The sequence below is a fragment of the Rattus norvegicus genome, chromosome X (genome assembly GCF_036323735.1).
Source record: "Rattus norvegicus strain BN/NHsdMcwi chromosome X, GRCr8, whole genome shotgun sequence".
Classification (NCBI taxonomy): Eukaryota; Metazoa; Chordata; class Mammalia; order Rodentia; family Muridae; genus Rattus; species Rattus norvegicus.
Window position 1 is genome coordinate 44,125,793 of NC_086039.1, and position 144,179 is coordinate 44,269,971.

At 42.3% G+C, this 144,179-nt stretch overlaps 2 protein-coding genes and 2 pseudogenes across 2 annotated transcripts; all 4 read left to right on the top strand.

Annotated features, from left to right (window-relative positions):
* The first annotated feature begins 679 nt into the window (after positions 1 to 679).
* Cldn34b3 (claudin 34B3) lies at positions 680 to 5,459 on the top strand. Its single transcript, XM_001056075.6, has 2 exons — positions 680 to 842; positions 4,587 to 5,459. Exon 2 carries the CDS (start codon positions 4,606 to 4,608, stop codon positions 5,230 to 5,232), a length of 627 nt encoding a protein of 208 aa, XP_001056075.1. The 5' UTR covers positions 680 to 842; positions 4,587 to 4,605; the 3' UTR covers positions 5,233 to 5,459.
* Positions 5,460 to 12,896: 7,437 nt separating this feature from the next.
* Magea10-ps4 (MAGE family member A10, pseudogene 4) lies at positions 12,897 to 62,433 on the top strand. Its single transcript, XM_063280518.1, is given in 10 exon segments — positions 12,897 to 14,935; positions 19,688 to 19,780; positions 20,559 to 20,640; positions 21,574 to 22,560; positions 22,562 to 22,599; positions 54,406 to 54,444; positions 59,199 to 59,291; positions 60,070 to 60,151; positions 61,085 to 62,071; positions 62,073 to 62,433. Coding segments are annotated over 7 exon segments (2,202 nt in total). The 5' UTR covers positions 12,897 to 14,935; positions 19,688 to 19,780; positions 20,559 to 20,640; positions 21,574 to 21,636; the 3' UTR covers positions 62,112 to 62,433.
* A 28,487-nt stretch (positions 62,434 to 90,920) lies between these two features.
* Magea10-ps5 (MAGE family member A10, pseudogene 5) lies at positions 90,921 to 100,392 on the top strand (annotated as a pseudogene).
* Positions 100,393 to 126,527: 26,135 nt separating this feature from the next.
* Positions 126,528 to 136,541, top strand: Magea10-ps3 (MAGE family member A10, pseudogene 3; annotated as a pseudogene).
* The last annotated feature ends 7,638 nt before the right edge of the window (positions 136,542 to 144,179 follow it).

Sequence of the window (144,179 nt, forward strand, 5' to 3'; positions counted from 1 at the left end):
ATACTGAAACAGATGCTGATACCCTCAGCTAAATTTGAGTGGACACTTGTTGAAGAGTTGGAGGAAGGATTAAAGAAGGATATTGAGACCCTGCAGAAAGAGCAACAGAGTCAATTAACTTAGAACTCTGAGAGATCTCAGAACAAGTCTCCAGCAAAGAACATACATGGTCCCTGGCATATATGTAGCACACATGCAGCTCAGTCTCTGTGACAGTCTTGTGTGGCCTTAATGGGAGAGGATGTGGCTAATCTGGTAGAGACTTGATATGCCAGGGTATGTGGAGGGATACCCAGTGGGTCCTCTCTCTCTCTCAGAGGAAAAGGGGATGGGAGATGAGGGAAAGACTATGTGAGGAAGGGACCAGGAGTGGGGAATAGAGTTTGGGATGTAAGTAAGTAAATAGTAACTATTCTTTGGAGTGAGAAAAGGAAAAAAAAACTGTTCACAAGTCTGAATCAGTCAGGTGTAAAATAAGTAGAGAGTCCTATTAGTAAACCCACTAAATACTTCAAATGTTGAAAAGAAAGTACACTACAAAAGAAAGCACAAACAGTACAACAATCTCCCCCACAGTATCAATAGTCTCATGGTACTCAAACATTAATAAAAGAACACAGGACAGTGATGTCAGCGAGGACTGGAATTTGATGAGTTCATAGAGTTCTCAGAACTAGAACTAGTTCAGTAGTAGGCTAAATGCTTAGAGCTGATGGTGAAGCCAGCAAGGAGCCTCAAAGGGCTAGTGAGAGGACCAATTTCCTTGTCATCTTCACTGCCTTACCTAACTGACTGCCAAGCAACAGCACCTACCATCAGTTCACTTGAAGATTGTGTCTCTGGTTAGTAGAGTTTCCATCCAACTTTATTGTATACTTTGAAAAATGAGGTTAAAGACTCATTCATACCAAAATTCACCACTGACACTTTTAAGTGGATAGTTCCACAACAGAAAAACTATTTGCTCTTGTCTTGTGAAACCATTACCACTTTTAATCTTCTCTAACTGATTTATACTTAGCAATGTCTACTTTTATTTCTCCCTCCTCTGGGCCCTAGCAACCACCATCATGTTTTTTGACTTTATAGATTTGAACACCCAGGGACTTCCTTAGTTGAATCCCATGGTATTTGAGATACGTTCTGTCTTGTGTACTGTTCGATTAGGGTAGAGACATCATAGTCAAGGCAATTTTTATGAATATAAGCATTTAATTGGGTCCTCGCTCACAGTATTAGAGGATTAGTCTATGATATCATGACAGGAAGCAATACATTCATAGTTGAGAACTCACATGTGGTCAGCAATTGCAAGTGAAGAGAGAGAGAGAGAGAGAGAGAGAGAGAGAGAGAGAGAGAGAGAGAGAGAGAGAGAGAGAGACTGAATCTGGGGCATTGTATGTGCTTTTGAAACCACCAAAAGCAACATTGCCTTCAACAAAGCTACCATCTTCCAACAAAGTCACATTTAATTTTTTCTCAAACAATTCACTATCTAGGGACACAGCACTCATACATATCAATAACCCTCATTCATATCACTACATTCTCTGGCCCCCATAAACTTTGCAGCAATATCAAAATGCAAAACCACATTCCATCCAGCCTCCAAACTCCCTGAAATACCTTCATAGTCTCAACATTCTCTCAAAGTCCAAAGTCTCTCTTGAGACTCAAAACAATCTCTGAACTGATAGCACGTGTAAATTCAAATAGCAAATCACATACTTGACAATATACAATGGCAGAGGATATACATTATCATTTCATTGTTGCATTGTGAGGAAATACTGGACCAAACTGCGATAAGAAGCTAGCAGAAAAATTGTAAATTGTGTCTATGTCTCACAGCAAACAATATAGATGATCCTTTCTCTCCAGCTTTGCTGAATGCAACACACTTCTCTCCCCTAGGCTGGTTTCACACCTTGTATGCAGATTTTGTAGCAGGTATTCTATGGCCTTTGCATCTCCCATGATTTGAGGTCCCCAAATCATACCAGGCTTTACTTTTATAACTTCATAAAATGGACCTTTTGGGCCTCCATACAGGTACTCTTCAGCCACACAACATGCTTTGCGACTTTCCTTATCTATGGTGGGAGATTCTTTTATCCATCTTCACTCTAAATCCAGGGTCACGTGGCTGATGGTTCCAAGCTATGCTGTTTTTTCGGTCTGGATTCAGGCCCACTCCTTGAATTACATTTCCATAAAATTTCATTTGTTAATGACTTTCTTTGCTGATTAAGCTTCCTTTTAATTCCTTTCAAAACATTGGAAGCTTATCTAGATAGTGTCTTTTCCTGAAGGCATCACTTGTTTTATTTCATTTTGTATCAGGCTTTCCTTTAAACTTATCTTCTTGAAAGCAGTATATGGCTCCAACACTAGATTTCCTATTCCCCCCTCCCCCATATAACATACATTTTACATTTCTCTTTCCATGTTTTCTTTTTCATATATCAAATCCTTGGACTGTACCTGGTGGTGCTATTTTAGGACATTCTGGGAACTCAAGGAGATACCTGGGGAAAGTAGAGAGGAAGAGGCATGTTTTTGATGGTTTCCACTTATCTCTGTTTCCTACTATCTCTCTTCTTCCTGTCCACTATGAGATGAGTAGCCACTGTCACTTACACCTGCCACAGAGATATTCTGTTTTTTTCATCCCTGAAAACCACAGAGTCAAAATTGATAGGCTGAAATATCTTAACATATGACATAATTGAAATGTTTTATACTCCTCTTGGGTTTTTCTCTGAGATATGGTGGTCGTAGCTAGACGATAACCAACAGAGAAGATTTAAGATTTGGTGGTTCAAAAGCATTATGTTGGTGAAACAAAACAATATTGTGTGAAAGAGTTAATGTGTTCAGTAGACACCATATTTGAATTTTTAATTTTGACCATTTTTGTCCCACTCTGCCCCCTTGAGTTGTTTGTGTGATCAACCAGTGTGCTACTTGTGAAAGCATGTTTGTTAAGCATCCTTCAAGTTACTGTATTCTGAGAAGTTCTGGTTCTTCCAATTTCTTTCACCAGGACAGGGTTGTTTCTTCTGCTACTCTATGAAATCCTATATCTCCATTCCTAACTCTCAGAGGGTGCCAACACATACAAGGAGCTTTTGATTTACTTAGGATTGTAATAAGAATGAAACAGAGCAGGTTTTTAAAACCATTGTCAGTGGAATCTCTGATTAGAGCTTTTCCCTAGAGAATGAGTCTATATTTCTTTATTTCTCAAAACCCTGAAAAAACATAGAGCTCATGGATTTAATACAAATATTAATATTTGCTTTTCTAAGTTCTATTTTTATGAATATATTGTAGTATCCAGGTGTAGGCAAAGGCAAGAGGACTACAACTTCAAGAGCATTCTGGATTACAGAACAATTTTGAGGGCATACAGGATATTCAATGAGGTCCTTTGCAGAAAGAGTCTGGTTATAACAATGGGTTTCTGGCTTACAACTTCAACAATCCCTCACATTATGCCACTGTTCAAATTATTACTAAGAAAGACTCTTAGACACTTTTCCACATGCTTTCCAAAGTTTGATTTGGATGACTTGTCTTGCCTCACTGCCTCCATTTACCTTAAACTATACCTGCCATTTGCCTGCACCCAATGCTAGACTGATAGATAACTTGAGCTTTCATTTCTGAGCAGACTCAGATATGAGGTGATAGCCACACTCCTCATTTCTAACATTTAGAGTTCTACATTTGATTGAGTGAGGGAGAATATCTTTTAAGAATTTCTGCCCACATGTGACTTTATCTTTTTATCCTTTGCTCAACTAGAGCATACATTTAGATATATACATATATTGATTCCTGTTGAGTCCATCGTTCACAAATACCACCTAGAAATCATACTGCACATGCAATCTATGGAATTAACAAAAGATTATTAAAAGTTAAACCCATATTGCCTCTAAATGTTGCTTCTTGATCAATAAAAAGGGAGTTACCTTTTTTTCTTATTATAAATTCTTCGAACCTAATAGATTGTTGACTTCAGGGGTCTGAGTTCCCTTTGGTCCACTTTGAATATATCCTTAAATTTTCTTGGGGCCACAATGAAGGACACATATATAGAGACTTCCTGAAAACACATCCTATGAATCTCTTCTGATTATAGAGGTGTAGATTTGTGGTAGAACATTTCACTGACATGCACTAATCTAACACATGTGCATAATTACATGCACGTACATTCACACAAACAAAGATATATAACACATGCACACATGCATGCAAGCATTCATGTACATGTACATCCATATACATGCCCAGAAACATGATTGTAGGGACTCCTTGAGAATTAGAGGCAGAAGGATTTCCAGTAGTTCAAAACCTAATGTAAGAATTAAAAATTCTAGAAGGTATGTGGATTATTTATCAGCCTGGCAATATTGCCACAGGAGCCTTCTTAGAGTTTTCTCACATTACTTAAACAGTTGCAGTCCTCCAAATCAAGAACTACTCTCTCAAACATAACTTTTACCATAGTACTGTAAATCTGAGTGTATTGTTCATGTCCCAAGTAACCATCCTCACCTTGTATGTCATTGCAGTTCACAAGTATTCACCATCATGCTGATGAAAAATTGCCATTACCAAATGGGAGGTTTTGCTTTGACCACAGTGGCCTGGCTACTTTGTTGCATATCCATAGGCCTCCCTCAGTGGCAAGTGTGGCACTATGAAGACCCTGTGATCCTCAAGCCTACAGTGGCTTTTGTGGGCATATGGAGAGCCTGCATTTTCCACACTGACAGCAACTCCAGCAACAACAGATTATGTCACCAATACAACTACCGTGATTCCTTCGTTCCTTTGTATATTCGAATAAACCAGCACTTGCTGCTGGTTTCTAGCTTTCTTGGGCTCTTTGGGAAAATCACCACCATTATTGCTCTTTCGAATGTGAGTATGGGAAGAGTACGGAGGAATGCCACCTGCAATCCATTCAGCCTTTCAGGGATTCTGAACATCATTGCTAGCAGCTTTCTTTACCTTGCTGTTTTGTTCAATTACATAGCCATCGTGCGCAAATGGGGGGTTGCCTTCCCACCATCTTTCCATATGCCTTCCCACCCAGACATTCAGAAGATGGGAAGTGCCATGGCTTTGGCAATTATAGCTGCGGTTTTCTTTCTACTAAGTGGTACAATTTGCCTTTCTTCAAATTTAGGCAAGTCGCCCCATTCCAAAATTTAAAAGTAAATTACTACCTAACATAGACTTGAAATGCCAGCAAAGATACTGACTATTCTTCGTGTGTCTACATAAATTTCCAAACATCTTGAAAGAATGCCAATTGAGGCCTATGACGAAAACTAGTTCAGTTGACATTCCCTTATCTTTTTTGGCTTCTTTTGTGTTGCCTTAATTCATTATTTGGATTGCGGGCTTTTATTAAATAAAATCTTATTTTATGGGTAGTATTGAATTTGTGTTTTACTTGCTGTCAACAAAAGTAAGTAATCAGTAAACCTAATCCATATAGAAAAGAGTGTCACAGTACATTAAACTTTCACACTGCTCTTGAATTTAAGGCTAAATCAGAACCTGGACTCTTCCCTCTTCCCCTTATATCCATGTCTGTCTACTCTAAGTCTGTTTCCAAGGAAAATCCAGACTCCTCCATTGCCCATTACTATACAGATAACCTTTGTGGCTCTATAGATTGTAGCCTTTTTTGTTGTTCCTTTTGTTTTGTTTTGTTTTGTTTGTTTCCCTTTTCAAGATTGGGTGTCTTGCCTTGGCTGTCATGGACATTATTCTGTACACTAGACTGACCTCAAATTCAGAGATCTGCTTGCCTCTGTCTACTGAGTGCTGGGTATGAGCCACCATGCCTGGCTGATTGTAGATTTCTTAATTGAGACTTGATTGCTATTATTTGCAAATGCAAAGGAACAAACACATACCAAGTTTGTCTTATTATGTCTGAGTTACCTCAATCAGGGTGATTTTTTATAGCTCCACCCATTTAGCTGCAAATTTCATGATTTCATTCTTTTTAAAAATTATTTTAAAAAGTTTTTCTGGATTTTTATTTACATTTCAAATGTAAACCCCCTATCCAATCATCTTTCCCCCTTTTTCTATGAGGGTGTTCTCCCACCCAACCACCCACCCCTTCCTGCTTCCCTGCTCTGACATTCCCCTACACTGTGGGGTCTAGCCTTGGTAAGACCAAGGACTTCTCCCATTGGTGCCCACCAAGGCTATCTTCTGCTACATATGTAGCTGGAGTAATATATCTGTCCATGTGTACTCTTTGGATGGTGGTTTAGTCCCTGGGAGCACTGGTTGGTTGGTATTCTTGTTCTTAAGGTGTTGTAAACCCCATCACCTCTTTCAATCCTTTCTCTAACCCCTCCAATGGGGACCCCATTCTCAGTTCGATGGTTTGCTGCTAGCATTCGCTTCTGTATTTGTCATGCTCTGGCTGAGCCTCTCAGGAGACAGCTATATCAGGCTCCTGTTAGCATGCACTTCTTAGGTATATCAGGCTCCTGTCAAAGCCAACCACTGAACTGAAAATGGGATCCCCAGTGGAAGAGTTAGAGAAAGGATTGAAGTAGCTGAATGGGTGTGGAAACTCATAAGAAGAACAATACCAACCAACTAGACCTCCCAGAGTGCCCAGGGACCAAGCCACCATCTCAAGAAACAAAACAAAAAACAAAAAACAAAACAAAACAAAAAAAACGAGTGGACCATTTGTATATGTAGCAGATGATGGCCTAACTGTTGTTCATCAGTGGGAGGAGAGGGCCTTGGTTCACTCAAGGCTTGATGCCCCAGTGTAGGGGAATTTCAGTGTGTGTTTTCGTGAAGGAGGACTCTCATAGAATCAGGGGTGGGAGGAGTGGTATAGCCAGACTCTGGAGGAGAAACCTGGAAAGGGGATAAAACTTAAATATAAATTAAAACACAGTGATAAAAGAAAAAAAGAAGAGAAAAAGATAAAAATGACCCAAAGGTCCATTAATGGATGAATGGATGAACAGCATATGAATTGTCTACACACTGAAAGGTATTACACCCAAAAAGAAGGAAAAAAGATATAAAAAGTCATGAAGGTAAAACAAGATCAATGTGCTTTAATGTGAGTTCTGTAGTTGTGTTCTTCTGGGGTTCCAGTCTGTCCAATAGTGTGAGTCTCTGCATATATGTTTCTTGTGCCTTTTCTTTGACTCTTTTTCTTGTTTGGCTGTTTTTGTCACATTATGATTTCTTTGTTTTTATTTCTCTTATTTTATTTTATTTTATTATTACTCCTGAGTTAACTCTTTTCTTAGAAGATGCAGAGAAGGTATGAATCCAGACAAGGTGTGAAGTGGGAAAAACTGGGGAGATTATGGGGGGAATCATAATCAAAATACACTTTAGGGAAAAAAATTATTTTTAATTAAAGAAAAACACAAATAAAAAAGAGATTAGTGTTGACTACATAATTTTCTTTCCATGATAACCAGTACTTAAAGAATGCAGATTCATCCCTTGGCTCTGTGGAGAACCAGGTGGTCCAGTTGTGGGAATGAGCTGATGCCTCAAATTTCTAGAGACGATTTATACATAGCTTCCATTTATAAATAGTCCACGAGGGAAAAACTATTGATTAGCACACTGAGTGAAAAAGCAAACCTAAGAGTGGACCTTGGAGACGCTGCCTCTGTAAGATCAAACTACATAATAAAATTTTGCAATGTTGTGAGACTCCTGGAAGGGACAATGTCTAGCTTTCCCAGTTGAGGCAAGAATTTTGGGTTCACTCTGAAACTTTTTAGGATAGATGTTCTCCCCGAATAATAAAGCTTCATCCCTTTGGCCTCCCAAGCTGCCAGTTGAGTAACCTTGTGGAAATAAGCTCCTTACTTCTCAATTCTGGAGACTGTCTAAAGTTGCCATTTTCAAACATTCCCTGAGGAATAGCTGTGGAATAGTTGGATGTGTCAAACGACCAGCTAAGACTGGACTGTGGAAGCAGTAGTTGGATCAGATTGACACACATAGTAGGTTACTAATGATGTCACCTGCACGAAACAGAAGCACCCAATTGGGAATCAGCCTCTCCCTCTCCTTAGGCACCATTTGAGAGGATACCAGAAATGCGGGAACATGTGGTAATTTTATTGTCACAGAGAGTCGAAAAGCAGATATCCAGGATCCACACACAGTCTGAGACAATTAAATTACTTTTGTACCATTTGGGATTCTGAATCAAACCGGAGCTCCATTACCGGACACAGCTTGGGCCCTAGTCTCCATATTGGTGAAAAGGGGAGCCTGAGGACTGTTTTTTTTTTTTTTAACTTTCCCGAGATTAAGGGATGTCTCAGTGAGGACTCGACCATGTCAGTCCCTCTGCAGTCATATATTTGGTAATATGGGGACTGTGGGATCATTTTTGAGTTTCCTAAGTTTAAAGGAACCTCTGGGCTGGTTTGTGAGACAGAGCGCCTCCTCAGGCTTTCATAGGTGGTGATCTTGTGCACTCAGCACCATTTTGTCAGACGCCTGGAAGGGAGGTCGCCTCGCGGTTACAGTTGAGGTAAGAATTACAGGCTCACTCTGAAACCTTCATGGACAGACAGTTCCTAAATAATAGTGCTTCACCATTTTAGTCTGCTTAGTTCGCAGTCAGGTAACTTTGTGTGAACTAGCCCCTTACTCCTCGATTCTAGAGATGGTCTAAAGTCACTGGAAACTTTCCCTGAGGAAAAGCGATGGAATAGTTGGCCATTTCAAATAGGTAGCTAAGACTAGACTGTGAAAACAGTGGTTGTACGGAAGTCACCCAGATCATATGGTGTTAAGAATATAATCTCACCAAACGGGGGCAGCAGCGTGGGAATAAACCCCTACTCTACTTTATCCCAGACTCTGTCCTTGGGTACCATTTCTGATGTTCCCAGAAATGCCTGAGCATGTAAAGTGGAAGAGTAGGTTGTTTAAGGTGGATCCAAGAACCACAGGCTCAGACAAACTACTTTTGTATCATTTTGGGATCTGGACTTAAACGTGAGCCCCATTACCGGACATAGCTTGGGACCCAGTCTCCTTGTTGGTGAACAGGACTGTTTTTTGACCTTTCCCGAGATTAAGGGATGCCTCAGTGAGGACTCGGCCATGTGAGTCCCTCTGCAGTCATATATTTCGTAACACCGGGACTGCGGGAACATTTTTGAGTTTCTTGAGATCTAAAGGAACCTCTGGGCTGATTTGTGGAACAGAGCGCCTCCCCAGGCTTTCATAGGTGGTGATCTTGTGCACTCAGCGCCATTTTGGCAGACGCCTAGAAGGGTGGTCGCCTCGCAGTTACAGTTGAGGTAAGAATTTCAGGCTTGCTCTGAAACCTTCATGGACAGACAGTTCCTAAATAATAGTGCTTCACCCTTTTAGTCTGCTTAGTTCGCAGTCAGGTAACTTTGTGTGAACTAGCCCCTTACTCCTCGATTCTAGAGATGGTCTAAAGTCACGGGAAACTTTCCCTGAGGAAAAGCGATGGAATAGTTGGCCATTTCAAATAGGTAGCTAAGACTAGACTGTGAAAACAGTGGTTGGACCAAAGTCACCGGATCATATGGTGTTAACAATATAACCTCACCAAATTGGGTCAGCTGCGAGGGAATGAGCGCCTAATCTACTTGTCCAGGACTGTCCTTGGGCACCATTTCCAGTGTTCCCAGAAATGCGTGACGGTGTGACATTTTTATTCTGATGCAAAGTGGATGTGTAGGTTATTTAAGCTGGATCCAAGGACCACAGGCCCCGACAAATGAGGTAGATGTTTGTCGTTTTGGGGTCCTGAAGCAAACAGAGCCCCATTCTCGAAAGACTCTTGTTCTGGTTTCCATATCCGAGGAGTCCGCAGGCTGAGGGCCATTTGCCGAGGTCCATTGAGTTTAAATGATGCTCGGTGCTGACCTGGTAGTATATGAGACACTCCACAGTCATCTATATCTAGCGACATAGGGGGCCGCGAGAACATTTTTGAGTTTCCTAAGTTTAAAGGAACCTCTGCGCTGATTTGTGAGATAGAGCGCCTCCCCAGGCTTTCATAGGTGGTGATCTTGTGCACTCAGCGCCATTTTGTCAGACGCCTAGAAGGGTGGTCGCCTCGCTGTTACAGTTGAGGTAAGAATTTCAGGCTCGCTCTCAAACCTTCATGGACAGACAGTTCCTAAATAATAGTGCTTCACCCTTTTAGTCTGCTTAGTTCGCAGTCAGGTAACTTTGTGTGAACTAGCTCCTTACTCCTGGATTCTAGAGATGGACTAAAGTCACTGGAAACTTTCCCTGAGGAAAAGCGATGGAATACTTGGCCATTTCATACAGGTAGCTAAGACTAGACGGTGAAAACAGTGGTTGGACCAAAGCCACCCAGATCATATGCTGTTAATAATATAACCTCACCAAACGGGGGCAGCAGCGTGGGAATGAACCCCTAGTCTACTTTATCCCGGACTCTGTCCTTGGGCACCATTTCTGATGTTCCCAAAATGCCTGAGCATGTAAAGTCGAAGAGTAGGTTGTTTAAGGTGGATCCAAGAACCACAGGCTCAGACAAACTACTTTTGTATCATTTTGGGATCTGGACTTAAACGTGAGCCCCATTACCGGACATAGCTTGGGCCCCAGTCTCCTTGTTGGTGAACAGGACTGTTTTTTGACGTTTCCCGAGATTAAGGGATGCCTCAGTGAGGACTTGGCCATGTGAGTCCCTCTGCAGTCATATATTTCGTAACACGGGGACTGCGGGAACATTTTGAGTTTCCTGAGGCCTAAAGGAACCTCTGGGCTGATTTGTGGAACAGAGCGCCTCCCCAGGCTTTCGCAGATGGTGATCTTGTGCACTCAGCGCCATTTTGTCAGAGGCCTAGAAGGGAGGTCGCCTCGCTGTTACAGTTGAGGTAAGAATTTCAGGCTCGCTCTGAAACCTTCATGGACAGACAGTTCCTAAATAATAGTGCTTCACCCTTTTAGTCTGCTTAGTTCGCAGTCAGGTAACTTTGTGTGAACTAGCTCCTTACTCCTCGATTCTAGGGATGGTCTAAAGTCACTGGAAACTTTCCCTGAGGAAAAGCGATGGAATAGTTGGCCATTTCAAACAGGTAGCTAAGACTAGACTGTGAAAACAGTGGTTGGACCAAAGCCACCCAGATCATATGGTGTTAATAATATAACCTCACCAAACGGGGGCAGCAGCGTGGGAATAAACCCCTAGTCTACTTTATCCCGGACTCTGTCCTTGGGCACCATTTCTGATGTTCCCAGAAATGCCTGAGGATGTAAAGTGGAAGAGTAGTTTGTTTAAGGTGGATCCAAGAACCACAGGCTCAGACAAACTACTTTTGTATCATTTTGGGATCTGGAATTAAACGTGAGCCCCATTACCGGAAACAGCTTGGGCCCCAAGCTCCTTGTTGGTGAAGAGAAGAGCCTGAGGACTGTTTTTTGACGTTTCCCGAGATTAAGGGATGCCTCAGTGAGGACTCGGCCATGTGAGTCCCTCTGCAGTCATATATGTCGTAACACGGGGACTGTGGGAACATTTTTGAGTTTCCTGAGGTCTAAAGGAACCTCTGGGCTGATTTGTGGAACAGAGCGCCTCCCCAGGCTTTCACAGGTGGTGATCTTGTGCACTCAGCGCCATTTTGTCAGACGCCTCGAAGGGAGGTCGCCTCGCAATTACAGTTGAGGTAAGAATTTCAGGTTCACTCTGAAACCTTCATGGACAGACAGTTCCTAAATAATAGTGCTTCACCATTTTAGTCTGCTTAGTTCCCAGTCAGGTAACTTTGTGTGAACTAGCCCCTTACTCCTCGATTCTAGAGATGGTCTAAAGTCACTGGAAACTTTCCCTGAGGAAAAGCGATGGAATAGTTGGCCATTTCAAATAGGTAGGTAAGACTAGACTGTGAAAACAGTGGTTGTACGGAAGTCACCCAGATCATATGGTGTTAAGAATATAATCTCACCAAACGGGGGCAGCAGCGTGGGAATAAACCCCTACTCTACTTTATCCCGGACTCTGTCCTTGGGTACCATTTCTGATGTTCCCAAAATGCCTGAGCATGTAAAGTCGAAGAGTAGGTTGTTTAAGGTGGATCCAAGAACCACAGGCTCAGACAAACTACTTTTGTATCATTTTGGGATCTGGACTTAAACGTGAGCCCCATTACCGGACATAGCTTGGGCCCCAGTCTCCTTGTTGGTGAACAGGACTGTTTTTTGACGTTTCCCGAGATTAAGGGATGCCTCAGTGAGGACTCGGCCATGTGAGTCCCTCTGCAGTCATATATTTCGTAACACGGGGACTGCGGGAACATTTTGAGTTTCCTGAGGCCTAAAGGAACCTCTGGGCTGATTTGTGGAACAGAGCGCCTCCCCAGGCTTTCATAGGTGGTGATCTTGTGCACTCAGCGCCATTTTGTCAGAGGCCTAGAAGGGAGGTCGCCTCGCTGTTACAGTTGAGGTAAGAATTTCAGGCTTGCTCTGAAACCTTCATGGACAGACAGTTCCTAAATAATAGTGCTTCACCCTTTTAGTCTGCTTAGTTCGCAGTCAGGTAACTTTGTGTGAACTAGCCCCTTACTCCTGGATTCTAGAGATGGTCTAAAGTCACTGGAAACTTTCCCTGAGGAAAAGCGATGGAATAGTTGGCCATTTCAAACAGGTAGCTAAGAATAGACTGTGAAAATAGTGGTTCGACCAAAGTCACCCAGATCATATGGTGTTAATAATATAACCTCACCAAACGGGGGCAGCAGCGTGGGAATAAACCCGTACTCTACTTTATCCCGGACTCTGTCCTTGGGCACCATTTCTGATGTTCCCAGAAATGCTTGAGGATGTAAAGTGGAAGAATAGGTTGTTTAAGGTGGATCCAAGAACCACAGGCTCAGACAAACTACTTTTGTATCATTTTTGGATCTGGAATTAAACGTGAGCCCCATTACCGGAAACAGCTTGGGCCCCAATCTCCTTGTTGGTGAAGAGAAGAGCCTGAGGACTGTTTTTTGACGTTTCCTGAGATTAAGGGATGCCTCAGTGAGGACTTGGCCATGTGAGTCCGTCTGCAGTCATATATTTCGTAACACGGGGACTGCGGGAACATTTTTGAGTTTCCTGAGGCCTAAAGGAAACTCTGGGCTGATTTCTGGAACAGAGCGCCTCCCCAGGCTTTCACAGGTGGTGATCTTGTACACTCAGCGCCATTTTGTCAGACGCCTAGAAGGGTGGTCGCCTCGCTGTTACAGTTGAGGTAAGAATTTCAGGCTTGCTCTGAAACCTTCATGGACAGAAAGATCCTAAATAATAGTGCTTCACCCCTTTAGTCTGCTTAGCTCCCAGTCAGGTAACTTTTTGTCAACTAACTCCGTACTCCTGGATTCTAGAGATGGTCGAAAGTCACTGTAAACTTTCCCTGAGGAAAAGCGATGGAATAGTTGGCCATTTCAAACAGGTAGCTAAGACTAGACTGTGAAAACAGTGGTTGGACCAAAGTCACCCAGATCATATGGTGTTAAGAATACAACCTCACCAAATTGGGACAGCTGCGAGGGAATGAGCGCCTAATCTACTTGTCCAGGACTGTCCTTGGGCACCATTTCCAGTGTTCCCAGAAATGCGTGACGGTGTGACATTTTTATTCTGATGCAAAGTGGATGTGTAGGTTATTTAAGCTGGATCCAAGGACCACAGGCCCCGACAAATGAGGTAGATGTTTGTCGTTTTGGGGTCCTGAAGCAAACGGAGCCCAATTCTCGAAAGACTATTGTTCTGGTTTCCATGGCCGAGGAGTCCGCAGGCTGAGGGCCTTTTGCTGAGGTCCATTGAGTTTCAAAGATGCCTCGGTGCTGACCTGGTAGTGTATGAGACACTCCACAGTCATCTATATCTATCGACATAGGGGGCTGCGAGAACATTTTTGAGTTTCCTGAGTTTAAAGGAACCTCGGTGCTGACTTGTGGTATAGAGCGCCTCCCCAGGCTTTCATATCCGGAGACTTTGTGGACTCGGCGCCATTTAGTGAGATGCCTGGAAGGGAGGTCGCTTCTCTCTGCCAGTTGGTGTAAGAATTTCAGGCTCACTCGGTACCTTTCAGGAGAGAAGCTTCCCCAAATAATACAGCTGCATCTCTTTGGCCTCCCTAACCCCCAGTTGAGTAAGCTTGTGGGAATGAACTCCTTACTTCGGGTTTCTGGAGACTGTCTTTTCCTTTTTCTAACATTCCCGGAGGAATTCAGGTGGAATCTCGAGATGAGTGAAACGAGTAGCTTTGAACGGATTGTGGAAACATTGTTTTTTTGTTTTTTTTTTTTAAGGGAACCACGAATGCTAATGTTTTAATGATGTAACCTGCACCAAACAGGGGCATGCTCGTGGGAATGAGATTCCTCTGAGACTCTTTGGTGCTATTTCAGAGGTACTCACAGATGCAGGATCAGGTGACATTTTCCTTGTGAAGTTTACATGGGGAGTAAACGTTAGTGGGTTTCTGAAGCTGGATCCAGGATCCATAGGACCAGAGAATTAAGTTAGATTTGTATTCATTTGGGGTCTTGACGCAAACAGGCACTACTTATTGGAAAGAGCTGGACCTTCAGTTCTGTTATCAGTGAACTCTGAAACCTGAATTCCATTTTGTGAGATTTTGTTGAGTTTAAAGAGTGCTTCAGTGCTGACTTTAGCTAATGAGACAGATATCTACACCCATCTAATTGTGGTGACACCGGGAATTTGGGGATGTATTCTGAGGTTCTTTAATTTTATGAAAATTTCTGTGCTGACTTTTGAGATAGAGTGATTGTCCAGTCCTAAACATCTGGTGACTTTGTGGATGCAGCACCATATTGTGAGACAGCTGGATTGTTGGTGGCCTCGCTGTGCCTTTCCAGTTGAGGTAAGAAATCCCTCTGACTCCAAATCTACTCATGATACATTGATTACCCCACCCCAACAAACACAGTTTCCACACATGGTCTTGAGTTTGAAAGACAGACACCCCCTACCTTCCATACTGTGCCACTGGGGGATTTTTCTCAGGTTTCTAGAACAATTTTGTACCAGAGATGACAGCTTAGGGTGGAGGAAAGCACACCTTCCACTCTGATGTTTCCAGAAATAATGCAATTCCATCCCTAATGTCAGCCTAGCTTCAAGTAGAGCTCACCTGTAGGAGTGAACCCTTTGTTCCATGATACCTGAGGACAAAGGAAAGACAATATTTTAAGTTGTTCTGTTAGAGAAGGAGGTGGAATAGTATACTGGGTGAAACATGTTCCCAGGATTGTAGTGTGAAAACCCTGCTTGGCGATGAGTGACCCCACAATTTATTGGATAGAAAATGTGAGCTACTTTAAACAAGGGAAAATTAATTGAAATAATCTTATTCCCTTCCTTCTCTTGGGACTATGGCAATAGTTACCAATTCAGAAATCAGACATCACAATCATTTTAAATAAAGATGCTAGATGAGAGTGGCTTTTGGAAGATTGTTTCTAGATGGGTAAGCCCAAACCACCTGGTTAACTTGTATCATTTTCAGGATCTTGAAACAAGTAGGGGTGTTATCCAAGCTTCCACATCTGCATACAAACAGTTCCCAGACTCTGCAACATCTTGTGAGATTCCTTGTAGCAATACAGCTACACCCTGCTTTCTGAATGTGGGTGAGAGCCTAGGGCAGGCAAAAAGTCTCCATCAGGACATAAGGACCAATAATAATGCCAATTTCACCCTTCAGTTAGCATTGCATGGAATGTAACAAGCTTTTAGCAGGAGATGCTTGCTGGGTCCAACTTTGTGGTCCACGAATACAGGCATAGTTAAGAAGTTCTCAGAAATAAGCTTAGCTCACATTCAGGGAGGAAGTTAGACCTGAGAGTGGACCATAAAAGCTCCAGTCCAGAGAAAGTGTCACATGCCATTGTTACTGGGCACTAAACATGGCCCCAGATGCAGAATTCAGCCTCTGCTCACTTTCAACAATGTAGAGGAGCAATGTTTAAGGTTACATGAGCCTCAGGGGTAAGTTCACATTCATGTTGCAGTAACTTCCCTGTCGGTGGATTGTTTAGGTCCCCGGCAGGCTAGAAACATGGTTCTCAACTTGTGGGACACAACCCTTTTGGGATTATATATCAAACACCCTTCATATCAGATATTTACATTAGGATTCACAACAGTTGCAAAAGTGCACTTATGGAGTAACAACCAAAATAATTTTAAAGTTGGGTGTCACTACCACATTAGGGAATGTATTAAGTGTCAGTATTAAGAAGATTAAAGAACACTCATCAAGAGAGTACCCAAATTGTTATTCAGTGGGTCCATCTGGAGGAATGACCCCTTCCATTCCTACTCTGGGATTCAATGTCTAAATTTTTAAAAAGATTTCTGAGAGGAGTGTGTTTTTCTGTTATTTGTAGAACCCTCACATAAGATAGAAAGGACCACTGGAGGCTTTTCAGATTCTTGCAGTAAATCCGGGTTGGTTGGTATGAGTGCGCACTTTCTCTTGCAAGAAATGACTTGGAGTCCTCCAAATAATTTTCTGCCATTTCTGGAAGTTACAGAATGCCATAGTTCTCACTGAAGGGGAAGAGGCCCTCCACATACTGCCACATCCTCATCCAGGTGCTCAGGGAGGTGTTATATCACAATTTTAGGATCCTGGAGGGCTGACACATGCTTTCAGTCAGAGTAAGTGTATAGTAGAGTGCAAAGACTCTTTCATAATTGAGGGGCCCAGAAAATGCAGGTCAAGCTCTGCTGTCTAGTAGACTCAAAATAGTACTTTCTTGCCTCCGACCAGCTGTCAGCAGTTGGTTACAGTGTCGATGCCATTTTTAGAGTTCCCTGGAGGAAGGAGGACTTGGTCCCTTTCTGACTCAAGTGTAAGTTGCTGGTGACCTACACATGCCCTGTACCATATAGACAGCCTCCATTTAATACAGTTGCATGCCTTTGACTAACCTGAAACAAACAAGAACCCTTATTTGTGGTCCCGTATTCCTGCCCCACTATTTCACCTACTTCCAAGGACTTGCAGTACACAGAACATTTTCTTTCTGGAGCTTAAAGGCTGCCATACTTTTAGCTTTAATGGAATTCATGGTGGCCTATACTGCATCCTTTCTGTATAGGAGGGTCAAAGATAACGCAGGTGCACTGTTGTTTGTGTCCCTTACTAAAGAGTCCTGTAGTTTGAATCAAATAGGTGAGCAGGAAATCATAATTCCTCAAAGGCCAGGTAAAGACATAGTCCTCTTTCTTACAGTCTGGGTGAGAAGTAAGGGTGAATTGTAGATTAATTCAGCTATATACTTATTGTACACACCTGCAACGTATGGGATGACACCATGTAGAAATTAGCCTTTTCTGTTTTTTTTCACCTATTGAAATCTGGGAATCTTTAGTTAGAGAGACACTTCAATGGTTACCAGTACTTGCTGGTTTTGCAGGTTCGATTCATAGCCAGGAATGGTGCTTCACAACTCCATTTCCAAGGCAACAGGAGCCATTTTCAAGTTCATTTGTGTATGCGCCAGGAATATATGTGTTCTGTTTAAGTAAACTTTTTTAGGTCTAGTAGTGATGGGACTTGGAGGATTTGGAAGAGTGTAGGACATAAATCATGCTGGTAAATTTGGTAAGATAGAGCAGATCAGGACCCAGAGACACAGTGTCACACACCTGAGTCTTAGGTGACTCTCAGCTCCCTGACTGACTCATTGACAACACCCTTGTGGATAAAATAAAAAAGATTTCTGGAGTCATCAGATGAGGCCAGTACAATGTGAGGGTGAGAGCTCTGGTTTAACATCTGAAATCCTGCTTCAGATTTAGTCGCCCCAGATTAAACCAGCTCTACCTAATTAGTCTCAAGTCAACTAAGCAAGTACAATCAAGAGGAGTATGTTCCCAGTTAGACAAACATCCCAGCATAGTGGGGTATGTAAGTCCCACCCCTAGCTGAGGAGCTATAGGTAATTGATACCTACTGGGGAGATTTTGTTTTCCTTACGTTTGCAGATTCTTGTCAGTTGATCATACTTCAGTCGATGTCCACATGCCCAAGTGTATAAAGGTATTACAAATTTCACTAAATGTGCTAAAAACTATGAGAGTCCAGTATTTATAGGGACATGGAGGGTTTGGTAGAGTGTGTACAACATAAAAGCATGTCAGGAAGTCTGGTAACGTGCAACAGGTCAGGACATGTAGGCTCAGCGGGCACACACCTGAGGCTTAGTTGACTCTCAGCTTGCTAACAAACCCCTTACTTGGAACACAGGCCATGCTTCTCACACAGAAGAGAAATGATGTATAGTCATGTAGGTTAAAAAAGAATTCTGCATGTTAATGAGCTACCTGGAGGCCTGAAGGTTTTAGCCAATAAGCTTCCCATTTTGGAAATCCCACCTGCAAATAGTATTTAATATCAGGTACACCCTGAGAAGCAGGGTATAGTTTTAAGCATCCATTTTGTGTCATGACAATAAACAGTTTGGAACCACAGATTGTCTCTGTTTACCAAGAACTGCTGTGGGAAGCCATGGAGGCCTTCTACAGAGACCCAGCTTAATCTCCCTTAGAAGGCCTCTCTGTGCTCCCTGCCACAATTGCCACCATGCCAACCGCTGTCCATCTAAAGACTAACATACCCACTGGAACAATCTGGACCTCCACTTTACCCCAGCTCTTGGCTAGATGCTGTTCCCAGTCGCCAGGATCCCAGACTCCATTCTCAGCTCTTCTGTAATTCCCAGCATAGCTTGGAAATCTAAGAGCATGAGAACCCCACGGCCCTGAGCTCGATGAAAGATGAGGAACCCCCTTTACCAACTCTGGCTTTCCTACATCTCTGACTGTGGTTTTCCACCACCAGAACAGAGCCTAGGTGCTTCTGTCTGGCCTAGCACCAGCCCTGGCAGCAGGAGCATGGGATAAGCACAGTCAAACTCCCCTTTTCCAGCTCCCCAGTGACAGAGCTGACAAGGCCCTACAATACAATAGGAGAGATGTTGAATATGATTAAATTGTAATTTATGAAACTATACAAATTTCAAGAAAATATTTTAAACTTTCATGATGCTCTCTGTGTACTCCTGCAGATCCTTGTATTCAAGATGAAAGTTTTCAGTTAGTCTGAGGAACCCCAAATTAGTGCTTCCCCATATCAATTCTGTATCTAACATGGTGGAATTCATTCCTAGCAGTAAGGCTCTGTCCTCCAATGGGACTCTGAGTAACATCATTTTTGGAGCAATTGTAATAGACAGAGCCCAGTCTCCATGAAGTGATATGTGAAGACCCTGTGTGTAAACTGAAGAGATGTCCTATTAGATAATCCAGCAGGATCAGAACAATAGGGATTATAGTACACGTGACTAGGGTAGTCAAATGAGTGGCCTTCTTTGACCTCAGTAGATAGAAGGTCAGAACCTTATTCTGAGGTCCGTGGTAAAGAGGTCCTAGGAAAGAGAGTTAATCAAGGTAAAATCCAGGGTTCTCTATGGACAGCACACTTCAAATACTCCATATAATATCCAGCATTGCCATTGCTCTCATAGCTGCTCTCATAGGCAGTGTGAGACACAAACCACAGTTATGCATATACACTCCATTATCATTCTCTCTCTTTTCTAAGGAAGGTGAGCCTATCCACTGAAGGATATCAGAGCAGCAGTTGGAGTATCAGAAAATTATCAGAAGAGGTGTCCAGCATTTGTAAGCAGTCTAGGTAAGTTTGAGTTACCATGGTGAGACCTAAAGGAGAGAAAAAGAGCAATACCCTCCATAACACAGACTTTCCTAATACCTGCCAAACTCCCTAAATTTTTCCAGGAAAGCCTTCGGTATGTGAGTACTGTGACTGCCTGTCCTTTATGCTTCATGATTTGTTTGTGATTTATTTGCGAGATGAAGACTTTGAAGTCAGGTTGGCTGAGGAGTGATGTCAGGATGGGGAACAGAGAGAGGAGTCACAGGATTAGCTGTTATGTCAGACATGTATGTCTGGGGACTATGAGTCCACGGCACAGAATATACAAACTATAATATCTCAGTATGTTCTGTGGCCAATAATCAGGGGCATTAGGTGTCATGCTTACTTGTCCATTTGGCAGGAATGTGGATGTCTTTGGAAAGATGAGGTCTTGTGTTAATTGCACAAAAGTGAAGGTGCCAGGAAGAAGTCAGTAAATCAACCTCAAGTGGGTTTTGAAACCCCATTATCAGCCCAGATTCACTCAGGTCATATGACCAATCCAAGATAACCCACTCAGATGTAAAAGGATTTGTCATCTTCTCAGATATCAAGAAGGAATACAACTTGACCCGGGTGCATAGCCATTCTTAAAGACAGGTGTCCAAGAATCGTGCAAGTCCATGTAACATCCTCCAATATAGAAGTGAAGGAAACCTGTCACAGGCCCCCCAAACACTTCTCACACACCTGACATACACACTGCTGGAAGGGGATGTCTTGATACGCACTCTATCTTTTTTTCTGGTCACAGGTCTCAAGGAACTGAGATCCTGGGAAGGGGGAGTTTGACTGGAGATATCAGAGTGAATATCTCAAGAGGGCAAGGACTGAAGGTAAGGACTGAAGATTTCCTGCCATTTAAACAACATGGGGTTTGTCCTCTACCTGCCCTCCTGTAAGCTGTGAAGAAGCTCAGGGACCATAGACGATTTCTGTTACCTCTTCTTCTCTTCCCTCTGTATCACAGAAATAGGACCTTGGTTTAAATAACTTAGCCTCAGATCATAAGGTGAAGCAGTCCAGACCTTGTCACTTATCAAGGTGAGCATAGGGCAGGTCTCACACCTTAGGACACATGAACACCATTGAATTGTCCAATCTCTTGTAAGTTAGTCTGAATCTGTGCAGCCAGATGTGAAGTGCCATTCACGCATTATATTATGTTTCAAAATACTGGTCAGTTAAGATTTTTCAGTAGACTATCTGATTGGCAGGGTCTAGCACTTGCAAGGGAAACATGAGTAACCAGAAAGATCATAGAAGACACCACTTACTGGGGTATTGTTACCCCGCACCCCCACAGTAGACATTATCAGTACTGTTAATGAAAATTCAGTCACAAACTAGCAGTTTGAATCTGTGGAATGTGGTCAGCATGTCTTAATGATTTGAAACTCAAAGATATGAAAATCTTCCTCTGGGATAGTGTCCTCAGATCCTGTAACCGGGGCACAAGTATCTATCCTCAGAATTTATGGGGATGTAGATACTGCAAGTATATAACAATGGTTCAAACAGTTGAGAACATGAACACCCGACATTCTCTGGCATCAAATATTCTGGTGGTATCCCTGAGCTTATCTTCCCTCTGACTGCACCCCAAATAGGTTGTTCATTTTCTGTTTCTGTATTTCAAGGTTCTCAGACTGCTATGAGTCCTTGTAGCCTAGAGCACTATTCAGAGGTTTTGAATAACATGACTTTTCGCAGGTTGTTCGACTGTGACTGCAAATAGAATCCATAAACTCTCTCCACTTTCCCACCAGGTCTGTGTCCTCCTTGTTCTGATTAGGACAGTATCCAGCCTGTCTGTACCAAGGAAAACCACAATGGATGATGCCCATAACATCCAATACAGCAACCTCCAAGACAATGCTCAGGCCGAACAGGAGTTGGACAATGCCCAGGCTACCATGGCTGCAGCAGAGGAGGAAGAAGCCACCTCCACCTCAAAGGCCGAGTATGGTAGTGGAATACCAAGTCCTCTCCAGAGTCCTGAGAGAGCCTGCTCTCCCTCTGTGGCACTGGCCTCCATTCCTGTAGGCCCATCTGAGGAGGCTTCCATCAGACAATTAGAGGCGCTGGAAGACCCACTCTATTTGTTGCACAATGCACAGAACGTAAAGGTGTATGATTTGGTGGACTTTCTGCTTTTCAAATATCAAACGAAGGCATTCACTACCAAAGCAGAAATGCTGGAAACCATTGGTAGAGAGTATGATGAATATTATCCTCTGATCTTTAGTGAGGCCTCTGAGTGCATGAAGCTGGTCTTTGGCCTTGACATAGTAGAAGTGGACCCTTCTGTCCATTCCTATGTCCTTGTCACTGCCCTGGGCATCACCTATGATGGGATGCTGACTGATGTCCAGGGTATGCCCAAGACAGGTGTCCTCATAGTTGTACTGGGTGTCATTTTTATGAAGGGAAACTATGTCAGTGAGGACATTATCTGGGAAATGCTGAATAATATAGGGTTGTGTGGTGGGATGGATCCTTACATACATAGAGACCCCAGGAAGCTCATCTCTGAGGAGTTTGTCCAGGAAGGGTACCTGGAATACAGACAGGTGCCTAACAGTGATCCTCCTAGCCATGTGTTCCTGTGGGGCCCAAGGGCCTTTGCAGAAACCACCAAATTGAAAGTCTTGCAGTTTTTTGCTAGCATTACTAAGACTCATCCCAGAGCATACCCTGAAAAATATGCAGAAGCTCTGAGAGATGAGATAGACAGGGTCGAGGCCTGGATCTTCCAGCAGATGCTTCGACATCTCTGATCTGGGCACTGTCTAGTGCACTGGCAATTCATATCTAACATCAGGTCAGACAGAGTAGTCACTGATCCAGCTATTGTACCCTCAACTGGGAGCTGGTGGGAGGAGAGCATAAAGCTTTCTATGTTTATTCTATTTGGGTGACTTTAGGATTCTTGGCATTTCAAAATGTTAATACTCTTATTATAAGTTGCATTATGTTCAAGTTTAATCTTTTTGCAATGCATGCATTCTTGTTTTCCAGATTTGAAACTGCATGAGGATGACTTCTGTCTGTCTTTGTAAAATGTCCCAACCTACTAGTACACTGAAATTGGAATTAAGTTGGTAATGGAAAAAATCTCAGCTTTAACTTGCAAAACAAGAATAAAATAAAAATTTTGATTGTCTTATACTTTTTAGTCTCTCATTGTGGTTAACATATTAAAATTTAAACTAAAAATTATAAATTGAATTTCTATCACAAAACACTTCACTGTTCTTTGTAAAGTTGTGTGTTAGCAGTGGGATATTTCTAGAATTCAGATATTCCCTTATCTAATGAAAAGTGGCATACAGTTTAATCCAGAGCCATCATTTTTCTAGACATGTTTTGGGTAGGATCCACAGCTCTGTCAATACAGGTAGGGGTTCTTCAGATGACTAGCACTAGAATGGAAGGTTTGCAGTGCGATCTGCTGCAGCAAGCCCCCCCCCCCCCACGTCAATGTTGAAAACCAAGGCATTTGGGGAGTCCTAGGCACTTAACAGCTCACAAGTTTTGTAAGTTCTAATCCACTCTATAAGTTCTTACATTTGTCAGTATCCAGTCAATCATGAGGTATGCATTTAGGAAAAGTATTCATCCACATATAAGCACGTAATAGTTGTTAAGTAAATGACAATAAAGCTAAAACCCACAAGTCCAGAACTTTTAGGTAAAGAGGGGTTCATACTTGAGGAGTGGGGTGTGGAATTGTATCAACATACTTGGGAACTGCAGGTATATTGGGAGTACTTGAGGACAGGGGTGGGAGAAATGGGGAAATGGAGGGAGAGAATGCAGAGAGTGACAGCTGGAATTGGGGAACATTTTTTTTTGGAGGGATGAAAGCCCAGTTTATAGGAAACATTCTTAAGTCTATGACCTTTATTGTGGTGGTTGAAAAAGCTTGACTTATGGGAAATGGCACTTTAATAAGTGTGATATTGTTGGACTAGTGGTGGCCAAGGGAAACCTCACATCCTTCTTTGAAGTGGAGAGGTCTAAATAGGTAGAATAATGCAAATCAATCCATTCTTATCATCCTGTACAAAGCTTAAGTCCAAGTGGATCAAGGACCTCCACATCAAACCAGATACACTGGAAATTTTCCTGAATAGAACTCCAATGGCTTACGCTCTAATTTTAAGAATCAATATAAAACTGCAAAAAACTAACATAAGGCAAAGGACACTGTCATTACTACAAAAACAGCAACCAACAGATGTGGAAAAGATATTTACCAATCCTACATCTGATAGAGGGCTAATATCCAACATATACAAAGAACTCAAAGAGAGAACTCAGAGAGCCAGATAACCCTATCAAAAATGGGGTACAAAGCTAGACAAAAAATTCTCAGGTGAGGGATATCAAATGGCTGAGAAGCACCTAAAGATATGTTCAATATCCTTAGTCAGCAGGGAAATGCAAATCAAAACAACCCTGAGATTCCATTCTCATACCAGTCAGAATGGCTAAGATTGAAAACTCAGGTGAAAACTGATGCTGGTGATGATGTGGAAAAAGAGGAACACGCCTCCATTGATGGTGGGATTGCAAGCCAGTGCAACCAGTCTGGAAATCAGTCTGGCAGTTCCTCAGAAAATTGGACATTGTGCTACCTGAGAACATAGCTATAATATGCCTGGGCATATACCCAAAAGATACTCCAACATGCTCCAGCATGCAAGGATACATGCTCCACTATGTTCATAGCAGCCTTATTTATAATAGCCAGAAGCGGGAAAGAACCCAGATACCCCTCAACAGAGGAACGGATACAGAAAATGTGGTGCGTCTACACAATGGATTACTACTCAGCTCAAAAGCGATGACTTCATTAAATTCATAGGCAAATGGATGGAACTAGAAATTATCATCCTGAGTGAAGTAACCTAATAAAAAGTCCACATTTTATGTATTCACCGATAAGTTGATATTATTCCAAAAGCTCGAATTATCCAAGATGCAACCCACAGGCCACATGAAGCTCGAGAAGAATGACGATCAAAGTGAAGATGCTTCAGTTCTTCTTAAAAGGGGGAATAAATATATTAATAGGAAGGGATATGGAGACAAAGGTTGGAGCAGAGACTGAGAGATTGGCCAGTCAGGGCCTGCCCCACCTGGGGATCCAGCCCATATATATATATATATATATATATATATATATATATATATATATCTCCACCAAAACTTGACAATATTGATGAAGCTAAGGAGTACATGCTGACAGGAGCCTGATGTAGCTGTCTCCTGAGAGGCTCAGCCAGAGCATGTCCAATACAGAGGCAAATGCTAGCAGCAAACCATTGAACTGAAAACAGGGTCCCTGTTCGGGGAATTAGAGAAAGGACTGAAGGAGTTGAAGGGGCTTGCAATCCCATAAGAACAACAATACCAACCAACCAGAGCTCCCAGGGACTAAACCACTATCCATAGAGTACACCTGGATAGACCCATGGCTCCAACTGCATATGTAGCAGGTGATGACCTCCCTGGGCATCAGTGGGAGGAGAAACCCTTGCTCCTGCCAAGGCTGGACCCCCCATTGTAGTGGAATGCCAAGGTGGGGAGGCTGTAAATGGGATGGTTATTGAGTGAGAACCCCTTTAGAAGAAGAAGAGGGAGATGGGATAGGGGGCTTATGGCCAGAAAACTGGGGAAGGGAATAACATTTGAAATGTAAATTAAATAATCTAATAATTAAAAAGAAAGATAAATTGGAAAGATGAAGTGGATACTGGGAAGAATTGCATGACTTCCATTTCAATAGTGATCCATCATAAAATTAAAGAGATATATTTATAAAATGAAAAAAATAGCTTAGTGTCCCTGAATGTTAGGTCATCATGTATATGAACCTACAGAGTCACCTATCTGCCATGAGGTTCACTTCTATGGATACTGAGAAATTTAAAGCTCTAACAAATTATTGACGGTCATAGTCATAAATCCTCAGCAGGATATTTAAGGCTTAGCAGGTGTTAAAAGTACAGTTCTGTCTGTACAAATTTCAGTGCTGTTTACTTACTACACTCTGACACACTCACTAGATAACTCTAGGCAAAATGTTAGCCACCCCAAGATTTATGAACTAGGAAGTTTCTGGGGAGTTGGTAAACCAGTCTCTTATATTAACTGCTTTAATACAATAAAAAAACTAACAAAAATGTATCCAAACTAATCAGCAGAATAAGAGAGGCCTCAAATTAATAAAATTTAAAAAGTGGGCTATTAAATGCACACTAATAAAATTCAGAGGATTATTAGAACACACTTTATAAGCTTATATTCTAATATTTTGCACATCTGGGGCATATCTAAATGGTAGCCTTGCATTCAGAAAGCCCAGATTTCAATCCCCACCACCACAAAAATTATGTGAAAAACTGGACAATCTAGACAAAATGCTAGATATGTATGATCTATAAAAATTTATCAAGCACATTTTCGTCTTCCTTCTTCTTAGGTTTCATATGATCTATGAACATTAATTGGAGGAAAAGCACTTGGTCCTGTGAAGGCTCATTTCCCCAGTTTAGGGGAATGCCAGGGTTAGAGTGGGTGGTTGGGAATGGAAACATTTTCATAGAAGCAGGGGGAAGGGGTATGGGAAAGGGGGGAAGGGGATAATATTTGAAATGTAAATACGTAAAATATCCAGGAAAATGAAAATTATTAAAAAATCAAGTAGCATATTGGTACAAAAAAAGACACATACAAAATGGAATAAAAACAAGAAATAAAGGGTCAAGGAAAAACACCCATTCAAAAACCTAATGTTTTACAAATACAAAGATTCCAAAAATATGCAATAGAGAAAAGAGAGCTCTTCAGCAAATGAAGATGGGCAAAACTAGATAGACAAGTATAAAAGAAGGAAACCAGACCCCTATCTCTTACACTGGACAAAAATAAATTCTGAGTGGATCAAAACCTATCATATGAGACAACGAAACTCTGAAGATGTTAGGGGAAATCATTGAATAAAATACTCCAAGGCATACATAAAGAAAATACCATGTCATCTAGTTATACATAAAGACTTTCTGAAAAGGATTCTAATTGCTCAGAGCATAGTAACAAAAATTGATGAATAAATTTGTATCAATTTAAAAGGCTTCTACAAAGCAATTAAACAGTTGCAAGAGAGAAGATTCACTATAGATATGAGAATTTCTTTGCCAATTGTACAGCTGACTGAGGATTGATATCTAGAATTTATAAAGAACTCCCAAAATTAAACAATAAAACCAAATCACCCGATCAGTAAATGGACAAATGAACTGAATAGATAGTTTTCAAGAGAAGAACTTTAAAAAGTATTCAATATCCTTAGCCATCAGGAAAATGCACATTAACACTGCTTTGAAACTCTATCTTGCATTGATAGAATATTTATCATTACAAAAACAAACAACAGGTACTGACAAGGCTTTGGGGAAAGGGAAACCATTATGCAGCACTAATGAGAATATACACTCAGTCTCTATGGAAACCAGTATGGTGGTTCCTCCAAAAACTTAAAACAATATTATGTTATGACTGAAGTATATCACTCTTAGTTATAATTGGAAGACTAAATAGAACACCCCATAGACACTTGCATGTCCACGCTTGCTGCCACTCTATTCACAATAGCCAAAATATGGAACAAGCCTAAATAAGTGTTCATCAACAGTTAAATTGATTTTATAAGTCCTATATATACAGAATGCCATTATTTGGCAGTAAACAATAATGAAACAGCGACTTTCAGGAAAATGGATACAACTAGAGGTAATTATGTTAATTAAGTTAAGCCAAGCTCAGAAAGACAAACATCACATTTTCTTTCATATGAGAATCTAGATTTATATATGGGTCAAAAATACAAAAGGGTACTACTGTAGAGATCGAGGATTTCAAAAATGAGGAGGATGTATGACATGGCAATAAGAGTAAGAAAGGCAAAATATCACACATTTACTCTCATTTGTGGAATCTAAATTTAACTATATATTCATGTGTGGTATGAGAGCAGAGAGTGAACTTTTGGCACTAGGGAATGGACAAGTAAAATGGACAGAGGAAGAGACTGGGAGGGTGCATGTAAATATGAACAACATACAAATATATATATATATATATATATATATATATATATATATATATATATATATATATATATATTTGAACCCATTATTTTATATGCTAACTGAACAAAATTAGAAGATTATCATTGACAGCAACTATACCAAAATAAACAAGGTGAATTTAGACACAAGTTTTATTAAATATAAAGCATTCCATGAAAGACAAAACTGGAAAATCAATCTTTAGCTTTATATCGTTTTCCCAACAAATACAGAAAAATCCACTCTTGTTAAGTGTACTAGTAACACAAGTAACAATATATCCTGAGCCGTGAGCAAACTCGTAGCACAGGTTAAAAATTGAAACCAGACAAAATTTGTTGTCTAAATAAAAGAGAATAAGATATACTAAATTCATGTACTAGAATATCAAATATACTATAGATCAATAATAAAATATACTAGAAAACTGTAAATATTTTAAATTAAAACATTTTCTAAATAATCCTGCATGAAAGACAAAAATTAAGAAATTAGAAAAGATTTTAAATGATATAAATATTTTAAAAATAAATGGTATCGCTCAAGCAGTACTTAGAAGGAAGCTTTCAGTATTATAAGGCTCATACCTTTTTTTATTGCATATTTTTAATTTACACTTTAAATGTTATTCCCTTTCCCGGTTTCCTATCCATAAGGCTCCTATCCCCTCCCCTCCCCCTTCTTTTATAAAAGGTGTACCCCCTCCCTAGTGATTCCTCCTTCCCACCTCCCCACCTTGACATTCCCCTACACTGGGGGTGTTCGGAAGGGCTTCTCCTCCCTTTGGTGCCCAATAGGCCTATCCTCTGCTACATATGCAGCTGGTAATGCTTAGTGTAGAATTCTTAATGTAGAATTAAAATTTAAGAGGAAGATAGCATCTAAAAATAAAAATAAAAGGAATGCAATATAATAGAAAATAAAATAATAAATGTCAAGAGGCTAAAAGATGGATTAGTGGTTAAGAGCAATTGATGCTTTTCAGAGGACCCAAGGTTCAGTTTCCAAAACCCACAAGGAGGCTTACAACCCACTGTAGCTCCAGTTTCAAGGGATTCAACTCTGTTTCTGCCCTCCTTGGAGAGTGCATTAGCACAATACACACATATATGCAGGTAAAATATACACATAATTGTTACAAATAAAGGAGATGCTACCACCATAGATATTAAATAATAATGAAATATTTGAATAACTGATAATACATTACACGTATGTAGGCAAAATGAACTATATAAAATAAAAGGCAAGTTTTGAAAATACAGTTTACAATTTATGAAACCTAACATACACCATAGAGAAAAGCTGTGTATTGGCTCACAAACCTTGCTCTCTTATATAATAGAAGTGATACCATTTACTGTGGACTCAGACCTCTTCCATCATTATTAATAAAGAAGATACTCCTCAAACAATCCCACAGTCTGATGTGATGGAGACTATTTTTTAACTGAGGTTCCCTCTTCTTCAGTAATTGAAGTTTGCTTGGTAAATACCAACACAAAGATATTTATAACTTTTTAAATAAATTCCAAACTTTACTAAAAGAGAACTGAAGGATAAGGGGTGTGACTCAATGGTAGAGGGCTTGCTTAGCATACACACAGCCCTGGGTTCCATCACCAGTATCAGACAAGACAGAGAACTAAAGGGAAGCTTTTTTGATATGAATCATCCAAAGACTACAAAAGGAATGAGGAAAAATCTTATATAAAATATTTCATAAAAATATGAAGACAAGTACTTCCTTATTCAGTATATAAGCCACATTTTCTTGATGCTAAAACCTGTGCATTTGGTTCAGGCATCTGCTGGTCTAGAATTTCAAAACAATTTGGATAAACTCTATGAAATCAATGCAATTTCTCCAATGCCAGATAGTAGTGTTTTATGTAAAATACAACCTACAAGGACAAATGCTCATATTTGGCTTTACAAGAAAACCACCCAAGGAAACAAAAGTAATATCACTTCAGAATGTTCCAATAATTTAGTCATATAATTTTTAAAAAATTATCTTCACTAAATGGAGAGAAACTTGGAGCAATCCCACTAAAATCAGGAACTAGACAAGGCTGTCCAATCTTTCCCTACCTATTCAATATAGAACTCGAAGTCCTAGCCAGATCAATCAAATAACAAAAGGAGGTCAAAAGGATACAAATTGCAAAGGAAGTGAAAGACCCCCAGAACAGGGAGACCTTCCCTCAAGTCTCGGGATGATGCGACCCCCCAAGAACTCACGTGAGACCGTCCTTGCTGTAATAAACATGAGGTTTATTGATAGGAACCAGTGCACTGGGGTCGAGACTCATATCCCACGCAGGGGCAGTGGAGTTCAACCCTGAGAGGCTGGGAGAAAGGGTATTTAAAGGGAGAAACAACAACCCAAGGGGGCAGTGGTGGTGTCATTGGAAAATCACAAGAATACCAGTGAAAAATCACAAGGAGAAACTCCCTGTTTCTCAAGATTGTTCTCTAAGATTTTAATCTAACTTTATGGTCAGCTAGTATAAGTAGAGAGCAGGGTCTGGAATTTGAGGTATTTAGGGCTTTTTTTAAACTTCTGACTACTTAGCTGCATTTTTTATTCTTTCATTCCCTACTTCTTCTAGTGTCTAGTTCTAATCATAGAACTAAATTTTAGTATCTTTATAATATTGGCTTTCTTGTCCTCCTAAAGCATGATACTGTTGGCATAACATCAAAATCTTAACAGTACTCACTCTTTCTCTAATGAAGGTAACTAGTTTCTTTAACACACATGGACCTATAATCAGAAGCAGAAGCAAAACTAAGAAGGGTCCCATAAGGGAAGATATCAGAGTAGTCATCCAAGGAGATTTACTAAACCTGCTCTAGAAACATCCCCGATGCGCTTCTCTGTCTCTCTGTCTTTTGTCTAACCTTTCTCTAAGTTAATTCATGGAGTCTTTAATTACTCCTGAATGGTCTACATAGAAGCAACATTCTTCTTTCAGTGTAGCACACAGACTCCTTCTTTAAGGAATATCAGGTCTAATCTTCTCCTATTCTGAAGGACTACCTCTGAGAGGGAGGCTAGGTATTCTTGGAGGTCAGCTAAAAAGTCTTTTTCACTCTTTTTGTATCTGAGTCAATGGCAGTTCTGAATTCTCTATAAGCCTTGCATTGCAGGGCAACAGCAGATGTCCTTGTAGCTGCCCTTGCAGCACCTAGATAGCCTTAAGTAATTCTCAACTCTTAAGATAGCCCTAAGTAATTCTCAACTACTTTTTTTTTCTTACTAAGTCGTTAGCATCAGGATTCTAATCTGGACACTATCTAAACCTACACACCAAGGTCATGACTATCTTAGAACTTCTAAACGTATGATCCCTGAGGCACAGTCCCAAGAAGTGTTAGAAGTACTAACGCACATATGCCTTCATAGTAAGGGTATGTTACATCATTTGCAATAGAAATCAAGCCTATCCCCACATCTATCCCGATGGAACCCAGGGCAAACAGGAAATTCTTGTTTCTAAAGCACACTCCTCAAGTGAGCATTATAGCTACCTCCCAGTCACGTCTCTGATGTATTCACTTATCTGATGTGCAAGTCTAGGGAGCTTTTTGAAGATCTAAGTGTCCCTTTAGGTTCCAGCTCTCAGCCCAACAGCTAGTACTCAGCTGGTGAGGGCTGAGATTGACGGCTGTCAGGGTGGTCAGCAGCACCAGGTACAGTCCCTTCCAGTGAGGCTCGAGTGTCTGGGTTCGGTGCCATTGTATGTAGCCGAGTCTCTGACCTGGAACTGATGAGATGTCTCAGGGGTCCCTGGGGCATAGGCTGCTGCCAGCTGTGACCAGGCTTCTTTCTGTATCACCTGTAGGTCTTTTAGCCTGGCATACATATCATTATTATTATGACATGTTGGTTCAGTAACATCATCTAATACAGTCAGAGGAGCTGAGGCCCCATATAAGATCTCAAAGGGGATAAGGCTGAATGTGGAAGGGGTATTTCTTGGTCTGAAGAGAGCAAGAGGGAAGGAGTGCCACCCAGTCTGCACCAGTCTCCATGGTCAATTTGGTCAGGGTCTCTTTTAGAGTTTTATTTATTTACTCTACCTGTCCTGAACTTTGAGGTCTCTAAACACAACGTAATTTCCAATCGACCTCTAAATACTTGGCCACACCCTGGCTTACCTTGGCAATGAAAGTAGGGCCATTGTCTGACCAGATTACCTTGGGCACTCCAGACCGGGGGAAGATTTCTTCCAGTATCTTCTTGATGACTGCAGAGGCCGTCTCTTGCTTGGTTAGGAAAGCTTTTATCTATTCCTGGAAAGGTATCTACAAGCACTAGGAGATACTTGTGACCATATTTTCTCAGTGAAGTTCACGTTGACTTCTCACTAAACTCTCTAGGTCTCTTTGCCCTGTTTGCTTATTAAGCATTCCCTTACTGACATACCTTATACTTTTTTACTGCCTCTCTTGGCTAAAAAGTCTATTATATATACCTTAACTACTTGGACAAACTTATCTCCTAAATGAGTCCATTTCTGTATTTGGCAAAGTGAGTCTTTTCTTTGTTCTCTGGGTAGTATAGCTTTCCCCTCAAGTGTGTCATTGTCCGTTTATCTTTTAAGCAATTTGGGCCTTTTCTAAGTGAGGCCATCCCTTAGTCCGATCCCAGTTCCCAGTGGCTGTCTCTTGCAGGCCTGTAACCAGGATAGGCTCCTGCATAGCCACTTTTCGAGCCACTTGATCTGCTTTGTTACTGTCCCATGCCACTGAATCTCTTCCCTCCTGATGTCCTGGGCAATGAATAACACAGTTGCTGACTTTATCAGGGGATCTAAGAGGTGGCAAAGGCATCTGCAGTGCTGAAGTGCTGGGCAGTAGAGGTTCAGCCATCCCAGATGACATTCGTGTTGTCCACCATGGCAGCACCCACTTATCTCTGACCTTTCTGAAGAGAACTGTTCCCGTCTGTGGACAAGGCAGCCTCTGCTTTCAGCAGGGGTCGATCAGTCAGTCGCAGAGGTCTTTCCTCCACCAGTACTTGACACTCGTGCTGTGGTGGCTCCAGGTCAGGATTGGGTAGCAAGGTGACCAGATTGCCCCCAACCGGTGGAGAATCTAGTCCATGGCAGCTGACCAGTGGTCCCATCTTTTGGGATGTTCTATTCAAAGGCAAAACAGCAGCCACTCTATCACAGTTTAAGTCCTGGATTGGGTGATAATTGTTAGTGCCCGGCTGGCAGGAGTGACGTGTTCCAGGCAGAACGGCACTAAGACACACATCTCCCAGCATCAGGTACTGGTGCACTGAGACAGGTCTTAAGCTCCACATACACAGTCTGCAGATATACATACACATGGCCTCACCCAGCCATTTCAGCCCACACAAGCCATTTTGGAGAGTAAATTTCTCATGAGCAAGGGATAGGGGCAGTCAGAGATGACCATGAACTAGTGGGTTACCCGGCCCACGCCAAGGTCCACTGTTCTTTGGGTAGTCCATAAGTATTTTTTGTTGCCAGTAGCCCCCTGTAATCAAGGTCTTTTGCTAGACACTAGTCCATTTGGGCGTAGGAGCACAGAGTCTTAGGTTCCCCGTATTCACAAAACAACTGGGCGGGCTTCCCTTCTATCTTTGTGCATAGCCAGCACTCTAGGACCAAGAGGCTTGCCTTCTGGGCCACTGGAGAGGCCCCTCTTGTTCTTCCTGGGGCAGTCCCTGACCCAGTGTCCTTTTTCTTTGTATTAGGCACACCGATCTTTAGTCAGGAATTCTCTTCTGTTGCCAGGTACTGTCTTCCTAGGTTCCTTAACTACTGTGGCCAGTATATGTTCCTCTCTTGTCTTTTATCTCTCTTTAGCTCTCTAGCTTCCTCTTCTTTTTGTCTGTTTTCTTCTCTAGCTTCCTGCTCTTTTTACCTTCTTTTCTCTTTCTCTCTCTGTTCAACCTTACTTTCCCTCTAACTTACACTAACTCTCTCAGCAACTTAGCTTAACCCCTCAAGTTTCTTCATATCTTTTTCTTGCCTTAGCCAAATTGGTGGGGCGTTTTCCAGCCCTCAGAGACCCACCATTGGAGTTTGGCAGTGGACCCGGCCCTCCCTACCTTCAGTGGAATTGAAGTCAACAGGCAGAAGTGAGGGCCTTTGTCCCACGAGCGACCTCGCCAAGCAAGAAAACACGCGGGGACATACGAATCCTTGCGGCAGCCAAAACTTTATTAAAATCTTAAAGAGAGCACCACGCGCCCGCATGGCGCGGCTTATATACACCATAGTGTGGCGCATCCACACCTGATTGGTCGCTCACCTATGATCTCATAAGGCACACCCCGGAGTGGGCAAAGACCTGGCACGAAGGCACTCTTGCACATGCGCACACAGTTAACTTCCTGAAAGGAAGTCAGCTGGTGCGGCGGAGGCCAGCGCCATCTTGTAATGGCGGAAGCTATCCTGCCCTTCCACGTGGGGCGCAGTGGAAGCCAGCGCCATCTTGTGGTGGCGAACGTTAAAGCAGCCCTCTACATCTCCCCCTATTTATTTATATTTTATCACAAATCATTTATTTTATAACAAATCATGATCACCCTATCGCGTGCAATGAGGAAACCTCAGCGATGTGGAAGGGCTGATCAAAGGAACATTGAGTCTCTCTCATCCCAGTGCAATGGATCCACAGATCCATGGGGTGCAAGAGCAGAGAACTCAGATACCGAGAGTCTCTCTCATCCCAGTGCAATGGATCCACAGATCAATGGGGTGCAATAGCAGAGAACTCAGATACCGACTAATTCCTGAGCATAGATAACCAAATTCCAGGGGAGGCCCCTTGTACAATGGCCACAAGGGCTTGAGTGATAACGGCCTTGTCACGTTTCTGTTGAGATCTGAGTTTGCAAACCAACCATAGCATGAACACTAATCCACAGCATAGGGCTGCACCAAACAGAGCCACTCCCGATAAGTAGCGGGCACCTCATCTGGTTCACCTCAGCTGTTACCACCAAGGGCCGTAGTCAAGCCGCTCCTACAATAGAATTTAGAATTCCCAATTGTTAGTAACTACTCCAGAAAGTTTACCCACTGTGCTTTTCTAACAATAGATTGAGGGAGGATAACTCCAGACACTGCAGACACAATGTCTGCAGCAGTAATGGCTGCTACAATAGCAGCGAAGGTGTCAAGGTCTTTTCCAGGACAGTTCCGGATCTCTGGAACAACCAGCAGGCATGGAACCATTTCTGAGATCTGTACAACCAGGGCAGAGTTCCCCAGTCCACAGCAGCTTTACCCAGGTGGCATTCCTGTGAAGCTACAGTCTGTAAAATGACCAGTTAAGGCAAGAAGAGTCACCAGGGAATGAAGGGGGCAGCAACGGCTGGAGTCCAGTCTTCTCCAGCAAGCAGCAGTGCACAGAGGGTCAGAGAGCGGGCCATGGTGGGACAGGACACATGCAGCGGTAACACTGACTGCAGCAATGGCAAAATCTCTGTGATGACAAAGGATGAAGGGAAATCTTTCATCTTCCTCTCAGGGCAGAGGGATGACTCCAGGGACCCGAACCACGAGAGCTGAATCTTCATGTAACCAGGATCAGCAAGTCTCAGCAACCACTCAGGCAGCTGGCACACTCTTGTAGCATCTTGTAGAAAAAACACAAACATTCCCTCTTCCCCATATAAAATATCTGGACAGGATCATGTCAATATGTGGATCTTTCTATTTCACCTAGGCAGAAGTATGCCTAGTTGTAGGGTGCCATAAACTTTGGCATCCAAATTTTAAAATTGAAATAAAAGGAGCATTATTTAGCATACAGGGATAACTCCCCCTTTTTATTTATAAAGATATAGTAAAGATATTATTTATTAAGGTAAGTCCTCGAGGATTAAATTGAGGACACTGAACACTTGTATTTATAAATTGACTTGTATGCCAAATTATTGTCTCCAGCATTATTGTTTTGGGTATATAAAGGATGAGATTTTTTGACTAACTGTTCCTATGTAAGGCCTATCATCTGTCTGGTATCATTGTCCTCCCTTGCTAAAGAGCCCAGGCAATCCAGTTTGAGTTCTTAAATGTCCTATAAAGGAACAGTACTTAGTGCTCTTAACCACTAAGCCATTTCTCTAGCACCTCACAAACTTTATTCACCTAAACAGAAGCATTAATTAGAAATGTCAAATCTTGTAAATATTGTCCAATTTCAGTCTTACTAGAAATCCCTGAACTGGCAGGGTGAGGCTGGGAATAGAAAGCAAGCAAATGGAGTCTTCCTCTTTTCGTGAGGGTGTGTTATCAACTCCATTACCATTTTCAAAGAGCTGGGTCTATGGTTTTGTTTAGTTGTCTGAGTCAGGGCACTGAAAGGACAGTGAGTTGTCAGACATTCACACTGAAATCACTCATTGATTTTAAGTAGGAAACCTGTCTCTAATAAAGCATTAAGTAATTGAAATCAATTGTAAACCACAAGCCACACATTGGCTATCAGTATGTGAATTGAAAGTTTGATTTAAAAACAGTGGCTAAACTACGGAATTTAATAATCTGTGTTGAAGCAATAGAAACTCAAGAGAATAAACAAGTGATCCAATCATATATGTAGCCTTTTCATTAGATGAACCACCTATAAATACACTAAGCGCATTTCCTATGAGTTGTATGCACAAATATACAGGAAGTACAAAAGCATGTAAAGAGTAAAATTATCAACTTTGCCTGAAAAATTTGTTTATGTAATAGGCCAAATATCAGTATTTTGTAATAACCAATTAACTGTTGTTTGGAATAAGATATGTTTCACCAGGTTTCTTTTTAAAATTCTTTTATGACTCTAGTCTACAATTCTGTATTAACACAGCTGAAGCTTTATCTCCAATGTGTATAACAAAGACCTAAGTCCTCTAGTAGGGTGAGGTACTTAGCCAATTAACATATCCGTAGAAGCTTAAAATTAGCTTCAAACATTCTTTTCTGGAATAGTGTAACAGCTACTCTCCAAATATTAAAGCTCATTTTGAGAGCAAAGGTTTGTAGTAAAAATTTCCATATACATTGAAAGATTTAAGTTCTAACTTCTTACATTAAAGAAGCAACAAAATTACATAATATAAGGCTATTAGCCATTCTTAATGATATCACTCTATGGGCTCTCTAAAATTATAAGCAGGCTCACGAAGTGAAAACTCAAAATAAATCCTCTAAATCTATCTTGAAATGGCAGTTGGAGTAAGTAAACTGGCTGTAATGTTCTCACAAGTTCCAAAACCTCATCAATCCTTTGTAAATCTTGTAACAATCTCTACCTGTTTGATTTTTTCTTAATTAAAAATAAGTTTGAGTTAGTCAATGTAACACTGGCAATCCTTAATCACAATCTTTAAGTTCTCTTTGTAACACCAGAGCACAACCACAAGGTCACCTGAGTTCTGAGTACATGACTAGGCAGCTGTCCTTGGGGCAGTGGAATTAGCATTAAAATACAGATAGCTTCAGGGCAAACCACAACTTTGGAAAGCAAAACTCGACCTCCAACAATCTAGTACAAAGTTTGACTGCCAATTCCTATATATGAACGCACGATGGTGTAGTCTCTAGTACCTCAACAAAGAGACATTGTCCTAAATTTTTTTAGAAGCCCGGTTTCTAGGATAAGAATTCCATAAAAATATTATCTCAATTTAGACCTGTTTCCCTGGGTTGGCTCATGCCACATGTTGTCTAGAAATGACTCCATCCAAATTACCAGTTGTATGTCAACTTTCTGTTACCAATATTATACCTTTTTAACCATATCTAATAACTAAAAAGCCAACAATCTATGACCAAGGCAAGTAGAGCATATTTACACATTTAAAACCAATGAGAAACAAAATTGAAGTGGCTACACATATCTTTAATATTTAGACCAAAGACCATTTTTACCTTTTTAGCTATGATTTTAAGAGAAGCACCTTGTCACCTGTTGAGTCAAATAATAAGTCAGGGATTTCTCTAAGAGAAACAGCTCTCAGCTCTTGTACCAAAGAAGCTGAGAAGCTGCTGGCGCCTTTAAGATCAGCTCGTGCAGACGCTTAGCCTCTGGGCAGCTTCTCCAGCTAACCTAAACTCCTGGCTGCAGGTGTAGGGCTCTAAAGGCCTGATTGAAACTGTTTTTTATTCATTTGTTCCTTTTTGAAACGAGTTAAGACCAAGTCAAGGTGTGAACGACCAGCAGATAAAGTTTTTACCATTTTTTTCTTTTGAACATGAAACATAAAACATTTAAACAACGAGAAGCAAGAACCACAGACATAAACTGACAGACATGGGGACATCCTGGTGCACCAGGGACAGACAATAGACAAAGAGGGAAAAAAACAGATGGTGTTCACGGTGACTATCCACTCGAGTGGAGTCGATATGGACGATGGATTGTCTCAATTCCTGGACTAGTCCATCAACGTGTTGAAACCCAATTCCTGTAAGATACTGAGATATATTATCTGAGCAGCACGACTGACATTCGCCAATGGTATGGAAGTGAAACACAGTCCTGAGTATTTCCACTCACAACCCAATTACATTAACTCCATCAAGCTGTGCATGGGCATTGAGATGTCCTTTTGTTTGATTCTCCTGAATAAATTTTCAGGCGATCTGCCTCTATCAAGCCTAATCAGTATGACTCTACAAAGCTTATAGAGCCTGATCACACCTTTTACCAGCACAAAGACAAAATTTTTCTCCCAAAATACTGTGTTCCTTTTATCTCCTTTTCTTTTCGTTTTTTCTTTAGAGACCTTTTCTCCCTCCGACATACTTTCTTGATGCTCTGTAAGGACCCTCTGACCTGTCCTAACGGCTGTAACAGCTTCCCACACAATGAAAAAAATAAACAAAATTACCAGCCTTGTCCATTAAGGATCCATAATTTTCGGTTTCTTCACAGTTTTTGCAGGGGTCCCTTCCTCAGTAGCCGAGGTGGCCACTGTCCCCGGGGCGTCCTTTCCCCGTACTATCACCTCTGACAGTGGTAAGACCGTAGAGGGGCCTGGTGCTTGAGATCGATCAGTATCATTTTTTCGTTGCAACCTTTCACTACGCTCAGTTTCTGACATGCTTTCCTGAATTTCGTCCAGGGCCTCTTGGCCTGCCGCTATTATAGGACGAAAAATGTCTTTACCTAAACAATCCTTAACCATCTGCCAAATTCCTAACGTTCCCGGCCTCAGACTACCATGTAATAGAGGCCTCAACAGCACCCTGAGCAGGAGAAAGATACGATAGGTCAAGACCAAACAATTCGGAAATTATCATGTCTCTTGGAGTTTACCTCAATTCCTGCCGCTTCTGGATTCTCTCTGCGGACGGAGGACTCCCTCCCGGCACCTGGCGATGGTGTGGCGTTTTTTATCCAGGGTTTCGGCACCAAATGTCCCACGTGCGACCTCGCCAGCAAGAAAACACGCGGGGACATACGAATCCTTGCGGCAGCCAAAACTTTATTAAAATCTTAAAGAGAGCCCGCATGGCGCAGGTTATATACACCCTAGCACGGCGCATCCACACCTGATTGGTCACTCACCTATGATCTCATAAGGCACGCCCCAGAGTGGGCAAAGACCTGGCACGAAGGCACTCTTGCACATGTGCACACAGTTAACTTCCTGAAAGGAAGTCGGCTGGCGCGGCGGAGGCCAGCGCCATCTTGTAATGGCGGAAGCTATCCTGGCCTTCCACGTGGGGCGCAGTGGAAGCCAGCGCCATCTTGTGGTGGCGAATGTTAAAGCGGCCCTCTACAGGCCTTCCATCCGTGTCTGGAACATTTTTTCTGGCCTGTAGTAGGATTCTGTATTTCCTGTAATAGCTACTAACAAGCATCTCAAGTGGGATGGCGAGAAAACAAGAAGAGAGTCCAGAAGATAGAGGTCCACCGAAAAGGACAAAAGCATTTAGTCACACAGAAAGACAATCAAAAGATAAACAGACAAAAAAACAGAAGTGAGCACAAAAACAAAAAACAAATGGCTGCTGCGAGATCACCACAAAACTGAACTGATTTAGATGAGAGCTTCCCTGAGCTCACCAACAACAGATTAAGGAGAGCAGATTCCATATCACTCTTCCTTACCAAGGGGACACCAAAGACAGATGAGGGAGAGCGGATTCCACATCACTCTTCCTTCTGTCTACAAAGTACAACAAACACCCAACACAGAAGACTAACAAAATGACAAGAGAGACAAGGATGTCTAAAACTAGTCACCCTCTGTGACTATTCCACAAGAAACCAAAGCCAGATCACCCGGCAAGGTCTCTAATCTCCTCACTTAACAGTGAGGAGATAGGAGGCAACCAGTTCCTTCTGGGCCCCCTCCACCCTCAAGAGGTACCCCAGGGTTGGAGCCTGCAGTGCCGGACAAGTCTGTCCCCTGAAGTCTCGGGGGTCTTCACGGACCTCTGCGACAGCTGCCCAAGTTGTTCCTACCCGGAGACGACTGGAAACAAACCAACCCAAGTCGTTCCTACCCAGAGATGACTGGAAACAAACCGACCCAAGTTGTTCCTACCGGGAGACGACTGGAAACAGATAGACAGTGGACAAGCAGACCCAGACTGACAAATGCGGCACCGCTCACACAGAAACGCTCAGACAAACATCCAACTCACCTCCAAGGGGTCTTCGGGGTCTGGGGTGGTCACGAAGATCCTGGCCGAGCCCCCAAATGAAAGATCCCTGAAGAGAGACCCTTACTCAAGTCCCGGGAAATCCTGGACCCCAGACACAGGGAGACCATTTTGGATGTAATACGCAAAGGCGAGGTTTATTACGGAGATCTATTACGGAGATTTCCCGGCCGACACGTATCCCACACAGAAGACAGAGGTGTCTACCGAGTGCTCTCATTCTTTTTTTTTTTTTTTTTTTTTTGCATTAAAAACATTTATTTTAGAATTCCCCAGGATAGTTGCAATTTACCATAAAACCTACACATCATTTCCATATATTAGCATCTTACATAATCATTTGAAAATAATTAGGAGAAATTAACCTTTGGAAAAGAAAAAAGTTCTTTTTCCCTTCCCAGCTCCCGGTCCCACAATGACAACTCTGAAACTAATTATTTATTAACAATTTCTTAAGCCACAAACTTTGGCTCATTCCAGGACTAACTTATTTAACCCTTTCCAATATTCTGAGTCTTCTACATGGCTGTTTACTGCGCTTTCATCCCCTTTCTTACTATCTTCCTCAACATCTCCTTTAGCATCTGCCGCAGCGTCCCTCCCTTGGTCTCCTTTTATACACTATTTCCCAGAATCCTCTTTTCTTTTTTTTTTTTTTTAGAGAATACTTTATTAGTTTTTGTAATCAAACCCACGTATATAAGACCTTACATATTTAATACAGTGTGTTACCCCTGTACAAATGGAAAAAACTTAAGTTCAACATTTCTAGACCAATATGGCTGTTAATTTCTGTACAGTGCCAACTCAACACAGTAAACGGGGATACTTTTTTCGAAAGTTGACAGCACAGGTAAAGTTTCAAAAAATTCAAATTATATATCTGTATATATATTTATATTTATATAAAAAGACCAATAATAGCAGTGTGTTATGCATCAACAGCAGCAACAGCTTTTCCAGGTTCTACAGTCATCTGAACAAAACTGTAGAGACATCCAGCACACTCCATTAAAAAAAAAAAGTAAAAAAACAAAACCCGAGAAAACAGCACAGTTCTGTTACTCTTGTGGTACCTGGCACCATTTTTTTTTTTAAAATTAGCTTCTCAATCATCATCTGGAAAGAAAACATTCTGAGCAACATCATTAAAAACAGCTCTGATAAAGCACGGTCACTACTACGTATCATAAAGCAGGTACAAGCTATTTTACATCCACAGAGGTATGATACAGTACTGTCCTACATCTATAATACTAGAGGATACAATTTAAAAGGCATTATTTGAGACTTGATTCTACTTTTCCAGCAGAGGGCCCAAAGGATGGTGTGACACAGCTTTGTAAAGAAACATACTATAGACAGGATTTCCTTTCACTAGTGGCACAGTTCTAAGGATTCATTCTCTCCATGAATGTCAGCTAAAACCGTTATTAAAAAAATGAAATATCCCTAGAACAAAACCGTATAACCACCGGATTCACATGAAGATGACCTAGTGGAGACAAGCTGGACCTCACCTTACCAACAAGCTATCAAATCTGTTATGTTTAAACAGTGAGACCTCCAAGGAAGGAGATGCCAAGTAGTGCTTCAAAGCTTCGGACCACAATCAAACACAGCATCCTTTTCAACAGAAGCAGAAGCTCATCTGAATATGCTCATGGATGCTGACATCAACATTTAATCATCTCCTCACTCATCCAGGAAGAGGGGGAGATCAGTTACTACTGTACTTTATTGTGTTCAACCAAATCACTATGTTACAAAAATAGCAAGCTGCCATAATAAAAAATAAGGCTCCTCTATCCAGCACCAGATAGCATCATTTTACTTTCAAGCCTAGAAATTGCACACTTGTATATAAACCAATCGAAGATGAGGATTGAGAGTTCATCTTGGTGGATTTTTCCTTTGATGAATATGAAGTGTCCTTCCTTATCTTTTTTTATGACTTGTAATTGAAAATTGATTTTATTTGATATTAGAATGGCTACTCCAGCTTGCTTCTTCTGACCATTTGCTTGGAAAGTTGTTTTCCAGCCTTTCACTCTGAGGTAGTGTCTGTCTTTGTCTCTGAGGTGTGTTTCCTGTAGGCAGCAGAATGCAGGGTCCTCATTGCGTATCCAGTTTGTTAATCTATGTCTTTTTATTGGGGAGTTGAGGCCATTGATGTTGAGAGATATTAAGGAATAGTGATTATTGCTTCCTGTTATATTCATATTTGGATGTGAGGTTATGTTTGTGTGCTTTCATTCTCTTTGTTTTGTTGCCAAGACGATTAGTTTCTTGCTTCTTCTAGGTTATAGCTTGCCTCCTTATGTTGGGCTTTACCATATATTATCCTTTGTAGTGCTGGATTTGTAGAAAGATATTGTGTAAATTTGGTTTTGTCATGGAATATCTTGGTTTCTCCATCTATGTTAATTGAGAGTTTTGCAGGATACAGTAACCTGGGCTGGCACTTGTGTTCTCTTAGGGTCTGTATGACATCTGTCCAGGATCTTCTGGCCTTCATAGTTTCTGGCGAAAAGACTGGTGTGATTCTGATAGGTCTGCCTTTATATGTTACTTGACCTTTTTCCCTTACTGCTTTTAATATTCTTTCTTTATTTTGTGCGTTTGGTGTTTTGACAATTATGTGACAGGAGGTGTTTCTTTTCTGGTCCAATCTATTTGGAGTTCTGTAGGCTTCTTGTATGCCTATGGGTATCTCTTTTTTTAGGTTAGGGAAGTTTTCTTCTATGATTTTGTTGAAGATATTTACTGGTCTTTTGAGCTGGGAGTCTTCATTCTCTTCTATACCTATTATCCTTAGGTTTGATCTTCTCATTGAGTCCTGGATTTCCTGTATGTTTTGGACCAGTAGCTTTTTCCGTTTTACATTATCTTTGACAGTTGAGTCAATGATTTCTATGGAATCTTCTGCTCCCGAGATTCTCTCTTCCATTTCTTGTATTCTGTTGGTGAAGCTTGTATCTACAGCTCCTTGTCTTTTCTTTTGATTTTCTATGTCCAGGGTTGTTTCCATGTGTTCTTTCTTGATTGCTTCTATTTCCATTTTTAATTCCTTCAACTGTTTGATTGTGTTTTCCTGGAATTCTTTCAGGGATTTTTGTGATTCCTCTCTGTAGGCTTCTACTTGTTCTCTAAGGGAGTTCTTCACGGCTTTCTTGAAGTCCTCCAGCATCATGATCAAATATGATTTTGAAACTAGGTCTTGCTTTTCTGGTGTGTTTGGATATTCCGTGTTTGCTTTGGTGGGAGAATTGGGCTCCAATGATGCCATGTAGTCTTGGTTTCTGTTGCTTGGGTTCCTGCGCTTGCCTCTCGCCATCAGATTATCTCTAGTGTTACTTTGTTATGCTATTTCTGACCGTGGCTAGACTGTCCTATAAGCCTGTGTGTCAGGAGTGCTGTAGACCTGTTTTCCTGTTTTCTTTCGAGTGCTCTCATTCTTAAGCCCAAAGTTGAGACATGGCTTTTGCTCCACTCACTGTCCAAAGAGGGACACGCCAGGAGTACACAGGGCACAGGAACTGCAGAGCAGCCTGGGACAGGAACCTTCCAGTCTCCATCTGGGCCCATACCTTTCATACCAAAGCCCATAGCCTTTCATACCAAATTATGCCTGGAGAGAGCTTGTCCCATGAGTTCTCTCACTCCTAAGACCATGGGCTCAAAGGCCCACAGGCCCAGAGGAGGAATAAACTACACTCAGAGACAGCAAGACCAACTAACATCAGAGATAACTAGATGGATAGAGGCGCAGTGAAACTAACAGAAGTTATGAACCAAACAGATATCTGTAGAACATTAGCTTGTCTTTATTTTGATCATAATTCCTTTCTGAAGATTCTTAAAGTATTTATAGTCAAGATGGAACTTGGGAACAGATTACAGATATAATTACATTCGAGAATATTTATAGTAAAAGCCAGATTCCAGAAGAACAGGCCCAGAAAATCAAGCTACTTAGCATCCATTTGATGGTCCTGCCCCAAATAAGAGTAGACTTTTGTGAATAAGCCTGTACCCAACCTTCCACATCTGCATCCAGGGACTTAGGGAACGCAGAGCCAATGTGTGTGGTTCCACAGACTATAAGCTGCCTTAGTGATAAAATTCAAATAGGAGTTCCACCATATTTTTCCTCAACTAGCAACTTAGACCACTGAGAGAAATTCTGCAAAGATTCTAAACAAGAGACTGCCTCACAGTGCCTTTCAACTCCAGTTAAGAGATTAGGGCTGATTAGATAATCCTCTTTCCATGATAACTAGTACCTGAAGAATGCAGATTCATCTCTTGGCTCTGTGGAGGACTATGCTGTTCAGTTATAGGAATGAGCTGATGCCTCTCATTTCTAGAAACTATACTATACTTAGCTTCCATTTTTAAACATTCCATGAGGGTAGGCTCCTGATTAGCTCACAGAGTGAAAAAAACCCTAAGAGTGGAAGTTGGAAGCTCTGTCTCTGTGAAAACACACTACATATTATAGTTTGAGTAATATGACCTGCCCCCAAAAGGGACAGGTATTGTGGCAAGGAGCTACCACTGCTCCCTCTCAGAGGACTTTGTCCTTAGGTTTGTCAGAGGTTCCCAGAAATGCAGGATCCTGTGACAATTTTAGCTTGTATGGAAGGTGAGGAAGTGGGCACTTGGTAGGGAATCCAGAATCCACAGGCTCAGACAATTAAGCTACCTTTGTATCCTTTTGTTGTCCTGAGGCAAATGGAACCACTCAGTAGAATGAGACTGGGCCCCATTTTCCATATAGGATGACAAGGGAGACTGAGGTCTATTTAGTGAATTTCTTTGAGTTTGAAAGATTCTTCAGTGATAACATGAGCATATGAGTCCCTCCCCAGCCATTTATGCCTATGACATGGTGGCATTGGGGATGTTTTATGAGGTTCCTGAGTTTAAAGAAACCTCTGTGCTGACTTGTGAGATAGAAAACCTTGCCAGGCTTTCATATGTCATGAATTTGTGAAGTGATTGCAATTTTGTGAGCATCCTGGAAGGGACAATGTCTAGCTTTGCCAGTTGAGGCAAGAATTTTGTGTTCACTCTGAAACTTTTTAAGATAGGTGTTTCCTCTGAATAATAAAACTTCATCGCATTGGACTGACTAGCTTCCAGTCAGGTAACATTGTGGGAAAAACCTCCTTACTTCTAATTCTGAAGACTGCCTAAGGAAGCCATTGTCAAACATTTCCTGAGGAGTAGTTGTGGAATAGCTGTCTGTGTCAAATGACCAGCTAAGAGTGGCTTGTGGAAACACTGGTTGGATCAGACTGACACATATAATAGGTTATTAATCAGGCACCACTTTAGAGGATTCCATTAATGCAGAATCATGTGACATTTTCAATCTCACATAGAGTAGAAAGGTGGGTATTTAAAGGCAGACCCAGAAGCCACTCACAGGCACAAAAAGATTGATCTACTTTTGTACCGTCTGAGATCCCAAATCAAACGGGAGCCCCATTACTCAAAACAGCTTGGGGACCAATCTCCTTGTTGGTGAACAGGGGAGCCTGAGGAACTTTTTTTTTTTATGTTTCCTGAGATTAAGGGATGCCTCAGTGAGGACTTGGCCATTTGAGTCCCTCCACAGTCATATATTTGGTAACATGGGTACTGAGGAAACATTTTTGAGTTTCGCGAGATCTAAGGGAACATCTGGGCTGATTTGTGAGATAGAGCGCCTCCCCAGGCTTTCATAGGTGGTGATCTTGTGCACTCAGCGCCATTTTGTCAGACGCCTAGAAGGGTGGTCGCCTCGCTGTTACAGTTGAGGTAAGAATTTCAGGCTCGCTCTGAAACCTTCATGGACAGACAGTTCCTAAATAATAGTGCTTCACCCTTTTAGTCTGCTTAGTTCGCAGTCAGGTAACTTTGTGTGAACTAGCTCCTTACTCCTCGATTCTAGGGATGGTCTAAAGTCACTGGAAACTTTCCCTGAGGAAAAGCGATGGAATACTTGGCCATTTCAAACAGGTAGCTAAGACTAGACTGTGAAAACAGTGGTTGGACCAAAGCCACCCAGATCATATGGTGTTAATAATATAACCTCACCAAACGGGGGCAGCAGCGTGGGAATAAACCCCTAGTCTACTTTATCCCGGACTCTGTCCTTGGGCACCATTTCTGATGTTCCCAGAAATGCCTGAGGATGTAAAGTGGAAGAGTAGGTTGTTTAAGGTGGATCCAAGAACCACAGGCTCAGACAAACTACTTTTGTATCATTTTGGGATCTGGAATTAAACGTGAGCCCCATTACCGGAAACAGCTTGGGCCCCAGTCTCCTTGTTGGTGAAGAGAAGAGCCTGAGGTCTGTTTTTAGACCTTTCCCGAGATTAAGGGATGCCTCAGTGAGGACTCAGCCATGTGAGTCCCCCTGCAGTCATATATTTCGTAACACGGGGACTGCGGGCACATTTTTGAGTTTCCTAAGTTTAAAGGAACATCTGCGCTGATTTGTGAGACAGAGCACCTCCCCAGGCTTTCATAGGTGGTGATCTTGTGCACTCAGCGCCATTTTGTCAGACGCCTAGAAGGGTCGTCGCCTCGCAGTTACAGTTGGGGTAAGAATTTCAGGCTCACTCTGAAACCTTCATGGACAGAAAGATCCTAAATAATAGTGCTTCACCCCTTTAGTCTGCTTAGCTCCCAGTCAGGTAACTTTGTGTGAACTAGCTCCTTACTCCTGGATTCTAGAGATGGTCTAAAGTCACTGGAAACGTTCCCTGAGGAAAAGCGATGGAATAGTTGGCCATTTCAAACAGGTAGCTAAGACTAGACTGTGAAAACAGTGGTTGGACCAAAGTCACCCAGATCATATGGTGTTAAGAATATAACCTCACCAAATTGGGACAGCTGCGAGGGAATGAGCGCCTAACCCAGTTGTCCAGGACTGTCCTTGGGCACCATTTCCAGTGTTCCCAGAAATGCGTGACGGTGTGACATTTTTATTCGGATGCAAAGTGGATATGTAGGTTATTTAAGCTGGATCCAAGGACCACAGGCCCCGACAAATGAGGTAGATGTTTGTCGTTTTGGGGTCCTGAAGCAAACAGAGCCCCATTCTCGGAAGACTCTTGTTCTGGTTTCCATATCCGAGGAGTCCGCAGGCTGAGGGCCATTTGCCGAGGTCCATTGAGTTTAAATGATGCTCGGTGCTGACCTGGTAGTATATGAGACACTCCACAGTCATCTATATCTAGCGACATAGGGGGCCGCGAGAACATTTTTGAGTTTCCTAAGTTTAAAGGAACCTCTGCGCTGATTTGTGAGATAGAGCGCCTCCCCAGGCTTTCATAGGTGGTGATCTTGTGCACTCAGCGCCATTTTGTCAGACGCCTAGAAGGGTGGTCGCCTCGCTGTTACAGTTGAGGTAAGAATTTCAGGCTCGCTCTCAAACCTTCATGGACAGACAGTTCCTAAATAATAGTGCTTCACCCTTTTAGTCTGCTTAGTTCGCAGTCAGGTAACTTTGTGTGAACTAGCTCCTTACTCCTGGATTCTAGAGATGGACTAAAGTCACTGGAAACTTTCCCTGAGGAAAAGCGATGGAATACTTGGCCATTTCATACAGGTAGCTAAGACTAGACGGTGAAAACAGTGGTTGGACCAAAGCCACGCAGATCATATGCTGTTAATAATATAACCTCACCAAACGGGGGCAGCAGCGTGGGAATGAACCCCTAGTCTACTTTATCCCGGACTCTGTCCTTGGGCACCATTTCTGATGTTCCCAGAAATGCTTGAGAATGTAAAGTGGAAGAGTAGGTTGTTTAAGGTGGATCCAAGAACCACAGGCTCAGACAAACTACTTTTGTATCATTTTGGGATCTGGAATTAAACGTGAGCCCCATTACCGGAAACAGCTTGGGCCCCAGTCTCCTTGTTGGTGAAGAGAAGAGCCTGAGGACTGTTTTTTGACCTTTCCCGAGATTAAGGGATGCCCCAGTGAGGACTCGGCCATGTGAGTCCCTCTGCAGTCATATATTTCGTAACACGGGGACTGCGGGCACATTTTTGAGTTTCCTAAGTTTAAAGGAACCTCTGCACTGATTTCTGAGACAGAGCACCTGCCCAGGCTTTCATAGGTGGTGATCTTGTGCACTCAGCGCCATTTTGTCAGACGCCTAGAAGGGTCGTCGCCTCGCAGTTACAGTTGGGGTAAGAATTTCAGGCTCACTCTGAAACCTTCATGGACAGAAAGATCCTAAATAATAGTGCTTCACCCCTTTAGTCTGCTTAGCTCCCAGTCAGGTAACTTTGTGTGAACTAGCTCCTTACTCCTGGATTCTAGAGATGGTCTAAAGTCACTGGAAACTTTCCCTGAGGAAAAGCGATGGAATAGTTGGCCATTTCAACAGGTAGCTAAGACTAGACTGTGAAAACAGTGGTTGGACCAAAGTCACCCAGATCATATGGTGTTAAGAATATAACCTCACCAAATTGGGACAGCTGCGAGGGAATGAGCGCCTAACCCAGTTAGTTGTCCAGGACTGTCCTTGGGCACCATTTCCAGTGTTCCCAGAAATGCGTGACGGTGTGACATTTTTATTCAGATGCAAAGTGGATGTGTAGGTTATTTAAGCTGGATCCAAGGACCACAGGCCCAGACAAATGAGGTAGATGTTTGTCGTTTTGGGGTCCTGAAGCAAACGGAGCCCAATTCTCGAAAGACTCTTGTTCTGGTTTCCATATCCGAGGAGTCCGCAGGCTGAGGGCCATTTGCCGAGGTCCATTGAGTTTAAATGATGCTCGGTGCTGACCTGGTAGTATATGAGACACTCCACAGTCATCTATATCTAGCGACATAGGGGGCCGCGAGAACATTTTTGAGTTTCCTAAGTTTAAAGGAACCTCTGCGCTGATTTGTGAGATAGAGCGCCTCCCCAGGCTTTCATAGGTGGTGATCTTGTGCACTCAGCGCCATTTTGTCAGACGCCTAGAAGGGTGGTCGCCTCGCTGTTACAGTTGAGGTAAGAATTTCAGGCTCGCTCTCAAACCTTCATGGACAGACAGTTCCTAAATAATAGTGCTTCACCCTTTTAGTCTGCTTAGTTCGCAGTCAGGTAACTTTGTGTGAACTAGCTCCTTACTCCTGGATTCTAGAGATGGACTAAAGTCACTGGAAACTTTCCCTGAGGAAAAGCGATGGAATACTTGGCCATTTCATACAGGTAGCTAAGACTAGACGGTGAAAACAGTGGTTGGACCAAAGCCACGCAGATCATATGCTGTTAATAATATAACCTAACCAAACGGGGGCAGCAGCGTGGGAATGAACCCCTAGTCTACTTTATCCCGGACTCTGTCCTTGGGCACCATTTCTGATGTTCCCAGAAATGCTTGAGAATGTAAAGTGGAAGAGTAGGTTGTTTAAGGTGGATCCAAGAACCACAGGCTCAGACAAACTACTTTTGTATCATTTTGGGATCTGGAATTAAACGTGAGCCCCATTACAGGAAACAGCTTGGGCCCCAGTCTCCTTGTTGGTGAAGAGAAGAGCCTGAGGACTGTTTTTTGACCTTTCCCGAGATTAAGGGATGCCCCAGTGAGGACTCGGCCATGTGAGTCCCTCTGCAGTCATATATTTCGTAACACGGGGACTGCGGGCACATTTTTGAGTTTCCTAAGTTTAAAGGAACCTCTGCGCTGATTTGTGAGACAGAGCACCTCCCCAGGCTTTCATAGTTGGTGATCTTGTGCACTCTGCGCCATTTTGTCAGACGCCTAGAAGGGTCGTCGCCTCGCAGTTACAGTTGGGGTAAGAATTTCAGGCTCACTCTGAAACCTTCATGGACAGAAAGATCCTAAATAATAGTGCTTCACCCCTTTAGTCTGCTTAGCTCCCAGTCAGGTAACTTTGTGTGAACTAGCTCCTTACTCCTGGATTCTAGAGATGGTCTAAAGTCACTGGAAACTTTCCCTGAGGAAAAGCGATGGAATAGTTGGCCATTTCAAACAGGTAGCTAAGACTGGACTGTGAAAACAGTGGTTGGACCAAAGTCACCCAGATCATATGGTGTTAAGAATATAACCTCACCAAATTGGGACAGCTGCGAGGGAATGAGCGCCTAACCCAGTTGTCCAGGACTGTCCTTGGGCACCATTTCCAGTGTTCCCAGAAATGCGTGACGGTGTGACATTTTTATTCAGATGCAAAGTGGATGTGTAGGTTATTTAAGCTGGATCCAAGGACCACAGGCCCAGACAAATGAGGTAGATGTTTGTCGTTTTGGGGTCCTGAAGCAAACGGAGCCCAATTCTCGAAAGACTCTTGTTCTGGTTTCCATATCCGAGGAGTCCGCAGGCTGAGGGCCATTTGCCGAGGTCCATTGAGTTTAAATGATGCTCGGTGCTGACCTGGTAGTATATGAGACACTCCACAGTCATCTATATCTAGCGACATAGGGGGCCGCGAGAACATTTTTGAGTTTCCTAAGTTTAAAGGAACCTCTGCGCTGATTTGTGAGATAGAGCGCCTCCCCAGGCTTTCATAGGTGGTGATCTTGTGCACTCAGCGCCATTTTGTCAGACGCCTAGAAGGGTGGTCGCCTCGCTGTTACAGTTGAGGTAAGAATTTCAGGCTCGCTCTGAAACCTTCATGGACAGACAGTTCCTAAATAATAGTGCTTCACCCTTTTAGTCTGCTTAGTTCGCAGTCAGGTAACTTTGTGTGAACTAGCTCCTTACTCCTGGATTCTAGAGATGGACTAAAGTCACTGGAAACTTTCCCTGAGGAAAAGCGATGGAATACTTGGCCATTTCATACAGGTAGCTAAGACTAGACGGTGAAAACAGTGGTTGGACCAAAGCCACGCAGATCATATGCTGTTAATAATATAACCTCACCAAACGGGGGCAGCAGCGTGGGAATGAACCCCTAGTCTACTTTATCCCGGACTCTGTCCTTGGGCACCATTTCTGATGTTCCCAGAAATGCTTGAGAATGTAAAGTGGAAGAGTAGGTTGTTTAAGGTGGATCCAAGAACCACAGGCTCAGACAAACTACTTTTGTATCATTTTGGGATCTGGAATTAAACGTGAGCCCCATTACCAGAAACAGCTTGGGCCCCAGTCTCCTTGTTGGTGAAGAGAAGAGCCTGAGGACTGTTTTTTGACCTTTCCCGAGATTAAGGGATGCCCCAGTGAGGACTCGGCCATGTGAGTCCCTCTGCAGTCATATATTTCGTAACACGGGGACTGCGGGCACATTTTTGAGTTTCCTAAGTTTAAAGGAACCTCTGGGCTGATTTGTGAGACAGAGCGCCTCCCCAGGCTTTCATAGGTGGTGATCTGGTGCACTCAGCGCCATTTTGTCAGACGCCTAGAAGGGTGGTCGCCTCGCAGTTACAGTTCGGGTAAGAATTTCAGGCTCACTCTGAAACCTTCATGGACAGAAAGATCCTAAATAATAGTGCTTCACCCCTTTAGTCTGCTTAGCTCCCAGTCAGGTAACTTTGTGTGAACTAGCTCCTTACTCCTGGATTCTAGAGATGGTCTAAAGTCACTGGAAACTGTCCCTGAGGAAAAACGATGGAATAGTTGGCCATTTCAAACAGGTAGCTAAGACTAGACTGTGAAAACAGTGGTTGGACCAAAGTCACCCAGATCATATGGTGTTAAGAATATAACCTCACCAAATTAGGACAGCTGCGAGGGAATGAGCGCCTAACCCACTTGTCCAGGACTGTCCTTGGGCACCATTTCCAGTGTTCCCAGAAATGCGTGACGGTGTGACATTTTTATTCTGATGCAAAGTGGATGTGTAGGTTATTTGAGCTGGATCCAAGGACCACAGGCCCAGACAAGTGAGGTAGATGTTTGTCGTTTTGGGGTCCTGAAGCAAACGGAGCCCAATTCTCGAAAGACTCTTGTTCTGGTTTCCATATCCGAAGAGTCCGCAGGCTGAGGGCCATTTGCCGAGGTCCATTGAGTTTAAATGATGCTCGGTGCTGACCTGGTAGTATATGAGACACTCCACAGTCATCTATATCTAGCGATATAGGGGGCCGCGAGAACATTTTTGAGTTTCCTAAGTTTAAAGGAACTTCTGCGCTGATTTGTGAGTCAGAGCGCCTCCCCAGGCTTTCATAGGTGGTGATCTTGTGCACTCAGCGCCATTTTGTCAGACGCCTAGAAGGGTGGTCGCCTCGCTGTTACAGTTGAGGTAAGAATTTCAGGCTCGCTCTGAAACCTTCATGGACAGACAGTTCCTAAATAATAGTGCTTCACCCTTTTAGTTTGCTTAGTTCGCAGTCAGGTAACGTTGTGTGAACTAGCTCCTTACTCCTGGATTCTAGAGATGGTCTAAAGTCACTGGAAACTTTCCCTGAGGAAAAGCGATGGAATAGTTGGCCATTTCAAACAGGTAGCTAAGACTAGACTGTGAAAACAGTGGTTGGACCAAAGTCACCCAGATCATATGGTGTTAAGAATACAACCTCACCAAATTGGGACAGCTGCGAGGGAATGAGCGCCTAATCTACTTGTCCAGGACTGTCCTTGGGCACCATTTCCAGTGTTCCCAGAAATGCGTGACGGTGTGACATTTTTATTCTGATGCAAAGTGGATGTGTAGGTTATTTAAGCTGGATCCAAGGACCACAGGCCCCGACAAACGAGGTAGATGTTTGTCGTTTTGGGGTCCTGAAGCAAACGGAGCCCAATTCTCGAAAGACTCTTGTTCTGGTTTCCATATCCGAGGAGTCCGCAGGCTGAGGGCCTTTTGCTGAGGTCCATTGAGTTTCAAAGATGCCTCGGTGCTGACCTGGTAGTATATGAGACACTCCACAGTCATCTATATCTATCGACATAGGGGGCTGCGAGAACATTTTTGAGTTTCCTTAGTTTAAAGGAACCTCGGTGCTGACTTGTGGTATAGAGCGCCTCCCCAGGCTTTCATATCCGGAGACTTTGTGGACTCGGCGCCATTTTGTGAGATGCCTGGAAGGGAGGTCGCTTCTCTCTGCCAGTTGGTGTAAGAATTTCAGGCTCACTCCGTACCTTTCAGGAGAGAAGCTTCCCCAAATAATACAGCTGCATCTCTTTGGCCTCCCTAACCCCCAGTTGAGTAAGCTTGTGGGAATGAACTCCTTACTTCGGGTTTCTGGAGACTGTCTTTTCCTTTTTCTAACATTCCCGGAGGAATTCAGGTGGAATCTCGAGATGAGTGAAACGAGTAGCTTTGAACGGATTGTGGAAACATTGTTTTTTTGTTTTTTTTTAAGGGAACCACAAATGCTAATGTTTTAATGATGTAACCTGCACCAAACAGGGGCATGCTCGTGGGAATGAGATTCCTCTGAGACTCTTTGGTGCTATTTCAGAGGTACTCACAGATACAGGATCAGGTGACATTTTCCTTGTGAAGTTTACATGGGGAGTAAACGTTAGTGGGTTTCTGAAGCTGGATCCAGGATCCATAGGACCAGAGAATTAAGTTAGATTTGTATTCATTTGGGGTCTTGAAGCAAGCAGGCACTACTTATTGGAAAGAGCTGGACCTTCAGTTCTGTTATCAGTGAACTCTGAAACCTGAATTCCATTTTGTGAGATTTTGTTGAGTTTAAAGAGTGCTTCAGTGCTGACTTTAGCTAATGAGACAGATATCTACACCCATCTAATTGTGGTGACACCGGGAATTTGGGGATGTATTCTGAGGTTCTTTAATTTTATGAAAATTTCTGTGCTGACTTTTGAGATAGAGTGATTGTCCAGTCCTAAACATCTGGTGACTTTGTGGATGCAGCACCATATTGTGAGACAGCTGGATTGTTGGTGGCCTCGCTGTGCCTTTCCAGTTGAGGTAAGAAATCCCTCTGACTCCAAATCTACTCATGATACATTGATTACCCCACCCCAACAAACACAGCTTCCACACATGGTCTTGAGTTTGAAAGACAGACACCCCCTACCTTCCATACTGTGCCACTGGGGGATTTTTTCTCAGGTTTCTAGAACAATTTTGTACCAGAGATGACAGCTTAGGGTGGAGGAAAGCACACCTTCCACTCTGATGTTTCCAGAAATAATGCAATTCCATCCCTAATGTCAGCCTAGCTTCAAGTAGAGCTCACCTGTAGGAGTGAACCCTTTGTTCCATGATACCTGAGGACAAAGGAAAGACAATATTTTAAGTTGTTCTGTTAGAGAAGGAGGTGGAATAGTATACTGGGTGAAACATGTTCCCAGGATTGTAGTGTGAAAACCCTGCTTGGCGATGAGTGACCCCACAATTTATTGGATAGAAAATGTGAGCTACTTTAAACAAGGGAAAATTAATTGAAATAATCTTATTCCCTTCCTTCTCTTGGGACTATGGCAATAGTTACCAATTCAGAAATCAGACATCACAATCATTTTAAATAAAGATGCTAGATGAGAGTGGCTTTTGGAAGATTGTTTCTAGATGGGTAAGCCCAAACCACCTGGTTAACTTGTATCATTTTCAGGATCTTGAAACAAGTAGGGATGTTATCCAAGCTTCCGCATCTGCATACAAACAGTTCCCAGACTCTGAAACAACTTGTGAGATTCCTTGTAGCAATACAGCTACACCCTGCTTTCTGAATGTGGGTGAGAGCCTAGGGCAGGCAAAAAGTCTCCATCAGGACATAAGGACCAATAATAATGCCAATTTCACCCTTCAGTTAGCATTGCATGGAATGTAACAAGCTTTTAGCAGGAGATGCTTGCTGGGTCCAACTTTGTGGTCCACGAATACAGGCATAGTTAAGAAGTTCTCAGAAATAAGCTTAGCTCACATTCAGGGAGGAAGTTAGACCTGAGAGTGGACCATAAAAGCTCCAGTCCAGAGAAAGTGTCACATGCCATTGTTACTGGGCACTAAACATGGCCCCAGATGCAGAATTCAGCCTCTGCTCACTTTCAACAATGTAGAGGAGCAATGTTTAAGGTTACATGAGCCTCAGGGGTAAGTTCACATTCATGTTGCAGTAACTTCCCTGTCGGTGGATTGTTTAGGTCCCCGGCAGGCTAGAAACATGGTTCTCAACTTGTGGGACACAACCCTTTTGGGATTATATATCAAACACCCTTCATATCAGATATTTACATTAGGATTCACAACAGTTGTAAAAGTGCACTTATGGAGTAACAACCAAAATAATTTTAAAGTTGGGTGTCACTACCACATTAGGGAATGTATTAAGTGTCAGTATTAAGAAGATTAAAGAACACTCATCAAGAGAGTACCCAAATTGCTATTCAGTGGGTCCATCTGGAGGAATGACCCCTTCCATTCCTACTCTGGGATTCAATGTCTAAATTTTTAAAAAGATTTCTGAGAGGAGTGTGTTTTTCTGTTATTTGTAGAACCCTCACATAAGATAGAAAGGACCACTGGAGGCTTTTCAGATTCTTGCAGTAAATCCGGGTTGGTTGGTATGAGTGAGCACTTTCTCTTGCAAGAAATGACTTGGAGTCCTCCAAATAATTTTCTGCCATTTCTGGAAGTTACAGAATGCCATAGTTCTCACTGAAGGGGAAGAGGCCCTCCACATACTGCCACATCCTCATCCAGGTGCTCAGGGAGGTGTTATATCACAATTTTAGGATCCTGGAGGGCTGACACATGCTTTCAGTCAGAGTAAGTGTATAGTAGAGTGCAAAGACTCTTTCATAATTGGGGGGCCCAGAAAATGCAGGTCAAGCTCTGCTGTCTAGTAGACTCAAAATAGTACTTTCTTGCCTCCGACCAGCTGTCAGCAGTTGGTTACAGTGTCGATGCCATTTTTAGAGTTCCCTGGAGGAAGGAGGACTTGGTCCCTTTCTGACTCAAGTGTAAGTTGCTGGTGACCTACACATGCCCTGTACCATATAGACAGCCTCCATTTAATACAGTTGCATGCCTTTGACTAACCTGAAACAAACAAGAACCCTTATTTGTGGTCCCGTATTCCTGCCCCACTATTTCACCTACTTCCAAGGACTTGCAGTACACAGAACATTTTCTTTCTGGAGCTTAAAGGCTGCCGTACTTTTAGCTTTAATGGAATTCATGGTGGCCTATACTGCATCCTTTCTGTATAGGAGGGTCAAAGATAACGCAGGTGCACTGTTGTTTGTGTCCCTTACTAAAGAGTCCTGTAGTTTGAATCAAATAGGTGAGCAGGAAATCATAATTCCTCAAAGGCCAGGTAAAGACATAGTCCTCTTTCTTACAGTCTGGGTGAGAAGTAAGGGTGAATTGTAGATTAATTCAGCTATATACTTATTGTACACACCTGCAACGTATGGGATGACACCATGTAGAAATTAGCCTTTTCTGTTTTTTTTCACCTATTGAAATCTGGGAATCTTTAGTTAGAGAGACACTTCAATGGTTACCAGTACTTGCTGGTTTTGCAGGTTCGATTCATAGCCAGGAATGGTGCTTCACAACTCCATTTCCAAGGCAACAGGAGCCATTTTCAAGTTCATTTGTGTATGCGCCAGGAATATATGTGTTCTGTTTAAGTAAACTTTTTTAGGTCTAGTAGTGATGGGACTTGGAGGATTTGGAAGAGTGTAGGACATAAATCATGCTGGTAAATTTGGTAAGATAGAGCAGATCAGGACCCAGAGACACAGTGTCACACACCTGAGTCTTAGGTGACTCTCAGCTCCCTGACTGACTCATTGACAACACCCTTGTGGATAAAATAAAAAAGATTTCTGGAGTCATCAGATGAGGCCAGTACAATGTGAGGGTGAGAGCTCTGGTTTAACATCTGAAATCCTGCTTCAGATTTAGTCGCCCCAGATTAAACCAGCTCTACCTAATTAGTCTCAAGTCAACTAAGCAAGTACAATCAAGAGGAGTATGTTCCCAGTTAGACAAACATCCCAGCATAGTGGGGTATGTAAGTCCCACCCCTAGCTGAGGAGCTATAGGTAATTGATACCTACTGGGGAGATTTTGTTTTCCTTACGTTTGCAGATTCTTGTCAGTTGATCATACTTCAGTCGATGTCCACATGCCCAAGTGTATAAAGGTATTACAAATTTCACTAAATGTGCTAAAAACTATGAGAGTCCAGTATTTATAGGGACATGGAGGGTTTGGTAGAGTGTGTACAACATAAAAGCATGTCAGGAAGTCTGGTAACGTGCAACAGGTCAGGACATGTAGGCTCAGCGGGCACACACCTGAGGCTTAGTTGACTCTCAGCTTGCTAACAAACCCCTTACTTGGAACACAGGCCATGCTTCTCACACAGAAGAGAAATGATGTATAGTCATGTAGGTTAAAAAAGAATTCTGCATGTTAATGAGCTACCTGGAGGCCTGAAGGTTTTAGCCAATAAGCTTCCCATTTTGGAAATCCCACCTGCAAATAGTATTTAATATCAGGTACACCCTGAGAAGCAGGGTATAGTTTTAAGCATCCATTTTGTGTCGTGACAATAAACAGTTTGGAACCACAGATTGTCTCTGTTTACCAAGAACTGCTGTGGGAAGCCATGGAGGCCTTCTACAGAGACCCAGCTTAATCTCCCTTAGAAGGCCTCTCTGTGCTCCCTGCCACAATTGCCACCATGCCAACCGCTGTCCATCTAAAGACTAACATACCCACTGGAACAATCTGGACCTCCACTTTACCCCAGCCCTTGGCTAGATGCTGTTCCCAGTCGCCAGGATCCCAGACTCCATTCTCAGCTCTTCTGTAATTCCCAGCATAGCTTGGAAATCTAAGAGCATGAGAACCCCACGGCCCTGAGCTCGATGAAAGATGAGGAACCCCCTTTACCAACTCTGGCTTTCTTACATCTCTGACTGTGGTTTTCCACCACCAGAACAGAGCCTAGGTGCTTCTGTCTGGCCTAGCACCAGCCCTGGCAGCAGGAGCATGGGATAAGCACAGTCAAACTCCCCTTTTTCCAGCTCCCCAGTGACAGAGCTGACAAGGCCCTACAATACAATAGGAGAGATGTTGAATATGATTAAATTGTAATTTATGAAACTATACAAATTTCAAGAAAATATTTTAAACTTTCATGATGCTCTCTGTGTACTCCTGCAGATCCTTGTATTCAAGATGAAAGTTTTCAGTTAGTCTGAGGAACCCCAAATTAGTGCTTCCCCATATCAATTCTGTATCTAACATGGTGGAATTCATTCCTAGCAGTAAGGCTCTGTCCTCCAATGGGACTCTGAGTAACATCATTTTTGGAGCAATTGTAATAGACAGAGCCCAGTCTCCATGAAGTGATATGTGAAGACCCTGTGTGTAAACTGAAGAGATGTCCTATTAGATAATCCAGCAGGATCAGAACAATAGGGATTATAGTACACGTGACTAGGGTAGTCAAATGAGTGGCCTTCTTTGACCTCAGTAGATAGAAGGTCAGAACCTTATTCTGAGGTCCGTGGTAAAGAGGTCCTAGGAAAGAGAGTTAATCAAGGTAAAATCCAGGGTTCTCTATGGACAGCACACTTCAAATACTCCATATAATATCCAGCATTGCCATTGCTCTCATAGCTGCTCTCATAGGCAGTGTGAGACACAAACCACAGTTATGCATATACACTCCATTATCATTCTCTCTCTTTTCTAAGGAAGGTGAGCCTATCCACTGAAGGATATCAGAGCAGCAGTTGGAGTATCAGAAAATTATCAGAAGAGGTGTCCAGCATTTGTAAGCAGTCTAGGTAAGTTTGAGTTACCATGGTGAGACCTAAAGGAGAGAAAAAGAGCAATACCCTCCATAACACAGACTTTCCTAATACCTGCCAAACTCCCTAAATTTTTCCAGGAAAGCCTTCGGTATGTGAGTACTGTGACTGCCTGTCCTTTATGCTTCATGATTTGTTTGTGATTTATTTGCGAGATGAAGACTTTGAAGTCAGGTTGGCTGAGGAGTGATGTCAGGATGGGGAACAGAGAGAGGAGTCACAGGATTAGCTGTTATGTCAGACATGTATGTCTGGGGACTATGAGTCCACGGCACAGAATATACAAACTATAATATCTCAGTATGTTCTGTGGCCAATAATCAGGGGCATTAGGTGTCATGCTTACTTGTCCATTTGGCAGGAATGTGGATGTCTTTGGAAAGATGAGGTCTTGTGTTAATTGCACAAAAGTGAAGGTGCCAGGAAGAAGTCAGTAAATCAACCTCAAGTGGGTTTTGAAACCCCATTATCAGCCCAGATTCACTCAGGTCATATGACCAATCCAAGATAACCCACTCAGATGTAAAAGGATTTGTCATCTTCTCAGATATCAAGAAGGAATACAACTTGACCCGGGTGCATAGCCATTCTTAAAGACAGGTGTCCAAGAATCGTGCAAGTCCATGTAACATCCTCCAATATAGAAGTGAAGGAAACCTGTCACAGGCCCCCCAAACACTTCTCACACACCTGACATACACACTGCTGGAAGGGGATGTCTTGATACGCACTCTATCTTTTTTTCTGGTCACAGGTCTCAAGGAACTGAGATCCTGGGAAGGGGGAGTTTGACTGGAGATATCAGAGTGAATATCTCAAGAGGGCAAGGACTGAAGGTAAGGACTGAAGATTTCCTGCCATTTAAACAACATGGGGTTTGTCCTCTACCTGCCCTCCTGTAAGCTGTGAAGAAGCTCAGGGACCATAGACGATTTCTGTTACCTCTTCTTCTCTTCCCTCTGTATCACAGAAATAGGACCTTGGTTTAAATAACTTAGCCTCAGATCATAAGGTGAAGCAGTCCAGACCTTGTCACTTATCAAGGTGAGCATAGGGCAGGTCTCACACCTTAGGACACATGAACACCATTGAATTGTCCAATCTCTTGTAAGTTAGTCTGAATCTGTGCAGCCAGATGTGAAGTGCCATTCACGCATTATATTATGTTTCAAAATACTGGTCAGTTAAGATTTTTCAGTAGACTATCTGATTGGCAGGGTCTAGCACTTGCAAGGGAAACATGAGTAACCAGAAAGATCATAGAAGACACCACTTACTGGGGTATTGTTACCCCGCACCCCCACAGTAGACATTATCAGTACTGTTAATGAAAATTCAGTCACAAACTAGCAGTTTGAATCTGTGGAATGTGGTCAGCATGTCTTAATGATTTGAAACTCAAAGATATGAAAATCTTCCTCTGGGATAGTGTCCTCAGATCCTGTAACCGGGGCACAAGTATCTATCCTCAGAATTTATGGGGATGTAGATACTGCAAGTATATAACAATGGTTCAAACAGTTGAGAACATGAACACCCGACATTCTCTGGCATCAAATATTCTGGTGGTATCCCTGAGCTTATCTTCCCTCTGACTGCACCCCAAATAGGTTGTTCATTTTCTGTTTCTGTATTTCAAGGTTCTCAGACTGCTATGAGTCCTTGTAGCCTAGAGCACTATTCAGAGGTTTTGAATAACATGACTTTTCGCAGGTTGTTCGACTGTGACTGCAAATAGAATCCATAAACTCTCTCCACTTTCCCACCAGGTCTGTGTCCTCCTTGTTCTGATTAGGACAGTATCCAGCCTGTCTGTACCAAGGAAAACCACAATGGATGATGCCCATAACATCCAATACAGCAACCTCCAAGACAATGCTCAGGCCGAACAGGAGTTGGACAATGCCCAGGCTACCATGGCTGCAGCAGAGGAGGAAGAAGCCACCTCCACCTCAAAGGCCGAGTATGGTAGTGGAATACCAAGTCCTCTCCAGAGTCCTGAGAGAGCCTGCTCTCCCTCTGTGGCACTGGCCTCCATTCCTGTAGGCCCATCTGAGGAGGCTTCCATCAGACAATTAGAGGCGCTGGAAGACCCACTCTATTTGTTGCACAATGCACAGAACGTAAAGGTGTATGATTTGGTGGACTTTCTGCTTTTCAAATATCAAACGAAGGCATTCACTACCAAAGCAGAAATGCTGGAAACCATTGGTAGAGAGTATGATGAATATTATCCTCTGATCTTTAGTGAGGCCTCTGAGTGCATGAAGCTGGTCTTTGGCCTTGACATAGTAGAAGTGGACCCTTCTGTCCATTCCTATGTCCTTGTCACTGCCCTGGGCATCACCTATGATGGGATGCTGACTGATGTCCAGGGTATGCCCAAGACAGGTGTCCTCATAGTTGTACTGGGTGTCATTTTTATGAAGGGAAACTATGTCAGTGAGGACATTATCTGGGAAATGCTGAATAATATAGGGTTGTGTGGTGGGATGGATCCTTACATACATAGAGACCCCAGGAAGCTCATCTCTGAGGAGTTTGTCCAGGAAGGGTACCTGGAATACAGACAGGTGCCTAACAGTGATCCTCCTAGCCATGTGTTCCTGTGGGGCCCAAGGGCCTTTGCAGAAACCACCAAATTGAAAGTCTTGCAGTTTTTTGCTAGCATTACTAAGACTCATCCCAGAGCATACCCTGAAAAATATGCAGAAGCTCTGAGAGATGAGATAGACAGGGTCGAGGCCTGGATCTTCCAGCAGATGCTTCGACATCTCTGATCTGGGCACTGTCTAGTGCACTGGCAATTCATATCTAACATCAGGTCAGACAGAGTAGTCACTGATCCAGCTATTGTACCCTCAACTGGGAGCTGGTGGGAGGAGAGCATAAAGCTTTCTATGTTTATTCTATTTGGGTGACTTTAGGATTCTTGGCATTTCAAAATGTTAATACTCTTATTATAAGTTGCATTATGTTCAAGTTTAATCTTTTTGCAATGCATGCATTCTTGTTTTCCAGATTTGAAACTGCATGAGGATGACTTCTGTCTGTCTTTGTAAAATGTCCCAACCTACTAGTACACTGAAATTGGAATTAAGTTGGTAATGGAAAAAATCTCAGCTTTAACTTGCAAAACAAGAATAAAATAAAAATTTTGATTGTCTTATACTTTTTAGTCTCTCATTGTGGTTAACATATTAAAATTTAAACTAAAAATTATAAATTGAATTTCTATCACAAAACACTTCACTGTTCTTTGTAAAGTTGTGTGTTAGCAGTGGGATATTTCTAGAATTCAGATATTCCCTTATCTAATGAAAAGTGGCATACAGTTTAATCCAGAGCCATCATTTTTCTAGACATGTTTTGGGTAGGATCCACAGCTCTGTCAATACAGGTAGGGGTTCTTCAGATGACTAGCACTAGAATGGAAGGTTTGCAGTGCGATCTGCTGCAGCAAGCCCTCCCCCCCCCCCCACGTCAATGTTGAAAACCAAGGCATTTGGGGAGTCCTAGGCACTTAACAGCTCACAAGTTTTGTAAGTTCTAATCCACTCTATAAGTTCTTACATTTGTCAGTATCCAGTCAATCATGAGGTATGCATTTAGGAAAAGTATTCATCCACATATAAGCATGTAATAGTTGTTAAGTAAATGACAATAAAGCTAAAACCCACAAGTCCAGAACTTTTAGGTAAAGAGGGGTTCATACTTGAGGAGTGGGGTGTGGAATTGTATCAACATACTTGGGAACTGCAGGTATATTGGGAGTACTTGAGGACAGGGGTGGGAGAAATGGGGAAATGGAGGGAGAGAATGCAGAGAGTGACAGCTGGAATTGGGGAACATTTTTTTTTGGAGGGATGAAAGCCCAGTTTATAGGAAACATTCTTAAGTCTATGACCTTTATTGTGGTGGTTGAAAAAGCTTGACTTATGGGAAATGGCACTTTAATAAGTGTGATATTGTTGGACTAGTGGTGGCCAAGGGAAACCTCACATCCTTCTTTGAAGTGGAGAGGTCTAAATAGGTAGAATAATGCAAATCAATCCATTCTTATCATCCTGTACAAAGCTTAAGTCCAAGTGGATCAAGGACCTCCACATCAAACCAGATACACTGGAAATTTTCCTGAATAGAACTCCAATGGCTTACGCTCTAATTTTAAGAATCAATATAAAACTGCAAAAAACTAACATAAGGCAAAGGACACTGTCATTACTACAAAAACAGCAACCAACAGATGTGGAAAAGATATTTACCAATCCTACATCTGATAGAGGGCTAATATCCAACATATACAAAGAACTCAAAGAGAGAACTCAGAGAGCCAGATAACCCTATCAAAAATGGGGTACAAAGCTAGACAAAAAATTCTCAGGTGAGGGATATCAAATGGCTGAGAAGCACCTAAAGATATGTTCAATATCCTTAGTCAGCAGGGAAATGCAAATCAAAACAACCCTGAGATTCCATTCTCATACCAGTCAGAATGGCTAAGATTGAAAACTCAGGTGAAAACTGATGCTGGTGATGATGTGGAAAAAGAGGAACACGCCTCCATTGATGGTGGGATTGCAAGCCAGTGCAACCAGTCTGGAAATCAGTCTGGCAGTTCCTCAGAAAATTGGACATTGTGCTACCTGAGAACATAGCTATAATATACCTGGGCATATACCCAAAAGATACTCCAACATGCTCCAGCATGCAAGGATACATGCTCCACTATGTTCATAGCAGCCTTATTTATAATAGCCAGAAGCGGGAAAGAACCCAGATACCCCTCAACAGAGGAACGGATACAGAAAATGTGGTGCGTCTACACAATGGATTACTACTCAGCTCAAAAGCGATGACTTCATTAAATTCATAGGCAAATGGATGGAACTAGAAATTATCATCCTGAGTGAAGTAACCTAATAAAAAGTCCACATTTTATGTATTCACCGATAAGTTGATATTATTCCAAAAGCTCGAATTATCCAAGATGCAACCCACAGGCCACATGAAGCTCGAGAAGAATGACGATCAAAGTGAAGATGCTTCAGTTCTTCTTAAAAGGGGGAATAAATATATTAATAGGAAGGGATATGGAGACAAAGGTTGGAGCAGAGACTGAGAGATTGGCCAGTCAGGGCCTGCCCCACCTGGGGATCCAGCCCATATATATATATATATATATATATATATATATATATATATATATATATGTATATATATATATATATATATCCACCAAAACTTGACAATATTGATGAAGCTAAGGAGTACATGCTGACAGGAGCCTGATGTAGCTGTCTCCTGAGAGGCTCAGCCAGAGCATGTCCAATACAGAGGCAAATGCTAGCAGCAAACCATTGAACTGAAAACAGGGTCCCTGTTCGGGGAATTAGAGAAAGGACTGAAGGAGTTGAAGGGGCTTGCAATCCCATAAGAACAACAATACCAACCAACCAGAGCTCCCAGGGACTAAACCACTATCCATAGAGTACACCTGGATAGACCCATGGCTCCAACTGCATATGTAGCAGGTGATGACCTCCCTGGGCATCAGTGGGAGGAGAAACCCTTGCTCCTGCCAAGGCTGGACCCCCCATTGTAGTGGAATGCCAAGGTGGGGAGGCTGTAAATGGGATGGTTATTGAGTGAGAACCCCTTTAGAAGAAGAAGAGGGAGATGGGATAGGGGGCTTATGGCCAGAAAACTGGGGAAGGGAATAACATTTGAAATGTAAATTAAATAATCTAATAATTAAAAAGAAAGATAAATTGGAAAGATGAAGTGGATACTGGGAAGAATTGCATGACTTCCATTTCAATAGTGATCCATCATAAAATTAAAGAGATATATTTATAAAATGAAAAAAATAGCTTAGTGTCCCTGAATGTTAGGTCATCATGTATATGAACCTACAGAGTCACCTATCTGCCATGAGGTTCACTTCTATGGATACTGAGAAATTTAAAGCTCTAACAAATTATTGACGGTCATAGTCATAAATCCTCAGCAGGATATTTAAGGCTTAGCAGGTGTTAAAAGTACAGTTCTGTCTGTACAAATTTCAGTGCTGTTTACTTACTACACTCTGACACACTCACTAGATAACTCTAGGCAAAATGTTAGCCACCCCAAGATTTATGAACTAGGAAGTTTCTGGGGAGTTGGTAAACCAGTCTCTTATATTAACTGCTTTAATACAATAAAAAAACTAACAAAAATGTATCCAAACTAATCAGCAGAATAAGAGAGGCCTCAAATTAATAAAATTTAAAAAGTGGGCTATTAAATGCACACTAATAAAATTCAGAGGATTATTAGAACACACTTTATAAGCTTATATTCTAATATTTTGCACATCTGGGGCATATCTAAATGGTAGCCTTGCATTCAGAAAGCCCAGATTTCAATCCCCACCACCACAAAAATTATGTGAAAAACTGGACAATCTAGACAAAATGCTAGATATGTATGATCTATAAAAATTTATCAAGCACATTTTCGTCTTCCTTCTTCTTAGGTTTCATATGATCTATGAACATTAATTGGAGGAAAAGCACTTGGTCCTGTGAAGGCTCATTTCCCCAGTTTAGGGGAATGCCAGGGTTAGAGTGGGTGGTTGGGAATGGAAACATTTTCATAGAAGCAGGGGGAAGGGGTATGGGAAAGGGGGGAAGGGGATAATATTTGAAATGTAAATACGTAAAATATCCAGGAAAATGAAAATTATTAAAAAATCAAGTAGCATATTGGTACAAAAAAAGACACATACAAAATGGAATAAAAACAAGAAATAAAGGGTCAAGGAAAAACACCCATTCAAAAACCTAATGTTTTACAAATACAAAGATTCCAAAAATATGCAATAGAGAAAAGAGAGCTCTTCAGCAAATGAAGATGGGCAAAACTAGATAGACAAGTATAAAAGAAGGAAACCAGACCCCTATCTCTTACACTGGACAAAAATAAATTCTGAGTGGATCAAAACCTATCATATGAGACAACGAAACTCTGAAGATGTTAGGGGAAATCATTGAATAAAATACTCCAAGGCATACATAAAGAAAATACCATGTCATCTAGTTATACATAAAGACTTTCTGAAAAGGATTCTAATTGCTCAGAGCATAGTAACAAAAATTGATGAATAAATTTGTATCAATTTAAAAGGCTTCTACAAAGCAATTAAACAGTTGCAAGAGAGAAGATTCACTATAGATATGAGAATTTCTTTGCCAATTGTACAGCTGACTGAGGATTGATATCTAGAATTTATAAAGAACTCCCAAAATTAAACAATAAAACCAAATCACCCGATCAGTAAATGGACAAATGAACTGAATAGATAGTTTTCAAGAGAAGAACTTTAAAAAGTATTCAATATCCTTAGCCATCAGGAAAATGCACATTAACACTGCTTTGAAACTCTATCTTGCATTGATAGAATATTTATCATTACAAAAACAAACAACAGGTACTGACAAGGCTTTGGGGAAAGGGAAACCATTATGCAGCACTAATGAGAATATACACTCAGTCTCTATGGAAACCAGTATGGTGGTTCCTCCAAAAACTTAAAACAATATTATGTTATGACTGAAGTATATCACTCTTAGTTATAATTGGAAGACTAAATAGAACACCCCATAGACACTTGCATGTCCACGCTTGCTGCCACTCTATTCACAATAGCCAAAATATGGAACAAGCCTAAATAAGTGTTCATCAACAGTTAAATTGATTTTATAAGTCCTATATATACAGAATGCCATTATTTGGCAGTAAACAATAATGAAACAGCGACTTTCAGGAAAATGGATACAACTAGAGGTAATTATGTTAATTAAGTTAAGCCAAGCTCAGAAAGACAAACATCACATTTTCTTTCATATGAGAATCTAGATTTATATATGGGTCAAAAATACAAAAGGGTACTACTGTAGAGATCGAGGATTTCAAAAATGAGGAGGATGTATGACATGGCAATAAGAGTAAGAAAGGCAAAATATCACACATTTACTCTCATTTGTGGAATCTAAATTTAACTATATATTCATGTGTGGTATGAGAGCAGAGAGTGAACTTTTGGCACTAGGGAATGGACAAGTAAAATGGACAGAGGAAGAGACTGGGAGGGTGCATGTAAATATGAACAACATACAAATATATATATATATATATATATATATATATATATATATATATATATATTTGAACCCATTATTTTATATGCTAACTGAACAAAATTAGAAGATTATCATTGACAGCAACTATACCAAAATAAACAAGGTGAATTTAGACACAAGTTTTATTAAATATAAAGCATTCCATGAAAGACAAAACTGGAAAATCAATCTTTAGCTTTATATCGTTTTCCCAACAAATACAGAAAAATCCACTCTTGTTAAGTGTACTAGTAACACAAGTAACAATATATCCTGAGCCGTGAGCAAACTCGTAGCACAGGTTAAAAATTGAAACCAGACAAAATTTGTTGTCTAAATAAAAGAGAATAAGATATACTAAATTCATGTACTAGAATATCAAATATACTATAGATCAATAATAAAATATACTAGAAAACTGTAAATATTTTAAATTAAAACATTTTCTAAATAATCCTGCATGAAAGACAAAAATTAAGAAATTAGAAAAGATTTTAAATGATATAAATATTTTAAAAATAAATGGTATCGCTCAAGCAGTACTTAGAAGGAAGCTTTCAGTATTATAAGGCTCATACCTTTTTTTATTGCATATTTTTAATTTACATTTTAAATGTTATTCCCTTTCCCGGTTTCCTATCCATAAGGCTCCTATCCCCTCCCCTCCCCCTTCTTTTATAAAAGGTGTACCCCCTCCCTAGTGATTCCTCCTTCCCACCTCCCCACCTTGACATTCCCCTACACTGGGGGTGTTCGGAAGGGCTTCTCCTCCCTTTGGTGCCCAATAGGCCTATCCTCTGCTACATATGCAGCTGGTAATGCTTAGTGTAGAATTCTTAATGTAGAATTAAAATTTAAGAGGAAGATAGCATCTAAAAATAAAAATAAAAGGAATGCAATATAATAGAAAATAAAATAATAAATGTCAAGAGGCTAAAAGATGGATTAGTGGTTAAGAGCAATTGATGCTTTTCAGAGGACCCAAGGTTCAGTTTCCAAAACCCACAAGGAGGCTTACAACCCACTGTAGCTCCAGTTTCAAGGGATTCAACTCTGTTTCTGCCCTCCTTGGAGAGTGCATTAGCACAATACACACATATATGCAGGTAAAATATACACATAATTGTTACAAATAAAGGAGATGCTACCACCATAGATATTAAATAATAATGAAATATTTGAATAACTGATAATACATTACACGTATGTAGGCAAAATGAACTATATAAAATAAAAGGCAAGTTTTGAAAATACAGTTTACAATTTATGAAACCTAACATACACCATAGAGAAAAGCTGTGTATTGGCTCACAAACCTTGCTCTCTTATATAATAGAAGTGATACCATTTACTGTGGACTCAGACCTCTTCCATCATTATTAATAAAGAAGATACTCCTCAAACAATCCCACAGTCTGATGTGATGGAGACTATTTTTTAACTGAGGTTCCCTCTTCTTCAGTAATTGAAGTTTGCTTGGTAAATACCAACACAAAGATATTTATAACTTTTTAAATAAATTCCAAACTTTACTAAAAGAGAACTGAAGGATAAGGGGTGTGACTCAATGGTAGAGGGCTTGCTTAGCATACACACAGCCCTGGGTTCCATCACCAGTATCAGACAAGACAGAGAACTAAAGGGAAGCTTTTTTGATATGAATCATCCAAAGACTACAAAAGGAATGAGGAAAAATCTTATATAAAATATTTCATAAAAATATGAAGACAAGTACTTCCTTATTCAGTATATAAGCCACATTTTCTTGATGCTAAAACCTGTGCATTTGGTTCAGGCATCTGCTGGTCTAGAATTTCAAAACAATTTGGATAAACTCTATGAAATCAATGCAATTTCTCCAATGCCAGATAGTAGTGTTTTATGTAAAATACAACCTACAAGGACAAATGCTCATATTTGGCTTTACAAGAAAACCACCCAAGGAAACAAAAGTAATATCACTTCAGAATGTTCCAATAATTTAGTCATATAATTTTTAAAAAATTATCTTCACTAAATGGAGAGAAACTTGGAGCAATCCCACTAAAATCAGGAACTAGACAAGGCTGTCCAATCTTTCCCTACCTATTCAATATAGAACTCGAAGTCCTAGCCAGATCAATCAAATAACAAAAGGAGGTCAAAAGGATACAAATTGCAAAGGAAGTGAAAGACCCCCAGAACAGGGAGACCTTCCCTCAAGTCTCGGGATGATGCGACCCCCCAAGAACTCACGTGAGACCGTCCTTGCTGTAATAAACATGAGGTTTATTGATAGGAACCAGTGCACTGGGGTCGAGACTCATATCCCACGCAGGGGCAGTGGAGTTCAACCCTGAGAGGCTGGGAGAAAGGGTATTTAAAGGGAGAAACAACAACCCAAGGGGGCAGTGGTGGTGTCATTGGAAAATCACAAGAATACCAGTGAAAAATCACAAGGAGAAACTCCCTGTTTCTCAAGATTGTTCTCTAAGATTTTAATCTAACTTTATGGTCAGCTAGTATAAGTAGAGAGCAGGGTCTGGAATTTGAGGTATTTAGGGTTTTTTTTAAACTTCTGACTTCTTAGCTGCATTTTTTATTCTTTCATTCCCTACTTCTTCTAGTGTCTAGTTCTAATCATAGAACTAAATTTTAGTATCTTTATAATATTGGCTTTCTTGTCCTCCTAAAGCATGATACTGTTGGCATAACATCAAAATCTTAACAGTACTCACTCTTTCTCTAATGAAGGTAACTAGTTTCTTTAACACACATGGACCTATAATCAGAAGCAGAAGCAAAACTAAGAAGGGTCCCATAAGGGAAGATATCAGAGTAGTCATCCAAGGAGATTTACTAAACCTGCTCTAGAAACATCCCCGATGCGCTTCTCTGTCTCTCTGTCTTTTGTCTAACCTTTCTCTAAGTTAATTCATGGAGTCTTTAATTACTCCTGAATGGTCTACATAGAAGCAACATTCTTCTTTCAGTGTAGCACACAGACTCCTTCTTTAAGGAATATCAGGTCTAATCTTCTCCTATTCTGAAGGACTACCTCTGAGAGGGAGGCTAGGTATTCTTGGAGGTCAGCTAAAAAGTCTTTTTCACTCTTTTTGTATCTGAGTCAATGGCAGTTCTGAATTCTCTATAAGCCTTGCATTGCAGGGCAACAGCAGATGTCCTTGTAGCTGCCCTTGCAGCACCTAGATAGCCTTAAGTAATTCTCAACTCTTAAGATAGCCCTAAGTAATTCTCAACTACTTTTTTTTTCTTACTAAGTCGTTAGCATCAGGATTCTAATCTGGACACTATCTAAACCTACACACCAAGGTCATGACTATCTTAGAACTTCTAAACGTATGATCCCTGAGGCACAGTCCCAAGAAGTGTTAGAAGTACTAACGCACATATGCCTTCATAGTAAGGGTATGTTACATCATTTGCAATAGAAATCAAGCCTATCCCCACATCTATCCCGATGGAACCCAGGGCAAACAGGAAATTCTTGTTTCTAAAGCACACTCCTCAAGTGAGCATTATAGCTACCTCCCAGTCACGTCTCTGATGTATTCACTTATCTGATGTGCAAGTCTAGGGAGCTTTTTGAAGATCTAAGTGTCCCTTTAGGTTCCAGCTCTCAGCCCAACAGCTAGTACTCAGCTGGTGAGGGCTGAGATTGACGGCTGTCAGGGTGGTCAGCAGCACCAGGTACAGTCCCTTCCAGTGAGGCTCGAGTGTCTGGGTTCGGTGCCATTGTATGTAGCCGAGTCTCTGACCTGGAACTGATGAGATGTCTCAGGGGTCCCTGGGGCATAGGCTGCTGCCAGCTGTGACCAGGCTTCTTTCTGTATCACCTGTAGGTCTTTTAGCCTGGCATACATATCATTATTATTATGACATGTTGGTTCAGTAACATCATCTAATACAGTCAGAGGAGCTGAGGCCCCATATAAGATCTCAAAGGGGATAAGGCTGAATGTGGAAGGGGTATTTCTTGGTCTGAAGAGAGCAAGAGGGAAGGAGTGCCACCCAGTCTGCACCAGTCTCCATGGTCAATTTGGTCAGGGTCTCTTTTAGAGTTTTATTTATTTACTCTACCTGTCCTGAACTTTGAGGTCTCTAAACACAACGTAATTTCCAATCGACCTCTAAATACTTGGCCACACCCTGGCTTACCTTGGCAATGAAAGTAGGGCCATTGTCTGACCAGATTACCTTGGGCACTCCAGACCGGGGGAAGATTTCTTCCAGTATCTTCTTGATGACTGCAGAGGCCGTCTCTTGCTTGGTTAGGAAAGCTTTTATCTATTCCTGGAAAGGTATCTACAAGCACTAGGAGATACTTGTGACCATATTTTCTCAGTGAAGTTCACGTTGACTTCTCACTAAACTCTCTAGGTCTCTTTGCCCTGTTTGCTTATTAAGCATTCCCTTACTGACATACCTTATACTTTTTTACTGCCTCTCTTGGCTAAAAAGTCTATTATATATACCTTAACTACTTGGACAAACTTATCTCCTAAATGAGTCCATTTCTGTATTTGGCAAAGTGAGTCTTTTCTTTGTTCTCTGGGTAGTATAGCTTTCCCCTCAAGTGTGTCATTGTCCGTTTATCTTTTAAGCAATTTGGGCCTTTTCTAAGTGAGGCCATCCCTTAGTCCGATCCCAGTTCCCAGTGGCTGTCTCTTGCAGGCCTGTAACCAGGATAGGCTCCTGCATAGCCACTTTTCGAGCCACTTGATCTGCTTTGTTACTGTCCCATGCCACTGAATCTCTTCCCTCCTGATGTCCTGGGCAATGAATAACACAGTTGCTGACTTTATCAGGGGATCTAAGAGGTGGCAAAGGCATCTGCAGTGCTGAAGTGCTGGGCAGTAGAGGTTCAGCCATCCCAGATGACATTCGTGTTGTCCACCATGGCAGCACCCACTTATCTCTGACCTTTCTGAAGAGAACTGTTCCCGTCTGTGGACAAGGCAGCCTCTGCTTTCAGCAGGGGTCGATCAGTCAGTCGCAGAGGTCTTTCCTCCACCAGTACTTGACACTCGTGCTGTGGTGGCTCCAGGTCAGGATTGGGTAGCAAGGTGACCAGATTGCCCCCAACCGGTGGAGAATCTAGTCCATGGCAGCTGACCAGTGGTCCCATCTTTTGGGATGTTCTATTCAAAGGCAAAACAGCAGCCACTCTATCACAGTTTAAGTCCTGGATTGGGTGATAATTGTTAGTGCCCGGCTGGCAGGAGTGACGTGTTCCAGGCAGAACGGCACTAAGACACACATCTCCCAGCATCAGGTACTGGTGCACTGAGACAGGTCTTAAGCTCCACATACACAGTCTGCAGATATACATACACATGGCCTCACCCAGCCATTTCAGCCCACACAAGCCATTTTGGAGAGTAAATTTCTCATGAGCAAGGGATAGGGGCAGTCAGAGATGACCATGAACTAGTGGGTTACCCGGCCCACGCCAAGGTCCACTGTTCTTTGGGTAGTCCATAAGTATTTTTTGTTGCCAGTAGCCCCCTGTAATCAAGGTCTTTTGCTAGACACTAGTCCATTTGGGCGTAGGAGCACAGAGTCTTAGGTTCCCCGTATTCACAAAACAACTGGGCGGGCTTCCCTTCTATCTTTGTGCATAGCCAGCACTCTAGGACCAAGAGGCTTGCCTTCTGGGCCACTGGAGAGGCCCCTCTTGTTCTTCCTGGGGCAGTCCCTGACCCAGTGTCCTTTTTCTTTGTATTAGGCACACCGATCTTTAGTCAGGAATTCTCTTCTGTTGCCAGGTACTGTCTTCCTAGGTTCCTTAACTACTGTGGCCAGTATATGTTCCTCTCTTGTCTTTTATCTCTCTTTAGCTCTCTAGCTTCCTCTTCTTTTTGTCTGTTTTCTTCTCTAGCTTCCTGCTCTTTTTACCTTCTTTTCTCTTTCTCTCTCTGTTCAACCTTACTTTCTCTCTAACTTACACTAACTCTCTCAGCAACTTAGCTTAACCCCTCAAGTTTCTTCATATCTTTTTCTTGCCTTAGCCAAATTGGTGGGGCGTTTTCCAGCCCTCAGAGACCCACCATTGGAGTTTGGCAGTGGACCCGGCCCTCCCTACCTTCAGTGGAATTGAAGTCAACAGGCAGAAGTGAGGGCCTTTGTCCCACGAGCGACCTCGCCAAGCAAGAAAACACGCGGGGACATACGAATCCTTGCGGCAGCCAAAACTTTATTAAAATCTTAAAGAGAGCACCACGCGCCCGCATGGCGCGGCTTATATACACCATAGTGTGGCGCATCCACACCTGATTGGTCGCTCACCTATGATCTCATAAGGCACACCCCGGAGTGGGCAAAGACCTGGCATGAAGGCACTCTTGCACATGCGCACACAGTTAACTTCCTGAAAGGAAGTCAGCTGGTGCGGCGGAGGCCAGCGCCATCTTGTAATGGCGGAAGCTATCCTGCCCTTCCACGTGGGGCGCAGTGGAAGCCAGCGCCATCTTGTGGTGGCGAACGTTAAAGCAGCCCTCTACATCTCCCCCTATTTATTTATATTTTATCACAAATCATTTATTTTATAACAAATCATGATCACCCTATCGCGTGCAATGAGGAAACCTCAGCGATGTGGAAGGGCTGATCAAAGGAACATTGAGTCTCTCTCATCCCAGTGCAATGGATCCACAGATCCATGGGGTGCAAGAGCAGAGAACTCAGATACCGAGAGTCTCTCTCATCCCAGTGCAATGGATCCACAGATCAATGGGGTGCAATAGCAGAGAACTCAGATACCGACTAATTCCTGAGCATAGATAACCAAATTCCAGGGGAGGCCCCTTGTACAATGGCCACAAGGGCTTGAGTGATAACGGCCTTGTCACGTTTCTGTTGAGATCTGAGTTTGCAAACCAACCATAGCATGAACACTAATCCACAGCATAGGGCTGCACCAAACAGAGCCACTCCCGATAAGTAGCGGGCACCTCATCTGGTTCACCTCAGCTGTTACCACCAAGGGCCGTAGTCAAGCCGCTCCTACAATAGAATTTAGAATTCCCAATTGTTAGTAACTACTCCAGAAAGTTTACCCACTGTGCTTTTCTAACAATAGATTGAGGGAGGATAACTCCAGACACTGCAGACACAATGTCTGCAGCAGTAATGGCTGCTACAATAGCAGCGAAGGTGTCAAGGTCTTTTCCAGGACAGTTCCGGATCTCTGGAACAACCAGCAGGCATGGAACCATTTCTGAGATCTGTACAACCAGGGCAGAGTTCCCCAGTCCACAGCAGCTTTACCCAGGTGGCATTCCTGTGAAGCTACAGTCTGTAAAATGACCAGTTAAGGCAAGAAGAGTCACCAGGGAATGAAGGGGGCAGCAACGGCTGGAGTCCAGTCTTCTCCAGCAAGCAGCAGTGCACAGAGGGTCAGAGAGCGGGCCATGGTGGGACAGGACACATGCAGCGGTAACACTGACTGCAGCAATGGCAAAATCTCTGTGATGACAAAGGATGAAGGGAAATCTTTCATCTTCCTCTCAGGGCAGAGGGATGACTCCAGGGACCCGAACCACGAGAGCTGAATCTTCATGTAACCAGGATCAGCAAGTCTCAGCAACCACTCAGGCAGCTGGCACACTCTTGTAGCATCTTGTAGAAAAAACACAAACATTCCCTCTTCCCCATATAAAATATCTGGACAGGATCATGTCAATATGTGGATCTTTCTATTTCACCTAGGCAGAAGTATGCCTAGTTGTAGGGTGCCATAAACTTTGGCATCCAAATTTTAAAATTGAAATAAAAGGAGCATTATTTAGCATACAGGGATAACTCCCCCTTTTTATTTATAAAGATATAGTAAAGATATTATTTATTAAGGTAAGTCCTCGAGGATTAAATTGAGGACACTGAACACTTGTATTTATAAATTGACTTGTATGCCAAATTATTGTCTCCAGCATTATTGTTTTGGGTATATAAAGGATGAGATTTTTTGACTAACTGTTCCTATGTAAGGCCTATCATCTGTCTGGTATCATTGTCCTCCCTTGCTAAAGAGCCCAGGCAATCCAGTTTGAGTTCTTAAATGTCCTATAAAGGAACAGTACTTAGTGCTCTTAACCACTAAGCCATTTCTCTAGCACCTCACAAACTTTATTCACCTAAACAGAAGCATTAATTAGAAATGTCAAATCTTGTAAATATTGTCCAATTTCAGTCTTACTAGAAATCCCTGAACTGGCAGGGTGAGGCTGGGAATAGAAAGCAAGCAAATGGAGTCTTCCTCTTTTCGTGAGGGTGTGTTATCAACTCCATTACCATTTTCAAAGAGCTGGGTCTATGGTTTTGTTTAGTTGTCTGAGTCAGGGCACTGAAAGGACAGTGAGTTGTCAGACATTCACACTGAAATCACTCATTGATTTTAAGTAGGAAACCTGTCTCTAATAAAGCATTAAGTAATTGAAATCAATTGTAAACCACAAGCCACACATTGGCTATCAGTATGTGAATTGAAAGTTTGATTTAAAAACAGTGGCTAAACTACGGAATTTAATAATCTGTGTTGAAGCAATAGAAACTCAAGAGAATAAACAAGTGATCCAATCATATATGTAGCCTTTTCATTAGATGAACCACCTATAAATACACTAAGCGCATTTCCTATGAGTTGTATGCACAAATATACAGGAAGTACAAAAGCATGTAAAGAGTAAAATTATCAACTTTGCCTGAAAAATTTGTTTATGTAATAGGCCAAATATCAGTATTTTGTAATAACCAATTAACTGTTGTTTGGAATAAGATATGTTTCACCAGGTTTCTTTTTAAAATTCTTTTATGACTCTAGTCTACAATTCTGTATTAACACAGCTGAAGCTTTATCTCCAATGTGTATAACAAAGACCTAAGTCCTCTAGTAGGGTGAGGTACTTAGCCAATTAACATATCCGTAGAAGCTTAAAATTAGCTTCAAACATTCTTTTCTGGAATAGTGTAACAGCTACTCTCCAAATATTAAAGCTCATTTTGAGAGCAAAGGTTTGTAGTAAAAATTTCCATATACATTGAAAGATTTAAGTTCTAACTTCTTACATTAAAGAAGCAACACAATTACATAATATAAGGCTATTAGCCATTCTTAATGATATCACTCTATGGGCTCTCTAAAATTATAAGCAGGCTCACGAAGTGAAAACTCAAAATAAATCCTCTAAATCTATCTTGAAATGGCAGTTGGAGTAAGTAAACTGGCTGTAATGTTCTCACAAGTTCCAAAACCTCATCAATCCTTTGTAAATCTTGTAACAATCTCTACCTGTTTGATTTTTTCTTAATTAAAAATAAGTTTGAGTTAGTCAATGTAACACTGGCAATCCTTAATCATAATCTTTAAGTTCTCTTTGTAACACCAGAGCACAACCACAAGGTCACCTGAGTTCTGAGTACATGACTAGGCAGCTGTCCTTGGGGCAGTGGAATTAGCATTAAAATACAGATAGCTTCAGGGCAAACCACAACTTTGGAAAGCAAAACTCGACCTCCAACAATCTAGTACAAAGTTTGACTGCCAATTCCTATATATGAACGCACGATGGTGTAGTCTCTAGTACCTCAACAAAGAGACATTGTCCTAAATTTTTTTAGAAGCCCGGTTTCTAGGATAAGAATTCCATAAAAATATTATCTCAATTTAGACCTGTTTCCCTGGGTTGGCTCATGCCACATGTTGTCTAGAAATGACTCCATCCAAATTACCAGTTGTATGTCAACTTTCTGTTACCAATATTATACCTTTTTAACCATATCTAATAACTAAAAAGCCAACAATCTATGACCAAGGCAAGTAGAGCATATTTACACATTTAAAACCAATGAGAAACAAAATTGAAGTGGCTACACATATCTTTAATATTTAGACCAAAGACCATTTTTACCTTTTTAGCTATGATTTTAAGAGAAGCACCTTGTCACCTGTTGAGTCAAATAATAAGTCAGGGATTTCTCTAAGAGAAACAGCTCTCAGCTCTTGTACCAAAGAAGCTGAGAAGCTGCTGGCGCCTTTAAGATCAGCTCGTGCAGACGCTTAGCCTCTGGGCAGCTTCTCCAGCTAACCTAAACTCCTGGCTGCAGGTGTAGGGCTCTAAAGGCCTGATTGAAACTGTTTTTTATTCATTTGTTCCTTTTTGAAACGAGTTAAGACCAAGTCAAGGTGTGAACGACCAGCAGATAAAGTTTTTACCATTTTTTTCTTTTGAACATGAAACATAAAACATTTAAACAACGAGAAGCAAGAACCACAGACATAAACTGACAGACATGGGGACATCCTGGTGCACCAGGGACAGACAATAGACAAAGAGGGAAAAAAACAGATGGTGTTCACGGTGACTATCCACTCGAGTGGAGTCGATATGGACGATGGATTGTCTCAATTCCTGGACTAGTCCATCAACGTGTTGAAACCCAATTCCTGTAAGATACTGAGATATATTATCTGAGCAGCACGACTGACATTCGCCAATGGTATGGAAGTGAAACACAGTCCTGAGTATTTCCACTCACAACCCAATTACATTAACTCCATCAAGCTGTGCATGGGCATTGAGATGTCCTTTTGTTTGATTCTCCTGAATAAATTTTCAGGCGATCTGCCTCTATCAAGCCTAATCAGTATGACTCTACAAAGCTTATAGAGCCTGATCACACCTTTTACCAGCACAAAGACAAAATTTTTCTCCCAAAATACTGTGTTCCTTTTATCTCCTTTTCTTTTCGTTTTTTCTTTAGAGACCTTTTCTCCCTCCGACATACTTTCTTGATGCTCTGTAAGGACCCTCTGACCTGTCCTAACGGCTGTAACAGCTTCCCACACAATGAAAAAAATAAACAAAATTACCAGCCTTGTCCATTAAGGATCCATAATTTTCGGTTTCTTCACAGTTTTTGCAGGGGTCCCTTCCTCAGTAGCCGAGGTGGCCACTGTCCCCGGGGCGTCCTTTCCCCGTACTATCACCTCTGACAGTGGTAAGACCGTAGAGGGGCCTGGTGCTTGAGATCGATCAGTATCATTTTTTCGTTGCAACCTTTCACTACGCTCAGTTTCTGACATGCTTTCCTGAATTTCGTCCAGGGCCTCTTGGCCTGCCGCTATTATAGGACGAAAAATGTCTTTACCTAAACAATCCTTAACCATCTGCCAAATTCCTAACGTTCCCGGCCTCAGACTACCATGTAATAGAGGCCTCAACAGCACCCTGAGCAGGAGAAAGATACGATAGGTCAAGACCAAACAATTCGGAAATTATCATGTCTCTTGGAGTTTACCTCAATTCCTGCCGCTTCTGGATTCTCTCTGCGGACGGAGGACTCCCTCCCGGCACCTGGCGATGGTGTGGCGTTTTTTATCCAGGGTTTCGGCACCAAATGTCCCACGTGCGACCTCGCCAGCAAGAAAACACGCGGGGACATACGAATCCTTGCGGCAGCCAAAACTTTATTAAAATCTTAAAGAGAGCCCGCATGGCGCAGGTTATATACACCCTAGCACGGCGCATCCACACCTGATTGGTCACTCACCTATGATCTCATAAGGCACGCCCCAGAGTGGGCAAAGACCTGGCACGAAGGCACTCTTGCACATGTGCACACAGTTAACTTCCTGAAAGGAAGTCGGCTGGCGCGGCGGAGGCCAGCGCCATCTTGTAATGGCGGAAGCTATCCTGGCCTTCCACGTGGGGCGCAGTGGAAGCCAGCGCCATCTTGTGGTGGCGAATGTTAAAGCGGCCCTCTACAGGCCTTCCATCCGTGTCTGGAACATTTTTTCTGGCCTGTAGTAGGATTCTGTATTTCCTGTAATAGCTACTAACAAGCATCTCAAGTGGGATGGCGAGAAAACAAGAAGAGAGTCCAGAAGATAGAGGTCCACCGAAAAGGACAAAAGCATTTAGTCACACAGAAAGACAATCAAAAGATAAACAGACAAAAAAACAGAAGTGAGCACAAAAACAAAAAACAAATGGCTGCTGCGAGATCACCACAAAACTGAACTGATTTAGATGAGAGCTTCCCTGAGCTCACCAACAACAGATTAAGGAGAGCAGATTCCATATCACTCTTCCTTACCAAGGGGACACCAAAGACAGATGAGGGAGAGCGGATTCCACATCACTCTTCCTTCTGTCTACAAAGTACAACAAACACCCAACACAGAAGACTAACAAAATGACAAGAGAGACAAGGATGTCTAAAACTAGTCACCCTCTGTGACTATTCCACAAGAAACCAAAGCCAGATCACCCGGCAAGGTCTCTAATCTCCTCACTTAACAGTGAGGAGATAGGAGGCAACCAGTTCCTTCTGGGCCCCCTCCACCCTCAAGAGGTACCCCAGGGTTGGAGCCTGCAGTGCCGGACAAGTCTGTCCCCTGAAGTCTCGGGGGTCTTCACGGACCTCTGCGACAGCTGCCCAAGTTGTTCCTACCCGGAGACGACTGGAAACAAACCAACCCAAGTCGTTCCTACCCAGAGATGACTGGAAACAAACCGACCCAAGTTGTTCCTACCGGGAGACGACTGGAAACAGATAGACAGTGGACAAGCAGACCCAGACTGACAAATGCGGCACCGCTCACACAGAAACGCTCAGACAAACATCCAACTCACCTCCAAGGGGTCTTCGGGGTCTGGGGTGGTCACGAAGATCCTGGCCGAGCCCCCAAATGAAAGATCCCTGAAGAGAGACCCTTACTCAAGTCCCGGGAAATCCTGGACCCCAGACACAGGGAGACCATTTTGGATGTAATATGCAAAGGCGAGGTTTATTACAGAGATCTATTACGGAGATTTCCCAGCCGACACGTATCCCACACAGAAGACAGAGGTGTCTACCGAGTGCTCTCATTCTTTTTTTTTTTTTTTTTTTTTTTTTTTTGCATTAAAAACATTTATTTTAGAATTCCCCAGGATAGTTGCAATTTACCATAAAACCTACACATCATTTCCATATATTAGCATCTTACATAATCATTTGAAAATAATTAGGAGAAATTAACCTTTGGAAAAGAAAAAAGTTCTTTTTCCCTTCCCAGCTCCCGGTCCCACAATGACAACTCTGAAACTAATTATTTATTAACAATTTCTTAAGCCACAAACTTTGGCTCATTCCAGGACTAACTTATTTAACCCTTTCCAATATTCTGAGTCTTCTACATGGCTGTTTACTGCGCTTTCATCCCCTTTCTTACTATCTTCCTCAACATCTCCTTTAGCATCTGCCGCAGCGTCCCTCCCTTGGTCTCCTTTTATACACTATTTCCCAGAATCCTCTTTTCTTTTTTTTTTTTTTAGAGAATACTTTATTAGTTTTTGTAATCAAACCCACGTATATAAGACCTTACATATTTAATACAGTGTGTTACCCCTGTACAAATGGAAAAAACTTAAGTTCAACATTTCTAGACCAATATGGCTGTTAATTTCTGTACAGTGCCAACTCAACACAGTAAACGGGGATACTTTTTTCGAAAGTTGACAGCACAGGTAAAGTTTCAAAAAATTCAAATTATATATCTGTATATATATATTTATATTTATATAAAAAGACCAATAATAGCAGTGTGTTATGCATCAACAGCAGCAACAGCTTTTCCAGGTTCTGCAGTCATCTGAACAAAACTGTAGAGACATCCAGCACACTCCATTAAAAAAAAAAAGTAAAAAAACAAAACCCGAGAAAACAGCACAGTTCTGTTACTCTTGTGGTACCTGGCACCATTTTTTTTTTTAAAATTAGCTTCTCAATCATCATCTGGAAAGAAAACATTCTGAGCAACATCATTAAAAACAGCTCTGATAAAGCACGGTCACTACTACGTATCATAAAGCAGGTACAAGCTATTTTACATCCACAGAGGTATGATACAGTACTGTCCTACATCTATAATACTAGAGGATACAATTTAAAAGGCATTATTTGAGACTTGATTCTACTTTTCCAGCAGAGGGCCCAAAGGATGGTGTGACACAGCTTTGTAAAGAAACATACTATAGACAGGATTTCCTTTCACTAGTGGCACAGTTCTAAGGATTCATTCTCTCCATGAATGTCAGCTAAAACCGTTATTAAAAAAATGAAATATCCCTAGAACAAAACCGTATAACCACCGGATTCACATGAAGATGACCTAGTGGAGACAAGCTGGACCTCACCTTACCAACAAGCTATCAAATCTGTTATGTTTAAACAGTGAGACCTCCAAGGAAGGAGATGCCACGTAGTGCTTCAAAGCTTCGGACCACAATCAAACACAGCATCCTTTTCAACAGAAGCAGAAGCTCATCTGAATATGCTCATGGATGCTGACATCAACATTTAATCATCTCCTCACTCATCCAGGAAGAGGGGGAGATCAGTTACTACTGTACTTTATTGTGTTCAACCAAATCACCATGTTACAAAAATAGCAAGCTGCCATAATAAAAAATAAGGCTCCTCTATCCAGCACCAGATAGCATCATTTTACTTTCAAGCCTAGAAATTGCACACTTGTATATAAACCAATCGAAGATGAGGATTGAGAGTTCATCTTGGTGGATTTTTCCTTTGATGAATATGAAGTGTCCTTCCTTATCTTTTTTTATGACTTGTAATTGAAAATTGATTTTATTTGATATTAGAATGGCTACTCCAGCTTGCTTCTTCTGACCATTTGCTTGGAAAGTTGTTTTCCAGCCTTTCACTCTGAGGTAGTGTCTGTCTTTGTCTCTGAGGTGTGTTTCCTGTAGGCAGCAGAATGCAGGGTCCTCATTGCGTATCCAGTTTGTTAATCTATGTCTTTTTATTGGGGAGTTGAGGCCATTGATGTTGAGAGATATTAAGGAATAGTGATTATTGCTTCCTGTTATATTCATATTTGGATGTGAGGTTATGTTTGTGTGCTTTCATTCTCTTTGTTTTGTTGCCAAGACGATTAGTTTCTTGCTTATTCTAGGTTATAGCTTGCCTCCTTATGTTGGGCTTTACCATATATTATCCTTTGTAGTGCTGGATTTGTAGAAAGATATTGTGTAAATTTGGTTTTGTCATGGAATATCTTGGTTTCTCCATCTATGTTAATTGAGAGTTTTGCAGGATACAGTAACCTGGGCTGGCACTTGTGTTCTCTTAGGGTCTGTATGACATCTGTCCAGGATCTTCTGGCCTTCATAGTTTCTGGCGAAAAGACTGGTGTGATTCTGATAGGTCTGCCTTTATATGTTACTTGACCTTTTTCCCTTACTGCTTTTAATATTCTTTCTTTATTTTGTGCGTTTGGTGTTTTGACAATTATGTGACAGGAGGTGTTTCTTTTCTGGTCCAATCTATTTGGAGTTCTGTAGGCTTCTTGTATGCCTATGGGTATCTCTTTTTTTAGGTTAGGGAAGTTTTCTTCTATGATTTTGTTGAAGATATTTACTGGTCTTTTGAGCTGGGAGTCTTCATTCTCTTCTATACCTATTATCCTTAGGTTTGATCTTCTCATTGAGTCCTGGATTTCCTGTATGTTTTGGACCAGTAGTTTTTTCCGTTTTACATTATCTTTGACAGTTGAGTCAATGATTTCTATGGAATCTTCTGCTCCCGAGATTCTCTCTTCCATTTCTTGTATTCTGTTGGTGAAGCTTGTATCTACAGCTCCTTGTCTTTTCTTTTGATTTTCTATGTCCAGGGTTGTTTCCATGTGTTCTTTCTTGATTGCTTCTATTTCCATTTTTAATTCCTTCAACTGTTTGATTGTGTTTTCCTGGAATTCTTTCAGGGATTTTTGTGATTCCTCTCTGTAGGCTTCTACTTGTTCTCTAAGGGAGTTCTTCACGGCTTTCTTGAAGTCCTCCAGCATCATGATCAAATATGATTTTGAAACTAGGTCTTGCTTTTCTGGTGTGTTTGGATATTCCGTGTTTGCTTTGGTGGGAGAATTGGGCTCCAATGATGCCATGTAGTCTTGGTTTCTGTTGCTTGGGTTCCTGCGCTTGCCTCTCGCCATCAGATTATCTCTAGTGTTACTTTGTTATGCTATTTCTGACCGTGGCTAGACTGTCCTATAAGCCTGTGTGTCAGGAGTGCTGTAGACCTGTTTTCCTGTTTTCTTTCGAGTGCTCTCATTCTTAAGCCCAAAGTTGAGACATGGCTTTTGCTCCACTCACTGTCCAAAGAGGGACACGCCAGGAGTACACAGGGCACAGGAACTGCAGAGCAGCCTGGGACAGGAACCTTCCAGTCTCCATCTGGGCCCATACCTAAGGCTATCCCATAGCCTTTCATACCAAATTATGCCTGGAGAGAGCTTGTCCCATGAGTTCTCTCACTCCTAAGACCATGGGCTCAAAGGCCCACAGGCCCAGAGGAGGAATAAACTACACTCAGAGACAGCAAGACCAACTAACATCAGAGATAACTAGATGGATAGAGGCGCAGTGAAACTAACAGAAGTTATGAACCAAACAGATATCTGTAGAACATTAGCTTGTCTTTATTTTGATCATAATTCCTTTCTGAAGATTCTTAAAGTATTTATAGTCAAGATGGAACTTGGGAACAGATTACAGATATAATTACATTCGAGAATATTTATAGTAAAAGCCAGATTCCAGAAGAACAGGCCCAGAAAATCAAGCTACTTAGCATCCATTTGATGGTCCTGCCCCAAATAAGAGTAGACTTTTGTGAATAAGCCTGTACCCAACCTTCCACATCTGCATCCAGGGACTTAGGGAACGCAGAGCCAATGTGTGTGGTTCCACAGACTATAAGCTGCCTTAGTGATAAAATTCAAATAGGAGTTCCACCATATTTTTCCTCAACTAGCAACTTAGACCACTGAGAGAAATTCTGCAAAGATTCTAAACAAGAGACTGCCTCACAGTGCCTTTCAACTCCAGTTAAGAGATTAGGGCTGATTAGATAATCCTCTTTCCATGATAACTAGTACCTGAAGAATGCAGATTCATCTCTTGGCTCTGTGGAGGACTATGCTGTTCAGTTATAGGAATGAGCTGATGCCTCTCATTTCTAGAAACTATACTATACTTAGCTTCCATTTTTAAACATTCCATGAGGGTAGGCTCCTGATTAGCTCACAGAGTGAAAAAAACCCTAAGAGTGGAAGTTGGAAGCTCTGTCTCTGTGAAAACACACTACATATTATAGTTTGAGTAATATGACCTGCCCCCAAAAGGGACAGGTATTGTGGCAAGGAGCTACCACTGCTCCCTCTCAGAGGACTTTGTCCTTAGGTTTGTCAGAGGTTCCCAGAAATGCAGGATCCTGTGACAATTTTAGCTTGTATGGAAGGTGAGGAAGTGGGCACTTGGTAGGGAATCCAGAATCCACAGGCTCAGACAATTAAGCTACCTTTGTATCCTTTTGTTGTCCTGAGGCAAATGGAACCACTCAGTAGAATGAGACTGGGCCCCATTTTCCATATAGGATGACAAGGGAGACTGAGGTCTATTTAGTGAATTTCTTTGAGTTTGAAAGATTCTTCAGTGATAACATGAGCATATGAGTCCCTCCCCAGCCATTTATGCCTATGACATGGTGGCATTGGGGATGTTTTATGAGGTTCCTGAGTTTAAAGAAACCTCTGTGCTGACTTGTGAGATAGAAAACCTTGCCAGGCTTTCATATGTCATGAATTTGTGAAGTGATTGCAATTTTGTGAGCATCCTGGAAGGGACAATGTCTAGCTTTGCCAGTTGAGGCAAGAATTTTGTGTTCACTCTGAAACTTTTTAAGATAGGTGTTTCCTCTGAATAATAAAACTTCATCGCATTGGACTGACTAGCTTCCAGTCAGGTAACATTGTGGGAAAAACCTCCTTACTTCTAATTCTGAAGACTGCCTAAGGAAGCCATTGTCAAACATTTCCTGAGGAGTAGTTGTGGAATAGCTGTCTGTGTCAAATGACCAGCTAAGAGTGGCTTGTGGAAACACTGGTTGGATCAGACTGACACATATAATAGGTTATTAATCAGGCACCACTTTAGAGGATTCCATTAATGCAGGATCATGTGACATTTTCAATCTCACATAGAGTAGAAAGGTGGGTATTTAAAGGCAGACCCAGAAGCCACTCACAGGCACAAAAAGATTGATCTACTTTTGTACCGTCTGAGATCCCAAATCAAACGGGAGCCCCATTACTCAAAACAGCTTGGGGACCAATCTCCTTGTTGGTGAACAGGGGAGCCTGAGGAACTTTTTTTTTTATGTTTCCTGAGATTAAGGGATGCCTCAGTGAGGACTTGGCCATTTGAGTCCCTCCACAGTCATATATTTGGTAACATGGGTACTGAGGAAACATTTTTGAGTTTCGCGAGATCTAAGGGAACATCTGGGCTGATTTGTGAGATAGAGCGCCTCCCCAGGCTTTCATAGGTGGTGATCTTGTGCAATCAGCGCCATTTTGTCAGAGGCCTAGAAGGGTGGTCGCCTCGCTGTTACAGTTGAGGTAAGAATTTCAGGCTCGCTCTGAAACCTTCATGGACAGACAGTTCCTAAATAATAGTGCTTCACCCTTTTAGTCTGCTTAGTTCGCAGTCAGGTAACTTTGTGTGAACTAGCTCCTTACTCCTCGATTCTAGGGATGGTCTAAAGTCACTGGAAACTTTCCCTGAGGAAAAGCGATGGAATAGTTGGCCATTTCAAACAGGTAGCTAAGACTAGACTGTGAAAACAGTGGTTGGACCAAAGCCACCCAGATCATATGGTGTTAATAATATAACCTCACCAAACGGGGGCAGCAGCGTGGGAATAAACCCCTAGTCTACTTTATCCCGGACTCTGTCCTTGGGCACCATTTCTGATGTTCCCAGAAATGCCTGAGGATGTAAAGTGGAAGAGTAGGTTGTTTAAGGTGGATCCAAGAACCACAGGCTCAGACAAACTACTTTTGTATCATTTTGGGATCTGGAATTAAACGTGAGCCCCATTACCGGAAACAGCTTGGGCCCCAGTCTCCTTGTTGGTGAAGAGAAGAGCCTGAGGTCTGTTTTTAGACCTTTCCCGAGATTAAGGGATGCCTCAGTGAGGACTCAGCCATGTGAGTCCCTCTGCAGTCATATATTTCGTAACACGGGGACTGCGGGCACATTTTTGAGTTTCCTAAGTTTAAAGGAACCTCTGCGCTGATTTGTGAGACAGAGCACCTCCCCAGGCTTTCATAGGTGGTGATCTTGTGCACTCAGCGCCATTTTGTCAGACGCCTAGAAGGGTCGTCGCCTCGCAGTTACAGTTGGGGTAAGAATTTCAGGCTCACTCTGAAACCTTCATGGACAGAAAGATCCTAAATAATAGTGCTTCACCCCTTTAGTCTGCTTAGCTCCCAGTCAGGTAACTTTGTGTGAACTAGCTCCTTACTCCTGGATTCTAGAGATGGTCTAAAGTCACTGGAAACTTTCCCTGAGGAAAAGCGATGGAATAGTTGGCCATTTCAAACAGGTAGCTAAGACTAGACTGTGAAAACAGTGGTTGGACCAAAGTCACCCAGATCATATGGTGTTAAGAATATAACCTCACCAAATTGGGACAGCTGCGAGGGAATGAGCGCCTAACCCAGTTGTCCAGGACTGTCCTTGGGCACCATTTCCAGTGTTCCCAGAAATGCGTGACGGTGTGACATTTTTATTCAGATGCAAAGTGGATGTGTAGGTTATTTAAGCTGGATCCAAGGACCACAGGCCCTGACAAATGAGGTAGATGTTTGTCGTTTTCTGGTCCTGAAGCAAACAGAGCCCCATTCTCGAAAGACTCTTGTTCTGGTTTCCATATCCGAGGAGTCCGCAGGCTGAGGGCCATTTGCCGAGGTCCATTGAGTTTAAATGATGCTCGGTGCTGACCTGGTAGTATATGAGACACTCCACAGTCATCTATATCTAGCGACATAGGGGGCCGCGAGAACATTTTTGAGTTTCCTAAGTTTAAAGGAACCTCTGCGCTGATTTGTGAGATAGAGCGCCTCCCCAGGCTTTCATAGGTGGTGATCTTGTGCACTCAGCGCCATTTTGTCAGACGCCTAGAAGGGTGGTCGCCTCGCTGTTACAGTTGAGGTAAGAATTTCAGGCTCGCTCTCAAACCTTCATGGACAGACAGTTCCTAAATAATAGTGCTTCACCCTTTTAGTCTGCTTAGTTCGCAGTCAGGTAACTTTGTGTGAACTAGCTCCTTACTCCTGGATTCTAGAGATGGACTAAAGTCACTGGAAACTTTCCCTGAGGAAAAGCGATGGAATACTTGGCCATTTCATACAGGTAGCTAAGACTAGACGGTGAAAACAGTGGTTGGACCAAAGCCACCCAGATCATATGCTGTTAATAATATAACCTCACCAAACGGGGGCAGCAGCGTGGGAATGAACCCCTAGTCTACTTTATCCCGGACTCTGTCCTTGGGCACCATTTCTGATGTTCCCAGAAATGCTTGAGAATGTAAAGTGGAAGAGTAGGTTGTTTAAGGTGGATCCAAGAAGCACAGGCTCAGACAAACTACTTTTGTATCATTTTGGGATCTGGAATTAAACTTGAGCCCCATTACCGGAAACAGCTTGGGCCCCAGTCTCCTTGTTGGTGAAGAGAAGAGCCTGAGGACTGTTTTTTGACCTTTCCCGAGATTAAGGGATGCCCCAGTGAGGACTCGGCCATGTGAGTCCCTCTGCAGTCATATATTTCGTAACACGGGGACTGCGGGCACATTTTTGAGTTTCCTAAGTTTAAAGGAACTTCTGCGCTGATTTGTGAGTCAGAGCGCCTCCCCAGGCTTTCATAGGTGGTGATCTTGTGCACTCAGCGCCATTTTGTCAGACGCCTAGAAGGGTGGTCGCCTCGCTGTTACAGTTGAGGTAAGAATTTCAGGCTTGCTCTGAAACCTTCATGGACAGACTGTTCCTAAATAATAGTGCTTCACCCTTTTAGTCTGCTTAGTTCGCAGTCAGGTAACTTTGTGTGAACTAGCTCCTTACTCCTGGATTCTAGAGATGGTCTAAAGTCACTGGAAACTTTCCCTGAGGAAAAGCGATGGAATAGTTGGCCATTTCAAACAGGTAGCTAAGACTAGACTGTGAAAACATTGGTTGGACCAAAGTCACCCAGATCATATGCTGTTAAGAATATAATCTCACCCAACGGGGGCAGCAGCGTGGAAATAAACCCCTACTCTACTTTATCCCGGACTCTGTCCTTGGGCACCATTTCTGATGTTCCCAGAAATGCTTGAGGATGTAAAGTGGAAGAGTAGGTTGTTTAAGGTGGATCCAAGAACCACAGGCTCAGACAAACTACTTTTGTATCATTTTGGGATCTGGAATTAAAGGTGAGCCCCATTACCGGAAACAGTTTGGGCCCCAGTCTCCTTGTTGGTGAAGAGAAGAGCCTGAGGACTGTTTTTTGACCTTTCCCGAGATTAAGGGATACCCCAGTGAGGACTGGGCCATGTGAGTCCCTCTGCAGTCATATATTTCGTAACACGGGGACTGCGCGAACATTTTTGAGTTTCCTAAGGTTAAAGGAACCTCTGGGCTGATTTGTGAGACAGAGCGCCTCCCCAGGCTTTCATAGGTGGTGATCTGGTGCACTCAGCGCCATTTTGTCAGACGCCTAGAAGGGTGGTCGCCTCCCAGTTACAATTGAGGTAAGAATTTCAGGCTCACTCTGAAACCTTCATGGACAGAAAGATCCTAAATAATAGTGCTTCACCCCTTTAGTCTGCTTAGCTCCCAGTCAGGTAACTTTGTGTGAACTAGCTCCTTACTCCTGGATTCTAGAGATGGTCTAAAGTCACTGGAAACTTTCCCTGAGCAAAAGCGATGGAATAGTTGGCCATTTCAAACAGGTAGCTAAGACTAGACTGTGAAAACATTGGTTGGACCAAAGTCACCCAGATCATATGCTGTTAAGAATATAATCTCACCCAACGGGGGCAGCAGCGTGGAAATAAACCCCTACTCTACTTTATCCCGGACTCTGTCCTTGGGCACCATTTCTGATGTTCCCAGAAATGCTTGAGGATGTAAAGTGGAAGAGTAGGTTGTTTAAGGTGGATCCAAGAACCACAGGCTCAGACAAACTACTTTTGTATCATTTTGGGATCTGGAATTAAACGTGAGCCCCATAACGGGGAACAGCTTGTGCCCCAGTCTCCTTGTTGGTGAAGAGAAGAGCCTGAGGACTGTTTTTTGACCTTTCCCGTGATTAAGGGATGCCTCAGTGAGGACTCAGCCATGTGAGTCCCTCTGCAGTCATATATTTCGTAACTCGGGGACTGGGGGCACATTTTTGAGTTTCCTAAGTTTAAAGGAACCTCTGGGCTGATTTGTGAGACAGAGCGCCTCCCCAGGCTTTCATAGGTGGTGATCTGGTGCACTCAGCGCCATTTTGTCAGACGCCTAGAAGGGTGGTCGCCTCGCAGTTACAGTTGGGGTAAGAATTTCAGGCTCACTCTGAAACCTTCATGGACAGAAAGATCCTAAATAATAGTGCTTCACCCCTTTAGTCTGCTTAGCTCCCAGTCAGGTAACTTTGTGTGAACTAGCTCCTTACTCCTGGATTCTAGAGATGGTCTAAAGTCACTGGAAACTGTCCCTGAGGAAAAACGATGGAATAGTTGGCCATTTCAAACAGGTAGCTAAGACTAGACTGTGAAAACAGTGGTTGGACCAAAGTCACCCAGATCATATGGTGTTAAGAATATAACCTCACCAAATTAGGACAGCTGCGAGGGAATGAGCGCCTAACCCACTTGTCCAGGACTGTCCTTGGGCACCATTTCCAGTGTTCCCAGAAATGCGTGACGGTGTGACATTTTTATTCTGATGCAAAGTGGATGTGTAGGTTATTTGAGCTGGATCCAAGGACCACAGGCCCAGACAAGTGAGGTAGATGTTTGTCGTTTTGGGGTCCTGAAGCAAACGGAGCCCAATTCTCGAAAGACTCTTGTTCTGGTTTCCATATCCGAAGAGTCCGCAGGCTGAGGGCCATTTGCCGAGGTCCATTGAGTTTAAATGATGCTCGGTGCTGACCTGGTAGTATATGAGACACTCCACAGTCATCTATATCTAGCGATATAGGGGGCCGCGAGAACATTTTTGAGTTTCCTAAGTTTAAAGGAACTTCTGCGCTGATTTGTGAGTCAGAGCGCCTCCCCAGGCTTTCATAGGTGGTGATCTTGTGCACTCAGCGCCATTTTGTCAGACGCCTAGAAGGGTGGTCGCCTCGCTGTTACAGTTGAGGTAAGAATTTCAGGCTCGCTCTGAAACCTTCATGGACAGACAGTTCCTAAATAATAGTGCTTCACCCTTTTAGTTTGCTTAGTTCGCAGTCAGGTAACGTTGTGTGAACTAGCTCCTTACTCCTGGATTCTAGAGATGGTCTAAAGTCACTGGAAACTTTCCCTGAGGAAAAGCGATGGAATAGTTGGCCATTTCAAACAGGTAGCTAAGACTAGACTGTGAAAACAGTGGTTGGACCAAAGTCACCCAGATCATATGGTGTTAAGAATACAACCTCACCAAATTGGGACAGCTGCGAGGGAATGAGCGCCTAATCTACTTGTCCAGGACTGTCCTTGGGCACCATTTCCAGTGTTCCCAGAAATGCGTGACGGTGTGACATTTTTATTCTGATGCAAAGTGGATGTGTAGGTTATTTAAGCTGGATCCAAGGACCACAGGCCCCGACAAACGAGGTAGATGTTTGTCGTTTTGGGGTCCTGAAGCAAACGGAGCCCAATTCTCGAAAGACTCTTGTTCTGGTTTCCATATCCGAGGAGTCCGCAGGCTGAGGGCCTTTTGCTGAGGTCCATTGAGTTTCAAAGATGCCTCGGTGCTGACCTGGTAGTATATGAGACACTCCACAGTCATCTATATCTATCGACATAGGGGGCTGCGAGAACATTTTTGAGTTTCCTTAGTTTAAAGGAACCTCGGTGCTGACTTGTGGTATAGAGCGCCTCCCCAGGCTTTCATATCCGGAGACTTTGTGGACTCGGCGCCATTTTGTGAGATGCCTGGAAGGGAGGTCGCTTCTCTCTGCCAGTTGGTGTAAGAATTTCAGGCTCACTCCGTACCTTTCAGGAGAGAAGCTTCCCCAAATAATACAGCTGCATCTCTTTGGCCTCCCTAACCCCCAGTTGAGTAAGCTTGTGGGAATGAACTCCTTACTTCGGGTTTCTGGAGACTGTCTTTTCCTTTTTCTAACATTCCCGGAGGAATTCAGGTGGAATCTCGAGATGAGTGAAACGAGTAGCTTTGAACGGATTGTGGAAACATTGTTTTTTTGTTTTTTTTTAAGGGAACCACAAATGCTAATGTTTTAATGATGTAACCTGCACCAAACAGGGGCATGCTCGTGGGAATGAGATTCCTCTGAGACTCTTTGGTGCTATTTCAGAGGTACTCACAGATACAGGATCAGGTGACATTTTCCTTGTGAAGTTTACATGGGGAGTAAACGTTAGTGGGTTTCTGAAGCTGGATCCAGGATCCATAGGACCAGAGAATTAAGTTAGATTTGTATTCATTTGGGGTCTTGAAGCAAGCAGGCACTACTTATTGGAAAGAGCTGGACCTTCAGTTCTGTTATCAGTGAACTCTGAAACCTGAATTCCATTTTGTGAGATTTTGTTGAGTTTAAAGAGTGCTTCAGTGCTGACTTTAGCTAATGAGACAGATATCTACACCCATCTAATTGTGGTGACACCGGGAATTTGGGGATGTATTCTGAGGTTCTTTAATTTTATGAAAATTTCTGTGCTGACTTTTGAGATAGAGTGATTGTCCAGTCCTAAACATCTGGTGACTTTGTGGATGCAGCACCATATTGTGAGACAGCTGGATTGTTGGTGGCCTCGCTGTGCCTTTCCAGTTGAGGTAAGAAATCCCTCTGACTCCAAATCTACTCATGATACATTGATTACCCCACCCCAACAAACACAGCTTCCACACATGGTCTTGAGTTTGAAAGACAGACACCCCCTACCTTCCATACTGTGCCACTGGGGGATTTTTTCTCAGGTTTCTAGAACAATTTTGTACCAGAGATGACAGCTTAGGGTGGAGGAAAGCACACCTTCCACTCTGATGTTTCCAGAAATAATGCAATTCCATCCCTAATGTCAGCCTAGCTTCAAGTAGAGCTCACCTGTAGGAGTGAACCCTTTGTTCCATGATACCTGAGGACAAAGGAAAGACAATATTTTAAGTTGTTCTGTTAGAGAAGGAGGTGGAATAGTATACTGGGTGAAACATGTTCCCAGGATTGTAGTGTGAAAACCCTGCTTGGCGATGAGTGACCCCACAATTTATTGGATAGAAAATGTGAGCTACTTTAAACAAGGGAAAATTAATTGAAATAATCTTATTCCCTTCCTTCTCTTGGGACTATGGCAATAGTTACCAATTCAGAAATCAGACATCACAATCATTTTAAATAAAGATGCTAGATGAGAGTGGCTTTTGGAAGATTGTTTCTAGATGGGTAAGCCCAAACCACCTGGTTAACTTGTATCATTTTCAGGATCTTGAAACAAGTAGGGATGTTATCCAAGCTTCCGCATCTGCATACAAACAGTTCCCAGACTCTGAAACAACTTGTGAGATTCCTTGTAGCAATACAGCTACACCCTGCTTTCTGAATGTGGGTGAGAGCCTAGGGCAGGCAAAAAGTCTCCATCAGGACATAAGGACCAATAATAATGCCAATTTCACCCTTCAGTTAGCATTGCATGGAATGTAACAAGCTTTTAGCAGGAGATGCTTGCTGGGTCCAACTTTGTGGTCCACGAATACAGGCATAGTTAAGAAGTTCTCAGAAATAAGCTTAGCTCACATTCAGGGAGGAAGTTAGACCTGAGAGTGGACCATAAAAGCTCCAGTCCAGAGAAAGTGTCACATGCCATTGTTACTGGGCACTAAACATGGCCCCAGATGCAGAATTCAGCCTCTGCTCACTTTCAACAATGTAGAGGAGCAATGTTTAAGGTTACATGAGCCTCAGGGGTAAGTTCACATTCATGTTGCAGTAACTTCCCTGTCGGTGGATTGTTTAGGTCCCCGGCAGGCTAGAAACATGGTTCTCAACTTGTGGGACACAACCCTTTTGGGATTATATATCAAACACCCTTCATATCAGATATTTACATTAGGATTCACAACAGTTGTAAAAGTGCACTTATGGAGTAACAACCAAAATAATTTTAAAGTTGGGTGTCACTACCACATTAGGGAATGTATTAAGTGTCAGTATTAAGAAGATTAAAGAACACTCATCAAGAGAGTACCCAAATTGCTATTCAGTGGGTCCATCTGGAGGAATGACCCCTTCCATTCCTACTCTGGGATTCAATGTCTAAATTTTTAAAAAGATTTCTGAGAGGAGTGTGTTTTTCTGTTATTTGTAGAACCCTCACATAAGATAGAAAGGACCACTGGAGGCTTTTCAGATTCTTGCAGTAAATCCGGGTTGGTTGGTATGAGTGAGCACTTTCTCTTGCAAGAAATGACTTGGAGTCCTCCAAATAATTTTCTGCCATTTCTGGAAGTTACAGAATGCCATAGTTCTCACTGAAGGGGAAGAGGCCCTCCACATACTGCCACATCCTCATCCAGGTGCTCAGGGAGGTGTTATATCACAATTTTAGGATCCTGGAGGGCTGACACATGCTTTCAGTCAGAGTAAGTGTATAGTAGAGTGCAAAGACTCTTTCATAATTGGGGGGCCCAGAAAATGCAGGTCAAGCTCTGCTGTCTAGTAGACTCAAAATAGTACTTTCTTGCCTCCGACCAGCTGTCAGCAGTTGGTTACAGTGTCGATGCCATTTTTAGAGTTCCCTGGAGGAAGGAGGACTTGGTCCCTTTCTGACTCAAGTGTAAGTTGCTGGTGACCTACACATGCCCTGTACCATATAGACAGCCTCCATTTAATACAGTTGCATGCCTTTGACTAACCTGAAACAAACAAGAACCCTTATTTGTGGTCCCGTATTCCTGCCCCACTATTTCACCTACTTCCAAGGACTTGCAGTACACAGAACATTTTCTTTCTGGAGCTTAAAGGCTGCCGTACTTTTAGCTTTAATGGAATTCATGGTGGCCTATACTGCATCCTTTCTGTATAGGAGGGTCAAAGATAACGCAGGTGCACTGTTGTTTGTGTCCCTTACTAAAGAGTCCTGTAGTTTGAATCAAATAGGTGAGCAGGAAATCATAATTCCTCAAAGGCCAGGTAAAGACATAGTCCTCTTTCTTACAGTCTGGGTGAGAAGTAAGGGTGAATTGTAGATTAATTCAGCTATATACTTATTGTACACACCTGCAACGTATGGGATGACACCATGTAGAAATTAGCCTTTTCTGTTTTTTTTCACCTATTGAAATCTGGGAATCTTTAGTTAGAGAGACACTTCAATGGTTACCAGTACTTGCTGGTTTTGCAGGTTCGATTCATAGCCAGGAATGGTGCTTCACAACTCCATTTCCAAGGCAACAGGAGCCATTTTCAAGTTCATTTGTGTATGCGCCAGGAATATATGTGTTCTGTTTAAGTAAACTTTTTTAGGTCTAGTAGTGATGGGACTTGGAGGATTTGGAAGAGTGTAGGACATAAATCATGCTGGTAAATTTGGTAAGATAGAGCAGATCAGGACCCAGAGACACAGTGTCACACACCTGAGTCTTAGGTGACTCTCAGCTCCCTGACTGACTCATTGACAACACCCTTGTGGATAAAATAAAAAAGATTTCTGGAGTCATCAGATGAGGCCAGTACAATGTGAGGGTGAGAGCTCTGGTTTAACATCTGAAATCCTGCTTCAGATTTAGTCGCCCCAGATTAAACCAGCTCTACCTAATTAGTCTCAAGTCAACTAAGCAAGTACAATCAAGAGGAGTATGTTCCCAGTTAGACAAACATCCCAGCATAGTGGGGTATGTAAGTCCCACCCCTAGCTGAGGAGCTATAGGTAATTGATACCTACTGGGGAGATTTTGTTTTCCTTACGTTTGCAGATTCTTGTCAGTTGATCATACTTCAGTCGATGTCCACATGCCCAAGTGTATAAAGGTATTACAAATTTCACTAAATGTGCTAAAAACTATGAGAGTCCAGTATTTATAGGGACATGGAGGGTTTGGTAGAGTGTGTACAACATAAAAGCATGTCAGGAAGTCTGGTAACGTGCAACAGGTCAGGACATGTAGGCTCAGCGGGCACACACCTGAGGCTTAGTTGACTCTCAGCTTGCTAACAAACCCCTTACTTGGAACACAGGCCATGCTTCTCACACAGAAGAGAAATGATGTATAGTCATGTAGGTTAAAAAAGAATTCTGCATGTTAATGAGCTACCTGGAGGCCTGAAGGTTTTAGCCAATAAGCTTCCCATTTTGGAAATCCCACCTGCAAATAGTATTTAATATCAGGTACACCCTGAGAAGCAGGGTATAGTTTTAAGCATCCATTTTGTGTCATGACAATAAACAGTTTGGAACCACAGATTGTCTCTGTTTACCAAGAACTGCTGTGGGAAGCCATGGAGGCCTTCTACAGAGACCCAGCTTAATCTCCCTTAGAAGGCCTCTCTGTGCTCCCTGCCACAATTGCCACCATGCCAACCGCTGTCCATCTAAAGACTAACATACCCACTGGAACAATCTGGACCTCCACTTTACCCCAGCTCTTGGCTAGATGCTGTTCCCAGTCGCCAGGATCCCAGACTCCATTCTCAGCTCTTCTGTAATTCCCAGCATAGCTTGGAAATCTAAGAGCATGAGAACCCCACGGCCCTGAGCTCGATGAAAGATGAGGAACCCCCTTTACCAACTCTGGCTTTCCTACATCTCTGACTGTGGTTTTCCACCACCAGAACAGAGCCTAGGTGCTTCTGTCTGGCCTAGCACCAGCCCTGGCAGCAGGAGCATGGGATAAGCACAGTCAAACTCCCCTTTTCCAGCTCCCCAGTGACAGAGCTGACAAGGCCCTACAATACAATAGGAGAGATGTTGAATATGATTAAATTGTAATTTATGAAACTATACAAATTTCAAGAAAATATTTTAAACTTTCATGATGCTCTCTGTGTACTCCTGCAGATCCTTGTATTGAAGATGAAAGTTTTCAGTTAGTCTGAGGAACCCCAAATTAGTGCTTCCCCATATCAATTCTGTATCTAACATGGTGGAATTCATTCCTAGCAGTAAGGCTCTGTCCTCCAATGGGACTCTGAGTAACATCATTTTTGGAGCAATTGTAATAGACAGAGCCCAGTCTCCATGAAGTGATATGTGAAGACCCTGTGTGTAAACTGAAGAGATGTCCTATTAGATAATCCAGCAGGATCAGAACAATAGGGATTATAGTACACGTGACTAGGGTAGTCAAATGAGTGGCCTTCTTTGACCTCAGTAGATAGAAGGTCAGAACCTTATTCTGAGGTCCGTGGTAAAGAGGTCCTAGGAAAGAGAGTTAATCAAGGTAAAATCCAGGGTTCTCTATGGACAGCACACTTCAAATACTCCATATAATATCCAGCATTGCCATTGCTCTCATAGCTGCTCTCATAGGCAGTGTGAGACACAAACCACAGTTATGCATATACACTCCATTATCATTCTCTCTCTTTTCTAAGGAAGGTGAGCCTATCCACTGAAGGATATCAGAGCAGCAGTTGGAGTATCAGAAAATTATCAGAAGAGGTGTCCAGCATTTGTAAGCAGTCTAGGTAAGTTTGAGTTACCATGGTGAGACCTAAAGGAGAGAAAAAGAGCAATACCCTCCATAACACAGACTTTCCTAATACCTGCCAAACTCCCTAAATTTTTCCAGGAAAGCCTTCGGTATGTGAGTACTGTGACTGCCTGTCCTTTATGCTTCATGATTTGTTTGTGATTTATTTGCGAGATGAAGACTTTGAAGTCAGGTTGGCTGAGGAGTGATGTCAGGATGGGGAACAGAGAGAGGAGTCACAGGATTAGCTGTTATGTCAGACATGTATGTCTGGGGACTATGAGTCCACGGCACAGAATATACAAACTATAATATCTCAGTATGTTCTGTGGCCAATAATCAGGGGCATTAGGTGTCATGCTTACTTGTCCATTTGGCAGGAATGTGGATGTCTTTGGAAAGATGAGGTCTTGTGTTAATTGCACAAAAGTGAAGGTGCCAGGAAGAAGTCAGTAAATCAACCTCAAGTGGGTTTTGAAACCCCATTATCAGCCCAGATTCACTCAGGTCATATGACCAATCCAAGATAACCCACTCAGATGTAAAAGGATTTGTCATCTTCTCAGATATCAAGAAGGAATACAACTTGACCCGGGTGCATAGCCATTCTTAAAGACAGGTGTCCAAGAATCGTGCAAGTCCATGTAACATCCTCCAATATAGAAGTGAAGGAAACCTGTCACAGGCCCCCCAAACACTTCTCACACACCTGACATACACACTGCTGGAAGGGGATGTCTTGATACGCACTCTATCTTTTTTTCTGGTCACAGGTCTCAAGGAACTGAGATCCTGGGAAGGGGGAGTTTGACTGGAGATATCAGAGTGAATATCTCAAGAGGGCAAGGACTGAAGGTAAGGACTGAAGATTTCCTGCCATTTAAACAACATGGGGTTTGTCCTCTACCTGCCCTCCTGTAAGCTGTGAAGAAGCTCAGGGACCATAGACGATTTCTGTTACCTCTTCTTCTCTTCCCTCTGTATCACAGAAATAGGACCTTGGTTTAAATAACTTAGCCTCAGATCATAAGGTGAAGCAGTCCAGACCTTGTCACTTATCAAGGTGAGCATAGGGCAGGTCTCACACCTTAGGACACATGAACACCATTGAATTGTCCAATCTCTTGTAAGTTAGTCTGAATCTGTGCAGCCAGATGTGAAGTGCCATTCACGCATTATATTATGTTTCAAAATACTGGTCAGTTAAGATTTTTCAGTAGACTATCTGATTGGCAGGGTCTAGCACTTGCAAGGGAAACATGAGTAACCAGAAAGATCATAGAAGACACCACTTACTGGGGTATTGTTACCCCGCACCCCCACAGTAGACATTATCAGTACTGTTAATGAAAATTCAGTCACAAACTAGCAGTTTGAATCTGTGGAATGTGGTCAGCATGTCTTAATGATTTGAAACTCAAAGATATGAAAATCTTCCTCTGGGATAGTGTCCTCAGATCCTGTAACCGGGGCACAAGTATCTATCCTCAGAATTTATGGGGATGTAGATACTGCAAGTATATAACAATGGTTCAAACAGTTGAGAACATGAACACCCGACATTCTCTGGCATCAAATATTCTGGTGGTATCCCTGAGCTTATCTTCCCTCTGACTGCACCCCAAATAGGTTGTTCATTTTCTGTTTCTGTATTTCAAGGTTCTCAGACTGCTATGAGTCCTTGTAGCCTAGAGCACTATTCAGAGGTTTTGAATAACATGACTTTTCGCAGGTTGTTCGACTGTGACTGCAAATAGAATCCATAAACTCTCTCCACTTTCCCACCAGGTCTGTGTCCTCCTTGTTCTGATTAGGACAGTATCCAGCCTGTCTGTACCAAGGAAAACCACAATGGATGATGCCCATAACATCCAATACAGCAACCTCCAAGACAATGCTCAGGCCGAACAGGAGTTGGACAATGCCCAGGCTACCATGGCTGCAGCAGAGGAGGAAGAAGCCACCTCCACCTCAAAGGCCGAGTATGGTAGTGGAATACCAAGTCCTCTCCAGAGTCCTGAGAGAGCCTGCTCTCCCTCTGTGGCACTGGCCTCCATTCCTGTAGGCCCATCTGAGGAGGCTTCCATCAGACAATTAGAGGCGCTGGAAGACCCACTCTATTTGTTGCACAATGCACAGAACGTAAAGGTGTATGATTTGGTGGACTTTCTGCTTTTCAAATATCAAACGAAGGCATTCACTACCAAAGCAGAAATGCTGGAAACCATTGGTAGAGAGTATGATGAATATTATCCTCTGATCTTTAGTGAGGCCTCTGAGTGCATGAAGCTGGTCTTTGGCCTTGACATAGTAGAAGTGGACCCTTCTGTCCATTCCTATGTCCTTGTCACTGCCCTGGGCATCACCTATGATGGGATGCTGACTGATGTCCAGGGTATGCCCAAGACAGGTGTCCTCATAGTTGTACTGGGTGTCATTTTTATGAAGGGAAACTATGTCAGTGAGGACATTATCTGGGAAATGCTGAATAATATAGGGTTGTGTGGTGGGATGGATCCTTACATACATAGAGACCCCAGGAAGCTCATCTCTGAGGAGTTTGTCCAGGAAGGGTACCTGGAATACAGACAGGTGCCTAACAGTGATCCTCCTAGCCATGTGTTCCTGTGGGGCCCAAGGGCCTTTGCAGAAACCACCAAATTGAAAGTCTTGCAGTTTTTTGCTAGCATTACTAAGACTCATCCCAGAGCATACCCTGAAAAATATGCAGAAGCTCTGAGAGATGAGATAGACAGGGTCGAGGCCTGGATCTTCCAGCAGATGCTTCGACATCTCTGATCTGGGCACTGTCTAGTGCACTGGCAATTCATATCTAACATCAGGTCAGACAGAGTAGTCACTGATCCAGCTATTGTACCCTCAACTGGGAGCTGGTGGGAGGAGAGCATAAAGCTTTCTATGTTTATTCTATTTGGGTGACTTTAGGATTCTTGGCATTTCAAAATGTTAATACTCTTATTATAAGTTGCATTATGTTCAAGTTTAATCTTTTTGCAATGCATGCATTCTTGTTTTCCAGATTTGAAACTGCATGAGGATGACTTCTGTCTGTCTTTGTAAAATGTCCCAACCTACTAGTACACTGAAATTGGAATTAAGTTGGTAATGGAAAAAATCTCAGCTTTAACTTGCAAAACAAGAATAAAATAAAAATTTTGATTGTCTTATACTTTTTAGTCTCTCATTGTGGTTAACATATTAAAATTTAAACTAAAAATTATAAATTGAATTTCTATCACAAAACACTTCACTGTTCTTTGTAAAGTTGTGTGTTAGCAGTGGGATATTTCTAGAATTCAGATATTCCCTTATCTAATGAAAAGTGGCATACAGTTTAATCCAGAGCCATCATTTTTCTAGACATGTTTTGGGTAGGATCCACAGCTCTGTCAATACAGGTAGGGGTTCTTCAGATGACTAGCACTAGAATGGAAGGTTTGCAGTGCGATCTGCTGCAGCAAGCCCTCCCCCCCCCCACGTCAATGTTGAAAACCAAGGCATTTGGGGAGTCCTAGGCACTTAACAGCTCACAAGTTTTGTAAGTTCTAATCCACTCTATAAGTTCTTACATTTGTCAGTATCCAGTCAATCATGAGGTATGCATTTAGGAAAAGTATTCATCCACATATAAGCATGTAATAGTTGTTAAGTAAATGACAATAAAGCTAAAACCCACAAGTCCAGAACTTTTAGGTAAAGAGGGGTTCATACTTGAGGAGTGGGGTGTGGAATTGTATCAACATACTTGGGAACTGCAGGTATATTGGGAGTACTTGAGGACAGGGGTGGGAGAAATGGGGAAATGGAGGGAGAGAATGCAGAGAGTGACAGCTGGAATTGGGGAACATTTTTTTTGGAGGGATGAAAGCCCAGTTTATAGGAAACATTCTTAAGTCTATGACCTTTATTGTGGTGGTTGAAAAAGCTTGACTTATGGGAAATGGCACTTTAATAAGTGTGATATTGTTGGACTAGTGGTGGCCAAGGGAAACCTCACATCCTTCTTTGAAGTGGAGAGGTCTAAATAGGTAGAATAATGCAAATCAATCCATTCTTATCATCCTGTACAAAGCTTAAGTCCAAGTGGATCAAGGACCTCCACATCAAACCAGATACACTGGAAATTTTCCTGAATAGAACTCCAATGGCTTACGCTCTAATTTTAAGAATCAATATAAAACTGCAAAAAACTAACATAAGGCAAAGGACACTGTCATTACTACAAAAACAGCAACCAACAGATGTGGAAAAGATATTTACCAATCCTACATCTGATAGAGGGCTAATATCCAACATATACAAAGAACTCAAAGAGAGAACTCAGAGAGCCAGATAACCCTATCAAAAATGGGGTACAAAGCTAGACAAAAAATTCTCAGGTGAGGGATATCAAATGGCTGAGAAGCACCTAAAGATATGTTCAATATCCTTAGTCAGCAGGGAAATGCAAATCAAAACAACCCTGAGATTCCATTCTCATACCAGTCAGAATGGCTAAGATTGAAAACTCAGGTGAAAACTGATGCTGGTGATGATGTGGAAAAAGAGGAACACGCCTCCATTGATGGTGGGATTGCAAGCCAGTGCAACCAGTCTGGAAATCAGTCTGGCAGTTCCTCAGAAAATTGGACATTGTGCTACCTGAGAACATAGCTATAATATGCCTGGGCATATACCCAAAAGATACTCCAACATGCTCCAGCATGCAAGGATACATGCTCCACTATGTTCATAGCAGCCTTATTTATAATAGCCAGAAGCGGGAAAGAACCCAGATACCCCTCAACAGAGGAACGGATACAGAAAATGTGGTGCGTCTACACAATGGATTACTACTCAGCTCAAAAGCGATGACTTCATTAAATTCATAGGCAAATGGATGGAACTAGAAATTATCATCCTGAGTGAAGTAACCTAATAAAAAGTCCACATTTTATGTATTCACCGATAAGTTGATATTATTCCAAAAGCTCGAATTATCCAAGATGCAACCCACAGGCCACATGAAGCTCGAGAAGAATGACGATCAAAGTGAAGATGCTTCAGTTCTTCTTAAAAGGGGGAATAAATATATTAATAGGAAGGGATATGGAGACAAAGGTTGGAGCAGAGACTGAGAGATTGGCCAGTCAGGGCCTGCCCCACCTGGGGATCCAGCCCATATATATATATATATATATATATATATATATATATATATATATCCACCAAAACTTGACAATATTGATGAAGCTAAGGAGTACATGCTGACAGGAGCCTGATGTAGCTGTCTCCTGAGAGGCTCAGCCAGAGCATGTCCAATACAGAGGCAAATGCTAGCAGCAAACCATTGAACTGAAAACAGGGTCCCTGTTCGGGGAATTAGAGAAAGGACTGAAGGAGTTGAAGGGGCTTGCAATCCCATAAGAACAACAATACCAACCAACCAGAGCTCCCAGGGACTAAACCACTATCCATAGAGTACACCTGGATAGACCCATGGCTCCAACTGCATATGTAGCAGGTGATGACCTCCCTGGGCATCAGTGGGAGGAGAAACCCTTGCTCCTGCCAAGGCTGGACCCCCCATTGTAGTGGAATGCCAAGGTGGGGAGGCTGTAAATGGGATGGTTATTGAGTGAGAACCCCTTTAGAAGAAGAAGAGGGAGATGGGATAGGGGGCTTATGGCCAGAAAACTGGGGAAGGGAATAACATTTGAAATGTAAATTAAATAATCTAATAATTAAAAAGAAAGATAAATTGGAAAGATGAAGTGGATACTGGGAAGAATTGCATGACTTCCATTTCAATAGTGATCCATCATAAAATTAAAGAGATATATTTATAAAATGAAAAAAATAGCTTAGTGTCCCTGAATGTTAGGTCATCATGTATATGAACCTACAGAGTCACCTATCTGCCATGAGGTTCACTTCTATGGATACTGAGAAATTTAAAGCTCTAACAAATTATTGACGGTCATAGTCATAAACCCTCAGCAGGATATTTAAGGCTTAGCAGGTGTTAAAAGTACAGTTCTGTCTGTACAAATTTCAGTGCTGTTTACTTACTACACTCTGACACACTCACTAGATAACTCTAGGCAAAATGTTAGCCACCCCAAGATTTATGAACTAGGAAGTTTCTGGGGAGTTGGTAAACCAGTCTCTTATATTAACTGCTTTAATACAATAAAAAAACTAACAAAAATGTATCCAAACTAATCAGCAGAATAAGAGAGGCCTCAAATTAATAAAATTAAAAAAGTGGGCTATTAAATGCACACTAATAAAATTCAGAGGATTATTAGAACACACTTTATAAGCTTATATTCTAATATTTTGCACATCTGGGGCATATCTAAATGGTAGCCTTGCATTCAGAAAGCCCAGATTTCAATCCCCACCACCACAAAAATTATGTGAAAAACTGGACAATCTAGACAAAATGCTAGATATGTATGATCTATAAAAATTTATCAAGCACATTTTCGTCTTCCTTCTTCTTAGGTTTCATATGATCTATGAACATTAATTGGAGGAAAAGCACTTGGTCCTGTGAAGGCTCATTTCCCCAGTTTAGGGGAATGCCAGGGTTAGAGTGGGTGGTTGGGAATGGAAACATTTTCATAGAAGCAGGGGGAAGGGGTATGGGAAAGGGGGGAAGGGGATAATATTTGAAATGTAAATACGTAAAATATCCAGGAAAATGAAAATTATTAAAAAATCAAGTAGCATATTGGTACAAAAAAAGACACATACAAAATGGAATAAAAACAAGAAATAAAGGGTCAAGGAAAAACACCCATTCAAAAACCTAATGTTTTACAAATACAAAGATTCCAAAAATATGCAATAGAGAAAAGAGAGCTCTTCAGCAAATGAAGATGGGCAAAACTAGATAGACAAGTATAAAAGAAGGAAACCAGACCCCTATCTCTTACACTGGACAAAAATAAATTCTGAGTGGGTCAAAACCTATCATATGAGACAACGAAACTCTGAAGATGTTAGGGGAAATCATTGAATAAAATACTCCAAGGCATACATAAAGAAAATACCATGTCATCTAGTTATACATAAAGACTTTCTGAAAAGGATTCTAATTGCTCAGAGCATAGTAACAAAAATTGATGAATAAATTTGTATCAATTTAAAAGGCTTCTACAAAGCAATTAAACAGTTGCAAGAGAGAAGATTCACTATAGATATGAGAATTTCTTTGCCAATTGTACAGCTGACTGAGGATTGATATCTAGAATTTATAAAGAACTCCCAAAATTAAACAATAAAACCAAATCACCCGATCAGTAAATGGACAAATGAACTGAATAGATAGTTTTCAAGAGAAGAACTTTAAAAAGTATTCAATATCCTTAGCCATCAGGAAAATGCACATTAACACTGCTTTGAAACTCTATCTTGCATTGATAGAATATTTATCATTACAAAAACAAACAATAGGTACTGACAAGGCTTTGGGGAAAGGGAAACCATTATGCAGCACTAATGAGAATATACACTCAGTCTCTATGGAAACCAGTATGGTGGTTCCTCCAAAAACTTAAAACAATATTATGTTATGACTGAAGTATATCACTCTTAGTTATAATTGGAAGACTAAATAGAACACCCCATAGACACTTGCATGTCCACGCTTGCTGCCACTCTATTCACAATAGCCAAAATATGGAACAAGCCTAAATAAGTGTTCATCAACAGTTAAATTGATTTTATAAGTCCTATATATACAGAATGCCATTATTTGGCAGTAAACAATAATGAAACAGCGACTTTCAGGAAAATGGATACAACTAGAGGTAATTATGTTAATTAAGTTAAGCCAAGCTCAGAAAGACAAACATCACATTTTCTTTCATATGAGAATCTAGATTTATATATGGGTCAAAAATACAAAAGGGTACTACTGTAGAGATCGAGGATTTCAAAAATGAGGAGGATGTATGACATGGCAATAAGAGTAAGAAAGGCAAAATATCACACATTTACTCTCATTTGTGGAATCTAAATTTAACTATATATTCATGTGTGGTATGAGAGCAGAGAGTGAACTTTTGGCACTAGGGAATGGACAAGTAAAATGGACAGAGGAAGAGACTGGGAGGGTGCATGTAAATATGAACAACATACAAATATATATATATATATATATATATATATATATATATATATATATATATATATATATATATATTTGAACCCATTATTTTATATGCTAACTGAACAAAATTAGAAGATTATCATTGACAGCAACTATACCAAAATAAACAAGGTGAATTTAGACACAAGTTTTATTAAATATAAAGCATTCCATGAAGGACAAAACTGGAAAATCAATCTTTAGCTTTATATCGTTTTCCCAACAAATACAGAAAAATCCACTCTTGTTAAGTGTACTAGTAACACAAGTAACAATATATCCTGAGCCGTGAGCAAACTCGTAGCACAGGTTAAAAATTGAAACCAGACAAAATTTGTTGTCTAAATAAAAGAGAATAAGATATACTAAATTCATGTACTAGAATATCAAATATACTATAGATCAATAATAAAATATACTAGAAAACTGTAAATATTTTAAATTAAAACATTTTCTAAATAATCCTGCATGAAAGACAAAAATTAAGAAATTAGAAAAGATTTTAAATGATATAAATATTTTAAAAATAAATGGTATCGCTCAAGCAGTACTTAGAAGGAAGCTTTCAGTATTATAAGGCTCATACCTTTTTTTATTGCATATTTTTAATTTACATTTTAAATGTTATTCCCTTTCCCGGTTTCCTATCCATAAGGCTCCTATCCCCTCCCCTCCCCCTTCTTTTATAAAAGGTGTACCCCCTCCCTAGTGATTCCTCCTTCCCACCTCCCCACCTTGACATTCCCCTACACTGGGGGTGTTCGGAAGGGCTTCTCCTCCCTTTGGTGCCCAATAGGCCTATCCTCTGCTACATATGCAGCTGGTAATGCTTAGTGTAGAATTCTTAATGTAGAATTAAAATTTAAGAGGAAGATAGCATCTAAAAATAAAAATAAAAGGAATGCAATATAATAGAAAATAAAATAATAAATGTCAAGAGGCTAAAAGATGGATTAGTGGTTAAGAGCAATTGATGCTTTTCAGAGGACCCAAGGTTCAGTTTCCAAAACCCACAAGGAGGCTTACAACCCACTGTAGCTCCAGTTTCAAGGGATTCAACTCTGTTTCTGCCCTCCTTGGAGAGTGCATTAGCACAATACACACATATATGCAGGTAAAATATACACATAATTGTTACAAATAAAGGAGATGCTACCACCATAGATATTAAATAATAATGAAATATTTGAATAACTGATAATACATTACACGTATGTAGGCAAAATGAACTATATAAAATAAAAGGCAAGTTTTGAAAATACAGTTTACAATTTATGAAACCTAACATACACCATAGAGAAAAGCTGTGTATTGGCTCACAAACCTTGCTCTCTTATATAATAGAAGTGATACCATTTACTGTGGACTCAGACCTCTTCCATCATTATTAATAAAGAAGATACTCCTCAAACAATCCCACAGTCTGATGTGATGGAGACTATTTTTTAACTGAGGTTCCCTCTTCTTCAGTAATTGAAGTTTGCTTGGTAAATACCAACACAAAGATATTTATAACTTTTTAAATAAATTCCAAACTTTACTAAAAGAGAACTGAAGGATAAGGGGTGTGACTCAATGGTAGAGGGCTTGCTTAGCATACACACAGCCCTGGGTTCCATCACCAGTATCAGACAAGACAGAGAACTAAAGGGAAGCTTTTTTGATATGAATCATCCAAAGACTACAAAAGGAATGAGGAAAAATCTTATATAAAATATTTCATAAAAATATGAAGACAAGTACTTCCTTATTCAGTATATAAGCCACATTTTCTTGATGCTAAAACCTGTGCATTTGGTTCAGGCATCTGCTCGTCTAGAATTTCAAAACAATTTGGATAAACTCTATGAAATCAATGCAATTTCTCCAATGCCAGATAGTAGTGTTTTATGTAAAATACAACCTACAAGGACAAATGCTCATATTTGGCTTTACAAGAAAACCACCCAAGGAAACAAAAGTAATATCACTTCAGAATGTTCCAATAATTTAGTCATATAATTTTTAAAAAATTATCTTCACTAAATGGAGAGAAACTTGGAGCAATCCCACTAAAATCAGGAACTAGACAAGGCTGTCCAATCTTTCCCTACCTATTCAATATAGAACTCGAAGTCCTAGCCAGATCAATCAAATAACAAAAGGAGGTCAAAAGGATACAAATTGCAAAGGAAGTGAAAGACCCCCAGAACAGGGAGACCTTCCCTCAAGTCTCGGGATGATGCGACCCCCCAAGAACTCACGTGAGACCGTCCTTGCTGTAATAAACATGAGGTTTATTGATAGGAACCAGTGCACTGGGGTCGAGACTCATATCCCACGCAGGGGCAGTGGAGTTCAACCCTGAGAGGCTGGGAGAAAGGGTATTTAAAGGGAGAAACAACAACCCAAGGGGGCAGTGGTGGTGTCATTGGAAAATCACAAGAATACCAGTGAAAAATCACAAGGAGAAACTCCCTGTTTCTCAAGATTGTTCTCTAAGATTTTAATCTAACTTTATGGTCAGCTAGTATAAGTAGAGAGCAGGGTCTGGAATTTGAGGTATTTAGGGCTTTTTTTAAACTTCTGACTTCTTAGCTGCATTTTTTATTCTTTCATTCCCTACTTCTTCTAGTGTCTAGTTCTAATCATAGAACTAAATTTTAGTATCTTTATAATATTGGCTTTCTTGTCCTCCTAAAGCATGATACTGTTGGCATAACATCAAAATCTTAACAGTACTCACTCTTTCTCTAATGAAGGTAACTAGTTTCTTTAACACACATGGACCTATAATCAGAAGCAGAAGCAAAACTAAGAAGGGTCCCATAAGGGAAGATATCAGAGTAGTCATCCAAGGAGATTTACTAAACCTGCTCTAGAAACATCCCCGATGCGCTTCTCTGTCTCTCTGTCTTTTGTCTAACCTTTCTCTAAGTTAATTCATGGAGTCTTTAATTACTCCTGAATGGTCTACATAGAAGCAACATTCTTCTTTCAGTGTAGCACACAGACTCCTTCTTTAAGGAATATCAGGTCTAATCTTCTCCTATTCTGAAGGACTACCTCTGAGAGGGAGGCTAGGTATTCTTGGAGGTCAGCTAAAAAGTCTTTTTCACTCTTTTTGTATCTGAGTCAATGGCAGTTCTGAATTCTCTATAAGCCTTGCATTGCAGGGCAACAGCAGATGTCCTTGTAGCTGCCCTTGCAGCACCTAGATAGCCTTAAGTAATTCTCAACTCTTAAGATAGCCCTAAGTAATTCTCAACTCCTTTTTTTTTTCTTACTAAGTCGTTAGCATCAGGATTCTAATCTGGACACTATCTAAACCTACACACCAAGGTCATGACTATCTTAGAACTTCTAAACGTATGATCCCTGAGGCACAGTCCCAAGAAGTGTTAGAAGTACTAACGCACATATGCCTTCATAGTAAGGGTATGTTACATCATTTGCAATAGAAATCAAGCCTATCCCCACATCTATCCCGATGGAACCCAGGGCAAACAGGAAATTCTTGTTTCTAAAGCACACTCCTCAAGTGAGCATTATAGCTACCTCCCAGTCACGTCTCTGATGTATTCACTTATCTGATGTGCAAGTCTAGGGAGCTTTTTGAAGATCTAAGTGTCCCTTTAGGTTCCAGCTCTCAGCCCAACAGCTAGTACTCAGCTGGTGAGGGCTGAGATTGACGGCTGTCAGGGTGGTCAGCAGCACCAGGTACAGTCCCTTCCAGTGAGGCTCGAGTGTCTGGGTTCGGTGCCATTGTATGTAGCCGAGTCTCTGACCTGGAACTGATGAGATGTCTCAGGGGTCCCTGGGGCATAGGCTGCTGCCAGCTGTGACCAGGCTTCTTTCTGTATCACCTGTAGGTCTTTTAGCCTGGCATACATATCATTATTATTATGACATGTTGGTTCAGTAACATCATCTAATACAGTCAGAGGAGCTGAGGCCCCATATAAGATCTCAAAGGGGATAAGGCTGAATGTGGAAGGGGTATTTCTTGGTCTGAAGAGAGCAAGAGGGAAGGAGTGCCACCCAGTCTGCACCAGTCTCCATGGTCAATTTGGTCAGGGTCTCTTTTAGAGTTTTATTTATTTACTCTACCTGTCCTGAACTTTGAGGTCTCTAAACACAACGTAATTTCCAATCGACCTCTAAATACTTGGCCACACCCTGGCTTACCTTGGCAATGAAAGTAGGGCCATTGTCTGACCAGATTACCTTGGGCACTCCAGACCGGGGGAAGATTTCTTCCAGTATCTTCTTGATGACTGCAGAGGCCGTCTCTTGCTTGGTTAGGAAAGCTTTTATCTATTCCTGGAAAGGTATCTACAAGCACTAGGAGATACTTGTGACCATATTTTCTCAGTGAAGTTCACGTTGACTTCTCACTAAACTCTCTAGGTCTCTTTGCCCTGTTTGCTTATTAAGCATTCCCTTACTGACATACCTTATACTTTTTTACTGCCTCTCTTGGCTAAAAAGTCTATTATATATACCTTAACTACTTGGACAAACTTATCTCCTAAATGAGTCCATTTCTGTATTTGGCAAAGTGAGTCTTTTCTTTGTTCTCTGGGTAGTATAGCTTTCCCCTCAAGTGTGTCATTGTCCGTTTATCTTTTAAGCAATTTGGGCCTTTTCTAAGTGAGGCCATCCCTTAGTCCGATCCCAGTTCCCAGTGGCTGTCTCTTGCAGGCCTGTAACCAGGATAGGCTCCTGCATAGCCACTTTTCGAGCCACTTGATCTGCTTTGTTACTGTCCCATGCCACTGAATCTCTTCCCTCCTGATGTCCTGGGCAATGAATAACACAGTTGCTGACTTTATCAGGGGATCTAAGAGGTGGCAAAGGCATCTGCAGTGCTGAAGTGCTGGGCAGTAGAGGTTCAGCCATCCCAGATGACATTCGTGTTGTCCACCATGGCAGCACCCACTTATCTCTGACCTTTCTGAAGAGAACTGTTCCCGTCTGTGGACAAGGCAGCCTCTGCTTTCAGCAGGGGTCGATCAGTCAGTCGCAGAGGTCTTTCCTCCACCAGTACTTGACACTCGTGCTGTGGTGGCTCCAGGTCAGGATTGGGTAGCAAGGTGACCAGATTGCCCCCAACCGGTGGAGAATCTAGTCCATGGCAGCTGACCAGTGGTCCCATCTTTTGGGATGTTCTATTCAAAGGCAAAACAGCAGCCACTCTATCACAGTTTAAGTCCTGGATTGGGTGATAATTGTTAGTGCCCGGCTGGCAGGAGTGACGTGTTCCAGGCAGAACGGCACTAAGACACACATCTCCCAGCATCAGGTACTGGTGCACTGAGACAGGTCTTAAGCTCCACATACACAGTCTGCAGATATACATACACATGGCCTCACCCAGCCATTTCAGCCCACACAAGCCATTTTGGAGAGTAAATTTCTCATGAGCAAGGGATAGGGGCAGTCAGAGATGACCATGAACTAGTGGGTTACCCGGCCCACGCCAAGGTCCACTGTTCTTTGGGTAGTCCATAAGTATTTTTTGTTGCCAGTAGCCCCCTGTAATCAAGGTCTTTTGCTAGACACTAGTCCATTTGGGCGTAGGAGCACAGAGTCTTAGGTTCCCCGTATTCACAAAACAACTGGGCGGGCTTCCCTTCTATCTTTGTGCATAGCCAGCACTCTAGGACCAAGAGGCTTGCCTTCTGGGCCACTGGAGAGGCCCCTCTTGTTCTTCCTGGGGCAGTCCCTGACCCAGTGTCCTTTTTCTTTGTATTAGGCACACCGATCTTTAGTCAGGAATTCTCTTCTGTTGCCAGGTACTGTCTTCCTAGGTTCCTTAACTACTGTGGCCAGTATATGTTCCTCTCTTGTCTTTTATCTCTCTTTAGCTCTCTAGCTTCCTCTTCTTTTTGTCTGTTTTCTTCTCTAGCTTCCTGCTCTTTTTACCTTCTTTTCTCTTTCTCTCTCTGTTCAACCTTACTTTCTCTCTAACTTACACTAACTCTCTCAGCAACTTAGCTTAACCCCTCAAGTTTCTTCATATCTTTTTCTTGCCTTAGCCAAATTGGTGGGGCGTTTTCCAGCCCTCAGAGACCCACCATTGGAGTTTGGCAGTGGACCCGGCCCTCCCTACCTTCAGTGGAATTGAAGTCAACAGGCAGAAGTGAGGGCCTTTGTCCCACGAGCGACCTCGCCAAGCAAGAAAACACGCGGGGACATACGAATCCTTGCGGCAGCCAAAACTTTATTAAAATCTTAAAGAGAGCACCACGCGCCCGCATGGCGCGGCTTATATACACCATAGTGTGGCGCATCCACACCTGATTGGTCGCTCACCTATGATCTCATAAGGCACACCCCGGAGTGGGCAAAGACCTGGCACGAAGGCACTCTTGCACATGCGCACACAGTTAACTTCCTGAAAGGAAGTCAGCTGGTGCGGCGGAGGCCAGCGCCATCTTGTAATGGCGGAAGCTATCCTGCCCTTCCACGTGGGGCGCAGTGGAAGCCAGCGCCATCTTGTGGTGGCGAACGTTAAAGCAGCCCTCTACATCTCCCCCTATTTATTTATATTTTATCACAAATCATTTATTTTATAACAAATCATGATCACCCTATCGCGTGCAATGAGGAAACCTCAGCGATGTGGAAGGGCTGATCAAAGGAACATTGAGTCTCTCTCATCCCAGTGCAATGGATCCACAGATCCATGGGGTGCAAGAGCAGAGAACTCAGATACCGAGAGTCTCTCTCATCCCAGTGCAATGGATCCACAGATCAATGGGGTGCAATAGCAGAGAACTCAGATACCGACTAATTCCTGAGCATAGATAACCAAATTCCAGGGGAGGCCCCTTGTACAATGGCCACAAGGGCTTGAGTGATAACGGCCTTGTCACGTTTCTGTTGAGATCTGAGTTTGCAAACCAACCATAGCATGAACACTAATCCACAGCATAGGGCTGCACCAAACAGAGCCACTCCCGATAAGTAGCGGGCACCTCATCTGGTTCACCTCAGCTGTTACCACCAAGGGCCGTAGTCAAGCCGCTCCTACAATAGAATTTAGAATTCCCAATTGTTAGTAACTACTCCAGAAAGTTTACCCACTGTGCTTTTCTAACAATAGATTGAGGGAGGATAACTCCAGACACTGCAGACACAATGTCTGCAGCAGTAATGGCTGCTACAATAGCAGCGAAGGTGTCAAGGTCTTTTCCAGGACAGTTCCGGATCTCTGGAACAACCAGCAGGCATGGAACCATTTCTGAGATCTGTACAACCAGGGCAGAGTTCCCCAGTCCACAGCAGCTTTACCCAGGTGGCATTCCTGTGAAGCTACAGTCTGTAAAATGACCAGTTAAGGCAAGAAGAGTCACCAGGGAATGAAGGGGGCAGCAACGGCTGGAGTCCAGTCTTCTCCAGCAAGCAGCAGTGCACAGAGGGTCAGAGAGCGGGCCATGGTGGGACAGGACACATGCAGCGGTAACACTGACTGCAGCAATGGCAAAATCTCTGTGATGACAAAGGATGAAGGGAAATCTTTCATCTTCCTCTCAGGGCAGAGGGATGACTCCAGGGACCCGAACCACGAGAGCTGAATCTTCATGTAACCAGGATCAGCAAGTCTCAGCAACCACTCAGGCAGCTGGCACACTCTTGTAGCATCTTGTAGAAAAAACACAAACATTCCCTCTTCCCCATATAAAATATCTGGACAGGATCATGTCAATATGTGGATCTTTCTATTTCACCTAGGCAGAAGTATGCCTAGTTGTAGGGTGCCATAAACTTTGGCATCCAAATTTTAAAATTGAAATAAAAGGAGCATTATTTAGCATACAGGGATAACTCCCCCTTTTTATTTATAAAGATATAGTAAAGATATTATTTATTAAGGTAAGTCCTCGAGGATTAAATTGAGGACACTGAACACTTGTATTTATAAATTGACTTGTATGCCAAATTATTGTCTCCAGCATTATTGTTTTGGGTATATAAAGGATGAGATTTTTTGACTAACTGTTCCTATGTAAGGCCTATCATCTGTCTGGTATCATTGTCCTCCCTTGCTAAAGAGCCCAGGCAATCCAGTTTGAGTTCTTAAATGTCCTATAAAGGAACAGTACTTAGTGCTCTTAACCACTAAGCCATTTCTCTAGCACCTCACAAACTTTATTCACCTAAACAGAAGCATTAATTAGAAATGTCAAATCTTGTAAATATTGTCCAATTTCAGTCTTACTAGAAATCCCTGAACTGGCAGGGTGAGGCTGGGAATAGAAAGCAAGCAAATGGAGTCTTCCTCTTTTCGTGAGGGTGTGTTATCAACTCCATTACCATTTTCAAAGAGCTGGGTCTATGGTTTTGTTTAGTTGTCTGAGTCAGGGCACTGAAAGGACAGTGAGTTGTCAGACATTCACACTGAAATCACTCATTGATTTTAAGTAGGAAACCTGTCTCTAATAAAGCATTAAGTAATTGAAATCAATTGTAAACCACAAGCCACACATTGGCTATCAGTATGTGAATTGAAAGTTTGATTTAAAAACAGTGGCTAAACTACGGAATTTAATAATCTGTGTTGAAGCAATAGAAACTCAAGAGAATAAACAAGTGATCCAATCATATATGTAGCCTTTTCATTAGATGAACCACCTATAAATACACTAAGCGCATTTCCTATGAGTTGTATGCACAAATATACAGGAAGTACAAAAGCATGTAAAGAGTAAAATTATCAACTTTGCCTGAAAAATTTGTTTATGTAATAGGCCAAATATCAGTATTTTGTAATAACCAATTAACTGTTGTTTGGAATAAGATATGTTTCACCAGGTTTCTTTTTAAAATACTTTTATGACTCTAGTCTACAATTCTGTATTAACACAGCTGAAGCTTTATCTCCAATGTGTATAACAAAGACCTAAGTCCTCTAGTAGGGTGAGGTACTTAGCCAATTAACATATCCGTAGAAGCTTAAAATTAGCTTCAAACATTCTTTTCTGGAATAGTGTAACAGCTACTCTCCAAATATTAAAGCTCATTTTGAGAGCAAAGGTTTGTAGTAAAAATTTCCATATACATTGAAAGATTTAAGTTCTAACTTCTTACATTAAAGAAGCAACAAAATTACATAATATAAGGCTATTAGCCATTCTTAATGATATCACTCTATGGGCTCTCTAAAATTATAAGCAGGCTCACGAAGTGAAAACTCAAAATAAATCCTCTAAATCTATCTTGAAATGGCAGTTGGAGTAAGTAAACTGGCTGTAATGTTCTCACAAGTTCCAAAACCTCATCAATCCTTTGTAAATCTTGTAACAATCTCTACCTGTTTGATTTTTTCTTAATTAAAAATAAGTTTGAGTTAGTCAATGTAACACTGGCAATCCTTAATCACAATCTTTAAGTTCTCTTTGTAACACCAGAGCACAACCACAAGGTCACCTGAGTTCTGAGTACATGACTAGGCAGCTGTCCTTGGGGCAGTGGAATTAGCATTAAAATACAGATAGCTTCAGGGCAAACCACAACTTTGGAAAGCAAAACTCGACCTCCAACAATCTAGTACAAAGTTTGACTGCCAATTCCTATATATGAACGCACGATGGTGTAGTCTCTAGTACCTCAACAAAGAGACATTGTCCTAAATTTTTTTAGAAGCCCGGTTTCTAGGATAAGAATTCCATAAAAATATTATCTCAATTTAGACCTGTTTCCCTGGGTTGGCTCATGCCACATGTTGTCTAGAAATGACTCCATCCAAATTACCAGTTGTATGTCAACTTTCTGTTACCAATATTATACCTTTTTAACCATATCTAATAACTAAAAAGCCAACAATCTATGACCAAGGCAAGTAGAGCATATTTACACATTTAAAACCAATGAGAAACAAAATTGAAGTGGCTACACATATCTTTAATATTTAGACCAAAGACCATTTTTACCTTTTTAGCTATGATTTTAAGAGAAGCACCTTGTCACCTGTTGAGTCAAATAATAAGTCAGGGATTTCTCTAAGAGAAACAGCTCTCAGCTCTTGTACCAAAGAAGCTGAGAAGCTGCTGGCGCCTTTAAGATCAGCTCGTGCAGACGCTTAGCCTCTGGGCAGCTTCTCCAGCTAACCTAAACTCCTGGCTGCAGGTGTAGGGCTCTAAAGGCCTGATTGAAACTGTTTTTTATTCATTTGTTCCTTTTTGAAACGAGTTAAGACCAAGTCAAGGTGTGAACGACCAGCAGATAAAGTTTTTACCATTTTTTTCTTTTGAACATGAAACATAAAACATTTAAACAACGAGAAGCAAGAACCACAGACATAAACTGACAGACATGGGGACATCCTGGTGCACCAGGGACAGACAATAGACAAAGAGGGAAAAAAACAGATGGTGTTCACGGTGACTATCCACTCGAGTGGAGTCGATATGGGCGATGGATTGTCTCAATTCCTGGACTAGTCCATCAACGTGTTGAAACCCAATTCCTGTAAGATACTGAGATATATTATCTGAGCAGCACGACTGACATTCGCCAATGGTATGGAAGTGAAACACAGTCCTGAGTATTTCCACTCACAACCCAATTACATTAACTCCATCAAGCTGTGCATGGGCATTGAGATGTCCTTTTGTTTGATTCTCCTGAATAAATTTTCAGGCGATCTGCCTCTATCAAGCCTAATCAGTATGACTCTACAAAGCTTATAGAGCCTGATCACACCTTTTACCAGCACAAAGACAAAATTTTTCTCCCAAAATACTGTGTTCCTTTTATCTCCTTTTCTTTTCGTTTTTTCTTTAGAGACCTTTTCTCCCTCCGACATACTTTCTTGATGCTCTGTAAGGACCCTCTGACCTGTCCTAACGGCTGTAACAGCTTCCCACACAATGAAAAAAATAAACAAAATTACCAGCCTTGTCCATTAAGGATCCATAATTTTCGGTTTCTTCACAGTTTTTGCAGGGGTCCCTTCCTCAGTAGCCGAGGTGGCCACTGTCCCCGGGGCGTCCTTTCCCCGTACTATCACCTCTGACAGTGGTAAGACCGTAGAGGGGCCTGGTGCTTGAGATCGATCAGTATCATTTTTTCGTTGCAACCTTTCACTACGCTCAGTTTCTGACATGCTTTCCTGAATTTCGTCCAGGGCCTCTTGGCCTGCCGCTATTATAGGACGAAAAATGTCTTTACCTAAACAATCCTTAACCATCTGCCAAATTCCTAACGTTCCCGGCCTCAGACTACCATGTAATAGAGGCCTCAACAGCACCCTGAGCAGGAGAAAGATACGATAGGTCAAGACCAAACAATTCGGAAATTATCATGTCTCTTGGAGTTTACCTCAATTCCTGCCGCTTCTGGATTCTCTCTGCGGACGGAGGACTCCCTCCCGGCACCTGGCGATGGTGTGGCGTTTTTTATCCAGGGTTTCGGCACCAAATGTCCCACGTGCGACCTCGCCAGCAAGAAAACACGCGGGGACATACGAATCCTTGCGGCAGCCAAAACTTTATTAAAATCTTAAAGAGAGCCCGCATGGCGCAGGTTATATACACCCTAGCACGGCGCATCCACACCTGATTGGTCACTCACCTATGATCTCATAAGGCACGCCCCAGAGTGGGCAAAGACCTGGCACGAAGGCACTCTTGCACATGTGCACACAGTTAACTTCCTGAAAGGAAGTCGGCTGGCGCGGCGGAGGCCAGAGCCATCTTGTAATGGCGGAAGCTATCCTGGCCTTCCACGTGGGGCGCAGTGGAAGCCAGCGCCATCTTGTGGTGGCGAATGTTAAAGCGGCCCTCTACAGGCCTTCCATCCGTGTCTGGAACATTTTTTCTGGCCTGTAGTAGGATTCTGTATTTCCTGTAATAGCTACTAACAAGCATCTCAAGTGGGATGGCGAGAAAACAAGAAGAGAGTCCAGAAGATAGAGGTCCACCGAAAAGGACAAAAGCATTTAGTCACACAGAAAGACAATCAAAAGATAAACAGACAAAAAAACAGAAGTGAGCACAAAAACAAAAAACAAATGGCTGCTGCGAGATCACCACAAAACTGAACTGATTTAGATGAGAGCTTCCCTGAGCTCACCAACAACAGATTAAGGAGAGCAGATTCCATATCACTCTTCCTTACCAAGGGGACACCAAAGACAGATGAGGGAGAGCGGATTCCACATCACTCTTCCTTCTGTCTACAAAGTACAACAAACACCCAACACAGAAGACTAACAAAATGACAAGAGAGACAAGGATGTCTAAAACTAGTCACCCTCTGTGACTATTCCACAAGAAACCAAAGCCAGATCACCCGGCAAGGTCTCTAATCTCCTCACTTAACAGTGAGGAGATAGGAGGCAACCAGTTCCTTCTGGGCCCCCTCCACCCTCAAGAGGAACCCCAGGGTTGGAGCCTGCAGTGCCGGACAAGTCTGTCCCCTGAAGTCTCGGGGGTCTTCACGGACCTCTGCGACAGCTGCCCAAGTTGTTCCTACCCGGAGACGACTGGAAACAAACCAACCCAAGTCGTTCCTACCCAGAGATGACTGGAAACAAACCGACCCAAGTTGTTCCTACCCGGAGACGACTGGAAACAGATAGACAGTGGACAAGCAGACCCAGACTGACAAATGCGGCACCGCTCACACAGAAACGCTCAGACAAACATCCAACTCACCTCCAAGGGGTCTTCGGGGTCTGGGGTGGTCACGAAGATCCTGGCCGAGCCCCCAAATGAAAGATCCCTGAAGAGAGACCCTTACTCAAGTCCCGGGAAATCCTGGACCCCAGACACAGGGAGACCATTTTGGATGTAATACGCAAAGGCGAGGTTTATTACGGAGATCTATTACGGAGATTTCCCAGCCGACACGTATCCCACACAGAAGACAGAGGTGTCTACCGAGTGCTCTCATTCTTAAGCCCAAAGTTGAGACATGGCTTTTGCTCCACTCACTGTCCAAAGAGGGACACGCCAGGAGTACACAGGGCACAGGAACTGCAGAGCAGCCTGGGACAGGAACCTTCCAGTCTCCATCTGGGCCCATAACTAAGGCTGTCCCATACCCTTTCATACCAAATTATGCCTGGAGAGAGCTTGTCCCATGAGTTCTCTCACTCCTAAGACCATGGGCTCAAAGGCCCACAGGCCCAGAGGAGGAATAAACTACACTCAGAGACAGCAAGACCAACTAACATCAGAGATAACTAGATGGATAGAGGCGCAGTGAAACTAACAGAAGTTATGAACCAAACAGATATCTGTAGAACATTAGCTTGTCTTTATTTTGATCATAATTCCTTTCTGAAGATTCTTAAAGTATTTATAGTCAAGATGGAACTTGGGAACAGATTACAGATATAATTACATTCGAGAATATTTATAGTAAAAGCCAGATTCCAGAAGAACAGGCCCAGAAAATCAAGCTACTTAGCATCCATTTGATGGTCTTGCCCCAAATAAGAGTATACTTTTGTGAATAAGCCTGTACCCAAACTTCCACATCTGCATCCAGGGACTTAGGGAACGCAGAGCCAATGTGTGTGGTTCCACAGACTATAAGCTGCCTTAGTGATAAAATTCAAATAGGAGTTCCACCATATTTTTCCTCAACTAGCAACTTAGACCACTGAGAGAAATTCTGCAAAGATTCTAAACAAGAGACTGCCTCACAGTGCCTTTCAACTCCAGTTAAGAGATTAGGGCTGATTAGATAATCCTCTTTCCATGATAACTAGTACCTGAAGAATGCAGATTCATCTCTTGGCTCTGTGGAGGACTATGCTGTTCAGTTATAGGAATGAGCTGATGCCTCTCATTTCTAGAAACTATACTATACTTAGCTTCCATTTTTAAACATTCCATGAGGGTAGGCTCCTGATTAGCTCACAGAGTGAAAAAAACCCTAAGAGTGGACCTTGGAAGCTCTGTCTCTGTGAATACACACTACATATTATAGTTTGAGTAATATGACCTGCCCCAAAAAAAGGGACAGGTATTGTGGCAAGGAGCTACCACTGCTCCCTCTCAGAGGACTTTGTCCTTAGGTTTGTCAGAGGTTCCCAGAAATGCAGGATCCTGTGACAATTTTAGCCTGTATGAAGGTGAGGAAGTGGGCACTTGGTAGGGAATCCAGAATCCACAGGCTCAGACAATTAAGCTACCTTTGTATCCTTTTGTTGTCCTGAGGCAAATGGAACCACTCAGTAGAATGAGACTGGGCCCCACTTTCCATATAGGATGACAAGGGAGACTGAGGTCTATTTAGTGAATTTCTTTGAGTTTGAAAGATTCTTCAGTGATAACATGAGCATATGAGTCCCTCCCCAGTCATTTATGCCTATGACATGGTGGCATTGGGGATGTTTTATGAGGTTCCTGAGTTTTAAGAAACTTCTGTGCTGACTTGTGAGATAGAAAACCTTGCCAGGTTTTCATATGTCATGAATTTGTGAAGTGATTGCAATTTTGTGAGCATCCTGGAAGGGACAATGTCTAGCTTTGCCAGTTGAGGCAAGAATTTTGTGTTCACTCTGAAACTTTTTAAGATATATGTTTCCTCTGAATAATAAAACTTCATCGCATTGGACTGCCTAGCTTCCAGTCAGGTAACATTGTGGGAAAAACCTCCTTACTTCTAATTCTGAAGACTGCCTAAAGAAGCCATTTTCAAACATTTCCTGAGGAGTAGCTGTGGAATAGCTGTCTGTGTCAAATGACCAGCTAAGAGTGGCTTGTGGAAACACTGGTTGGATCAGACTGACACATATAATAGGTTATTAATCAGGCACAATTTTAGAGGATCCCATTAATGCAGGATCATGTGACATTTTCATTCTCACATAGAGTAGAAAGGTGGTTATTTAAAGGCAGACCCAGAAACCACTCACAGGCACAAAAAAATTGAACTATTTTTGTACCGTCTGAGATCCCGAATCAAACGGGAGCCCCATTACTCAAAACAGCTTGGGGACCAATCTCCTTGTTGGTGAACAGGGGAGCCTGAGGAAGTTCTTTTTATGTTTCCTGAGATTAAGGGATGCCTCAGTGAGGACTTGGCCATTTGAGTCCCTCCACAGTCATATTTTTGGTAACATGGGTACTGAGGAAACATTTTTGAGTTTCGCGAGATCTAAAGGAACATCTGGGCTGATTTGTGAGATAGAGCGCCTCCCCAGGCTTTCATAGGTGGTGATCTTGTGCACTCAGCGCCATTTTGTCAGACGCCTGGAAGGGAGGTCGCCTCGCTGTTACAGTTGAGGTAAGAATTTCAGGCTTGCTCTGAAACCTTCATGGACAGACAGTTCCTAAATAATAGTGCTTCACCCTTTTAGTGTGCTTAGTTCCCAGTCAGGTAACTTTGTGTGAACTAGCTCATTACTCCTCGATCCTAGAGATGGTCTAAAGTCACTGGAAACTTTCCCTGAGGAAAAGCGATGGAATAGTTGGCCATTTCAAACAGGTAGCTAAGACTAGACTGTGAAAACAGTGGTTGGACCAAAGTCACCCAGATCATATGGTGTTAAGAATATAACCTCACCCAATGGGGGCAGCAGCGTGGGAATAAACCCCTACTCTACTTTATCCCGGACTCTGTCCTTGGGCACCATTTCTGATGTTCCCAGAAATGCCTGAGGATGTAAACTTGAAGAATAGGTCGTTTAAGGTGGATCCAAGAACCACAGGCTCAGACAAACTACTTTTGTATCATTTTCGGATCTGGACTTAAACGTGAGCCCCATTACCGGAAACAGCATGGGCCCCAATCTCCTTGTTGGTAAAGAGAAGGGCCTGAGGACTGTTTTTTGACCTTTCCCGAGATTAAGGGATGCCTCAGTGAGGACTCGGCCATGTGAGTCCCTCTGCAGTCATATATTTCATAACACGGGGACTGCGGGAACATTTTTGAGTTTCCTAAGTTTAAAGGAACCTCTGGGCTGATTTGTGAGACAGAGCGCCTCCCCAGGCTTTCATAGGTGGTGATCTGGTGCACTCAGCGCCATTTTGTCAGACGCCTAGAAGGGTGGTCGCCTCGCAGTTACAGTTGGGGTAAGAATTTCAGGGTCACTCTGAAACCTTCATGGACAGAAAGATCCTAAATAATAGTGCTTCACCCTTTTAGTCTGCTTAGCTCCCAGTCAGGTAACTCTGTGTGAACTAATTCCATACTCCTGGATTCTAGAGATGGTCTAATGTCTCTGGAAACTTTCTCTGAGGAAAAGCGATGGAATAGTTGGCTATTTCAAACAGGTAGCTAAGACTAGACTGTGAAAACAGTGTTTGTACCGAAGTCACCCAGATCATATGGTGTTAAGAATATAACCTCACCAAACGGGGGCAGCAGCGTGGGAATAAACCCCTAGTCTACTTTATCCCGGACTCTCTCCTTGGGCACCATTTCTGATGTTCCCAGAAATGCCTGAGGATGTAAAGTGGAAGCGTAGGTTGTTTAAGGTGGATCCAAGAACCACAGGCTCAGAGAAACTACTTTTGTATCATTTTGGGATCTGGAATTAAACGTGAGCCCCATTACCGGACATAGCTTGGGCCCAGTCTCCTTGTTGGTGAACAGGACTGTTTTTTGACCTTTCCCGAGATTAAGGGATGCCCCAGTGAGGACTCGGCCATGTGAGTCCCTCTGCAGTCATATATTTCGTAACACGGGGACTGCGGGAACATTTTTGAGTTTCCTAAGTTTAAAGGAACCTCTGCGCTGATTTGTGAGACAGAGTGCCTCCCCAGGCTTTCACAGGTGGTGATCTTGAGCAATCAGCGCCATTTTGTCAGACGCCTAGAAGGGTGGTCGCCTCGCTGTTATAGTTTAGGTAAGAAGTTCTGGCTCGCTCTGAAACCTTCATGGACAGACAGTTCCTAAATAATAGTGCTTCACCCTTTAAGTCTGCTTAGTTCGCAGTCAGGTAACTTTGTGTGAACTAGCTCCTTACTCCTCGATTCTAGAGATGGTCTAAAGTCACTGGAAACTTTCCCTGAGGAAAAGCAATGGAATAGTTGGCCATTTCAAACAGGTAGCTAAGACTAGACTGTGAAAACAGTGGTTCGACCAAAGTCACCCCGATCATATGGTGGTAAGAATATAATCTCACCAAACGGGGGCAGCAGCGTGGAAATAAACCCCTACTCTACTATATCCCGGACTCTGTCCTTGGGCACCATTTCTGATGTTCCCAGAAATGCCTGAGGATGTAAAGTGGAAGAGTAGGTTGTTTAAGGTGGATCCAAGAAGCACAGGCTCAGACAAACTACTTTTGTATCATTTTGGGATCTGGACGTAAACGTGAGCCCCATTACCGGACATAGCTTGGGCCCCAGTCTCCTTGTTGGTGAACAGGACTGTTTTTTGACCTTTCCCGAGATTAAGGGATGCCTCAGTGAGGACTCGGCCATGTGAGTCCCTCTGCAGTCATATATTTCATAACACGGGGACTGCGGGAACATTTTTGAGTTTCCTGAGATGTAAAGGAACCTCTGGGCTGATTTGTGGAACAGAGCGCCTCCCCAGGCTTTCATAGGTGGAGATCTTGTGCACTCAGCGCCATTTTGTCAGACGCCTAGAAGGGTGGTCGCCTCGTAGTTACAGTTGAGGTAAGAATTTCAGGCTTGCTCTGAAACCTTCATGGACAGACAGTTCCTAAATAATAGTGCTTCACCCTTTTAGTCTGCTTAGTTCGCAGTCAGGTAACTTTGTGTGAACTAGCTCCTTACTCCTCGAGTCTAGAGATGGTCTAAAGTCACTGGAAACTTTCCCTGAGGAAAAGCGATGGAATAGTTGGCCATTTCAAACAGGTAGCTAAGACTAGACTGTGAAAAGAGTGGTTGGCCAAAAGTCACCCAGATCATATGGTATTAAGAATATAACCTCACCAAATTGGGACAGCTGCGAGGGAATGAGCGCCTAACCCACTTGTCCAGGACTGACCTTGGGCACCATTTCCAGTGTTCCCAGAAATGCGTGACGGTGTGACATTTTTATTCTGATGCAAAGTGGATGTGTAGGTTATTTAAGCTGGATCCAAGGACCACAGGCCCCGACAAATGAGGTAGATGTTTGTCGTTTTGGGGTCCTGAAGCAAACAGAGCCCCATTCTCGAAAGACTCTTGTTCTGGTTTCCATATCCGAGGAGTCCGCAGGCTGAGGGCCATTTGCCGAGGTCCATTGAGTTTAAATGATGCTCGGTGCTGACCTGGTAGTATATGAGACACTCCACAGTCATCTATATCTAGCGACATAGGGGGCCGCGAGAACATTTTTGAGTTTCCTAAGTTTAAAGGAACCTCTGCGCTGATTTGTGAGATAGAGCGCCTCCCCAGGCTTTCATAGGTGGTGATCTTGTGCACTCAGCGCCATTTTGTCAGACGCCTAGAAGGGTGGTCGCCTCGCTGTTACAGTTGAGGTAAGAATTTCAGGCTCGCTCTCAAACCTTCATGGACAGACAGTTCCTAAATAATAGTGCTTCATCCTTTTAGTCTGCTTAGTTCGCAGTCAGGTAACTTTGTGTGAACTAGCTCCTTACTCCTGGATTCTAGAGATGGACTAAAGTCACTGGAAACTTTCCCTGAGGAAAAGCGATGGAATACTTGGCCATTTCATACAGGTAGCTAAGACTAGACGGTGAAAACAGTGGTTGGACCAAAGCCACCCAGATCATATGCTGTTAATAATATAACCTCACCAAACGGGGGCAGCAGCGTGGGAATGAACCCCTAGTCTACTTTATCCCGGACTCTGTCCTTGGGCACCATTTCTGATGTTCCCAAAATGCCTGAGCATGTAAAGTCGAAGAGTAGGTTGTTTAAGGTGGATCCAAGAACCACAGGCTCAGACAAACTACTTTTGTATCATTTTGGGATCTGGACTTAAACGTGAGCCCCATTACCGGACATAGCTTGGGCCCCAGTCTCCTTGTTGGTGAACAGGACTGTTTTTTGACGTTTCCCGAGATTAAGGGATGCCTCAGTGAGGACTCGGCCATGTGAGTCCCTCTGCAGTCATATATTTCGTAACACGGGGACTGCGGGAACATTTTGAGTTTCCTGAGGCCTAAAGGAACCTCTGGGCTGATTTGTGGAACAGAGCGCCTCCCCAGGCTTTCGCAGATGGTGATCTTGTGCACTCAGCGCCATTTTGTCAGAGGCCTAGAAGGGAGGTCGCCTCGCTGTTACAGTTGAGGTAAGAATTTCAGGCTCGCTCTGAAACCTTCATGGACAGACAGTTCCTAAATAATAGTGCTTCACCCTTTTAGTCTGCTTAGTTCGCAGTCAGGTAACTTTGTGTGAACTAGCTCCTTACTCCTCGATTCTAGGGATGGTCTAAAGTCACTGGAAACTTTCCCTGAGGAAAAGCGATGGAATAGTTGGCCATTTCAAACAGGTAGCTAAGACTAGACTGTGAAAACAGTGGTTGGACCAAAGCCACCCAGATCATATGGTGTTAATAATATAACCTCACCAAACGGGGGCAGCAGCTTGGGAATAAACCCCTACTCTACTTTATCCCGGACTCTGTCCTTGGGCACCATTTCTGATGTTCCCAGAAATGCCTGAGGATGTAAAGTGGAAGAGTAGTTTGTTTAAGGTGGATCCAAGAACCACAGGCTCAGACAAACTACTTTTGTATCATTTTGGGATCTGGAATTAAACGTGAGCCCCATTACCGGAAACAGCTTGGGCCCCAAGCTCCTTGTTGGTGAAGAGAAGAGCCTGAGGACTGTTTTTTGACGTTTCCCGAGATTAAGGGATGCCTCAGTGAGGACTCGGCCATGTGAGTCCCTCTGCAGTCATATATGTCGTAACACGGGGACTGTGGGAACATTTTTGAGTTTCCTGAGGTCTAAAGGAACCTCTGGGCTGATTTGTGGAACAGAGCGCCTCCCCAGGCTTTCACAGGTGGTGATCTTGTGCACTCAGCGCCATTTTGTCAGACGCCTCGAAGGGAGGTCGCCTCGCAATTACAGTTGAGGTAAGAATTTCAGGTTCACTCTGAAACCTTCATGGACAGACAGTTCCTAAATAATAGTGCTTCACCCTTTTAGTCTGCTTAGTTCCCAGTCAGGTAACTTTGTGTGAACTAGCCCCTTACTCCTCGATTCTAGAGATGGTCTAAAGTCACTGGAAACTTTCCCTGAGGAAAAGCGATGGAATAGTTGGCCATTTCAAATAGGTAGGTAAGACTAGACTGTGAAAACAGTGGTTGTACGGAAGTCACCCAGATCATATGGTGTTAAGAATATAATCTCACCAAACGGGGGCAGCAGCGTGGGAATAAACCCCTACTCTACTTTATCCCGGACTCTGTCCTTGGGTACCATTTCTGATGTTCCCAAAATGCCTGAGCATGTAAAGTCGAAGAGTAGGTTGTTTAAGGTGGATCCAAGAACCACAGGCTCAGACAAACTACTTTTGTATCATTTTGGGATCTGGACTTAAACGTGAGCCCCATTACCGGACATAGCTTGGGCCCCAGTCTCCTTGTTGGTGAACAGGACTGTTTTTTGACGTTTCCCGAGATTAAGGGATGCCTCAGTGAGGACTCGGCCATGTGAGTCCCTCTGCAGTCATATATTTCGTAACACGGGGACTGCGGGAACATTTTGAGTTTCCTGAGGCCTAAAGGAACCTCTGGGCTGATTTGTGGAACAGAGCGCCTCCCCAGGCTTTCATAGGTGGTGATCTTGTGCACTCAGCGCCATTTTGTCAGAGGCCTAGAAGGGAGGTCGCCTCGCTGTTACAGTTGAGGTAAGAATTTCAGGCTTGCTCTGAAACCTTCATGGACAGACAGTTCCTAAATAATAGTGCTTCACCCTTTTAGTCTGCTTAGTTCGCAGTCAGGTAACTTTGTGTGAACTAGCCCCTTACTCCTGGATTCTAGAGATGGTCTAAAGTCACTGGAAACTTTCCCTGAGGAAAAGCGATGGAATAGTTGGCCATTTCAAACAGGTAGCTAAGAATAGACTGTGAAAATAGTGGTTCGACCAAAGTCACCCAGATCATATGGTGTTAATAATATAACCTCACCAAACGGGGGCAGCAGCGTGGGAATAAACCCGTACTCTACTTTATCCCGGACTCTGTCCTTGGGCACCATTTCTGATGTTCCCAGAAATGCTTGAGGATGTAAAGTGGAAGAATAGTTTGTTTAAGGTGGATCCAAGAACCACAGGCTCAGACAAACTACTTTTGTATCATTTTTGGATCTGGAATTAAACGTGAGCCCCATTACCGGAAACAGCTTGGGCCCCAATCTCCTTGTTGGTGAAGAGAAGAGCCTGAGGACTGTTTTTTGACGTTTCCTGAGATTAAGGGATGCCTCAGTGAGGACTTGGCCATGTGAGTCCGTCTGCAGTCATATATTTCGTAACACGGGGACTGCGGGAACATTTTTGAGTTTCCTGAGGCCTAAAGGAAACTCTGGGCTGATTTCTGGAACAGAGCGCCTCCCCAGGCTTTCACAGGTGGTGATCTTGTACACTCAGCGCCATTTTGTCAGACGCCTAGAAGGGTGGTCGCCTCGCTGTTACTGTTGAGGTAAGAATTTCAGGCTTGCTCTGAAACCTTCATGGACAGAAAGATCCTAAATAATAGTGCTTCACCCCTTTAGTCTGCTTAGCTCCCAGTCAGGTAACTTTTCGTCAACTAACTCCGTACTCCTGGATTCTAGAGATGGTCGAAAGTCACTGTAAACTTTCCCTGAGGAAAAGCGATGGAATAGTTGGCCATTTCAAACAGGTAGCTAAGACTAGACTGTGAAAACAGTGGTTGGACCAAAGTCACCCAGATCATATGGTGTTAAGAATACAACCTCACCAAATTGGGACAACTGCGAGGGAATGAGCGCCTAATCTACTTGTCCAGGACTGTCCTTGGGCACCATTTCCAGTGTTCCCAGAAATGCGTGACGGTGTGACATTTTTATTCTGATGCAAAGTGGATGTGTAGGTTATTTAAGCTGGATCCAAGGACCACAGGCCCCGACAAATGAGGTAGATGTTTGTCGTTTTGGGGTCCTGAAGCAAACGGAGCCCAATTCTCGAAAGACTATTGTTCTGGTTTCCATGGCCGAGGAGTCCGCAGGCTGAGGGCCTTTTGCTGAGGTCCATTGAGTTTCAAAGATGCCTCGGTGCTGACCTGGTAGTGTATGAGACACTCCACAGTCATCTATATCTATCGACATAGGGGGCTGCGAGAACATTTTTGAGTTTCCTGAGTTTAAAGGAACCTCGGTGCTGACTTGTGGTATAGAGCGCCTCCCCAGGCTTTCATATCCGGAGACTTTGTGGACTCGGCGCCATTTTGTGAGATGCCTGGAAGGGAGGTCGCTTCTCTCTGCCAGTTGGTGTAAGAATTTCAGGCTCACTCCGTACCTTTCAGGAGAGAAGCTTCCCCAAATAATACAGCTGCATCTCTTTGGCCTCCCTAACCCCCAGTTGAGTAAGCTTGTGGGAATGAACTCCTTACTTCGGGTTTGTGGAGACTGTCTTTTCCTTTTTCTAACATTCCCGGAGGAATTCAGGTGGAATCTCGAGATGAGTGAAACGAGTAGCTTTGAACGGATTGTGGAAACATTGTTTTTTTGTTTTTTTTTTTAAGGGAACCACGAATGCTAATGTTTTAATGATGTAACCTGCACCAAACAGGGGCATGCTCGTGGGAATGAGATTCCTCTGAGACTCTTTGGTGCTATTTCAGAGGTACTCACAGATGCAGGATCAGGTGACATTTTCCTTGTGAAGTTTACATGGGGAGTAAACGTTAGTGGGTTTCTGAAGCTGGATCCAGGATCCATAGGACCAGAGAATTAAGTTAGATTTGTATTCATTTGGGGTCTTGACGCAAACAGGCACTACTTATTGGAAAGAGCTGGACCTTCAGTTCTGTTATCAGTGAACTCTGAAACCTGAATTCCATTTTGTGAGATTTTGTTGAGTTTAAAGAGTGCTTCAGTGCTGACTTTAGCTAATGAGACAGATATCTACACCCATCTAATTGTGGTGACACCGGGAATTTGGGGATGTATTCTGAGGTTCTTTAATTTTATGAAAATTTCTGTGCTGACTTTTGAGATAGAGTGACTGTCCAGTCCTAAACATCTGGTGACTTTGTGGATGCAGCACCATATTGTGAGACAGCTGGATTGTTGGTGGCCTCGCTGTGCCTTTCCAGTTGAGGTAAGAAATCCCTCTGACTCCAAATCTACTCATGATACATTGATTACCCCACCCCAGCAAACACAGCTTCCACACATGGTCTTGAGTTTGAAAGACAGACACCCCCTACCTTCCATACTGTGCCACTGGGGGATTTTTTCTCAGGTTTCTAGAACAATTTTGTACCAGAGTTGACAGCTTAGGGTGGAGGAAAGCACACCTTCCACTCTGATGTTTCCAGAAATAATGCAATTCCATCCCTAATGTCAGCCTAGCTTCAAGTAGAGCTCACCTGTAGGAGTGAACCCCTTGTTCCATGATACCTGAGGACAAAGGAAAGACAATATTTTAAGTTGTTCTGTTAGAGAAGGAGGTGGAATAGTATACTGGGTGAAACATGTTCCCAGGATTGTAGTGTGAAAACCCTGCTTGGCGATGAGTGACCCCACAATTTATTGGATAGAAAATGTGAGCTACTTTAAACAAGGGAAAATTAATTGAAATAATCTTATTCCCTTCCTTCTCTTGGGACTATGGCAATAGTTACCAATTCAGAAATCAGACATCACAATCATTTTAAATAAAGATGCTAGATGAGAGTGGCTTTTGGAAGATTGTTTCTAGATGGGTAAGCCCAAACCACCTGGTTAACTTGTATCATTTTCAGGATCTTGAAACAAGTAGGGATGTTATCCAAGCTTCCACATCTGCATACAAACAGTTCCCAGACTCTGAAACAACTTGTGAGATTCCTTGTAGCAATACAGCTACACCCTGCTTTCTGAATGTGGGTGAGAGCCTAGGGCAGGCAAAAAGTCTCCATCAGAACATAAGGACCAATAATAATGCCAATTTCACCCTTCAGTTAGCATTGCATGGAATATAACAAGCTTTTAGCAGGAGATGCTTGCTGGGTCCAACTTTGTGGTCCACGAATACAGGCATAGTTAAGAAGTTCTCAGAAATAAACTTAGCTCACATTCAGGGAGGAAGTTAGTCCTGAGAGTGGACCATAAAAGCTCCAGTCCAGAGAAATTGTCACATTGCCATTGTTACTGGGCACTAAACATGGCCCCAGATGCAGAATTCAGCCTCTGCTCACTTTCAACAATGTAGAGGAGCAATGTTTAAGGTTACATGAGCCTCAGGGGTAAGTTCACATTCATGTTGCAGTAACTTCCCTGTCTGTGGATTGTTTAGGTCCCCGGCAGGCTAGAAACATGGTTCTCAACTTGTGGGACACAACCCTTTTGGGATTATATATCAAACACCCTTCATATCAGATATTTACATTAGGATTCACAACAGTTGCAAAAGTGCACTTATGGAGTAACAACCAAAATGATTTTAAAGTTGGGTGTCACTACCACATTAGGGAGTGTATTAAGTGTCAGTATTAAGAAGATTAAAGAACACTCATCAAGAGAGTACCCAAATTGTTATTCAGTGTGTCCATCTGGAGGAATGACCCCTTCCATTCCTACTCTGGGATTCAATGTCTAAATTTTTAAAAAGATTTCTGAGAGGAGTGTGTTTTTCTGTTATTTGTAGAACCCTCACATAAGATAGAAAGGACCACTGGAGGCTTTTCAGATTCTTGCAGTAAATCCGGGTTGGTTGGTATGAGTGAGCACTTTCTCTTGCAAGAAATGACTTGGAGTCCTCCAAATAATTTTCTGCCATTTCTGGAAGTTACAGAATGCCATAGTTCTCACTGAAGGGGAAGAGGCCCTCCACATACTGCCACATCCTCATCCAGGTGCTCAGGGAGGTGTTATATCACAATTTTAGGATCCTGGAGGGCTGACACATGCTTTCAGTCAGAGTAAGTGTATAGTAGAGTGCAAAGACTCTTTCATAATTGGGGGGCCCAGAAAATGCAGGTCAAGCTCTGCTGTCTAGTAGACTCAAAATAGTACTTTCTTGCCTCCGACCAGCTGTCAGCAGTTGGTTACAGTGTCGATGCCATTTTTAGAGTTCCCTGGAGGAAGGAGGACTTGGTCCCTTTCTGACTCAAGTGTAAGTTGCTGGTGACCTACACATGCCCTGTACCATATAGACAGCCTCCATTTAATACAGTTGCATGCCTTTGACTAACCTGAAACAAACAAGAACCCTTATTTGTGGTCCCGTATTCCTGCCCCACTATTTCAACTACTTCCAAGGACTTGCAGTACACAGAACATTTTCTTTCTGGAGCTTAAAGGCTGCCGTACTTTTAGCTTTAATGGAATTCATGGTGGCCTATACTGCATCCTTTCTGTATAGGAGGGTCAAAGATAACGCAGGTGCACTGTTGTTTGTGTCCCTTACTAAAGAGTCCTGTAGTTTGAATCAAATAGGTGAGCAGGAAATCATAATTCCTCAAAGGCCAGGTAAAGACATAGTCCTCTTTCTTACAGTCTGGGTGAGAAGTAAGGGTGAATTGTAGATTAATTCAGCTATATACTTATTGTACACACCTGCAACGTATGGGATGACACCATGTAGAAATTAGCCTTTTCTGTTTTTTTCACCTATTGAAATCTGGGAATCTTTAGTTAGAGAGACACTTCAATGGTTACCAGTACTTGCTGGTTTTGCAGGTTCGATTCATAGCCAGGAATGGTGCTTCACAACTCCATTTCCAAGGCAACAGGAGCCATTTTCAAGTTCATTTGTGTATGCGCCAGGAATATATGTGTTCTGTTTAAGTAAACTTTTTTAGGTCTAGTAGTGGTGGGACTTGGAGGATTTGGAAGAGTGTAGGACATAAATCATGCTGGTAACTTTGGTAAGATAGAGCAGATCAGGACCAAGAGACACAGTGTCACACACCTGAGTCTTAGGTGACTCTCAGCTCCCTGACTGACTCATTGACAACACCCTTGTGGATAAAATAAAAAAGATTTCTGGAGTCACCACATGAGGCCAGTGCAATGTGAGGGTGAGAGCTCTGGTTTAACATCTGAAATCCTGCTTCAGATTTAGTCGCCCCAGATTAAACCAGCTCTACCTAATTAGTCTCAAGTCAACTAAGCAAGTACAATCAAGAGGAGTATGTTCCCAGTTAGACAAACATCCCAGCATAGTGGGGTATGTAATTCTAGCTGAGGAGTTATAGGTAATTCATACCTACTGGGAGAGATTTTGTTTTCCTTACGTTTGCAGATTCTTGTCAGTTGATCATAATTCAGTCGATGTCCACATGCCCAAGTGTATAAAGATATTAAAAATTTCACTAAATGTGCTAAAAACTATGAGAGTCCAGTATTTATAGGGACATGGAGGGTTTGGTAGAGTGTGTACAACATAAAAGCATGTCAGGAAGTCTGGTAACGTCCAACAGGTCAGGACATGTAGGCTCAGTGGGAACACACCTGAGGCTTAGTTGACTCTCAGCTTGCTAACAAACCCCTTACTTGGAACACAGGCCATGCTTCTCACACAGAAGAGAAATGATGTATAGTCATGTAGGTTAAAAAAGAATTCTGCATGTTAATGAGGTGCCTGGAGTCCTGAAGGTTTTAGCCTATAAGCTTCCCATTTTGGAAATCCCACCTGCAAATAGTATTTAATATCAGGTACACCCTGAGAAGCAGGGTATAGTTTTAAGCATCCATTTTGTGTCATGACAATAAACAGTTTGGAACCACAGATTGTCTCTGTTTACCAAGAACTGCTGTGGGAAGCCATGGAGGCCTTCTACAGAGACCCAGCTTAATCTCCCTTAGAAGGCCTCTCTGTGCTCCCTGCCACAATTGCCACCATGCCAACCGCTGTCCATCTAAAGACTAAGATACCCACTGGAACAATCTGGACCTCCACTTTACCCCAGCCCTTGGCTAGATGCTGTTCCCAGTCGCCAGGATCCCAGACTCCATTCTCAGCTCTTATGTAATTCCCAGCATAGCTTGGAAATCTAAGAGCATGAGAACCCCACGGCCCTGAGCTCGATGAAAGATGAGGAACCCTCTTTACCAACTCTGGCTTTCCTACATCTCTGACTGTGGTTTTCCACCACCAGAACAGAGCCTAGGTGCTTCTGTCTGGCCTAGCACTAGCCCTGGCAGCAGGAGCATGGGATAAGCACAGTCAAACTCCCCTTTTTCCAGCTCCCCAGTGACAGAGCTGCCCTACAATACAATAGGAGAGATGTTGAATATGATTAAATTGTAATTTATGAAACTATACAAATTTCAAGAAAATATTTTAAACTTTCATGATGCTCTCTGTGTACTCCTGCAGATCCTTGTATTGAAGATGAAAGTTTTCAGTTAGTCTGAGGAACCCCAAATTAGTGCTTCCCCATATCAATTCTGTATCTAACATGGTGGAATTCATTCCTAGCAGTAAGGCTCTGTCCTCCAATGGGACTCTGAGTAACATCATTTTTGGAGCAATTGTAATAGACAGAGCCCAGTCTCCATGAAGTGATATGTGAAGACCCTGTGTGTAAACTGAAGAGATGTCCTATTAGATAATCCAGCAGGATCAGAACAATAGGGATTATAGTACACGTGACTAGGGTAGTCAAATGAGTGGCCTTCTTTGACCTCAGTAGATAGAAGGTCAGAACCTTATTCTGAGGTCCGTGGTAAAGAGGTCCTAGGAAAGAGAGTTAATCAAGGTAAAATCCAGGGTTCTCTATGGACAGCACACTTCAAATACTCCATATAATATCCAGCATTGCCATTGCTCTCATAGCTGCTCTCATAGGCAGTGTGAGACACAAACCACAGTTATGCATATACACTCCATTATCATTCTCTCTCTTTTCTAAGGAAGGTGAGCCTATCCACTGAAGGATATCAGAGCAGCAGTTGGAGTATCAGAAAATTATCAGAAGAGGTGTCCAGCATTTGTAAGCAGTCTAGGTAAGTTTGAGTTACCATGGTGAGACCTAAAGGAGAGAAAAAGAGCAATACCCTCCATAACACAGACTTTCCTAATACCTGCCAAACTCCCTAAATTTTTCCAGGAAAGCCTTCGGTATGTGAGTACTGTGACTGCCTGTCCTTTATGCTTCATGATTTGTTTGTGATTTATTTGCGAGATGAAGACTTTGAAGTCAGGTTGGCTGAGGAGTGATGTCAGGATGGGGAACAGAGAGAGGAGTCACAGGATTAGCTGTATGTCAGACATGTATGTCTGGGGACTATGAGTCCACGGCACAGAATATACAAACTATAATATCTCAGTATGTTCTGTGGCCAATAATCAGGGGCATTAGGTGTCATGCTTACTTGTCCATTTGGCAGGAATGTGGATGTCTTTGGAAAGATGAGGTCTTGTGTTAATTGCACAAAAGTGAAGGTGCCAGGAAGAAGTCAGTAAATCAACCTCAAGTGGGTTTTGAAACCCCATTATCAGCCCAGATTCACTCAGGTCATATGACCAATCCAAGATAACCCACTCAGATGTAAAAGGATTTGTCATCTTCTCAGATATCAAGAAGGAATACAACTTGACCCGGGTGCATAGCCATTCTTAAAGACAGGTGTCCAAGAATCGTGCAAGTCCATGTAACATCCTCCAATATAGAAGTGAAGGAAACCTGTCACAGGCCCCCCAAACACTTCTCACACACCTGACATACACACTGCTGGAAGGGGATGTCTTGATACGCACTCTATCTTTTTTTCTGGTCACAGGTCTCAAGGAACTGAGATCCTGGGAAGGGGGAGTTTGACTGGAGATATCAGAGTGAATATCTCAAGAGGGCAAGGACTGAAGGTAAGGACTGAAGATTTCCTGCCATTTAAACAACATGGGGTTTGTCCTCTACCTGCCCTCCTGTAAGCTGTGAAGAAGCTCAGGGACCATAGACGATTTCTGTTACCTCTTCTTCTCTTCCCTCTGTATCACAGAAATAGGACCTTGGTTTAAATAACTTAGCCTCAGATCATAAGGTGAAGCAGTCCAGACCTTGTCACTTATCAAGGTGAGCATAGGGCAGGTCTCACACCTTAGGACACATGAACACCATTGAATTGTCCAATCTCTTGTAAGTTAGTCTGAATCTGTGCAGCCAGATGTGAAGTGCCATTCACGCATTATATTATGTTTCAAAATACTGGTCAGTTAAGATTTTTCAGTAGACTATCTGATTGGCAGGGTCTAGCACTTGCAAGGGAAACATGAGTAACCAGAAAGATCATAGAAGACACCACTTACTGGGGTATTGTTACCCCGCACCCCCACAGTAGACATTATCAGTACTGTTAATGAAAATTCAGTCACAAACTAGCAGTTTGAATCTGTGGAATGTGGTCAGCATGTCTTAATGATTTGAAACTCAAAGATATGAAAATCTTCCTCTGGGATAGTGTCCTCAGATCCTGTAACCGGGGCACAAGTATCTATCCTCAGAATTTATGGGGATGTAGATACTGCAAGTATATAACAATGGTTCAAACAGTTGAGAACATGAACACCCGACATTCTCTGGCATCAAATATTCTGGTGGTATCCCTGAGCTTATCTTCCCTCTGACTGCACCCCAAATAGGTTGTTCATTTTCTGTTTCTGTATTTCAAGGTTCTCAGACTGCTATGAGTCCTTGTAGCCTAGAGCACTATTCAGAGGTTTTGAATAACATGACTTTTCGCAGGTTGTTCGACTGTGACTGCAAATAGAATCCATAAACTCTCTCCACTTTCCCACCAGGTCTGTGTCCTCCTTGTTCTGATTAGGACAGTATCCAGCCTGTCTGTACCAAGGAAAACCACAATGGATGATGCCCATAACATCCAATACAGCAACCTCCAAGACAATGCTCAGGCCGAACAGGAGTTGGACAATGCCCAGGCTACCATGGCTGCAGCAGAGGAGGAAGAAGCCACCTCCACCTCAAAGGCCGAGTATGGTAGTGGAATACCAAGTCCTCTCCAGAGTCCTGAGAGAGCCTGCTCTCCCTCTGTGGCACTGGCCTCCATTCCTGTAGGCCCATCTGAGGAGGCTTCCATCAGACAATTAGAGGCGCTGGAAGACCCACTCTATTTGTTGCACAATGCACAGAACGTAAAGGTGTATGATTTGGTGGACTTTCTGCTTTTCAAATATCAAACGAAGGCATTCACTACCAAAGCAGAAATGCTGGAAACCATTGGTAGAGAGTATGATGAATATTATCCTCTGATCTTTAGTGAGGCCTCTGAGTGCATGAAGCTGGTCTTTGGCCTTGACATAGTAGAAGTGGACCCTTCTGTCCATTCCTATGTCCTTGTCACTGCCCTGGGCATCACCTATGATGGGATGCTGACTGATGTCCAGGGTATGCCCAAGACAGGTGTCCTCATAGTTGTACTGGGTGTCATTTTTATGAAGGGAAACTATGTCAGTGAGGACATTATCTGGGAAATGCTGAATAATATAGGGTTGTGTGGTGGGATGGATCCTTACATACATAGAGACCCCAGGAAGCTCATCTCTGAGGAGTTTGTCCAGGAAGGGTACCTGGAATACAGACAGGTGCCTAACAGTGATCCTCCTAGCCATGTGTTCCTGTGGGGCCCAAGGGCCTTTGCAGAAACCACCAAATTGAAAGTCTTGCAGTTTTTTGCTAGCATTACTAAGACTCATCCCAGAGCATACCCTGAAAAATATGCAGAAGCTCTGAGAGATGAGATAGACAGGGTCGAGGCCTGGATCTTCCAGCAGATGCTTCGACATCTCTGATCTGGGCACTGTCTAGTGCACTGGCAATTCATATCTAACATCAGGTCAGACAGAGTAGTCACTGATCCAGCTATTGTACCCTCAACTGGGAGCTGGTGGGAGGAGAGCATAAAGCTTTCTATGTTTATTCTATTTGGGTGACCTTAGGATTCTTGGCATTTCAAAATGTTAATACTCTTATTATAAGTTGCATTATGTTCAAGTTTAATCTTTTTGCAATGCATGCATTCTTGTTTTCCAGATTTGAAACTGCATGAGGATGACTTCTGTCTGTCTTTGTAAAATGTCCCAACCTACTAGTACACTGAAATTGGAATTAAGTTGGTAATGGAAAAAATCTCAGCTTTAACTTGTAAAACAAGAATAAAATAAAAATTTTGATTGTCTTATACTTTTTAGTCTCTCATTGTGGTTAACATATTAAAATTTAAACAAAAAATTATAAATTGAATTTCTATCACAAAACACTTCACTGTTCTTTGTAAAGTTGTGTGTTAGCAGTGGGATATTTCTAGAATTCAGATATTTCCTTATCTAATGAAAAGTGGCATACAGTTTAATCCAGAGCCATCATTTTTCTAGACATGTTTTGGGTAGGATCCACAGCTCTGTCAATACAGTTAGGGGTTCTTCAGATGACTAGCACTAGAATGGAAGGTTTGCAGTGCGATCTGCTGCAGCAAGCCCTCCCCCCCCCATGTCAATGTTGAAAACCAAGGCATTTGGGGAGTCCTAGGCACTTAACAGCTCACAAGGTTTGTAAGTCCTAATCCACTCTATAAGTTCTTACATTTGTCAGTATCTAGTCAATCATGAGGTACACATTTAGTAAAAATATTTGTTCACGTAAAAGCATGCATTTGCTATTAAGTAAATGACAATAAAGCTAAAATCCACAGGCCTAGAACGTTTATGTAAAGAGGAGTTATTACTTGAGGAGGGGGATCCATGGTTGCATGAACATACCTGGGAACTGCTGGTATATTGGGTACTTGAGGACAGGAGTGGGAGAAATGGGGAAATGGAGGGGGAGGTTATAGGGAGTGACAGCTGGAATTGTGCAACATTTCTATGTGAGGGTTGGAGGCCTAATTTACTGGAAACATCCTTAAGTCTAGGAACTTTATTGTGGTGGTTTGAAAAGCTTGACTTATGGGAAATGGCACTTTAATAAGTGTGGCATTATTGGACTAGATGTGGACTTACTGTATAAAGTCACTGTGGGAGTTGGCTTTGAGACCTTCCTTCTCAGTGCTTGAGAATTTCAGTCTTCTCCTGTGATAGCATTTAGTCTATGGTCTGCCACACATTTAACTGGCAACATCCAGTTGTGCCTGACTCTATAAACTGGCTGCTTGCTCCCTCCTCTCTCTCTGCCTTGCTGTTTTCTTCTTGTTCCAGTCCCCCCACCTCTCTCTTTCAACTTCTCTCCCCATGTCCTGAATAAACACTAGTCTGTATTATGCCATTTTGTGCCTGGTCTGTCAGGAGGAAAGGATGCCTCACTATGGGCCTTTGGAGGCACCTTCTTCTCCTACACCTGACTACATCCACAAAACATATTCCTTCCCCCCTTTTCATAAAACACAACACTTAGCAACAGGATTTAGAACTCTAGCTACTTCTCCAGTGTCTTGCTTCCCTGAACATTGCTATTCTCCCACTGTGAAGATAATGGACTAAACCTATCACACAGTAAGTCAATTCCAATTAAATTCTGTCCTTTATAATAATTACATTGTTCATTGTGTCACTATTAGAAACCCTAATAAAATGACATAGTTAGGGCTTCTAGCAATGGGGGATATGGAGACTGACCTGGCAATATTTGGTAGCCAAGCAAAGCTTCTTTTTTTGGGGGGGAGCGTTCCTTGCATTTTGAGGAGATTTAGGTTGAGGGGGTGCTCCAAACAACCCATACTAATCCAAGAACAGAGGGTACACACTGGAGGGCAGCCACAAGGTTGCCTGAGGAGAGGTGAATTGTCCCAGGTTGGAAAAAGGATAGGTTAAAACTCCCATACTGATCTGTAGTGGGCCTGGGTACCTGCCTCCTCAGTCGAAGGTGAAGGACTGGACCTACCCAGACTCCCTCGAGTTCTGTCCCCAAGCCCTGGTCTCAGGCCACTTCTGTTAGCCTTCTGATTTCTTTCCATTTTGGTCCACATCAACTTGGCTAGAAAACAGACCTAACTCCTTACTCTATGGCAATCCACCACAATATTTGCTCAGTAATAAATTCATTTAATAGCTAAGACTGTCAGATTTCTTAGAGATTTCACAATAAAGGATACACAAGTTAAGATGTAAGCTTTCACAAATGTAACCTGTTACATCCTTACCTAAACTCAGTTTCCAATGACTGAATGCTTCATATTTCCCCTTCTTGATCTGCCACTCCCCTAATATTATTGGTAGAGTTCTTATGAATTTGCCTAATAAACATTCCAGTATACAATCCAACTGTATGAACACAAATTCAAATATTAAGTTTCTTTATATTTTAATTATAGACGTAAGATATTTGTCATGTTAAACTCTATGATTCAACTATATAACCACCAGTTCAAATATGTTTCCTTTGCTTTTAAGATAAAGTATTTCTTTCTTTTTCTTTTTCTTTTTTTATTAACTTGAGTATTTCTTATATACATTTTGAGTGTTATTCCCTTTCCCGGTTTCCGGGCAAACATCCCCCTCCCTCCTCCCCTTCCTTATGGGTGTTCCCCTCCCCACCCTCCCCCCATTGCCGCCCTCCCCCCAACAGTCTAGTTCACTGGGGGTTCAGTCTTAGCAGGACCCAGGGCTTCCCCTTCCACTGGTGCTCTTACTAGGATATTCATTGCTACCTATGAGGTCAGAGTCCAGGGTCAGTCCATGTATAGTCTTTAGGTAGTGGCTTAGTCCCTGGAAGCTCTGGTTGCTTGGCATTGTTGTACATATGGGGTCTCGAGCCCCTTCAAGCTCTTCCAGTTCTTCCTCTGATTCCTTCAACGGGGGTCCTTTTTTCAGTTCAGTGGTTTGCTGCTGGCATTCCCCTCTGTATTTGCTGTATTCTGGCTGTGTCTCTCAGGAGAGATCTACATCCGGCTCCTGTCGGTCTGCACTTCTTTGCTTCATCCATCTTGTCTAATTGGGTGGCTGTATATGTATGGGCCACATGTGGGGCAGGCTCTGAATGGGTGTTCCTTCAGTCTCTGTTTTAATCTTTGCCTCTCTCTTCCCTGCCAAGGGTATTCTTGTTCCCCTTTTAGAGAAGGAGTGAAGCATTCACATTTTGATCATCCGTCTTGAGTTTCATTTGTTCTAGGCATCTATGGTAATTCAAACATTTGGGCTAATAGCCACTTATCAATGAGTGCATACCATGTAGGTCTTTCTATGATTGGGTTCACTCACTCAGGATGATATTTTCCAGTTCCAACCATTTGCCTACGAATTTCATAAAGTCATTGTTTTTGATAGCTGAGTAATATTCCATTGTGTAGATGTACCACATTTTCTGTATCCATTCCTCTGTTGAAGGTCATCTGGGTTCTTTCCAGCTTCTGGCTATTATAAATAAGGCTGCGATGAACATAGTGGAGCACGTGTCTTTTTTATATGTTGGGGCATCTTTGGGTATATGCCCAAGAGAGGTATAGCTGGATCCTCAGGCAGTTCAATGTCCAGTTTTCTGAGGAACCTCCAGACTGATTTCCAGAATGGTTGTACCAGTCTGCAACCACACCAACAATGGAGGAGTGTTCCTCTTTCTCCACTTCCTCGCCAGCATTTCCTGTCCCCTGGGTTTTTGATCTTAGCCATTCTCACTGGTGTGAGGTGAAATCTCAGGGTTGTTTTGATTTGCATTTCCCTTATGACTAAAGATGTTGAACATTTCTTTAGGTGGTTCTCAGCCATTCGGCATTCCTCAGCTATGAATTGTTTGTTTAACTCTGAACCCCATTTTTTAATAGGGTTATTTGTCTCCCTGCGGTCTAACTTCTTGAGTTCTTTGTATATTTTGGATATAAGGCCTCTATCTGTTGTAGGATTGGTGAAGATCTTTTCCCAATCTGTTGTTTGCCATTTTGTCCTAACCACAGTGTCCTTTGCCTTACAGAAGCTTTGCAGTTTTATGAGATCCCATTTGTCGATTCTTGATCTTAGAGCATAAGCCATTGGTGTTTTGTTCAGGAAATTTTTTCTAGTGCCCATGTGTTCCAGATGCTTCCCTAGTTTTTCTTCTATTAGTTTGAGTGTGTCTGGTTTGATGTGGAGGTCCTTGATCCACTTGGACTTAAGCTTTGTACAGGGTGATAAGCATGGATCGATCTGCATTCTTCTACATGTTGACCTCCAGTTGAACCAGCACCATTTGCTGAAAATGCTATCTTTTTTCCATTGGACGGTTTTGGCTCCTTTGTCAAAAATCAAGTGACCATAGGTGTTTGGGTTCATTTCTGGGTCTTCAATTCTGTTCCATTGGTCTATCTGTCTGTCTCTGTACCAATACCATGCAGTTTTTATCACTAGTGCTCTGTAATACTGCTTGAGTTCAGGGATAGTGATTCCCCCTGAAGTCCTTTTATTGTTGAGGATAGTTTTAGCTATCCTGGGTTTTTTGTTATTCCAGATGAATTTGCAAATTGTTCTGTCTAACTCTTTGAAGAATTGGATTGGTATTTTGATGGGGATTGCATTGAATCTGTAGATCGCTTTTGGTAAAATGGCCATTTTTACTATATTAATCGTGCCAATCATGAGCATGGGGGATCTTTCCATCTTCTGAGGACTTCTTCAATTTCTTTCTTCAGAGTCTTGAAGTTCTTATTGTACAAATCTTTTACTTGCTTGGTTAAAGTCACACCGAGGTACTTTATATTCTTTGGGTCTATTATGAAGGGTGTCGTTTCCCTAATTTCTTTCCCGGCTTGTTTCTCTTTTGCGTAGAGGAAGGCTACTGATTTAATTGAGTTAATTTTATACCCAGCCACTTTGCTGAAGTTGTTTATCAGCTTTAGTAGTTCTCTGGTGGAACTTTTGGGATCAGTTAAATATACTATCATATCATCTCCAAATAGTGATATTTTGACTTCTTCTTTTCCGATCTGTATCCTCTTGACCTCCTTTTGTTGTCTGATTGCTCTGGCTAGAACTTCAAGAACTATATTGAATAAGTAGGGAGAGAGTGGGCAGCCTTGTTTAGTCCCTGATTTTAGTGGGATTGCTTCAAGTTTCTATCCATTTAGTTTAATGTTAGCAACTGGTTTGCTGTATATGGCTTTTACTATGTTTAGGTATGGGCTTTGAATTCCTATTCTTTCCAGGACTTTTATCATGAAGGGATGTTGAATTTTGTCATATGCTTTCTCAGCATTTAATGAAATGATCATGTGGTTTTGGTCTTTCAGTTTGTTTATATAATGGATCACGTTGATGGTTTTCCGTATATTAAACCATCCCCGCATGCCTGGGATGAAGCCTACTTGATCATGGTGGATGATTGTTTTGATGTTCTCTTGGATTCGGTTTGCCAGAATTTTATTGAGTATTTTTGCGTTGATATTCATAAGGGAAATTGGTCTGAAATTCTCTTTCTTTGTTGTGTCTTTGTGTGGTTTAGGTATAAGAGTAATTGTGGCTTCATAGAAGGAATTCGGTAGTGCTCCATCTGTTTCAATTTAGTGGAATAGTTTGGATAATATTGGTATGAGGTCTGCTATGAAGTTTTGATAGAATTCTGCACTAAACCCGTCTGGACCTGGGCTCTTTTTGGTTGGGAGACCTTTAATGACTGCTTCTATTTCCTTAGGAGTTATGGGGTTGTTTAACTGGTTTATCTGTTCCTGATTTAACTTTGGTACCTTGTATCTGTCTAGGAAATTGTCCATTTCCTGTAGATTTTCAAGTTTTGTTGAATATAGTCTTTTGTAGTAAGATCTGATGATTTTTTAATTTCCTCTGAATCTGTAGTTATGTCTCCCTTTTCATTTCTGATTTTGTTAATTTGGACACACGCTCTGTGTCCTCTCGTTAGTCTGGCTAAGAGTTTATCTATCTTGTTAATTTTCTGAAAGAACCAAGTTTTGGTTCTGTTGATTCTTTATATGGTCCTTTTTGTTTCTACTTGGTTGATTTCAGCTCTGAGTTTGATTATTTCCTGCCTTCTACTCCTCCTGGGTGTATTTGCTTCTTTTTGTTCTAGAGCTTTTAGGTGTGCTGTCAAGCTGCTGACATATGCTCTTTCCTGTTTCTTTCTGCAGGCACTCAGCGCTATCAGTTTTCCTCTTAGCACAGCTTTCATTGTGTCCCATAAGTTTGGGTATGTTGCACCTTCATTTTCATTAAATTCTAAAAAGTCTTTAATTTCTTTCTTTATTTCTTCCTTGACCAGGTTATTATTGAGTAGAGCATTGTTCAATTTCCACGTATATGTGGGCATTCTTCCCTCATTGTTATTGAAGACCAGTTTTAGGCCGTGGTGGTCCGATAGCACGCGTGGGATTATTTCTATCTTTCTGTACCTGTTGAGGCCCGTTTTTTGACCAATTATATGGTCAATTTTGGAGAAAGTACCATGAGGAGCTGAGAAGAAGGTATATCCTTTTGCTTTAGGATAGAATGTTCTATAAATATCTGTTAAGTCCATTTGGCTCATGACTTCTCTTAGTCTGTCTACGTCTCTGTTTAATTTCTGTTTCCATGATCTGTCCATTGATGAGAGTGGGGTGTTGAAATCTCCTACTAATATTGTGTGAGGTGCAATGTGTGTTTTGAGCTTTAGTAAGGTTTCTTTTACGTATGTAGGTGCCCTTGTATTTGGGGCATAGATCTTTAGGATTGAGAGTTCATCTTGGTGGATTTTTCCCTTGATGAATATGAAGTGTCCTTCCTTATCTTTTTTGATGAATTTTAGTTGAAAATTGATTTTATTTGATATTAGAATGGCTACTCCAGCTTGCTTCTTCTGACCATTTGCTTGGAAAGATGTTTTCCAACCTTTCACTCTGAGGTAGTGTCTGTCTTTGTCTCTGAGGTGTGTTTCCTGTAGGCAGCAGAATGCAGGGTCCTCGTTGCATATCCAGTTTGTTAATCTATGTCTTTTTATTGGGGAGTTGAGGCCATTGATGTTGAGAGATATTAAGGAATAGTGATTATTGCTTCCTGTTATATTCATATTTGGATGTGAGGTTATGTTTGTGTGCTTTTCTTCTCATTGTTTTGTTGCCAAGACGATTAGTTTCTTGCTTCTTCTAGGGTATAGCTTGCCTCCTTATTTTGGGCTTTACCATTTATTATCCTTTGTAGTGCTGGATTTGTAGAAAGATATTGTGTAAATTTGGTTTTGTCATGGAATATCTTGGTTTCTCCATCTATGTTAATTGTGAGTTTTGCAGGATACAGTAACCTGGGCTGGCATTTTTGTTCTCTTAGGGTCTGTATGACATCAGTCCAGGATCTTCTGGCCTTCATAGTTTCTTGCGAGAAGTCTGGTGTGATTCTGATAGGTCTGCCTTTATATGTTACTTGACCTTTTTCCCTTACTGCTTTTAATATTCTTTCTTTATTTTGTGCGTTTGGTGTTTTGACTATTATGTGACAGGAGGTGTTTCTTTTCTGGTCCAATCTATTTGGAGTTCTGTAGGCTTCTTGTATGCCTATGGGTATCTCTTTTTTTAGGTTAGGGAAGTTTTATTCTATGATTTTGTTGAAGATATTTACTGGTCCTTAGAGCTGGGAGTCTTCACTCTCTTCTATACCTATTATCCTTAGGTTTGATCTTCTCATTGAGTCCTGGGTTTCCTCTATGTTTTGGACCAGTAGCTTTTTCTGCTTTACATTATCTTTGACAGTTGAGTCAATGATTTCTATAGAATCTTCTGCTCCTGAGATTCTCTCTTCCATCTCTTGTATTCTGTTGGTGAAGCTTGTATCTACAGCTCCTTGTCTCTTCTTTTGGTTTTCTATATCCAGGGCTGTTTCCATGTGTTCTTTCTTGATTGCTTCTATTTCCATTTTTAATTCCTTCATCTGTTTGATTGTG

What these genes read in the sequence shown, in the direction of transcription:
- Cldn34b3 (XM_001056075.6), top strand. Translation starts at nt 4,606, where the DNA reads ATGCTGATGAAAAATTGCCATTACCAAATGGGAGGTTTTGCTTTGACC.